Raw genomic sequence first — 141,379 nt, 5'->3', positions numbered from 1 at the left:
CATGGGCCCTGGACCAAAATGGGCCACTAAGCTGCATAGTTCACGGTGGTCAAGACAAGGAAACAACTGAAGTGTCCTTCAATCGATGATTGGATAACAAAGATGTGAGACATCCATACAATGGAATAGTACCCAGCTGGAAGAAAAGATGAAATACTGCCATTTGTGACAAGGTGGATAGATTTTGAGAATACCATGCTAAAGCAGCAAAATCAGTAGACAGGAAAAGTCAAGAACCATATGATTTCACTCACTGGTGGGCTATCAAACGTAAAGCAACAAATGCAAAAACAAGACAAACAAACAAAAACACAGACAACAGTATGGTAGTTACTGGAGGGAAAGCAGGATCAGGGAGGTAGTAAAAGGTAGAAGGGGTCCTACATGGTGAGAGAAGGAGATTTGACTTTGGGTGGTAAACACACAATGTAATATACAGATTGTGTATTATATATAATTGTACACTTGAAACCTATATAATTTTAATAACCAACATCATTCTAATAAATTTATTATTTTTTTTAAGATTAGCAATAGGTAAAAAAAAAAATGAAACTCAAGTGTCCCTTTCCTTGCGGCTGGTGGGAGCCAAGAGCCTCTGCTTGGTGTGACCTGTTCGGAGAATCAGCCCAGACCACAGTGCCAAGGTCTGAACAGGCTGCTGATCCTTTTGTACAGTTAGCGCAGCAAATGGGCCTTGCTGAGGTTGAAGGAGAATTCTGACTGATCATCCCGTCTTGTCATCCTCCATCTGCCTGCACAGGAGGCACTGGCTTCTCCCTGACACTGTTCATAGAGCCCTATCAGCTCTTCTTTCTGGGAAGCTTGAATGTCTCCTCAGACTGCGAAGAGCTCCCCAAACTGGGATTGATGCTGGACCAGTAGAAAACTGTAGGCAACACTGAGGGTGTTGGGCACTGAGTTTTATTTGCTCTGTATCTAAAATACTCATGAACTTCCCACACGTCCATAGCTCCAAATGTTTTCAGTTATCCGGCCCCTTCCTTGGTATACAGGGGCACCTCCTTCCTGGAGAACCAGACACGCCCCGGTTGGTACTTCACATTATAGCTGTTACCACGCCAGTCCCATAATAATTCAATTCAGGCTGACAGACGTGTATTGGGCATCTGCTCTGGGCCAGGCAGAATTCTAGGTGCCAGGATCACAGCAATGAATGGCATAACCCCTAACTCAGAAAGCTCAAAATCTAGAGGGGAAGTGGTGATCACCATTATTAATTATGTAAGTAATTACATCGTCATCATTGTCAATGTTGTCGTCATCATCATCATCATCATCATTGTCATGGACTGTAATAATCACTCTAATGCTACTGACAACAGGCCTTAGGGTCTATTTCACAATCTGCTCCCTTTCCAAAGCAGAAAACCCCTTACTGTACTCCTCACAGTCCTCCTGCCTGGCCTGACACCCTGAGTGATGGGGGGGGGAGGGGTGCTATGATTAACTTCCTGGCCAGGGTCTTTTCACTTGGAAGTGGTTCCCCTTTGATACTGAGCTAAAATATGCTCCTTTGCAGCTTTAATCCCTCTTCCACAGAAAGCCCTCAAAATATCCAGAAATAGCTTGGCCAGCGAGGCTCAGTGGTTGAGCATTGACCCATGAACCAGGAGGTCACGGTTCAATTCCTGGTCGGGGCACATGCCCAGGTTGCGGGCTAGATCCCCAGTGTAGGACATGCAGGAGTGAGCAGGAGGCAGCTAATCAATGATTCTCTCTCATCATTGATGTTTCAATCTCCCACTCCCTCTTCCTTCCTCTCTGAAATCAATAAAAATATATACATTTTAAAATCCAGAAACAGTGTGGCTTCAGCATGAACATAAACAAGAGTAGTCTCTATTCTTCTCTGAGGGCCTTTAAAACATCAATATATCTCTTAGAGGCACATGCACCATCCACTCTCTCTAAAAAAAAAAATAAAAAAAAATAAATCAGTGGAAAAATATCCTCAGGTGAGGATTAACAAAAAACAAACAAACTTGCGCTTACCTTTACCAGAAAAATGGTGAGTAACAATATTTGTTTCCTAAGGGCTGGAAGAGGCCACATGTCAGACATGGTGACACTGGGTCTGAAGCTCCAGGGTGAGAGTTCAGAACGTGTGGCAGGTGCAGGGTCCAGCCATTCCCTCTGCTCCGCCTGCCTTGTGTGTCCAAGGGCACATTCTCCAAAGGACTGGACAGTGCCCTTAGATGATAATTTAAATTCTAGTCTGTTCTTTGGGACCATTTTAGTCCCTAAAGTCATTTAAAGTTTGGAAAGTGAGTTGTACTCAGTTTAGAAAGTTTGTATTCTTCTGGGATAAGATCCCCAAGATCCAATTAGGATGAAGGCGCTGGGGGAGGTTTGCTGCCTGCTTCCTCTTTCCCTCCCTCCTTTTCGCCCTTTCTCCTTCCCTTCCTTCCTCTTCTCTGAACCCTGTAATCCCATCCAGAGTCCAGAAGCCCCCAGTCTTTTCTCCTGTGTTGTAGCCAAGTCTGTGCTTATAGTGGTTTTTTTTGTTTGTTTGTTTTTATTTTTTATTGATTTCAGAGAGAAAGGTGGAGGGAGAGAGAGAGAGAAACATCAATGATGAATTGTTGATCGGTTGCCTCCTGCACGCCCCCTACTGGAGATTGAGCAGGAACCTGGGCATGTGCCCTTGACAGGAATCCAATCCGGGACCCTTCAGTCTGCAGGCCAATGCTCTATCCACTGAGCCGAACCGGCCAGGGCCTTATAGTGGTTTATAGAAAGTCTGAGTGAAAGACATACTTTTCCTTTAAATTTTCAACTCATTGGATGAGGCCCGTTGAAGTAACCTGCCCTGTTCTTCCTCAGACTTCACTTGAAATCTATCTAAATCATTGTCCTTGCAGCGTCCTCTCATCCGTGCATGTGCTTTGAGAGCTCCTGGGAGTCACTGACAGAATGCGAACCAGAACAGGAATGGGTCCAGAGAACGGGTACATCCCTTTATTCAGCAAGTGACTATTGCATACAATGCAGTAAATATTCTGCCTTCCGGAGTGCACCCTCTAGTGGTCAGAGAGAGTCACATGAAAGAAAATTACCAAACAAGGTAGGAAGCGCAGGGCAGGGAGAATGCCCACACTGCTCTGAAAGCCCGGGGGAGGCTGGGGCCGGACTTCCTGCCGGCGATCTGAGGTCCGCGGTGAGCTGGCGCTGGCTCGCCAATTGTGCAATCTCCTCCCAACTTCCGTGTAGCGATGTTGCTGGGAGTTTGAAATTGGATATCGTGGGAGTGTTTACACCACAGAAATCGGCACATGATCCAGATCCGGGCTTTTTTTTTCCTCTGGAGATGCAGCTGTTAAACATTTACAGCACACCACTGGAGTGGATGAGTGGCCGTTTGCCGGAGGAAGGGGAATTGGGAAGCACCCCAGGCAGAAGGGGCTGCATAAACAAAGGCACCGAAATAAGAGCCCAGCGCTGGGGAGTGGTCAGCAGGGCAGTATTGCTAGGGCAGGAAGGGGCTGGTGCTGCTGATGGGAAGGGAGGCAGCGCTGGACCTGTGGTTGGTCTTTTTGAGCATTCTGGGGAGTTAGGACTTTCTCCTGTAGGGGAAGAGGAGCTGCTTAGGAGTTTTAAGCAAAGGTCTGACATGATCAGATTTGCATCTTAGGCTGATCCTTCTGGGCACAATGTGGAGTCCTAGAAGGAAAAGCAAGACAGGGACAGAGAGCTTATGGTAAAGAAAAAGTAACTGTAAACACCCCAAATCTGAGGACATAAAAAGACATCCAGAGTCTGTAAGCCCGTAGTATCCCAAATAGACTGAACACAAAGAAGCCAACACTAAGTCACATTATAATGAAACTATCAAAGTCAAAGATAAAAAGACAATGTTGAAAGCAGCAAGAGATAAGTGACTTGTCACATGCCAGGGAACTCCCCTAGGCTATTATGCAAGACTAGATGGGTAATGTTTGTAGAGAGATGGAAATTCTAAGAATACAAAAGAAATGCTAGAAATGAAAAACACTGCAATAGAAAGGAAAAATGCCTTTGATGGGGCTCATTAGTAGACTGGAGGACACAGCTGAGACAAGAGTCTCTGAGCTTGAGGATATGTCACCAGGTAGTTCCAAAAGAGAAAAGAAAAAAGACACCCTTCCTCCCCCCAAAAAGTAGAGCATCCAGGAACTGTGATAAAACTATGAAAAGTGTAACATAATGTGTAATGGGAATACCAGAAGCAGAAGAGAGAAAGGAACAGAAAACTACTTGGAGAATGTAAAGGGTTCCTGAGATCGAAAGTTTGAGAACTACTGCCTTAAACATTTCTTTTAATTTAAAACAAATAACTGGACGTATTTGCCAAACTTTTAGTGCAGAAAGAGAGCTTTTTCTTTGCTATGAGCCCACAATTTGGACTCTTAACTAACCACACCTATGATACATTGTCTATAATTTTCTATTTCAACTTTCTTAAAGTGGAGTAAGAACTCAAAGGCTTTCTTTTTTGCAAAAGTATCAAAGTGCAGAACCTCTCTAGAATTTTACAGTGATCTCCCTGACATCTGATATGACAATAATTTATTTTAACAACTTGCCTTTAATGAGTCGCTCCAAAGCAGCGGTTCTCAACCTGTGGGTCGCGACCCCTTTGGCGGTCGAATGACCCTTTCACCGGGGTCGCCTAAGACCATCCTGCATATCAGATATTTACATTACGATTCATAACAGTAGCAACATGACAGTTATGAAGTAGCAACGAAAATGATTTTATGGTTGGGTCACATGAGGAACTGTATTTAAAGGGCCAGAAGGTTGAGAACCACTGCTCCAAAGCATTCCACTTAGTTTTCATAGAAGCAACTCTTTTCACCCTTGTGGCTCAGTGTATTTAGTTTAAATAAAATTAATATAACTACAAGATTAACAACTGGCTTGAGTAACCAGAGGGACGTACATAACTGCCTCTTAGCGTACCTCCCAGCCAGTAGGAGCAGACCTGCCTGACAACCCACCCTCCCTGAGCCGGTGACTTGCCATGGTTGTTGGCGCGTGCATTTTGCAGAGGGAATGAGTATTGTTAGTTTATCTGGGGAAACAGTTAAAGGGAGGTTGATTAAAAGCACTCTGTTCGCAACATGTGGCAACAACTACTAAAATTAGCACCTCACTGTCAACTCAAGCCCTCCGTGTCTACTCCATTACAGGAGAGATTTTGTATTTATCTCCTTATCCTCAGTGCCTGGCTGAGAATAAGGAGATGGGCAGAGGAATTCACTGTTTTGACTGAATGTCAAGACAACCTTTTGGTCGCCAGTCTCCTGTGCGAGCTTAAACACCCTCCCTCCTGTCTCCTGTTTTGTTGTGTGTTTCTTTTCTTCTCTTAGTTTTGGACTCCTGCCCTCCTTACAGTCTTTTTCTTTACCCCTGGCCTGTCCCGACGCCTTATAATTTCTTCTCCTGACGGGTCTCTCACATGGGTGCCCTCACACTCTCCCCTCTGGCCTCCCACCTGGCTCTTCCTTGCTTCTGGGCTCCCACAGAACTTAGGGGCACTTGGCCATCATCTCACAGACTGTAGCTGTCACCCGCCCTTGTCACTTCTGCTCTCTTTCTAGTGCGTGGTGCCGGCCCTTGGTCCATGTCTCATGCTTCCTGTTTTTAGGGGCAGAGGCCAGGCCGGGGCAGCTCTGGAGGGACAGTGTTGAGGGGCTGCAGGGAGGGCCAGCTTGCTCAGGAAAAAGGCAAACCTTCCGCCTCTTGCTTTGACACTTAGCCTTGCAAAAACCAGTACAGAGCCCCGCTAACAGACGCCATTGTGATCAAAGCACACCCATGCCTTCGTTATCCCTCTACGTCCAGGAATGTCTGCAAAGACATTTCTTTGTTTTTTTAAAAAAATGTATTTCATTGATTTCAGAGAGGAAGGGCGAGGGAGAGACAGATGGAAACAGTGATGAGAGAGAATCATTAATCGGCTGCCTTCTGCACGCCCGACGGTGGGGACAGCGCCTGCCAGCCGGGCATGTGCCTTGACCGGGAATCGAACCGTGACCTCCTGGCTCATAGGTTGATGCTCAACCACTGAGCCAGCGCAGCTGGGCTAAGGAATATTTCTTTGTAGCGAGAGGCCTTACATAGAACTGTCTGAATCTTATCTAATTGGGTTTACAGGACACAAGCCCCTAAGCTCCTGTGAGGACTATCACCAAACTTTAAATTGCTTCTGGGATTAAAACTGGCCCCAAACAACCAGAGATCTAAATTGCTCCACGGCTCCGGGACAGAGCCTCTGGGGAGAGGGCGAGGGGCGAAGAGCAGGGGGTGTCTGCCCTGCGCATGCAGGCTGGGCATGGCTGCCAGGACCCCTGGGAAGCAGTTCCTCAGCCTGTCCTTCCTCTTGTTCTCTTGCTGGGCATGGAGCAGGCCACTGACAGGGAGCAGCCAGAGCCCCTTCACCTGTGGTCAACCCTAAGCCCTCTTTACCGGGCTGTGAAAGTGAAGGGACGGCTGAGCCTCAAGACAACTAAGCAGGATTTGCTTCCAGGCACAGCCCCAGCAGGGAGGGCTGTTCCAGGGACGGGCAAGCAGGGCAGCTGCAGCAAATCACCTCCCAAGCTCGGGGCCTTCCAGCATCCTCCAGCCATGAGACCGCTGTCCAGGTGGGCGCCTGTCCCCACCATGGCCCCCCCCCACACTGAGTTCTCTCTGCGGCTGAAGCTTCTCAGGTGGGTGCGTGGAAGAGAAGAGGTGGTTGTGAGGGAGGCTTGGTCACAGCTTCCATGTCTCTGAGGGTTTTTCTAGGGGAAGGGAGCAGGCATGTCCTGGGAGCCTAGGCCCGTGTGGGGGCAGACAGAGTGAGGAGTGGGGAGGACATTAGAGGAAGGAAGTTTCTCCTTAAAGTCGGGGAAACTTTCCAACAATCAAGCCTGCCTGACAAAGGAATGGGAAGCAGGCACTCACAAAACTCCAGATTTTCACAGCAGAAATGGGAAAATAGTGTTTCATAGGAGGGTGAAACAAGGGCGGTGAAAGAGGTAAGGCTAGTTATTTTACAGCATTCCTGCCAAGTCTGCGAATCTCCAGTCAATAATATTAATATCTCTAAAAACAGATTTCTTTTCCCTAAATATTTCCAACGTCCGCAGTTAATCTCTGAAAATTGTATGAGGATAGCTTCCCAATGGCTCCTCCTATTCAATCGCCCCCAACCAACAACAGTGTAATAGTCACTGATGCAATGAGGGAGGCCCAGAGACCCCCTCCCACCCCCATCCCCCAACCCCCAAGCCCTGCTCTGAGCAGATGCTTTGGAGAAAGGTGCGACCCCTGTCTCTTTCATGAGTGTCCTAGGGAGAGCGAGGAGGACCACGACTTCATCCTTGCTCCTCTGCTTCTCCGTGAACCTGCTCTGGCACACAATGGAGGAGCCAGAATACACTCAGGGTGGTGAGGGAGGAGCCCCGGGGAGAAGGTCGGGAACCAGGCTCCGGGCCTGGCCCTGTCTGTGCTGCCTGTGACCGCTCTGATCTTGTCTCCTCATTTTAACATGAGCAATCGAGGCTTGCGGTTTTCTCTAATGCAGGGGGCCGTTCTGTAGTGACTGAAGGACAGCCTATATGCAGTGCCTCCTTTGCGTGGCCTCACTTCAAGGCTGGGTAGAACTGCCTGCTTTCCTGTGGAGAAAGCATTGCTGTGGTGTTGCAGTGGCTATCACGGTCAACTCACACAGAGAAGGGTCTGAGCTTGGAGTCGTGACATAAAACAGCTCCAGAAGCATGGAGCCTGGTAACAGTGTCACCGATGCTCACAGTGGGAGGCATAGAGGACACTTGTCCTTGGATTCTTTTCCTGCTCCCCACCCCCAGGGCTGGAGTAGACTGAGGAGGCTGCAGTGCCGTGGACTGAGGCATGGGTAGAGGGGGGGGATGTGGAAGTGCTTCTGTTAGGGTCTCCTTCGTCCACCAGCCAGAAACTCCTTACTGACAGTGTCATGAAGGGAGGTCACCAAACATTAGAAATGAAGTATAAACCAGGCATCGAGTAACAAATGTAAACGCTGGGCGGACCCTGATCATCACATTCCTTTTGTACAGGACTCCAGGGGGAGCCAAATTACCATCAGAAGAATTATTGCACAAGCACAGAATTAGAGCCAGGGGAGTGAGGTAAAGTCAGCGGTCAGCATCACTGAATAGGACAACCTCCCGGGACACTGGAGGGACAACTTGGGGACAGGCAGGGCTGACCCTCCGGGTTTCTGTTTTATGGTCCTTCTGGAGGTTTATCCTTATGCAACCCTTTCTTCAAGTGCTAACACTATTGAGCCGGCTAAAACTCTTTCCTAATTCATGGTTTGATTAGATTTCCAGACTGTCCCTTTCCTGCTTTTGATGTGGGACAGCCTGAGATTTAAGGTAACTTTAGTAGACAGTGAATTTTGTCCCTTAGACACGGATATTATAAACTGGTGTGTCAAAGGGTGCATTTAATTATAATTGCTGGAAGCACCTCATTATAATCCCCAGTATTGATCCCTATAAACATGTGTCTGCTGTCCTCGGTTTCCCTGAAGGTAGAAGAGAGAATTTAAAATGGAAGAGGCCAACCAATCCAAGGTGGCAGAATTTGTCTTGCTGGGGCTTTCAGATCAGCCGAAGCTGGAGAAAACGTTCTTTGTGCTCATCCTGCTGATGTACCTGGTGATCCTGCTGGGAAATGGGGTCCTCATCCTGGTGACCATCCTTGACTCCCACCTGCACACGCCCATGTACTTCTTCCTGGGGAACCTCTCCTTCCTGGACATCTGCTACACCACCTCTTCCATCCCTCTAGTCCTGGATGGCTTCCTCACTCCCAGGAAAACCATCTCTTTCTCAGCCTGTGCTGTGCAGATGTTTCTCTCCTTTGCCATGGGAGCCACAGAGTGTGTGCTGCTGGGCATGATGGCGTTTGATCGCTACGTGGCCATCTGCAACCCCCTTAGATACCCCATGGTCATGAGCAAGGCTGCCTACGTGCCCATGGCTGCCAGCTCCTGGCTGGCGGGTGGAGTCAACTCTTTGGTGCAGATCTCTCTTGCAGTACAATTACCCTTCTGTGGGGACAATGTCATCAACCATTTTACCTGTGAGATTCTAGCTGTCTTGAAGTTGGCTTGTGCTGATATCTCCATCAATGTGATCAGTATGGGGGTGGCCAATGTGATCTTCCTGGGGGTCCCAGTTCTGTTCATTTGTGTCTCCTATATCTTTATCCTCACCACCATCCTGAGGATCCCCTCAGCTGAGGGCCAGCGAAAGGCCTTCTCTACCTGTTCTTCGCATCTTACTGTGGTGGTCATCTTCTATGGGACTATTCTTTTCATGTATGCAAAACCCAAATCAAAGGACCCACTGGGGGAGGACAAGCAGGACATTTCAGACAAGCTCATCTCTCTCTTTTATGGAGTGCTGACTCCCATGCTCAACCCCATCATCTACAGCCTGAGAAACAAGGATGTGAAGGTCGCTATGAAAAACCTAGTGAGTCAGAAATGCTTCACCCAGTGATACTAGGAAGAAGCAGAGTAGTATCTTGTGATTCTGTGCGCACAGGGGATCCCCTAAGAAATGACCACATGATAAGTACAGACTTGCTCAGTTTTATCACACAACTGTCCAAACAATGTACATCAGGACGGGACTTTCCTGAGTGATTAACAATGCAACATCAACTCTCTAGAATGAAGAGGGGGTTGTGCTAAATCATGTAGAACCAAGAATAAGTGACTTTTAACATTTATTTTTATTCTGAAAAAATAAGCAATAAAATTACAACTTTGTAAAAAAACTATACTTCTTTCTTAGTTCATGGACAGACTAGCTGAAATTTGTATGTGCCAATCATGTTGTTCTCTGCTCTGCTGTGCAATGGGGAGCATGGCATTGAGGAGCAGTTACTAGTTAATTGGTGTCCAAACTAAAATCCAATCTGCATTTTGGATAGTTACCAACACCAAGACATGCCAAATGACATTACTTAATGCCTCTTTGTAGGAGCTCAGAGTGTTTCCAGTTAATTATTTCCTGTTTAATATTCTAGAGCCAATTTTGGGGAACTCCTCTTGCTGTACATAGAGCATATCTATTCCTACTCTTCCCCATCAGTCCCCAACTAATCTAATTTCTGCAAAGAGAAAAAAAATTTTAAACCATTATAACTTTGCTCCAGAAGGTAAAGGAAAATATAACCATAATGTATGAATAGATAGAAAAATAGGGAAAGTAAAAAAGGATAACATGAAAATTCTAGAACTAAAACCTGAAATATTCAAATTAAAAATAGAAGCTGGGCTTTTATTTATTTTTTTAAATTTTTTATTGATTACGTTATTACATATGTGTCATTACCCCCCATACCCCCCACTCATGCCCTCACCCCCCTGTTGTCGGTATCCATTGGTTAGGACTATATGCTCGCATATAAGTCCTTTGGTTGATCTCTCCCCCTTACCCCCACTCTCCCCTACCTTCCCTCTGAGGTTTGACAGTCTGATTGATGCTTCTCTGTCTCTGGATCTGTTTTTGTTCATCAGTTTATGTTGTTCATTATATTCCAAAAATGAGTGAGATCATGTGATATTTATCTGAAGCTGGGCTTTTAAATTATTGGAGATTACAGAAGGAAAAGTCAACAAAATAGACCAATAAATTGTATTCAATCTGAAAAACAGAGATAAAAGATTGAAACAAATGAGTCTTTGAAAATTTTGGGACCATAAAAAATGGTCTAACATATAAATTTCAATCACAGAAGATAAAAAGAGAGAAATAATGAAGCAGAAAAATATTTCAAAAAAAATAAATAGAGAAAAATACCCAAGAAGTGGCAAAAGACATAAAAACGCAGATTCAAAAAACAGAAATTTTTATAGTAATACACAAAAATAAAAAGAATAAAATATATCATAGATACATCATAATCAAACTGTTGAAGAGGAAAAATAAAGAGAAAATCTTAAAAGCAGATTTGAATGACTGATGGCTTTTCATCAGAAAAAACAAGCTAGAATACAGTGAAAAATATTTTAAGAATATTAAAAAAAAAATAAACCATTCTATAAGCAGCAAAAAAATTTTAAGAATTAATACAAAATAGGAGAAACCAAGATGGCGGCATAGGTAAACACCTGAAATTGCTACCTTGCACAACCACTTCAAAAATACAACTAAAAGACAAAACAAACATCATCCAGAACCACTGGAAGGCTGGCTGAGTGGAAATTCTACAACTAGAAGGAAAGAGAAAAGCACACTGAGACTCAGAGGAGGTGAGGAGGTGGAGTGCAGAGGTATGGAGGCGCACAAGGAAAGGGCTGGCAACTGAGGATGCGGTTGTCTTTTTCAATCAGGAGGGAGTCATAAGCTCCGGACTGCTCTGAACTCCAGTTCCGGGCGAGTCTCTGGGGACCCAGACTCATACGGGGGGAAACTGGACTGTCTTGCATTGGGCGGAACTCAAGGGCGGCTTTCTCTCAGAGGTGCTTGCAGCGATTCCCGCCGGACACTGAGACCCGGGGCTCTTAGGGCAGGGCTGAGGATCAGCCATAGCTGTTTGCTCCGTCCTGTTGATTCCCTGAGACCCCGCCCCACCCAAGCTGTGTGCAGAGGATTTTGCATATGAATGGCCTGGCCCTCTACAATCTAAAACTACCTAACAAACTGCAGCTGGGTCAGAGAGACCCAGAACATCCAAAAGAAGGCCCAAGACCACACAGCAGCTTGCATTGCTTCACAGCTGGGCCTCATCTGGGCACCTCCAAACCCCAAACAAAGAAGAGAAATCTGCAGATCTCTTCGTAGCTCCTGTTGGGTAGCCTCAGGCAGAGGCTAAATTAGCACTTCCTTAGAGATCCAAGAGCCAGTATACCCAGTGGTCAGAGTGGGATCATTCAGATTACAACTCCTCAGATCCATAAGGGACACACTAAGGGGACAGACTCAGTGAGCACCAAAGCCCCACTGAAGCAAGTCTTGCCTCATAAGGGTGTCTTCAGCCCAGAAGTTCTCCCACTGTACACACAGCTGAATCTCACAGCAAATTGGCCTGGAGGTCAATTCCTCCCACTGATACCAACAACAATCAAGGCCTAACTACAACAAGACTATGCACAAAACCCACAAAGGGGTGCACCAAGAGTGTCCACCTCAGGTAATTGGGGAGGCTGAGCCACTGGGCCCTATAGGACACCTAGCACACAAAGCCACTCTACCAACACAGGGAAGCAGCCAAAATGTGGAGACAAAGAAACAGGACACAAATGACAGAAATGGAGGGAAGCAAACTACTGGATATAGAGTTCAAAACCACGGTTATAAGGTTTTTCAAGAATTTTTCTGGAAACTGCCAATAAATTTAGTGAGACCCTCCATAAATCTAGTGAAACCCTTGAGGATATGAAAAAGAAATTAAGAAACCAGAATTAAGCATACACTGACTGAAATAAAGAATATCATACAGAGATCCAACAGCAGATTAGAGGATCACAAGAATTAAGTCAAAGATTTGAAATACGAAGAAGCAAAAAACACCCAACCAGAAAAGCAAAAAGAAAAAAGAATCCAAAAATATGAAGATAGTGTAAGGAGCCTCTGGGACAACTTCTAGTGTACCAACATCCGAGTTATGGGGGTGCCAGAAGAAGAGAGAGAGCAAGATATTGAAAAGCTATTTGAAGAAATAATGACAGAAAACTTCCCCTACCTGGTGAAAGAAATGGACTTACAAGTCCAGGAAGCACAGAGAACCCCAAACAAAAGGAATCCAAAGAGGACCACACCAACACACATCATAATTAAAATGCCAAGGGCAAGAGACAAAAAGAGAATCTTAAAAGCAGCAAGAGAAAAACAATTAGTTACCTACAAGGAAGTACCCATATGATTGTCAGCTGATTTCTCAACAGAAACTATGCAGGCCAGAAGGGAGTGGCAAGAAATAGTCAAAGTGATGAATAGAACCTACAACCAAGATTACTTTATCCAGCAAAGCTATCATTCAGAATTGAAGGTCAGATAAAGAGCTTCACAGATAAGAAAAAGCTAAAGGAGTTCGTCACCACCAAACCAGGATTATATGAAATGCTGAAAGGTATTCTTTAAGAAGAGGAAGAAGAAGAAAAAGGTAAAGGTTCATAATTTTTTTTTGAACAACAAATACATATCTATCAACAAGTGAATCTAAAAATCAAGTGAATAAAAAAACTGATGAACAGAATAAACTGGTAAATATAATAGAATCAGGAGCATAGAAAAGGAGTGGACTGACAATTCTAGGGGGGGAAGGAGTGTGGGGGGTGCGGGAAGAGACTGGACAAAAATTGTACACCTATGGATAAGGACAATGGTGGGGGGTAAGGGCAGAGGGTGGGGTGGGAACCGGGTGGAGGGGAGCTATGGGGGGGAAAAGAGGAACATCTGTAATAATCTGAACAATAAAGATTTAATTTAAAAAAAAGAAACAAATAATAACAAATTACAAAAAAAAAGAATAATACAAAATAATGGTTCTTTTAGATAAATGAAAACTAAGAGTATTTATTTCCAGCAGATCCGTATTACAGGAAATCTAAAGGAAGTTTTTCATGTTGAAAACTTATGGTATCAAATGGAACTCAGTTTTTTAAGAAGGAAAGAAGAGCACTGGAGATTATAAATATGTGGGTACATAGAAAATTCTATTTTTCTTTTAATTTCTTCAACATTTATATGAGCACTTAAAGCTGAAATTATAACATCATATGGATTATGGTTTATGTAGATCTAATACAGATTATGTAGACCTGAGCACATATTATCTAAGTTCTCTGCTTCAGGGCCTTTCCCAGGACTATCAAAATGTTGGCTAGGTGCCGAAACCGGTTTGGCTCAGTGGATAGAGCGTCGGCCTGCGGACTGAGGGGTCCCAGGTTCGATTCCGGTCAAGGGCATGTACCTGGGTTGCTGGCACATCCCCAGTCGGGACTGTGCAGGAGGCAGCTGATCGATGTTTCTCTCTCATCGATGTTTCTAACTATCTCTCTCCCTTCCTCTCTGTAAAAAATCAATAAAATATATTTTTAAAAAAAATGTTGTCTAGGGCTGGAATCTCATCTGAAGGTGTGACGGGAAGGTTTATTTCCAGGCTTATTTACATGGATATCGGTGAAATTTGGAGCCTTGAGGGTTGTTGGTCTGAGGACCTCAGTTCTACATTGTCTGATGCCCAGAGATTTCTCTCAGTTCCTTGCCAAATGGGTCTCTCCAGTCTGGCTATTTGCTTCATCAAATCCAGAAAAAGAGTGCAGTCGTCTGGTTAAAAGCAAGTCACTAACAGGGAGGAAATTACACAAAGCCATAAATCCCAGTAGGCAAGAATCACTGGGGCCATCTTAAAAGCTGCCTCGCCCTAACTGGTTTGGCTCAGTGGATAGAGCGTCGGCCTGCGGACTCAAGGGTCCCAGGTTCGATTCCAGTCAAGGGCATGTACTGTGGTTGCGGGCACATAACCAGTAGGGAGTGTGCAGGAGGCAGCTGATCGATGTTTCTAACTCTCTATCCCTCTCCATTCCTCTCGGTAAAAAATCAATAAAATATATATATTTTTTTTTAAAAAAAGCTGCCTCCACATTTCAGATTCTACCAAAATAGAATGGCCTCCCTGGACTGTGTTCGATACCTCCTATTCTATGAAGTGTTTTTTGTTTTTTGTTTTTTTTTTTAAAAAAAACAACTTGTGAAGGCTGTGGAAGAAATACTCAAGCCCAAGGACCTGTGCTAACCTCTGTCCCCAACATGGTTTTCTGCTTCCCTCCACCCCTTGCCTATCCCTTTATTTGTAAATTATCCTCCGTGTTCAAGGCCTGGCCAGAAACTGCCTCCTCCTTGAAGTCTCCCCACAGCTATAGAGCTCCAGGTGAAAGTCTCCCCAAGTCATGACCTTGAGCACTTGGTTTAGAAGCATTGTGCTCACAGCTGCAGGTTCCATGCGTCACAAGCATAGCATGTTTATAAATAATTCTTATCTTCCCAGCTGCTCTTTTCAAGAATGATAAGCATTTTGAAGTTTGCAGAAATTCAATCAGGACATGGAAATGCTTCCCTGGATGTCCTTCAGTGACTTAAGAGTGGGAAGTTCCATCAGGAACAAAGGAAGGAGAAAAAGAAGTCTTCTTGGAGTGTTTTCAGCAATAATTGGATCTTGGGGACATTGATTCAGAAATATAAAAAGTTTTCTGACTTTCTATGATTCCATTTCCAAACTTTTAATCACTCCAGGGAACACAGTGGTTCCAATTACAGTGCTGATTTCAATTTTCCTTCTACATGTGCTAGTTGTTCCTTTGGGTATTTTGCCTAAAACACAGAACCAAGGCAGAGTGGAGGAAACCGGCTTTCATCACTTCTTCAAATAAGAGGTGGATATCTCAGCTTGGGCTTTTCAAACTGGTGTTGCTATTTCTGGCCCATGGCTGTCCCCAAAACATAGGGACCTTTTCTCAGTAGGCTCCTGATCAAGGTAAGTGAGAGTTCTTATAAGAGTAATCCTTAACCTTTTATTAACACAGTAATATTTTCAGCTTCTGGATTTTTCTTCCAAAGGGGTGAGGGCTTGAGAAGGGAAGAAGTGAAACAATTTCGGTGGTTTCACAAAGATTGAGGGCCATACAGATCTCCTTCTTCCTGGATCAGAAAAGCCGAGATGGCAAGAAACCTATGAAACTTTTCAGTCTCATTTCATGAACTCACTAACTTCAGAGACACCTTGAGAAATGAGAGGGTCACGTGGTTTCAAAGCCTCCTCTTGTCCAACTCCTGGGAGCACCATTCACATTGCGGCCATGGAAATAGCTGGAGTTGTCCTGGAGTTATGCTTCAGAGGATATCGTTTATGTTGTCTACAATATAAGTGGGGTCTCCTGGAGCTCTGTGTCACTGTGGCTTGGCATGGAAGCGGCCTCATAGCCTGAGCAGCCCATACTTTCTGAGTCTCCCTACTTAAAGAGTAGCTCTGCTTTATATTTGAGGGTTCTGAATTTAAGAAAACAAAAGTTCTCTTTCATACCATCATTGCTCTCGTCTAGTCCCAATTCAGAAGAGGGTAACTTGAGGGTCAAAGAGAGGAAACGAGTTCTGAACTCTATATAGCAGGTTAGAAGGTTAAGCAGAATATAGCCCAAATTTGTGGCTTACGGCCGGATGACTTTCCACAAAGTCAATGTGATTCTGGAAGGAAGCTAAATGAGAAAAACTTAGAAAGTTGCCTGCTTGGTTCAATATAAAGAATTTTCTAATACTCCAGAGCTCTGCAAATAATGGAGCGCACTGTTTGGTAACGGAGTGACCTCTTTGTCATGTGAAGAGATAAAGCTGAAACTAAAAAGCCATGCTCCAGTGTGGTGCAGGGGATCTAGGATGGGAGTGAGGGTTGGGCTAGATTACCTGGGGAGCGTAAATAGTGGCAGGATATTAGTCTGGGTAACAGCTATATATATATATATAAAAAGCCTAAGAGACCGTTATGATTGAACGACCAGTTGCTATGATGCGCACTGACCACCAGGGGGCAGACACTCAATGCAGGAGCTGCCCCCTGGTGGTCAGTGTGCTCCCACAACCAACATCTTGTGGCCTGCCAACCTCCCACAGTACCTCCCCACAATGGCTCTGATCACTGGCCAGGCAGAGGGGCCCCACCCGTGCACAAATTTGTGCACCAGGCCTCTAGTATCTAATAAGAAGCTGAGCCAGAAGGCTCAAGGACTGTTAATATCCACTGATTCTTGTGTGGACACTCACCAGGAGGGAAGGAGACCTAGTAGAATGATAAATAAAAAAGCACCAAAGGAGCCTTCCGTAACTCCTATTCCCACCAATACCCTGAGTGCCCTTCCAGATGCTCTGGCCTCTCCTAAACCTTGTAGCTTCCCCTCCCTGCCAGACTGTGAGCCCATTTAAGCCTGGGTCATGGGCCCCCCTTGTTGCTCATAGGAATTGTCATTCCTACATACTGGGTTATTAACAAGTGTTTTGATGGATGGCTGTTCAGACACAGACAAAAGGATGGATGGATGAATAGATGGATGGATGGAGAGCCCTGGAGATGGATGAGCAGCTCATGGTGTTGCCCATGAGAAAGGAGATCTTGGGAATGACAGGAGTATGTTTTCTGTGAGAATGATCTGGAGAAAAGAAATAAAGTGAGTATTCACAACTAATCATATCACTAGCACCTGGCACAGTGGAAAAACATGGAGCAAACCTAAAGTCATTTTTATGATCGAAGTTTAATGAGGTGAATTGGCATATAAGACATGGAATCACTAAAATAAATGTGCTGTCTCTGATTAAATGCATTAAATGATTAGAACCACCATTTGAAACATCATAAATTTGATGTCTTATTGCTTCTTTTTCTTGGGGAGAAATAGAGACTGTGAACTCTCAGAACTGTTCTCTAATCACTCAGCCTGACTGAACTCAAGACCAGATGTCCTATGGGAGGCAAAGAATGCTGAGTTTGGATTTCAGTATTTTCTTCAGTTGAAAGAGGAGACCTACCATGGAAAGTGCCAACTGGACAGCCTCTGTGACAGAGTTTATTCTCCTGGGCCTCTCTGCCCACCCAAAGCTGGAGAAGATGTTCTTTGTGCTCATCCTGTCAATGTACCTGGTGGTCCTGCTGGGCAACGGGGTCCTCATCCTGGTGACCATCTCTGACTCCCACCTGCACACGCCCATGTACTTCTTCCTGGGGAACCTCTCCTTCCTGGACATCTGCTACACTACCTCCTCAGTTCCCCTCGTTCTTGACAGCTTCCTGACCCCCAGGAAAGCCATCCCCTTCTCAGCCTGTGCTGTGCAGATGTTTCTCTCCTTTGCCATGGGAGCCACAGAGTGTGTGCTGCTGGGCATGATGGCGTTTGCTCGCTACGTGGCCATCTGCAACCCCCTTAGATACCCTGTGGTCATGAGCAAGGCTGCCTACTTGCCCATGGCTGCCAGCTCCTGGGCAGCTGGAAGTGTTGCCTCCATAGTTCAAACATCCCTTGCCATGAGGCTGCCCTTCTGTGGCGATAACATCATCAACCACTTCACCTGTGAGATCCTGGCTGTCCTGAAGTTGGCCTGTGCTGACATCTCCAATAATGTGATCAGCATGGGAGTGACAAATGTGATCTTCTTGGGGATCCCAGTTCTGTTCATATTTGTCTCCTACATCTTTATCCTCACCACTATCTTGAGGATCCCCTCAGCTGAAGGGAGGAGAAAGGCCTTCTCCACCTGCTCTGCCCACCTCACAGTCGTGGTCGTCTTCTATGGGACCATCCTCTTCATGTATGGGAAACCCAAATCCAAAGACCCTCTGGGGGCAGACAAACAGGACCTTTCAGACAAGCTCATCTCCCTCTTCTATGGGGTGGTGACCCCCATGCTCAACCCCATCATCTACAGCCTGAGGAACAAGGACGTGAAGGCTGCTCTGAGGAACCTGGTGAGTCAGAAAATCTTCACCCAGTGATGTTTGGAGAACAGATGTCCCTGTAGTTCTGTTCCCATTGGCTGCTTTCACCCACCAATCTCAAAAGAACGTGTCCCTCAAAGAAGACACATGTGAGCAGTGATGCACCTGTCTGAAGTGGCTCAGTTGGTTGAGCATCACCCTGTCCACCAATGGGTTGCCACTTTGATTTCAAGTCAGAGCACATGCCTGGGTTGTGGATTTGGTCCCAGTTGGGGCACTTGCGGAGGGCAGCTGATTGATGTTTCTTTCTCTCTCTCTCTCTCTCTCTCTCTCTCTCTCTCTCTCTCTCTCTCTCTCTCTCCTTCTTCCCGCCCTCCCTCTCTTCCACTCTATCTAAAAGCAATAGAAAAATATCCTCAGGTGATGATTAAAAAAATAAAATGACCAGAAAATCAAATGACACATAAAATGGAAAATTTTATGGGACCTATTTTTTTTAATGTAAAACCTGATGGGAGAGTGACTTGAGGGAATGGAAGTGGAATGCTGCTAAACACACACACACACACACACACACACACACACACACACACACACATAATTAGTGACTTTTCTGATTCTCTACTGGGAACATCTGAACTCACCTTTGTGAGTAGGTTGCTCCATTTTGGGGAGAAAAACAGTTTAATGTACCTTGGTGTTACATAAAGATCAAAAATCCTACTCTGGAGACAGTGTGGGCAAAACTTCATGACATCTATAATAATAAAAGCATAATATGCTAATTAGACCAGACGTCCTTCTGGAAGTCCTTCCCTCCGGACAAAGCCGCAGCGGGCAGGGGCCAAGGCAGAGGCGACCGCTGCAGTGGCAGGGGGGCCAAGGCCCTTGCACAAATTTCATGCATCGGGCCTCTAGTAACAGTATAAAAACCTGTCTTCATTGTAGGTGAAATGGCACATTTTCAAATTTTATTTTTCTTGAAGGCAGGGCTAACATTGGAGATGAGAATGAAGTTGGTCTTCTTCCTTCCCCTGAGACTCAAAGGAGTTGGAACCATGGAGATTCCATGTCAGGCATTTCCTTTGAGGGCAAGTAAGCCAGACCCTGTAACACAGGTGTGGGGGGTCTTAGCTTGGGAGCACTCATAGCTGAAATCCAGTTTTAAGGTTAATTTTCCTGCCCTCAGTAAGTCTTGTTCAAGTACATAGTCTGGCTCTGTAGCCTGGAGAGTTAAAGGATGGACCTATTGGAGGGAGCAGAGCAGGGTGCCACTGCCGTCTGAGAGAAGCCAGAATCAGAATGGTAAGGAGTGACAAGATTAAGGTGCCTGACAAGAGGTCCAGAAGTAAAATGTGTGAGGCTCTCAATCAGTAGAGGAACTAAAAAGGGCAAGCTATTGCAGGGCACAGAGCTTTGAATATCTTTTTCCTTGAAGACTTTCTAATGAAGAAAGAAAAAAAAAAAGCTCCTTGCCTGCCTTGCTTGGGTGCCCGGGATTCCTCCTGCCTAAGACATGGCCAGCAACTCTCTTTGGCCCCATGGTGCTTTCCTGCGCATACTGGGCAGAAACATGGACGCCAGTCACTGCCTGTGCGACCCCTTCCATAGTCTCAGGCTGTAAGAGTGAGCACACAGGGCATGTTCCTGTTTCACCATCTCAAAGACAGTGTTATCTGTGCCACCCTGGTGGGAACTTTTCTTTCCTTATTGAGCATGGAGTCGTTCCATGCACTTTTTAGCTCACTATAGCGAGGATGACACTAACTGGGGAATTAATTCCAACCTTTATAAGTCAAGAATTGACTTAAAGATGAAACACACCACCTGGTTGAGCATCGATCTATGAAACCAGGAGGTCACAGTTTGATTCCTGGTCAGGGCACAGGCCCGGGTTGCAGGCTCGATCCCTAGTGTGGGACATGCAGGAGGCAACCGAGCAATTATTCTCTTATCATTAATGTTTCTATCTCTCCCTCTCCCTTCCTCTCTGAAATCAATAAAAATACTTTTTTTAAAAAAAGAAACATAACTGAAGAGCAAAATTCCTTTTCAATAACTTTATTTCACTAGTTTTGACTTGGAAAACTGCCTAATTCCCACCCAGATCTTTCTACAGGACAGAAGGACGTGCTTGCTGCCAGCAGACAGCCTTCAGCTCTCAGTCATCCTCAGGAATTACTAAAGAGGGCTCTTAAGTAAAAAGAGCTGATTCGCCCAACATCATGCCCCCTTCCTCAGAGCAGCCCATATCCAAAGACCGATTAATGAGGGATATAGATGTCTTGCTCCCACTGGGACAATTCTGTAGTGCAAGCCCAGTTCTATGGGGTTGGCCAAAGCCTTTGTTGAAACTGCATCACCGCCCAACTTCTCCCTCTGCCCAATCCTGCTTCCTGATCCTCCCTCCCACCAGTGTTGATCTCAAGGGTGCTTTCTAATGAACCTCCTGCACTCCAATCTCCATCTCAGAGTTTGCTTCCCAGCAAAGTGAAACTGTGACACCACGCAAACTCCAGTGCTCAGGGAACACATGTTCTCTTTTCATAATCTGTGAACACTGGAAATACTTAGCGAAAATCATGCAGGGTAGTTGGGCGAGGCAGTCTAGTGTAGTGTTAGCATCAGAAGTTTTGGAACCAGACCTTGGTTAGATTCCAGCTCCCCTTTATCATGCTTGTAATCTTAGTTTGTTTTATATTATAGATAAATTTCTCTGGAATTTGCCCTCGCCCTGCCCACTATAGTTCAGTATTTCCCAATCTTTTTCTTGGCACGAAATGCATAGAAAATAATGGGATTTGAATGGCGCCCTGGGGGGAAGTGGGTGAGTCTATTCATGGGTGAAGGCAGTTCTCCTGGGGGCTTAGGTCGCTGCATGTCCTGCTCAGTGACCCTGGAGGGGCGGGGTGGGGGGGGCACTGAGCTTGGCACATCTGGAGCCTGTAGCACACCAGCTAGAAAGCCTACCCAAGGCAGAATGTCTTCTCCCTTCTCACCTGATGAAAGGACAGTCATGTCCCTTCTCCTGACCACAGATGGGTAGACTCTTGACCAAAATTTGGCTAACCATATTCTTCTCTCCAAGGAACTTGGGATTTGGATATAGAGCCCCTTGTTGGTTGGCATAAGGCTGGGAGTGAACACAAAACCTTGGCATATTGGGATGATGCTCTAACCAACTGAGCTACCCGGTCAGGGTGGCACAGGGTTCTTAAACTGAGAGACCACATAAACCCAGGACTGGTGTGGCCATGGGCCTTGTAAGACAGAGAAAGCTGGTCTGCAGAAAGAGATGTCAAATCAAGTGCATAAAGAGAACTAACCCACGAGAAAACAGAAATAGAAGCTGCAATGCATGAGCTAAGACTTGAAGGCATTTTTTTCTTTCATTTTATGAGAAAATTAAAACTTATAGAAAAGTGGAGAGAATAATAAAAATGAACCCGTAGGTATTAATCTCTCAAATTCAACAATGATCAGTTCATGGCCAATCCTGTTCACCCATACCTCCATGGATTACTTCTCCCTCTCCTAAATTATTTTGAAACAAATCCCAGATTATTATAGCATTTGTAGTGCAGCCTAGGTATCTGGGGTCAGGGGCCCCCTAGGTTTTAAAATCATGCTTCCCTACCATTTATACTGTATGTTTGTTCATTTACTTATAAAATGTGTAGATATTTTACTGTACCAACATGTTATGCACACTCTAAAATGTTTACAAAAAAATAGAAAGTAAAATAGACAACAAGAGCTAATATGGGGCAAAGAATAAAACAGGGGTAGGTCAAAAATTCATTTATTAACTTAGTCGCTGACTATTCATTAAGTCGCTACAAGCCAGGTCCTACTTTTATGCTTAGGATACATCTGTGGACAAAACAGGGGAAAACCCTGCCTCTGTGAAACTTACATTCTAGCAGAAGGGAAACAGACAAAAAACAATAACCAAAACAAATAAGAAAGCAAAAGAGGATGTTGGGAACTGCATGGAATCAGGACTGAGGTATAAAGGAGGGCTGAGCACATGCGTCCAGTTTTGTTCCTTTCTGAAACCCACGAAAATGACAATAAAGTGTTTTTTGTCTTATTTTTGCAATGACAAAATGTATAAAGTGAAGGAGAAGAAGGAGACATCAGAGTGATAATAGTTGGAAGGCTGGAAAAATGGCTGGATGAGTAGTCATTTCCATAGTAGATTTGTTAGAACCAAATCCTAAGCCACAAACTAGGAGGGCTGAGCAACATCCAGATTTCTAGCACAAGAGAAGCCATCATACCAGGTGCCTTTGGAACCAGGAAGAAAGGGGTACAACTAAAAGAAGAAGAATTCGATTAAAAACATATTTAAAAACACAGTCCCTACAATCCCTCCCCCATTGTATGACACTGGTCAACTGTCCCTTATCTGCCCCAACAAAAGGTTTATTCTCTGCAGAGTATAAACCAACGGCTTTCTGCACTGAGGGACAGCAAGCACAGTTGAGAGCATGGGTACTGTGTCATTCCGGGGAGGAGAAACTATCATTACAAAGGATCAAGAATTAGAATAGCTTCTGATTTTTGCACCAGTAGTAACTTCAAATTCAGGAGGAAGACGATTTCCAATAAGTTCCTAGAACTCCATACCACACAGTGATGGTTAATTTTATGTGTCAACTTGACAGGGCCACGAGGTACCCAGACCTTTGGGCAAACATTATGCTGGGTGTGCCTGTGAGGGTGATGAACACTTGAATCGACAGACTGAGTAAAGTAGATTGCCCTGCCCAACGTGGGTGGGCCTCATCCATCCGCTGAAGGCCCGAGTAGAACAAAAAGGCTAAGAGAGAACTCCTGCCTCCTGACTGCCTGTGAGCTGAGACATTGGTTTTCTCTCTGACATCCTTTCCTGCGCTTGCCTTATCTCGATCACGCACCGATAAAAGTCCCTCTTCTCTCTCCATGGCTTGCTGCTGGGGTTAGCTGAGGACACTCATTTCACCCCACATAAATATTCTACTTTGGCCTGTTCCTAAGAATAGGAAATAAGCCATAGTGAGAGCTTAGAAGCAGAAAACATAACAACCACTTCCTCTGATGTATTTCTTTTTTTTACTTTATTCTTTCCAATTCTTTTTTTTTAAATTTTTATTTTTATTTTTTATTTTTTATTGCTTAAAGTATTACAAAGGGTATTACATATGTGTCCCTCCCCCCCCCCCCCCCCCCGCCCTTGACAATCCCCTGGCCTCCCCTACCCCCCAGTGTCTTATGTCCATTGGTTATTCTTATATGCATGCATACAAGTCCTTCGGTTGATCTCTTACCCGCCTCCCTCCTGCCCCACCTCTGATGGTATTTCTGTCACCTGACAGAAATACCATCACACTACAGCCATTCCCGACTTCTCCTGAATGGGCTAATACTATAAGATAATATTCTCAGGTGAGTCTTCGCCCAGATAATGGCAAGTTTTTCCTTTACATAAAAAGCTAAGTTTTTAATTGTTGTTCAGTTTTATAAAATGGAACATGCTTTGTAGGCAGATAGATTTGTAGGTGGTAAAACTATGAAGAAAATCAAGAGTGCATATTTGCTTTTTATTGCTGTATAACAAGCCACCACAAAATTAGCGGCTTAAAACAACATTCAAATATTGCCTAATGGTTCTGTAAGTGAGATGTCTAGGTGGGCTCTGAGAAAATTCAGATTGTTGGCAGAATTCAGTTTAGAGGGCTGCTGGCCTAGGGACCTGGTTTCCTTGCTGGCTACTGGCAGAGCTCACTCTCAGCTTCTTGCTGTAGTTCTCAGGTCCTTGCCGTAGTCCCCTCCATCCTTACAGCCGGAAATGGCAGGCGCAGTACTCCCCGTACTTTGAATCTGTCTTCTACTTCTGCCATTAGCCCAAGAAAACTGTCTGCGTAAAAAGGCTACCTGATTGGGTCTGGCCCACTCGGATAATCTTCTAATCTTGAAGTCAACTGACTTGGGACTTTAATTACACTGACAAAATATCTTCACAGCAGCACCTAGGTGAGCGTTTGACTGAATCCTCAGAGTACAGGGATCCTGGGGTGAGATGGATATTGTTAAATTCTACCTAGAATAACATGATTTCCATGAAAGTCAGAAGAGTGATTACCTCTGGAAGAGAAAGAAGAAGGGAGTTTAATTGCAGTGAGAAATAAGAGGGGATTCTAAGGCACTGGAACACCCTAATTCTTAACCTGTGGTGCTACATGACGTCTATTTTATTATTTTTCCTTAATTACCACACATACACTTTTACATTCTTCTGTATATGTAATATGTTTCACAGAAAGAAAGAAAAAATCTCTGCAAGGCATAATGATCTGTGACCATGAATGTAGCATATATTTGACTCTAAGACTTTTATTTTATTTTTAAAATATATTTTATTGATGTTTTACAGAGAGGGAGAGAGATAGAGAGTTAGAAACATCAATGAGAGAGAAACATCGGTCAGCTGCCTCCTGCACATCTCCTACTAGGGATGTGCCCGCAACCCAGGTACATGCCCTTGACCAGAATCGAACCTGGGACCTTTCAGTCTGCAGGCCGACGCTCTAGCCACTGAGCCAAACCGGTTTTGGCAAGACTCTAAGACTTTTAGAAGCCAATGCACAATGGAGGTGTGTGTCATTTGTAAAAGAAGTGGGAAGAATCACTCAAGTCTCTTATTTGTTCCTGACATTGGGCAGCCTCCTCTTGGACACCAGGGACATCTGTGGAATGAGAGCTCAACACCTGTGCCACCCTTCATCCCCGGTATTGGTGTTAGATAGAAGAGGGATATTAGAATGTGGTTGAGATGTGCCAGAAAACAGTATTCCTGGTTTAAGATGCTCCTGTCTGCTGTCTGGGTGGCCACAGCTCTCAGTTGGGTTCTTGAAAGTGGAGGATACCAGGTCCCAATGGTAAACCAGCCATGCTGTCACAGAAGCTCAGGTCTGGGATACTCATGCATCCACACATGGGAAAGACTTCAAAAAACAGGATATCACTTTTGCCATCAAAGGGCCTTTTTCAAGCTCACAGCTGCTGTGAAACTCTCCTGGCAGGAGCCCAGACCTTATTCATTTATGACCCTCCCCCTGCCCTTTAAAGGCCTGGCCTATGGTAAGAGCTCAGAATCTATTTGGCAGGACACAGGTAAAAGGGCACCTTCTAGTCACTTGCTTCTTTCCAGCCCTAAGATCCTGAATTTGGAAATGGCCAAGAATACTACTGAGCTGCAAGGATTTGTCCTGTGCCATGGGTTTCACATCCTCTTACGAATATCATAGGCTCTGGGTGAGAGATCTCACTGATTGAGGGTTGATGTTAATTCTGGCGGGACCAGAATGACCCTTCTTCACTGGTGCTTTCAACAGCTCAGCAGGATGGGTACAAGGGAGGGAGGGGGGGAAGAAAGTATTTCTGGCAGGACTTCAGAATAAATTGGATCTTGGGGACATAATCCCAGATGTATAAAGTTTCTAAACTTTGTCACTTTAGTTTCTAAACTTTAAATTACTTCAGGGACTTGTATAATCCCCCTAGGAGGGTAGGATTTAAATGGCTTCATATATGCAATGGACGGTCCTTTGTGGCTTTTACCCAAAGACAAGAAAGCGTAGCTTTAACACATTTCAGGCTCCAGCTCCTCTGGCTGCTACTTCAGACCAGATTGGCAATTTCCCGACCCTGGACTATTCCCAGACCTCAGAGAAGTAATTTTCTTTATCAATTTATCTACAAACAAAGGTAAGAGAGCAATTTTTAAAGACGGTGTAAACTCTTGTGGTCCCAACCCCATTGCTGACTTCATGCCTTGAGACAAAGTGTCATGGGGGTAACTTGAAGGAAAGAGAAAAGGACATCTCATTGGTATGAGAGAAAGTCCAAGAAGGAGAAGCTCATGAGATCACCTAGGCCCTGGGATGGAATATCATTAAAATAGCCCGTTCGAAAGTGAGTGTTAGGGAAACAAGGCCCGGAGAGGAAAGGGGACTTATCGATTCCCACACGTGGAGTGATTGGTGAAGGCCCACTTCTTCTGACAAGTGCACCAGAGGAGTTTGTCAGGCAAGTGAAGGAAGGAAGGAAGGAAGGAAGGAAGGAAGGAAGGAAGGAAGGAAGGAAGGAAGGAATAGCTTAGGGTCCTTTAGACTGTCAGACAGAACTATAAATGAGGAAGAGTCCTATCCAAAAGTATGTGGAGAGGGGAACCGCCAGCAATTGAGGATGGAAGAGACCAGTTAGTGCCCCAAGATCTATGTCCCAAAGGGGGGAAAAACATACAAATGAAATATAACACTTCTCACAAAATTGATTAAAATGAATCAGCCACACATGGTATAATTTGAAGTACATGAGTGATTCCTATCTTGAATTTGATTAGAATATTAAATTCCATCAGGTGACATTTCAAGCATCTCTGTGGGGTGGCCAAATAACCTCAACTAGATTTTGATCTACTTCTCTGCATTTTACTTAGAACAACACAGAGAACCATCCACGTTGCCAGAGCAGTTCTCCAGCTGCTCAGCAAGGCATTTCCCCACTGGCTTTCTGACCAATTTAGGCATCAGAGAATCATGAAGCTGGCTTTCTGAGTTCTTGCAGGTGACAGAGTAAATGCACCATGGACAGGTCCAATCAGACCTCCCCCGTGGTGGGGTTCATTCTCCTGGGCCTCTCTGCCCACCCAAAGTTGGTGAATACATTTTTTGTGCTCATCCTGCTGATGTACCTGGTGGTCCTGCTGGGCAACGGGGTCCTCATCCTGGTGACCATCTCTGACTCCCACCTGCACACGCCCATGTACTTCTTCCTGGGGAACCTCTCCTTCCTGGACATCTGCTACATCACCTCCTCAGTTCCCCTCATTCTTGACAGCTTCCTGACCCCCAGGAAAACCATCCCCTTCTCAGCCTGTGCTGTGCAGATGTTCCTCTCCTTTGCCATGGGAGCCACAGAGTGTGTGCTGCTGGGCATGATGGCGTTTGATCGCTACGTAGCCATCTGCAGCCCCCTTAGGTACCCCGTGGTCATGAGCAAGGCTGCCTACGTGCCCATGGCTGCCAGCTCCTGGGCAGCTGGTATCATCGACTCAGTAGTTCAGACATCCCAGGCCATGAGGCTGCCCTTCTGTGGCGATAACATCATCAACCACTTCACCTGTGAGATCCTGGCTGTCCTGAAGTTGGCCTGTGCTGACATCTCCATCAATGTGATCAGCATGACAGTGTCCACTGTGATCTTCCTAGGCATCCCAGTTCTGTTCATCTCTTTCTCCTATGTGTTCATCATTGCTACCATCCTGAGGATCCCCTCAGCTGAGGGAAGGAGAAAGGCCTTCTCTACCTGCTCTGCCCACCTCACAGTTGTGGTCGTCTTCTATGGGACCATCCTCTTCATGTATGGGAAACCCAAATCCAAGGACCCATTGGGAGCAGACAAACAGGACCTTTCAGACAAGCTCATCTCCCTCTTCTATGGGGTGGTGACTCCTATGCTCAACCCGATCATCTACAGCCTGAGGAACAAGGATGTGAAAGCCGCTGTGAAGAACCTGATATTTCGCAAACATTTCGCCCAGTGATGGAGGAAAAGTTCTGATGGTTCTCTGCTCTCTAGCTTCTCTCACCTGAGAATCTCAGACTTCAAGATGAAGGGCCAACTGCATCAAAGGTTACACAGGCAGTCTAATTCCACAGAATGGCTATGTGTGAACAGAAAACGTTTTATGAGACTTTTTTCACCTCATTCTACAAGCAATTCTACAAAAGTATGTTCCTATTGGTAAAGCCGTATAGTTCTCTATCTCTGTGATGTATAGTGCACAAATTGATGTCAAGAAAAAGCAGCTCTTCAAGTTTTATTGTTTAACTTATAAAAAGCTCTAGTCTGAAGGTCTGTAACTCAATGGCTCTTTGGCTTCTTTCTTTGAATATATTTGAATGGGTCCTTATTTTATGTTACCCTTCAACTCTTCCTGTTCCATATTAAATAGAATATTTTTATCTTTATCCTCATTGTTTCCTTCTCCTTATTAATTCTTAAAACTGTTTCCTAAATTGTTCCCTCCCTATGTCTCCATAATTAACCCCTTTCCCTTCTCCTCAATCAAAGCTCCCACCAGAAAATCAGTCATACTCTTGGAGCAGAGAGTAATGAGGAAGATGTAGCAAAACAGATGCAAAAGTCAAAGGTTCAGGCTTCTTGTCTTTTCACTTTTTAAAAACATTAATCATCTCTGGGTTCTATCCCTAGATATCATTGGCCTCCTATGGGTCATCAGAGTAATGTGGGAACTGATATGTGTCAAGGAGGATCTGGTTAATTGCTTAGTCACCTGACCTTGTTTGACCAAGCATGCAGCCACGTGGCAATCATCACTCACTTTCTACCTAAGAATCCCCAAAGCCACAGACAGGTCAGAGGGAGATGGAAGTGAGCTCACCAGGAGACATCTAAGATTCACCTGCATAATTGGTGAGGAATTCCAAGCCAGCTCCCAAGAGTAATCAATCTAGAAGTCCAGAGAAAGGAGGGAGCAGAATGGAAAACCTCTGACAGTTCATAAGGACTTTTAATCCAATAAAGAAGAAACAAACTAACAACCCAAACCATCAGTCTTTGCTGATAAAGACTGATTGCAGGAAGACGGTGTAAATGTTGAAGAAAATTCTCTTTAGTATTCTCAGTGAAATTCAAGGTAAACTCTTTTGGGGGACAGGAATACTAACATATTATTACCCTTATTCAAATGTATTATTTCAACTTCACAGTTTGGGGTTAGTGATTTTTCATGCTTTTATTCTAGTGACTAAAACCCCAATGAAATCTTTAAGATGAAATTCTGAATGGAGCCAGAATGGAGGTAGAAGATGGTGGAGGGAATAGGGTTGTGCCAGCTCAGACTGCCCTTCATCTCCATCCCCCAAGGGTTCCTCAATCCAGAGTCACCACCCAACTCAAATGGAATCCATACCATTGTCGCCAAGAAAATTAGAAATTTTATAGGAATATTCTTGCTCCATACCAAAAATAAATTTGAGACTCTTAGAGGGAAAATATAATAAAAAATAAATTACCCAGTTAATCATTAAAGAGATAAACAACCTAAAAACACCAACTACCTACTAAGAAATTGAGAAATTGTCATGCCAGGCCCAGAGTTTCACAGATGAATGTTATTAAATATTCAGGACACAGAAGGTTTTAATACTGTTCAAATAATTACAGAGCATACAGCAAGATTATCTTCTAAATTCCTTTAACCAGCCAGCAAAACATGAGAAACATGTACTATACTCATGCTTCTTCTTGTGATTTTGTGAGATGATACAATGCCTATATGATGAGATGAGGTGAGGTGAATGACGTAGGCATCATGACGTCGTGTTAGGTTACTACTGACTTTCTAGTGAAAGATCGGAAGGAGGACCGATCATCTGCTTTTGTTTTTGAGAGTATATGGCTTCTTCACTCTGTACACTACCCCTGGCTTCAGCATATGCCCTGCAGCATTGCCACACAGTACCAGAGTTCATCTGTCCTTCCATGGTTTATGCCTTGGTGCCTTTGTACTTTATTTTATTTATTTTTTTAACCCTCACCCAAGGATATTTTCCCATTGATTTTAGAGAGAGTGGAAGAGAGAGGGAAAGACAGAGAGAAACATCGATGTGAGAGAAACACATCGATTGGTTGCCTCCTGCACGAGCTCCGGCCAGGGCCCAGGCTAGGGAGGAGCCTGCAAACCGGGCATGTATCCTTGCCCGGAATGGAACCCAGGACTGTTGGAAGCCGATCCACCCTGGCTGCTTGAGGCAGTCCCTGCAGGGATGTTTCAAGGAACCTTGAAATAGAGATGAGAAATGCCACTAGCCTTTGGAATGGAATGGATGGGGTTAAGATCAAATAGGATAAATGCAGATGTAAGAGGACAATAGGGGAAGGAACCTGGCTAGGAGAAGAAAGGTTGTTTCCCCAGGTGAGGACCAAATAGTATAAATATAGATGTTAGATGACAATAAAGAGGAGAACCTGGCTATGATGATCACCTGAACACTGCCTCCGTGTCATTCATTCTTCGCCGACTCCGTCCACACCTTTGGGAACCCCTGGACCCGCTGGGGCTGGACCCCAGCACAGGACCCTTTGGTGAGCAGGCCAAAACTCTATCCCAGGGGTCCTCAAACTTTTTAAACAGGGGGCCAGTTCACTGTCCCTCAGACTGTTGGAGGGCGGGACTATAGTTTAAAAACAAAAACAAACTATGAACAAATTCCTATGCACACTGCACATATCTTATTTTGAAGTAAAAAAACAAAACGGGAACAAATACAATATTTGTATTTGCATGTGGCCCGCGGGCCGTAGTTTGAGGACCCCTGCCCTATCCACTGAGCCAAGCCGGCTAGGACTGTACTTCAATGAAAGTAGGTTCCATTGGGCATCTTCTTCAGAAGGGCCTGGTTTTATCACAATTAAAGACTTGCTTTGGATGCTATCCTGTCTACTTAGTCAACTTCAACTCAGCAGCCTTTAGCAGATGCAGCCCTTCTCTCCAGTAATGGTTGTAATTTCAGTCCAAGCCTATTCCTGAGTGTGTAACCTCCCCTTACTTGCAGTAAGGCAGTGATCCTGGTGTCACTCCTGTCCGGGATCCTGGCTGCAGTCTCTGTATAGGCTCCGAGCTTTCTGGCACTGCACATGGTTGTCAGTCAAAATGCATTTTGTGTTTGTCTCTTACCCATACATTTCATGCCTTTTCTATCTTAAATAAACACGTCCTGCTCACTGTGGCCATAACTTTTGCAGTTTGAGGTTCAACAGCAAAACTAGCAATAACTTCTTTGTCCTTCTTCACAATTTCACCCATTGAAGATTTGTTCCTCGCGTAGATCTTAGCAACCTCAGCGTACTATTTATTTATTTTTTCTTTAAGCTGAAAACTTTCACCTTTTCACTTAAAGGAAGCATTTTATGGTTTCTCTTTGGCATATCCAAACTGTAGCATCACTACCTCTGCGCTTTGGGGCCATTATTAAGTGAAATAAGTTGTTGTTGGGTGCTTTTTTTAACACAAGCACTATGAACTGTGATGGCATCTGATGCCTGAGATGGCAACGGTGATTAACAGGCTGGTGTGTCGTAGATATGCTGAACTTATCGCACCACTCAGAAGGACACACAATTTAAAACTTATTAATGATTTCTGAAACTTTCCATTGAATATTTTTGGACTGTAGTTGACTACGGGTAACTGAAACGGTGGAAAGTGAAACTGTGGCTAATGAGGGAGGGACCGCTATAGGCAGCTTTATGGTGCTGGACTGGAACTCTTAACCATAGTTTCTACTTTCCCAGCTGGGTCCCTACGGGTGCTGCTCATAGTGGGCGCTAGAGGGCGAGTGAAGGCTGGGGTGGGGAGGGAAGGGACTTGCTCCTTCCCGTTGCTTCCTGTTCCTGCCCAGGTTGCCCCTGCAATGCCCTGAGTGAGGCCCAGGAGCAGGGGCAGTGCTCCCTACTCAGTTGGGTCCAATGTCCTGCATCTTTCCACGTTCTCAGAACCAGGCTCCTTGTTCCGGTCTCGGTTCCAAAAGGCCCCTCCCCAAACACCCACGTAAATTCCATAGGAATCAAACATTAAAACATAAACAGGGAAAAAAACGTTCTGGGTGAGAGGGAAGGGTAAGGAGAATTCTGGAAAGGGGCAGTTTATTCTGTAGAACCCATAATGCGTCACAACCCAACCTCCATCCCGCTACTCTATTCTCCTAAAACCAGCAGTTCAGGCTCAAAGAATGTGGGTGGTGTCCTGGCTCAGTTAGGGCCCTACACGATGGAACCGGTACAGGAATTTTAACCCTCTGTGTGAGGAGGTCCTGGAGACAAGCATCAGAGTCTTAGGACAAGAAAAAGAAGGAATGCTGTGGTACCTGGAGGGCTAGATTGGTGATTCCGGGCCATAGACGGGCGGGGCTGTGGCTTTCATGTCAGTGTCGCTGGAAGAGCTGGGCGGTGGGGGCGGGGCGTCCCTGGCCCTGTGCAGAGGGTCCTCCAAGCTTCACTAGCCTTTGCAGCTTAGGGCCCATTAAAGGACTCTCAAGTGACTGCTGCCTCACACCCCAATCCAGGCGGGCAGATTGCAGTGCCTGCCCCACTCTCAGGATGGCAGCTGCCTAAAGAGTGCCAGCTGCAGGCCACTCGGCGGCTAGACAGAAGAGCAAACAGAAGCCAGAGAAGCTAGTGTAGTGGAACCACTAGAGCAGTGGTTCTCAACCTTCCTAGTGCCGCGACCCTTTAATACAGTTCCTCATGTTGTGGTGACCCCCAACCATAAAATTATTTTCGTTGCTACTTCATAACTGTTATTTTGCTACTGTTATGCATCGGCATGTAAATATCTGATATGCAGGATGTATTTTCATTGTTACAAATTGAACATAATTAAAGCGTAGTGATTAATCACAAAAACAATATGTAATTATATATGGGTTTTCCGATGGTCTTAGGTGACCCCTGTGAAAGGGTCGTTTGACTCCCAAAGGGGTCGCGACCCACAGGTTGAGAACCGCTGCACTAGAGAAACAAAAACACGCCCAGAGCATTCCAGGAGATTCAGGTCCAGCACAAAAGTCTTCCTGATAAGAAGGCGGATTGGACACTTGTACACAGTGACGTTTGGAAGCAAAACATGATCTGATGCAACTGGAGGAGAATGCAAGGTCAGAGGAAGGTGGAGTGGGGAGTGAATAACAAAGACTTGAAAGTGTTCAGAGAAGGAAATGCCAGGATTTGAATCCAATCTGTCCAGCTCTGAAACCCACACCCTCTGGGCTCTAGCCGCACCAGACGAGGCTTCCAGTGGGAACCAGGGATGGGTAAGAACTCGAATAGACCCAGCTAGCACTCAAGAGTTTCAGAAGGAAGTGGAAAGACAAGCGAGATTCGGTCCTTTCTTCCAGAAACCCATCCACTGCCCAGCCGGACTCAATTCCTCCTTTAACGAAACACGCTATGCTGACCCCGGCAGGCAGAGGCAGGCCTCGGCCCTGTTTCTTTATAAGTCACCAGGTAAGTGCCACTTCAGAACATCCTGCCACAGCTTTGTGGCAGCACTAAGGCTTTCAGCCCACACACACCCTGGGTCCCTCAAACCCGGCTGAGGGAAAACACGGGGGGAATTTAGGCTCAGGGCCCTGGCAAAGGGCAGGGTGTGGCAGAGGCCGGCTCGAACCATGCTTCCTAAGGATTGAGCTGTGTGGACACCTGTAAAGATCTTTGGTTTGCTGCCTCTTCCTGACCCCCCACCCCCCGCCACCCCACCCCCCACCTCAGCGATGCACGTCCCCCACGTAATGACAGTTCAGTAACGACTTGCTGACCAATGGCTTTGAGAGATTCTACCACTTTTCAGACCGTGACTTTCTCTTTTCCATATGACCGTGTTTTCACCCAATGACTTATGCTACAAGAAGCAGTATTTTAACCCGATGGTTTCAGGCAAAGATACACTCACCAGCTTATTCCTCAGCACTGCGGCTTCTAGTCGGAGGATATCATATGGAACAAATAGGAATTACTTGTCACAGAGACATGAACCCAAAACATACAGCCAAGTGAGAGGGATGAAGAGGCAGGCTTCGTGGGCTGCGCGCACACACACTGTTTTTTGCAGGTTTTGAAGCATTCGTGTGTTTATTTTTATTTTGCTCGAAAAGAATTTTCTGTGATGTAACACTATTTTTAGTGCAGTTTGAATGCAAGATCACCGCGAACGTCTGAAATGTCGAGATATCGTTGAAGAAAATGGTGCAGAAAGAAGACAGAACCTTCCCAAGAGTGGCTTTTCCAGCAGTCTCGCCCACTTTGGTGAGGACGATAAACTTCACTATATTGCACCTAACATACAAACTCTGTTTTCTAACTGCGACTTGTTACATAAACTTGTTTTTATTGTTCAATTAATATTTTTGTCTCTGTGAGTACTATTAGGGTACATTGGGACAGGATGAAATGCATCACTTTTTTTTTTTTTCATTAAAATTAATAGGCCCTAGCTGGTTTGGCTTTAGTGGATAAAGTGTCAGCCCGTGAACCAAAGGGTCCCAGGTTCGATTCTGGTCAAGGACACGTACCTTGGTTGCAGGCTCCTTCCCGGCCCGGGCCCTGGTTTCTCTCACACCGATGTTTCTCTCTGTCTTTCCCTCTCTCTTCCACGCTCTCTAAAAGATAAATAGAAAAAATATCCTCGGGTGAGAATTAACAAAAAAAAAATTTTTCTTTTCTTTTAATGACCTTTTCCCCTTAGCAATAAATTTTTCAGGAAAGAATTGACATATTTAAGCAAAGGTAGGTGTATTTTTTTGGATTAGCAATGCTCTCTACACTGTAGAGTCTACAGAGTAAAGATGAAGTTACATTGCCTCGTGGAGCTCATGGCTACTACCTTGGGAACCAATGGAAGCAGCTGGAAAATTTAAGTCCTTGGGACTCATTGCACCTGCCACCCTTCCTTGCTGTAGACAGAAGACAACATTGTCAACATGTGGAGTTTGTGATCCTAAGGACCAAGATTTGGCCTCTTACCACTAAAAGGAAATGACTAGAAACCCATTGGCCAAAACCCACAAAGACTCAAATAAACATAAAGACATGGGTATGTATCCATGCAGATGAAGTTTAACTGAGTATAGCAGAGCATCGCTGTAATACGGCTGAGGGCACAGGCCAGGCTGAGGGACCCTACCGGTGCATGATCAGGGCAGGGAGGGACATGGGAGGTTGGCTAGGCAGGCAGGGACCGCAGGAGGGCTCCAGCGCGTGTCTGGCCGATCTCTCTTCGTTCTGATCAGCTGGACTCCAGCAGCAAGCTGACCCAGCGGTTAAAGTGTCTGCCCCCTGGTGGTCAGTGCACATCATAGCGACTGGTCGACCAGTTGACTGTCTGCCTCCTGGTGGTCAATGCATGTCATAGCAAGCGGTTGACTGGCTTTAACATATCATTAGCATATTACACGTTGATTAGTTGAATGGCCCGCCAGTTGACTGGACACTTAGCATATTAGGCGTTTACTGTATAGGATTGATTTCAGAGAGGAAGGGAGAGGGAGAGAGAGATAGAAACATCAATGGTGAGAGAGAATCATTGATCAGCTGCCTCCTGCACACCCCCTACTGGGGATTGAGCAACCCAAGCATGTGCCCTGACTGGGGCTTGAACCCTGTCCTTCTGGTTCATAGGTCGACTCTCAACCATGGAGCCACACTGGCCGGGCCCCAGTTCGTTGTTTTTGCTCCACTCTCCCCTAGTCCATTGTTTTCATTCACATGATCAGAGCTTGCTCACCACTTTATTTTAAACACCTCATCCCAAAGAAAGGGGCACAGAAGGAATGGACAGTTTTTATCTCAAGGACTTGGCCCAGAAGTTGAAAACATCATTTCCATTCAATTCCATTGGCCAACGTTTAGTCACGTGGTCACACCCAGAAGCAAAGGATGGTGGGAAATAACATGTTTCGCTGGGAAGCCATGAACTCAGTTAAAATTTAGGGGTTTCTATTAGTGAAAGGGAAGAATGAAAAACGGATATTGAAAGATTATTGGTCTCTGCCACAATAACATTTGTTTCATGAATGACTGCTGGATCGTGGCTGACTAGATGATTGGGAATGTTTGGAAAAGGGGTCTGATCACTCTGGAAGGTGATTAGCTTAGGGCAGTGATGGCGAACCTATGACACGCGTGTCAGAGGTGACACGCGAACTCATTTTTTTGGTTGATTCTTCCTTGTTAAATGGCATTTAAATATATAAAATAAATATCAAAAATATAAGTCTGTGTTTTACTATGATTGCAAATATCAAAAAATTTCTATATGTGACACGGCACCAGAGTTAAGTTAGGGTTTTTCAAAATGCTGACACGCCGAGCTCAAAAGGTTTGCCATCACTGGCATAGGGGATATATTGGTTGCTAGAGGATGAATAAAGTTTATAACTGATTAGGTTTGAGGAAAGGAAGGCCATGGAGTATGTTGAGATTGATTGTATTTGGTGATGTTGATTGAATTAGTTGGTAAGATAAGAACTTTGATAAGATATATAATTCCTGGTTTAATATAAAAATACAAACAAAGGGTTCAGCTATAAGTTTGGTCATTTTGAGAAAGTAGCCTTTTTGATTTGCCAAATATTAAACGTTTGGAGTAAAAATTGGTTATATTAAGTTATTTTTTTTAAGTGTTCCATTCTCTCTCCTGCCTTCCCTTGTGCATTGTATGTCAGTGTCAATATTCATTCCACTTGAGGTCTAGCTGGTCTCTTAAAAAGCTAGCCACAAATAGCTCTCAATAGCACCTCTCGGAAGACACCAAAGAAGTAAATCCGATCCTAAGTAAAATGCCAATATTTTCACCCGTTAGGAATTACAGGAATTTAGTCATAGAACTTGAAAATAAATTGAAGTCTCTTTTTAGCCATTTTTTGTTTTTAGTGGAGACCAAGATCCCATTCATTGGAAAATGTTTTCATAGGCATGAATGCTTGTGTTTGATCCAGGAATAATAAATGATTGACTTTACCCAGCACCAGGGTGGGGTGGGATTCCTGGCACTTTTTTTTTTTTAATAAGCGAAGGAAAAAACAACTGAACAGAAATTTGTTCTTTCAACAGCTTTTCTTGAAAATGTAAATGAAAGAGACTTGGGTTGTTGTTGTTTTTAATCTTCATTGCAATAATTAAAAATATGATTGCACAAAGCTAGAGGGAATGCTGTTTTAAGTCAGTGTAAGTTATCTGACCTAGATGTTGCCACCAACTAACAAGGCATCTTCAGTTTGTTAACTTTTTTATCTTAATGGGTTCTGAGTTCCAATGTTTTCTTTTCAAATGTAAATATTGGCTTTTGCTAATTTGAAATTCTTGAGCTTTGACTTGAGTATGCACAGAAAAGATCACTTTTGTTGGAAGTAGCTGGGAAAGCCAGTGCTGGAATTTAAAAACAGCTAGTGTGTTTTAAGTCATTACATTTCATTGTACAATCCTTTACCATGTGGAATAAAATCTAAAATTCTTTATAAATAAAACTGTGATGCTAAGCATCATAAAAGTAAGGTTTGTCTCATTCAAAAAGTACTCTAAACCAGCTAGTCTCAAACTTTCTGTCCTGGCGATTAGCCAAATTAAAAGCTATCATATCTGATGTTGATGCGGGAAATAAACACTCTTATATTCTGTTGGTGCTAATGTAAACCGGGTGCATTTTTTTAATATAATGCTATAATATTAGGTAGACATGCAGGATACGTGGACTAAATAAAGAAAATTCAACCATCTTCCAAGAGAGAAAACTAAGAAGCCTGAAGGTTAAAAGTCCTGTTTCACAAGCGGGGTCCCCATGCGTTTGCTGTTGGGTTGCCAGATTTGGGGGGGCCGGAGGGGGGGAGCCAATTCAATTATTCAATTTGAGTTTCAGATAAACAATGAATATTTTTTAATATAAATAGGTCTACATACTTTGGGACATACTTATACTTTTTTAAGTATTTATCGTTGCCTGGAGGGCATGGCTCAGTGGTTGAGTGTGGACCTATGAATCAGGAGGTCACGGTTCGATTCCCGGTCAGGGCACCTGCCTGGGTTTTGGGCTTGATCCCTGGGCGTGGGGGGTTGGGAGGGGGCGGGCGCATGTAGGAGGCAGCCAATCAATTATTCTCTCTCATCATTGAATTTCCTATCTCCCTCTTCCTTCCTCTCTAAAATCAATTAAAACATATTTTTGAATTTAAAAATTTTTAAAAAGAAAGAAAATTCTGGCACACTACATGGATGAAACTTGAAGACATTAGGCTAAGTGAAATAAGTCAGTCAAATAAGACAAGTACTGTAGGATTCCACTTATAAGATGTACCTAGAATATTAAAGTTCATAGCGACAGAAAGTAGAACAGTGGTGGCCAGGGGCTGGGAGTGGGGGATGGGGAGTTAGTGTTTAATGGATATGGAGTTGCAGTTCGGGAAAACGGGAGAAGTTCTGGAGCCGGAGCTGGATGGTGGCGATGGTAGTACAACACTGTGAGTGCACTTAATGCCACTGAACACTTAAGAATGTTAAGTGTTTTATATACATTATGTATATTTATATATTTTATATATATTAAATATCACAGTAAAACTACACCAATCTAATCTTATAAATAAAAAATGTTACTTTCATAATGAACAACATAAATAAAAACGTAAAATAGCAATGAAGTCTGAATATAGGGTATTAGAAATTAATTTCTATTCTTAAAGAATAAACATACATTTTTTATTTTTTTTATTATTTTTAGAATAGTATTTTTTTTAAGTTCTTTTTCTTAAAATCTTTATTGTTGAAAGTATTATATATGTCCTCCTTTTATCCCCATTGACCCTCTCCAGCCAGCCCCGCCCCTCACCACAGGCCTTCCTCACCCTATTGTCTGTGTCCATGCGTTATGCATATATGCATACAAGTTCTTTGGTTGATCACCCCCCACCCACCCACCCTCCCCTGCCTTCCCCCTAAGATTCCACACTCTGTTCCATGCTTCCATGTATCTGGATCCACTCCGTTCATCAGTTTATTTTGTTCATTAGATTCCACATATGAGTGAGATCATGTGATACTTGTCTTTCCCTGACTTGTTTCACTTAGCATACTTTCCAGGTCCCTCCATGCTGTCTCAAAGGGTAAGAGATTCTTTTTTTTTTTTTTTCCACTGCTGCATAGTTCATGGTATAAATGTACCACAGCTTTTTTATTCACTTATCTACTGATGGGCACTTGGGCTGTTTCCAGATCTTAAATTGAACACACATTTTTTAAAGATAAAAAATCTATCCTCTTAGTCTCCCCAGATAGCAAACTCAAGTTTCCTTTTACATTTATTTTATCTTTGAATTTACAAAGTTAAAGAGAAAAATAATAATAAATTAAAATAATCATTAGAAAATACAGCAAGCATTGCCATCAGACAACTTTTACCCAGCCCGTTAGGTGTGACGGTTTCTGTGAGCCCGTGAGCCCTCACAGTCCCCAGGAACAAGACCGCACAAGTCCGTTGAGAGCCACTCCACACCGCAGAAACCCTCAGCCGGGTCCCCTCTACAGCACACCCAGTTGCTCTCCCACATCTATCTTGCATCCTAGGAACATTATCTGTAATTTCAGTCCCTTCGGCCAAAAATCTCGGGAGCTTTTCCACAAAAAACAAAAGCAGCAAGGGATTTTGAGGCAAATCCCAAACACTGTCTAATCACACCAATAAAATGTGTCGTAGATACACTCATATCTAAAAGGCAACGACATAAGACTATTACCATGTATAAAAATTTTAAGTAATTTCTTAATATCACCAAATATCTAGTCATTTCCAAATCTGAAGTTTCCACCTGTCATAGAGTGTGCCTGTGAACTCTGCTCCCCCTTCAGCTACCTTCCACTCCTAGCTGCGCTCGCTCATGGGGAAATAGGACGTGGTCCCTCGAGCCTTGGAGTGGAAATGTCACGCTCCATACTTTGAATTGCTCTGAGATCAGCCCCTCTGTGGGCATAATGCTAGATCTCCTCATTATCTCACAGAGGGAGAAGGCTGGACTTCTTTCCACACTTTGCAGGTGAGAAACCTGAGACTCCGAGAAGGAACGGGGTTCCTCATGCTCAACGGGTGAGCGAGGGCTCTGGACCCAAATCCTCTTCTGATGCCCAGGCCAAGGCTAGTCTTTCCATTGTCCCTTTTGGTTGTTGTTGCTTTAACTCCAAATGATGTTTTATTTTGAAATGCCCGGTGTGGGAAGTTTGGACAAAACCAAAGCAGTATTAGAAGGAATTATATCCTCTGGGTTTAACTGCTCTAAACAGTTGGAAGTAAAGACCCTCTGTCTGGTCATTTTTTTTTTAAATATATTTTATTGATTTTTTACAGAGAGGAAAGGAGAGAGACAGAGAGTTAGAAACATCGATGAGAGAGAAACATCGATCAGCTGCCTCCTGCACATCTCCCACTGGGGATGTGCCCGCAACCCAGGTACATGCCCTTGACCGGAATCGAACCTGGGACCTTTCAGTCCGCAGGCCGACGCTCTATCCACTGAGCCAAACCGGTTTCGGCACTCTGTCTGGTCATTTTTATACACAGCTTTCTTTTATGTGACTGAGATTAGAGGTGTACAGTTATACCTATGATTCACTTAATTTTATATCATATCCACCCCTGCCGTGTTAATAAAAAACCTTTGTTGATGTCATTTTAATGTGTGAATTTTTAATTCCATGAATATGCCGTAATTACTGAGTTGCCATGAATTGGTGGGCAGTTACTTTGTTTCCACCGTTTCTCTTGTAAATAATGATGAGATGAACATTGTTGCTCAGAAAACTGTATCCACTTTGATTATTTTCTTAGGACTGACTTGCAGAAGGGGATTGCTGGTTCAACAGGTATGTGGGCCCACACGCTCTCACCAGCAGGGGCTCAAGGAAGTCTCTCGCAAGTCGATACAGCTGTCCTTCAGAAGCAAAGTACCTTCTAAATTAGTTAAATAAATTTAACAGAAAATTGTACTCTTTAACTTCTCAGAATTATGCTTTGTATGCTTTGAAACATATTGTTCGTATGTCTGACAGCTTTGGTAGGTGTAAAACTTACTACACATTCTACACATTTCAGCTGAAACACAGTGAAGGTACTAAATTTCTAGGTGCCACTGGAGTAAGTTAAATGCTCCTATTGTATCTAAGCTGCCCAGTAGCAGAGATTCACCAGAAAGGGTCTCAGAGCAACCTGGCCAGCACCTACCCATCCTCTGAAATCCAGACTTGAATAAGCACCTGTCTGTTTTTGGATGCAAAATAGAACCTTCAAACCTAACAAGTCCCAAATAGAGCTCTGTGTGTCAGTGCCCCTCTTACAACTGTCCCAGCCTCAGCTTTTACCGTGTAAGTAAATGGGGCAGGGGTCCTCAAACATTTTAAACAGGGGCCAGTTCACTGTCCCTCAGACCGTTGGAGGGCTGGACTATAGTTTAAAAAAAAAACTATGAACAAATTCCTATGCACACAGCGGCGGCAAAAACACCCGGCGGGCCGGATAAATGTTTTCGGCGGGCCGCATGTGGCCCGCGGGCCGTAGTTTGAGGACCCCTGAAATGGGGGCACCATCCCCCACCTGGTTGCCCAGGCCAAAGACCTATGCACCATCCTTGCTTACCTTCCCTCACCCTCTACATCCAGCGCCTCAGGGAGTCCTGCCTGCCCCCTTCAATGCATAGCCAGGTCGCACCCCCTCCAGTTGGTGCCCATGCTTCCTTGCGGGCCATGCTTCCCATTTCAGGGCCTGTTTCTCCCCAGCTCAAAATCCTCCGATGGCTTCCTGTCACGCTTGGGAATGAAGCCCAGCTCCCACACAGTCTGTGTCCCGTCCGACTCTCCAACCTCGTCTCCCACCACGGTCCCTCCTTGCCCCCCTCCGGCCACACTGATGTCCTTCCAAGCTCCTTCCTTGAGGTCAAACCTACACAGTCCTTTCTGCCACAAGACCGGGAACGTGCTTCATCCGGATGGCCACCCCGTGCTCCCCTGCACACCACTCGGGTCTCTGCATGAAGGGCACCTGCTCACCTGCCTCAGGTGAGACCCTCCCATTGCTTTCCAGCCCCTACTGCTTTATCCTTTTCCATAATTCTCATTGCTCCCTGACAAATCATCTCTTCACTGGTTTGCTTATTGACTACCTCCCCATTGAATGTTCACTCCATGGGAGAAGGGCCTTCATCAGCTGTGTTCATTGCTCACACACAGTACCCAGCACAGGGCACACTATACTGTAGTGCTTCGCACATGGTAGTGCTCAGTAACCATTCATTACTGAATTAAGTAGGACGCTTTCATTATAAAGAACGTGCATTAGACTTTGGCTTATTACAAAGAAGGACAGGCTTGAACTACCCTTGAGAGGGAGTAAACTACCAAGGCTTTGTAAAGTGTAAACCACTAGATAAGTGGAGGTGATTATCATTATATTAAATATGGCATTGCGCCAGATGCTGTGTGCTCTGTGAAAATGCACAGGCCATGGTCTCTGCTCACATGAATCAAGATATCAGCTCAAGAGGCTCTTGTCTGAGAGAAACAGTTTGTTGTAAGTACAGTAAGTTTCTGAGTATATTGGAGCCTATTTAAAGAGAGCATTTAGGAAAGTAATCATGCTCATTTTAAGAATAGAACTTTGAAAATTAACTTTGTTTTTCAACATTAATAAAAATAAGTGTTTATCAGAAACTATCTGTGAAAAAAGAACACTATGTCAATAAAGTTTAATTTACTGTAAAGTAAGTGGGCCCCGTTTCTGGTTTCTGTAATTTGCACCGGGAAATTACCCAGCTGCTGTAAATATGCAAGAGTGACATCTAGTGGCCATTCCCATAAACTCCAGCTCTGGGAAAGGTCGTCAGAGAGACCAGTGGATGTCATCTCATCCATCTTGCCAGTGGTTACCAGATTTTCAGATTTCAAAGATGTATAAAGGTTTTGTTTTTAATATATTTTTATTAGGAAAGGGAAAGAGAGATAGAAACATCAATGATGATAGAGACTCATTGATCGGCTGCCTCCTGCATGCTCCCCACTTGGGATCGAGCCCACAAGCCGGGCATGTGCCCTGACTGGGAATGGAGCCATGACCTCCTGGTTCATAGGTCGATGTTCAACCACTGAACAACATTGGCCGGGCTAAATGTTTCTTTTTTTTTTTTTAATTAAATCTTTATTGTTCAGATTATTACATTTGTTCCTCTTTTCCCCCCCATAACTCCCCTCCTCCCAGTTCCCACCCCACCCTCCCCCCTCACTCCCCACCCACTGTCCTCATCCATAGGTGCACGATTTTTGTCCAGTCTCTTCCCGCATCTCCCACACCCCTTTCCCCCCCAAGAATAGTCAGTCCATTCCCTTTCTATGTCCCTGATTCTATTATAATCAACAGTTCATTCTGTTCATCAGATTATTTATTCACTTGATTCTTAGATTCACTTGTTGATAGATGCATATTTGTTGTTCATAATTTGTATCTTTACCTTTTTCTTCCTCTTCCTCTTCTTAAAGGATACCTTTCAGCATTTCATATAATCCTGGTTTGGTGGCGATGAACTCCTTTAGCTTTTCCTTATCTGTGAAGCTCTTTATCTGACCTTCAATTCTGAATGATAGCTTTGCTGGATAAAGTAATCTTGGTTGTAGGTTCTTGGTATTCATCACTTTGAATATTTCTTGCCACTCCCTTCTGGCCTGCAAAGTTTCTGTTGAGAAATCAGCTGACAGTCGTATGGGTATTCCCTTGTAGGTAACTGAGTTTCTTTCTCTTGCTGCTTTTAAGATTCTCTCTTTGTCTTTTGCTCTTGGCATTTTAATTATGATGTGTCTTGGTGTGGTCCTCTTTGGATTCCTTTTGTTTGGGGTTCTCCGCGCTTCTTGGACCTGTAAGTCCATTTCTTTCACCAGGTGGGGGAAGTTTTCTGTCATTATTTCTTCAAATAGGTTTTCAATATCTTGCCCTCTCTCATCTTCTGGCACCCCTATAATTCTGATGTTGGTACGCCTGAAGCTGTCCCAGAGGCTCCTTACACTATCCTCGCATTTTTGGATTCTTTTTTCATTTTGCTTTTCCGGTTGGGTGTTTTTTGCTTCCTCGCATTTCAAATCATTGACTTGATTCTTGCGCTCCTCTGGTCTGCTGTCGGGAGTCTGTATAATATTCGTTATTTCAGTCCGTGTATGCTTAATTTCTAGGTGGTTCCCCAATATAAGATCGAGGGTCTCATTAGTTTTCTTGTAGATCTCATTAAGTTTATCGGCGGCTTCTAAACAGTTCGTGAGAGACCTTAAAAGTGTGGTTCTGAACTCTATATCTTCCATTGACAATTTTGTCCTGTTTCTTTGTCTCCGCATTTTGTTATGCTTCCTTGGTGCACCCCCTAGTGGTCTTTGTGTGCAGTCTTGTAGTTAATACCAGGGAGGGTTTGACCTCCAGGCCAAGTGGCTATGAGAACCAGCTGTGTCTGCAGTGAGAGAACTTCTGTCCTCTAGGGAGGTGCTAATCTAGCCTTTGTCTGAGGCTATCCGGCAAATGCCTCTGTGCAGGGCTTGGGCGGGGCGGGTCACACAGGATCAACAGGGTGGGCCGGAGAGAGCAGTTATGGCTGCTCTCAGTCCTGTCCCCAGGGGCTCTGCCTCTCTGAGTCCCAGCAACGGCTGCAAAGTTCGGAGAGAAAGCTGCACTCGCTCTGACCAAAGCCAGACAGTCCCGCTTCTCCCGTTTGCGTCTGGGTCCCTAAAGACTCGCCTGTATCTGGAGCTCAGAGTCTGCGACTCCCTCCCGATTGAAAACGCCAACCGTGCCCTCCGCCGCCAGCCCACTCCGCGCACTCCGCACCTCAGAATTTGACTTCAGCACTGCGCCTCCTCTGAGTGTCCGTATGCGTTTCTCTTTCCTCCTAGTTGTAGGACTTCCACTCAGCCAGCGTTCCTGTGGTTCTGGGTGATGTCTCTTCCGTTTTTTGGTTTCACTTTTGAAGTAGTTGTTCAAAGCAGCAAACTCCGGCGTTAACCTATGCCGCCATCTTGGTTCTCCTAAATGTTTCTTAAATGGAGATTTATATGGAGTTGCTAAGACTAGGTGGTCCTCATCTAGGTGCCCTCTCCTGTGGCTGGTGTCACATTATAAGCAATAGTGCGCTGGAGCTGACACACAGGCTGGAGAGAGCCCGTCATGCACATCTCTTTGCGACTCTCAGCGACATCACACAGGTAACCGGGAATTGACCGCGGAAGTATTTATACTTCCCTTCAGAAGCTGTCAAGTGTTACATATCAGGGTTTTTTTCCACTTTTTTTTTTTTTTCAGAGTCAGTTTACCAGCACCAACACTAGGTATAAGTGTGTCTGTGCTACTTCCAACAGTAAGCCATTTTTATAAAGAAAATAAATGTTAGTAAGTTTATACTTATAGGATACTTATACAAATCCTATTAGTATTGTCACACAAAAATAACACATTTTAGAAGCAAAATAAGCCTGCTATATTGGCGATTTCAGCAAATGATTCTGTGTAGTGCTATCAATATTGCTAGTAGATATGAACGTTACTGTTACTTGAAAATTTCCCAATAATGGTCACTGGCATTTCCAAGTGTTTGAGTATTTACTACAGGCTACAATTATTTGTAGGTACCTACCTGAAGGGCTGTAAAAAGATGTGATTGCTGCAGAACACTCCAATGTGAAATCAGAAACTGCTCTAACATCTGGGTCAGCAAAAGCAATACTGAACTCAGCAGCAAAATGAAGACTAGGGCAGCAGACAAAACATTTTTTCTCATTAAGAAAGGAAACGAGCCCTAGCTGGTTTGGCTCAGTGGATAGAGCGTCGGCCTGCGGACTGAAGGGTCCGGGTTCGATTCCGGTCAAGGGCATGTACCTTGGTTGTGGGCACATCCCCAGTAGGAGAGTGCAGGAGGCAGCCGAGCAATGATTCTCATCATTGATGTTTCTATCTCTCTCTCTCTCTCCCCTCTCCCTTCCTCTATGAGATCAATAAAAAGGTATTTTTAAAAAAGGAAATGAGCTTGGCCGGTGTGGCTCAGTTGCTTAGAAAATGTCCCAATGCACCACAGTCTCTGATCCCTGGTCAGTGCTCATACAGGAGTCAACCAACGAATGCATAAATAAGTGGAACAACAAATCGGCGTTTCTCTTTCTCTCTCTCTCTCCCCCTCTCCTATGTTCCTTCCTCTCTCTAAAATCAATTTTTTTTTAAAAAAGGAAATCAGCTTTTATGAAGCAACACGTGCCTTAACACTTAACTGAAAGATGTTTGAGACATTCTTAATTTAACCAGCATTAATGCAAAATAAAAGAAAGTGTTCTGTGTCTGGAATATGTCACAAAACAAGTTCAAAATTATCAGATGGAACAATTAATGCTTTGTGCTATTAAAGTTCTTTTTTAGAATAGTTTTATTGATTTCAGAGAGGAAGGAAAGGGGACAGAGAGATAGAAGCATCAATGATGAGAGAGAATCATTGATCGGCTGCCTCCTGCATGCCCTCCATCGAGGATTGAGCCCACAGCCCGGGCATGTGCCCTTGACCAGAACCAAACCCAGAGCCCCTCAGTCCGAAACTCTATCCACTGAGCAAAACTGGCTCGGGCTAAAGTTCATTATTAAGTAATAATTTTTAAATTTTAAATATTTGTGATATTCTCTTTCAATTTTTATTTGGCATTTATCTGTGTTAATGTTCTCTTCTTTCTAATGTTTTCTATAATATGTCTGTATCAGGTACAAATCATCTTTACATCCTATTGAAATAATCTTGTCACAGTGTATTGGTTCATATTAGTAAACTATAAAACATACTTTTTACTGAAAACATCTGAAATTTAGCATCACACTATCACAGAAATTCATTGTTTTTTCTTATGGTCACTCATTGTTTAAAAGTCCTATAAATAAAATGTGCTAAAAATGCAGAACAATTTCTGATCTCAGGAATTCCTGAGAGTTCCTGGATCCCAATGTACCATTACTGCATGCTAAGTACTAGTATCAGTTTGGAATTTGGACACCTTATTCTGGACCATTGACTTGCAAGCGTTTGAACGCAGCAGGCTTCTTTCTAGCAAAATCTACGCTGGGAAGAGAAGATATGAAAGAGGTCAGAGCGACGCTCTGACTGTGGAGACAAAGAAAAAGGAGGCGTGATTCTGCCCTGAACTCTGGGACCAAGCTGCTGAGTGACGTGCGGCCTGTCCCTTTGGTGTCACTGAGCCCTGGTTTCCTGGCCTGTCAGCTGCAGGCGACACAGCTCTCCTGGGGCCCAGGCTCACGTGGGAGACGCTGCCGCTGAGCAGCTTTGCAAACCTGGGGCACCTGGTAGAGTGTGAGGTACTACACCTCCACACCTGCTACAGCCTATGGCCTGAGCACCCTGGAGAGAGCAAGGGCTGGAGCCCAGACTCCGCAGCCCAGCCTGGCCGCCTTCCTGGGTCTCTCTCTCCCCCCACCCCCACCCCCTACCCTGTTCCTCTCTCTCCAGTGCCTGTCCCTTTTAAATGCTAGGCCTTCAATATCAGTAATACCTTGGGTTTACATTAGAGTCATTCAGTAACTAGTTGGGATCAAACATTCTCTCTCTCACGTGAGAGTTATGGATTATAAAAAAGGGGAGTGTGAATTATGAGGAAGTTCAAAGTTCACTGAAATGGGGGCCAGAAATTGTATTTCGGTCTAGAACTGCCGCAAAACATCGAGGCAGGTGTCAGCTGCCTCTCCAAACGTCAGACCACACAGCCGCACAGGGCCAGGAGGGCGTGCGGACGCCTCGGAGAACTCGTGCTGCCTCAGTCCCACGCTGAGCACAGGGCCTGGAGAAGGGGGGTGATTCGGTTCATCTGTGGTCTGGGGAGTTCTTGCGAAGCGGAGCTCTGGTATTGCTCAACCCAGAGAGCTCTTTTGCAAACAAAAACCATTTACTGAACAGTAACAGCAAAGTTTGCTTGTTTTAACCTTTGTACCATCTTTTAAAAAAACAACATTATCACATCTAACAAAAACCAACACAGGCTTGTGAAAATAAATCCAAATACAGAAGTAAACACAGCAGGCTTCCTCCTCCCTCCAGGCCGGTTGTCCCGGTGGCAACTATATCCTTTCAGACTTTTCTCGACACTTATACTCATACATACACACACGTGTATGGCCCAGGGGGGTGACTCGGTTGGTTGGAGTGTCACCCGGGACAACAGAAAGATTGAGGGTTCGATTCCCAGTCGGGGCACATACCTGGGCTGCAGGTTTGATCCTGGGTCCGGGCAGGTACGGGAGGCAACTGAGAGACATTTCTCTTTCCCACAAATGTTTGTCTCTCTCTCTCTTTCTCCTTCATCTCTCTTTCTAAAACCAATAAATTAAAGAAGAAAAAGGAGAAGACTGCAAGAAGGCCCTTGGACAGAGATGTGTGCACACTTGTGTGGGTGCTTGCATAGGGTACAACTGAGGTCGATGCGGGTGCCCACTGCACTGCGCCCAGCACAGCGCCTGCCCATCTCCACACTGTGACCCTCATCCTGCTGGCGCCAGCACCTGAGAAGTGCGACTTGTCACCCCACCTGTATCTGTAAGCTCGTCCAGCCCACCCAGCCCGAGCCCAACAGCCTCCTTCAGCTCCCAGACTGCAGCCGCTCTGGTGCCACCTTCCTCTGTTCTTTGGCCCCGAAGCATGGGATTGACAGGCAGAGCAAATCCAAGCCTAAATCTTGGTGAGCACTAAAGGTTAAAGATACTTCGCTGCCTTAACAAATAACTACACACTCAGAGGCTTAAAACAACACACCTATTGTAACAAATGCATTAGGTAGATAAGGGTGTTATCTTACAGTTCCGGAGGTCAGAGTCCAGGATGGGACTCCTGGGTTCGAGTCCAGGTCTCTGCAGAGCTGGCCCCTTCCATCCCCGAGTCTTTCTCACATCCCATCCCTCTCCCCTGACTGCCCTGCCTCCCTCTTCCAGGTTAAGGGCCCCTTGATTGCCTTTTGATGACATTGGGCCCACCTGGGTAAACCAGAGCAGCCCTCCTTTTAGGCCAGCTGGTTAGCAACTGGAATTCCCTGTGCCGGGTAATATGCCACAGTCACAGGTTCTGGGGATGAGGATGTGGACGCCTTTGGGAGGCCAGTATTATGCCAACCACAGATACCAAGTCTGAAGGGGAACAGAGCCCTCACAGCAGCCTTCTAAGGAGGTCAGATCTGTGCCTGACAAAGAGCCCTCTGGGGGCCAGGACACTGTCAGAGTGAACTGCAGTGGTGAGGTCTGTGCAGGGACAGGACAGTGGGGATGGGAGGGGGTGAGGGAGGGTCAGGCTGAGGGCAGCGCTGGGCCTGCATCTCAGAAGTTCCCTAGGACACAGGGCCTCTCTGTAGGATGCACCACAGCCCTAGATTCCTAAACGGGGCCTGTGTGTGGCTGGACAGGCCTGGCCTGGAAGTCACAAGTGGTGGCAAGGAAGCCCCTCCCAGCAATGGGCCCTGATGTCACCTCTACAGCTGGGGGAGGAGCTCCTTGGCCGGTTCTGCAGCCTGGCCTGGACCTCGGATCAGGATCCATGTGCTGTCTCAGGAGGCACAGGGCGGATGTGGGGCAGCCAGGCCTGACCCCAGGCTAGGGGGGGTCCCAGGACACTCCCTTTACCCTCTCCACCCCCCTAACACATCCCTCAGGCCCAGAAGTTCCTGTCACCCTCGCTCCAGATCCCAGCATTTTCTGGAAAATTAGCAGCCATTGCCCCACCCCCCTGGGTACCTCCACTGTGAGAATGAGGCAGAAGGGGTGTGTGTGTGGTATGTGTGTATGTGTGTACATGTGGTGTGTGTGTGGTATGTGTGTACATGTGGTGTGTGTGTGGTATGTGTATGTGTGTACATGTGGGGTGTGTGTGTATGTGTTTTTTACCCGTCTGTGCTCCTCTGTCCCCAGAGAGTTTATCTGTCACCATTTCTGTCTTCGTTTGACTGTGTTTTTGTATTTCTATTTGTGATTGAAGTTGGTTTATAATTTTTAAAAAATAACTTGTTTCATTTCCTTTGTTAGTTTCCTGTTTTTTTCTTATTCAAAAACAAACCATTCGTTACAGGAAATAAAATAAACAAAAAACGAAAACATTTGAAATACAAACAGTCCCACCCACCCAGAGGCAATCACTAGTTAAGACTTAGACATGCAGCTTTTTTCTATGCATCTTCCATGCATCTAAGTGCATTTTAATTAAAATGCAATTTTACTACATGGCATTTTTTGTTCTCTCATTGACTCTACTTTTACTTACTGAGATGATGAATGCCCTTTCATGTTGAGTTTAAATCTGCCCTAGCCAGTTTGGCTCAGTGGATAGAGCATTGGCCTGTGGAATGAGGGTCCCAGGTTTGATTCCCATCAAGGACCTTGGTTGCAGGCTTGATCCCCAGCCCTGGTCAGGGTGCGTGCGGGAGGAACCCAATCCATGTGTCTCTCTTCTACTGATGTTTCCCTCTCTCTGGCTCTTCCCATGCTTCCCGCTCTCTAAAAATCAACTGAAAAATATCCTTGAATGTGGATTAACAACAATAAATCCACCTCATTGTTTTAAGCCTGTGTTCAATGTTATGGCTGTGCTAGGCTTTGCTGGACCGGCCCCTGTCCCTCTTGATTGGTGTTTCGGCTGTGTCTAAGTTTTCACTGTTACAAATGCACTGGATGAGAGTGTGTGTGTGTGTGTGTGTGTGTGTGTGTGTGTGTAGCAGTGCTTGTCTTTTCAAGTGTCATGTCCTGGGGGGAGCTGGGACCTGGCAAGGCACGAGGACCCTTTTCTCCTTGGAACAAGTGGTTTCCTTTAAGGAAGGTACTTTTCCAGAAACATGTAATTTCAGGGCCTCCTGACTCCAGAGTCCACCTTGTCCCAGAGAGAAACGCCCCCCTAATTGCAGGCAGGATGTGGAGAAAGAGCAGGGTGGGGTGAGCTCCTCCCGACAGCTGGGCCTTGCAGGTCTCCCCCTCTCGACATCCTCTTGACAAGGCAGGACAGGATTCCCATCTCCCCTGTGCAGCCAGGGAAACTGAGGCCCCGCAAGTTCGTGGTGGGGTGGGGCGAGGACAGGGCTGGGGAGAGCTCAGCAGGGGCGAGGGGTGCAGCTGGGAGGGAAGCCCTAGGAGGTGAGGGGGAAGCAGGACCTGTGCGTGGAGGGCAGTGGCATCTGCCGAGAGAAGCCCTGCGAGGCCTGGCAGGCCGGCTCGGGGCTCAGGCATCCGCCTGGAAGTCCCGCCCTCACCAGGTGTTATCTGGGGGAGGCTGTGGGCTGCCCGTGCGATCTGTGTACGGCAGAGATCCCTTTCTTCCTCAAAGTCAGAGATGGAGGTGGGGGCAGGTGTGAGCAAGGCTTTTGTCCAGGGAAACCCAGAGCAAATCAAATCCCAGGTGCTCTGGCCGTTCCTCCTGAAGGCATGCAGCGAGTCTGCTGAGGGCGCCTGACGCAGGCCCCACGTGCGGAGGGGAAGGGGGGCAGCTTGGCTTCCTTAGGTCCCTGGGGCGGCACTGCCGGGGGGCACTGGCCCAAAGCACCTCAGAGTGGGCGCGTCTGGGGGGGACAGGCTGCTGTGAGCCCCGAGAGGGGAGATAGAAAGCACAGCACCTGCGCAGTGGGAGGCCGAGAAACAGGAACCAGTAATGGCAGAGCGAACAGAGAGGAGCTGGGTTTGGAACTGGGCGGCCTGGGCTCACTGGGGCTCCGATTCCAGGGTGACCCGGAGCGACCCCTTCCCTCGCTGCCACCAGATAAGCACTCTCCGGGCTTTGCTGGGTTCCGGTGCCAACCCAAGTCCCTGTCCCTGCGCTGCCACCTCCCTCTCCTGGGGATAGAGGAGCTTCTGGCTGGCCTGTCCCGGACACGGTGGGCTGCACCGGGTGGAATGGCAGGAGCATTTTGGGCCAACACACACCACAACATACACCAGTGATGGCGAACCTATGACACGTGTGTCAGAGGTGACATGCGAACTCATTTTTTTGGTTGATTTTTCTTTGTTAAATGGCATTTAAATATATAAAATAAATATCAAAAATATACATCTTTGTTTTACTATGGTTGCAAATATCAAAAAATTTCTATATGTGACACGGCACCAGAGTTAAGTTAGGGTTTTTCAAAATGCTGACACGCCGAGCTCAAAAGGTTCGCCATCACTGACATACACCACACAACACTCACGCTCACACACCAAGCACTCATATACCACACACGCATGCACACACACCATACACATCACACACCCACATCACACGCCTACTCCCCACTCACACCACACACCCAACACTCATTCTTACGCCCACACACTCACACATGTAAGGAAAGCAGGACTGTTGCAGCCGCTCACCCCCTCTCTGGGTCATCATCCCGGCCTCTCCTTACCCCAGCCCCTCCCCGTACCCACCTCTGCGCAGATGGAGAAAACAGACCATCTGGCATGACACCTTCACCTCCTTTCTCCCCCGACACGCACACAAGCGGCCTTTGCCTGGACCCCAACATCCTTCCTGCAGCATTCCCCGACCCCACGCACATCCGGGCCTGCCCCGCCCGCCCGCTCCTGCGTGCTGCTCCCTGGCCTCCCAGGGGCCTCTTCCAAGGCTCTCTTCCTTGCTGGTGCACACAGTGTCTTCCTCTCTACTCCTTCTCCCTTGGGCCTTACATGGGCTCAACCTCCCTCCCTAATTAAAAAGAATAATAAACTCCCCCTCAGAGCAGTGCCTCTCTAGCCACAATACATCATTGTCCTTCCCTTCGAATGACCCGCAACTGCGACCTTTCCTTCCTCAGCTCCCACTGGCTTCACGGCCCTCGCACCCACGTGCACACCCCCCACGTGCACACGCCCCCACGTGCACATGCCCCCCACGTGCACATGCCCCCCACGTGCACACGCCCCCCACGTGCACACGCCCCCCACGTGCACACGCCCCCCCACGTGCACATGCCCCCACGTGCACACGCCCCCCACGTGCACTCGTCCCCCACGTGCACACGCCCCCCACGTGCACACGCCCCCACGTGCACACACCCCCCACGTGCACACGCCCCCACGTGCACACGCCCCCCACGTGCACACACACCCCAAGTGCACACGCCCCCCAAGTGCACCCCCCACGTGCGCACGCCCCCCACGTGCACACGCCCCCCACGTGCACACGCCCCCCACGTGCACACACACCCCAAGTGCACCCCCATGTGCGCACACCCCCCACGTGCGCACGCCCCCCACGTGCACACGCCCCCACGTGCACACCCCCCACGTGCACACGCCCCCCACGTGCACACGCCCTATCCAAGCACACCACGGTAGGGCTGCTCCTTCACTCAGATTGTTCTCACCAAGGTCACTGTCAACTGTCGGGTTGCAAAACCCAAGGTCTCTTCTCTGTGCTCGCCTTCACTGACGCTTCCCACTAGTTGGCCCACCCTCTCTGAGAACCACTCTCTCCTTTGCAGGGTTGCCAGGTAAAATATCGGCCCCCAACATATGTTTCATATAAGTATGTCCCACATGTTACATGGGACATTACTTATACTGAGAAGTATTTGCTGCCTGAGATTAAAATTAACTGGATGTCCTGTATTTTTATTTGCTAAATCGCACAACCCTATTCCCTGCTTCTCTCCCCCCCCCCCCCCCCGCCCCAGCTCCCCACCTTCCTGTATCTCCAGTTGCTCCTCCTCTTGCCAGCTGCCCAGGTGCTGGCCCTGACTGCCCCTTCTCCGGCTCCCCGCTCTCCTGGGGCAGGGCTGGACGACTGCCCATCACCTGCAGAGTGAGGCTGTGACTCCCACCCCACCCACCCCCATGGCTTTGTTTTCAGAATGACACGTGTGATTCCAGCCTACAGGCCCCGCCCTCCACGGACCCAGGGAGGGTTGTGCGCACACAGTGTAGGGACAGAGCCCTGGGTCTGGGGTCCTAACATTGGGTCCAGCTGAAGGAGGCCTGACCTGGAGCAGAGCCGGCTCTGTCTGAGGGCAGGGAGCACCGGAGGCCGACTCTTCATCCCTTGCAGATCTTGCACCCCCGTCTCTGCCCACCTGGAGCTCTGGTTTCCAGGCATTTCTTTGTGCTGGACACGCTCACTCAACTCTGACTGGTCTGGGTGCCTCTGAGAACAGGCCCTGCCGAGTTCCTGTGGAGATGCACCCACCATGGCCCCTTCAAGGAAGGACCTCTATCCAGTTTGCTCCCTCCTTCCCCTCACAGGCACTGATCCCTGTAACATCTTGCATCCCAAACTCCATCTCGGTCACTTTCAGAGAACACGACCTACAGCGGTTCCCTTTACTCAGTCCCCAGGTCCTCCCTGCAGCCCGTTCCCTTCCACATGCACCTAGGAAGGCCCTGCTCGGGAGCTCTAGGTCCAAAGCGACCAAGACACGGTCCCCAGGAGCTCCCTCCCTGGGCTGTGCCCCTCCCCTCCCCATGCTCACCCACTCCATCCCTCTGCATCACCCTGACTCTATTGGCCCCTCACCCCTCTGAGCCTCTGCAGCCCCCGCCGCTCTCTCCAAGTCCTTCCTGTGGCAGCCACATGGCCAAGGTGGCCGGTCTGGGCACCCTCAGAGGCCAGAGCCCCCCTCAGGGCCAGTCCTGAATAGAGACTGCTAGCCAAGAGACTCAGAATTTTGTACCTTTCAAACTATCCTCTAAGTATGACACAGCATTTATTTCGTGGGTACAGAGAAAACAGATTTTCTAAGAAAAAGATCTGAGCTGTTCTTTGTGATGGAAACAAGAGCGCTGTTACATGCTCTCAATGTAACGTTTTAGCTTATCTGGCGTTGGCATTGTCGTTGAGTTCCTGATGTTCTGTCATTCCGGGCTCAAATCACTCACATTCTCTACGAATAGAAGTGACCACTAAGAAAAGAGGAATAAAGTCTCTCTCAAAACAGGTTTCCAAGTCTTCTTTCTGACTTTCCCGTTAACAAACCTCTCGTCCTTTCTGTGACTCTGGTTTTCTCTTCTGCTTCCTTTTGTGGTTTTCCAACCCCGACTCTTGGGAGACCCATAAAAGGATATACATCTTCAATTATAAAATAAATCACGCGTAGCCCTTCGGTTTCAGCATGGCAGGGCTGATTTCAGGCAACTGGCAGGGGCTGGCCTCAAGGTTGGGCTCTGTGGGATCTGCACATGCAAGTAGCAAAAAGGCTCAGCGAGGGGAGCAGGCAAGAAGTGGTTTGTACGAAGCGTCCACTTGAGGGCGCTGCTTCCTCTGGTGGCAATAGAACCAGTTTGTAGGCATCCTGGGATAAACCTGAGTTAACAGAATCTGCTTCCGATAGATTCCAGTTCCCCTGTCGATCAGAAGAGATGGCCCACCGAGCAGTCCAACACTGTTTGCTCACTCACTCTTCAGACCTCTCCTAAGCCCCATCCTGTGGGCGGGGTCCAGTGGAGCTCTTGGGGGGTCAGGGCTGACTCCACCGGGCCTCATCAGGTGGATCTCCTGGGCCACAGGGCACAGCAATCCGGGATGGGATGCAACAGGGAGATTGCTGGACACAGGCAGGGAAGGGCAGGAATGCCAGACTTGGAGGAGTGGGACAGCAGGGAAGGCTTGTTGGGGGGTGAGTCTGACCCACCAGCAGAGCAAATCCTGGGGACTGTGAGGCCTCACATGAAGGTCCAGAAGTCCCGGGCACCCGCCACTGCCTGGGCATGGCGAGCCGGCCCCGTGAAGAGAGAAGCCTCCTGGTGAAACGTAGCCACTGTGAAGCTGCGGCCAGGGCCCCCCTGAGGATCCGGGGCCTTCGAGTCACAGCTGAAGCAGCAGAGGATGCAGGTGATGGCCACGGTGACCACAAACAGCACGGCCACCATGCCAATCACCGCCGTCTCCATGGCCCCGGTGGCAGCTGGCGCACTGAGCAACCGGGGTGCAGCTGGAAGCCTTAGCTCCCCATCCGAACCGAACCGGGGCTCTTGGCGGCTCTTCCAGCCGGGCGGGTCCCTGCGGTCTTCTAAGAAGATACTGGCGTGGGGTCCTGGGTCGTGCCCCCTCGAGACCGTGGGGCGCTCTGCATGGCACTGCTCCGGCCTCTGTCACTGTTTCCTCAGCCTGTCCAGGCTCCTGAGAGCTGCGGTCAACTCCACTGGGCGTCACTGGAAGAAACGCTGACCTGAAAGATGTGCGCTCAAGTCTCCCGAACTCGGAGGAGCTGGGAGGAGGGGGCAGAAGGCTGCTCACAGGGAGCCTTGCCAACCCGGCCCTCTGGCGACGCCTGCGGATTTGAGGAGAGTTTGTACACTCAGACAAAAGACAAAAAACTCCCCGTCCTGCGGATCCGGGATGAGCTTGGGCTCCTCCCCTGAGGAACCTTGGGCCGGTCCTTGAATCTGCTGCCTCCTGAGCCCCTGGCCTGTGCTGGGGGCAGGGACACAGGGGGACAGAAGACAATGCCAACCCTGACACAGTGGGGGCGTCTGTGAGTCCACAGGGGCCTGGGGCAGGGCGGTGGGGGAGGCCTGCTTCATGCGGCCTCCTTTCCTGCTTGGGGCTGGAGCGTGTGTTTAGATAAGGCCCGGAAGTGTGGCCTTTGTCCTACACAGGGAAGCCCTCGGCTGTGCCGGCCCCCAGCCCTCTGTGCCGCCCGCTCACGCCCCTGCTCACCCTCAGATGCTATGAACACTTACCCTGGGCTTGTCTGGAACAACAGCTCTGACTGTATGTGGTTCCATGGTCTCCTGACCTGGCAGCCACCCCGGGAGCCAGGTCACGGCATGCCCAACCCTGGTGCTGCCGCCTTGGTCCAGCCTGGGCCCAGGCTCCAAGATGTCTGAGTGGCTGAGAGCACTTCCCGAACGCCTTCCTCCCGTGGTGAGTGGGGGCCCAGGGCCTGCGCAGCTGCCTGTCGCCCTTGGTGACTGCAGTCACCCCACCACCCAAGCACACCCAGGCCATTCCAGCCCTGCCCCCCCCCAGGTTCTCCACTTCCCTGGGTGGGGGCGAGCCAGGCCCAGGCCACTGAGTGGTCTGCCAGACGGGGCTCCGTCCTGACACTCACTCGGTCACAGCCCTGTCACAGCCAGGACCTCCTGAGGCCACCACCACGTCTGAAAGGAGACTGGGCTCTTGGCCCCACCTGCCCAAACTCTGAGCAGTGGAGTAGTGAGAAACAATAATTCGGGGTAGAGGACACAGCCAGGCATTCGCTCACATAATTGGTCCAGCAACTCTGTGAAGTGGTTTTGCCTCCCTTTTACAGACTCAGGTGCTGGGAAGCAGCGGCTACAGCACACCTGTGGCCTGTGGCTAATTTGTAATGACAACAAGAGCACCAAATGGCCGAAAAGGGGCTTCCTGGCCTTCCCTCCTAGTTCAATGCTTTGTTAGGGGCAGAGTAGAACGGGGGACCAGCTACAATGATAAGAAATACGAATCATGCTCTGTTTACCATAATAGTTCTGTTCCGATTAGAGAAAGCACATTCCAACCTGGCTGAGAGCTGTTTGCCCTGGGACATGGAAGCTGGCATGGGAAGGCAGGCCATCCTCCTTTCCCGAGAACTTCGATCACTATGGAAAGATTTACAGCCTCCTGGCTGAAGCAACCTAGTCCCGGAGGCACCCGCTCTTTGCAGCCCCCAGCCCTCTTGCCTGTGACCATGAGACCTTGCCTGCTTCCCCAGGCCTGTAATTCTTACTTTCCCACGTAATCTTTGCCCTTCTACCCAATATAAGCAGCTGGTTTATGGGGAAAGGTAGCAGATTTTTGTGGATGACCTGCTGCTCTCCCATACTGCAATAAACACTCATATATGATTCAACCCTGTCTCTGCTTAATTGGTTCAAGTAGTGACAGGCAGCCCAGACCCTTTGATTGTCCGGTATATTTCCACAGAGCAGTCCCCTCATTCTACAGTTTTACTGATCAGAGTATGGAGCCTCAGAGAGGGCTCAGGGCTAGCCCGCGGTCACACAGCCTGGGGTCCTTTGCGATTTCTCCAAGGCCCCGGTAAACTTTCTTTAGTAGCAGCTAAAGTACTGCCTACACATAGAATGGGAGAGTGACTACTGGGAGTGGGATACCCTGTCAAATCCCCGCTCTTCCCTTTTCTAAGATGATTGAACAAACCTGGGCTCGGGGCGCCTCCCCAGAGAGGGCAGAGGAGGCGCATGGAGCAAGCCGGGGCCATGCCTGGAGGCCGGACACCTGGAATTGCTTGTATTAACTGGGACAACCAGAGAGAAGGAAATGTGAGGAGCCAATCTGGTGCTGGTGGTTTCAGGTCGAATTACCAAGATCAACTAGTCAATTCAGGAGATAGAGGGTATCAGGCAGACCCGGTTTCAAGCTGGGTTATTTGTTCCTTTGACTTCTCATTTGCCTTTTCTTTGTGGGTGAACGGTGTTGGAGGCCAGCTGTGGTAGGTGTGCATTGTTCAGCATTTTAAAAACTAGCCCAGCTGGCGTGGATCAGTGATTGAGCATCAACATAGGAACCAGGAGGTCATGGTTCAATTCCCGTTCAGAGCACATGCCGGGGTTGCAGGCTTGATCCCCAGTAGGGGGCGTGCAGGAGGCAGCTGATCAATGATTCTCTCTCATCGTTGATGTTTCTCTCTCTCTCCCCCTCTCTTCCTCTCTGAAATTAATAAAAATTAAAATAAAGTAGAATGAAGTAGAAGGGTTCAGGCCTCTTACCTTCAGCCTTGTATTGATTTCCTTTTCTGTTTCTGAGATTGGGGACCCTCCTTGGATTCACCTGTAAAACAGGCCTTCTGGTCCATCCTCATAACAGGCACTCAGTATTTGTGGTATAATGAGAGGGAGCCCAGTTATACAGTGAGGACTGCACAGTCTGCTTCGAGGGCTCTTAGCAGTCTTCATGGACCTCACACGGACAATCTGCAACATGGAATGACCAATGTGGCATCTCGAGCCCAGGGCAAAACAACAACAACAACAAAAACCATCGACAAAAGTGGACCAAGTTCAGACACCTCCTGCAGGAGTGGGGCTTCTGCAGGTTCCGGAGTTTATCCCCCTGGAGATGGGCTGCAGGAGGTGGAGCCCAGGAGGCCAGCCAGGGCAGCCTCAACCTCCTCCCAGCTCAGTACCCTTGCCCCCAACCATCCTCAACAGTCTCTTTCCGTTTATCGGCATTATCAGGAGAGTTGAGAAGAGCAAGACAGCCATCAGCCTTTGCCCACAATTCAGAGATTTTGTCCTAAGGGTACTTTCCACCCCTTCTCTTAGAGTTGTGTCTTGTAATCAATCCTGTGATATACAGCCCCTGCCCCTGAGCCGCAGATGCCAAAAGATGTCTATCACTTAGATACGCACAAGTCCTCCAGCATCATCTTCATCAAATGACCAGAAAAAAGACCACCTTCCAAACATCCCACTTACATTAACAAGGGAAAAGGTGATGCAGGCATCCTGCCATGAAGAACTGCCGTGGGCTCTGCAGAAAGAGGAGGGGGAGATGGCCAGAGGGCTGCAGCCTCCACCTGTTAAATGTTTCCTGCCTTTCAGACCCCACCCCCACCGCCAACACTAGGAAGATGGAGCAGGAGCCCCCTGGGAGGCCCCGGGAGCCCAAAGACCTAATCCCACAGGGCCCTGTGCTCTACTTGGTGTCCCTCAGGCCCCACTCCCAATCTATTTACTTTTCCAGAGTCTCCAGGGGAGAATCCTTCCTGAGGATCTGTTGTATGGGCTGGTTCTGTGCTGGGGGGCAGGGAGCCCTCAGAGATTTCTCAGCTCTATGAGGGCAGGGCCCTTGAATCCTGCCGTAAATCTCTGGGGAGAGGGATAAAGTGTGGTCAGTACTCCAAAAGGAATAATAATAATAATAATAAAGTTGGAAACCCATGGAGGGCTTCTTCTTGGACAAAGACACAGGGAGGGTAAAGTGCAGGGTGTTTTGGGGGTTGAGGCTGAAGCAGTGTGAATGGAACAAAAGAGCATGGGATAGGCACGAACCAGACCAGGGGCCTTGAATGGCCAACCAAGAGGCAGAGACTTCATCCCAAGGGCAGTGAGGAGTTTCAGCCATTCCCTCCCATTCCCTCCAGCTGTCTCATGGAATTGCTTCAGAAAGCCGCTGGGCTGGACAGGGCCCCAGGCTGGGGGATGAGCCAGGGTGGGCACTGGGGCGGGGGAGGGGAGGCGGATTGGAAGGACACTGCAGAGATAAAATCAACAACACAGGGAACACGGGGTCCACTTTCCCATCCCAGAAGTCTAGTGTGACTGTCCGTGTGAATTTGCCTCCCTCGCCCCCGTGCCCCCAACCCAAGCACTCACAGAGAATCCACAGGGAAACAGAAAAGAAACAGGACGTTCTGCTCTGTTCTGTCCCTGTGAGTCAGCAGGCCCCTGCCTTTCTGGCCTGCTCTCAGGCCCCTCCCCAGGCCCCCAGGCCTCTCCTCCCTCCACTTCCCACTCAGCTCACAGGCCCAGGCTGCAGGCCCGGAACAGGATTTCCTCCACCCTGTGGAATTCTGCCAGCTATTCCTGGGATGTTTGGGAACTCGCCTCCCAGCCGGCCTCCGGCCTCCCGGCTTTGGCCCGGAGTCTGTTATCTGTCCCACTTTAGGGAAAAGGAAACTGAGACCCCAGGAGGCAAGCACTCTCCAAGACCACCCAGCACCACATCTCCAGTGTAAAGAGCACCCCCCACCCCCCCAACCCCATGGCCTCACACAGGCACCGGGAGGGCAGGCTGCTGGAGACTCAAGGTCTGGATAAGAAACCCTGACCCAGTTACCAAGGAAACACTGAATTCAATACGCCCGCGGAGAGGGGCTCTGCAGGCCCCAGAGCTCAGTCTGCCCTGAACATGGGCTGGAAAGAGCACAGTACGTAGAACCCTGGCCCAGCCTGGGTGGCTCAACCCTCCTCTTTCTGAGGCCCCGGACTATACCACAGAGCCCCCCTGGCACACAGAGAGCCCCCTCTGGTTGTTTTTTTGGGGGGAGGGGGGTTCTTGTCAATCCTCACCCGAGAATATTTTTCCTTGATTTTTAGAGAGAGTGGAAGGAGGGGAGAGGCAGAGAGAGAGAAACATTGATGTGAGAGAGACACATTGATTGGTTGCCTCCTGCACAATCCCTGACCAAGGCCAGGGATCAAGCTTGCGGCAACTGAGGTACGTGCCCATGACCGGAATCAAACCTCCACCCTTCAGACAGTCCGAAGCTCTACCCACTAAGCAAACCAGCAAGGGTAAAAGCCCCCTTTGGACAGGGCTGCACCCAAGCCTTAAATCCTCCCTTAGAACTTGGGCCCCATGCCTTCCTCACCTACTGTCCACCGGGCACTGCAGAGCCCACCCAGTTTCCCCCACTGCACAACCAGCCCTCAAACCCCAGCCAGAAGCCACCACCCCAGGCCCTCACTTCCCATCAGAGAGGGAGGTCCCAGGGCAATGCAGACTCAGGCCTGGCTGCTCCCTCCCCCCTCCCACCTGAGTTATAATCAAGAGCCTCTTCACAAAGCTTCTTGGTGGTTTTTATTTTTATTTTTGTATTCAGACACCCGTGAATTAACTGTGCAGCCTCATACTGCCTTGTCCAAATGAAAGGGCATTGCCAGGGCCCCTCGCAGCTACCCCCACCCGAAAGCCAGAGGGGAGAATGTCAGAGAGGAGCACTTCAGAGAGAGCACAGCACATCTTCCACGCATCAGCGTGCACCGGGGCACTGCAGGTGCCCACTGGAAGTTACAGTCGCAAGGTGGCGTCCATCCCCCACAGATCACCCCTGCTCTCACCCTCCTCGCCCTGCAGCATGAGCAGGGCCACCCCAGGTGTTCCTCCATCCTGTCCTCTGCTCCACAGCTCACTGGTGCACCGTATGCAAATGAAACCCAAGCAGGACGGCGGTGCAGTCCCGTGTTCACACAGAGAGGTGCCCTCTGCACCGGAACATGGGGTCCACTCATCCTGGAGGCAGCAGGGCAGGCAGTGGCTGCCATCCACGGGCGTCAGCGGCGGCCTCGGTGGGTGTGGAGGTGGGTCTGGTGGGGGCGGTGGTGGTGCAGATGCTGGTGGTGCAGTCCCGCATGGTGCATGTGAGGCCCATGGCCCGGATGGTGGGGATGGTGGGGATGGTGAAAGTGCCCCAGGCGGCCCCGGGCTGGGAAGAACCAAGGCCGGGTCTGCCGAACTCGGTTTCTCCTGACAGCTGGACGGTTCATCTCCACATCATGGTCCTGCTGTCCGCCGTGCAGGCAGGTGGCCAGCAGCAGCAGCAGCAGCAGAACGGCCAGAGCAGCGCCTGCGATCAAGCCCACGAGAGTCGTGCTCCCCAGGAGCCCGAGCATCTGGGAGCTGGAGAGTCCCCTCTGCTAGTGGCTCCTGCTGCTTCCTCCCCGCCGGCGGCCTCTGCTCGGCCCTCACAGTCACTGGACTTTGTTGTCTCAGCTCCTACAGGCTGGATAGCAGCCAGGGAATGTGGACACAGCCTCTTTGGGCTGGAGCTACAGGCCAAGGGCGAGGCCAGGCAACTGTTAACTCTGAAGGGAGGCTGGGTGAGGAAAGAGGCGAGGGCTGTGGAGGGAAGAGCCCTGAGCCTGCAGATAAGAAGGCTAGGCCCCCATCCCTGCTGCCTGGCCAAGTGCCCAGGCCTGCCCTTTCCCTGCCCTGGGCCTCAGCTCCTCCCTCTTTTAGAGACAATCAAGTACAGTGACTAAGAACATGGTTCTGGAACCACACAACTCACTAGCTCTGTGACTGCACAAGTCACCTCCTCTCTGTGCCTCGGTTTCTTCATCTGTAAAATGGCTAATAAGAGTATCTTTCCTCTTGGGATTTTCTGAGGATTCAGGAGTTAAGATATATAAAGCACTTAAACCAGTTCCTAACACGTGTGCCATCAATATTATTGTGAAACCAGACAACAAAGGCGTCAGGGTTTCCTGCCACTACTTGAGCCAATTAAGCAGAGACAGGGTTGAATCATACATGAGTGTTTATTCCAATAATGCCGCCAATATGGGAGGGCAGCAGGTCATCCACAAAAGTCTGCTCGAGCACCTCCGACCAGCTGGCTTAAGCAGGGACCAGGAAGAAAGGCTGCATGCAAGGGGAGCAGAGGGGTGGCTGCAGGGTCTGTGGCCCTGTGTCTCTTTCCAGGATCTTGAAGTTTCAATGGTGTTAAAACCCAGCTTGGCCAGTTCCTGGAGCCTGAGAATGGTCAGCATTCCTGCGGCAAACTCCCGGAGGGGGTCAGGGTCTAGGCACAGCAACCAAATCAAAGCGAGTCCTGTCCTCTGTCTGTTCTCAAAATGCATTTTCTTTTCTGATCAATGAACTCATCCAGGTGTCTCTTACCTTTTTACAGCTGTTTTTCTTCTAGCACAGTGGTTCTCAACCTTGGCTGCACATTAGAATCACCCAGAGGCCCAGAAATCAGGATTTTAAAAAGATTCCCAGGTGATTCTAATGTGCAGCCAAGGTTGAGAACCACTGTACATCCTCCAGTTTTCCAGGGTCTGTAAGAAAACTTATCTATAGTTAGTAAGGTCAATCATCATTAAACAACTGTGGCCCTATTCTTATTGTGTGCCCTTCCCTCTACGACTCCCCCACCCCCGCCATCAATATTATCATCTTATATCTATGAGATTAGTTTTATATGGAAAGTGTCTTGCTGCTGAATTGTATTATCCCTGGAATATTATAATTTCCCCTTATGGATTTCTGGCTCTGAACCCTTTCAGGAAAAAGGGGCGTTGGTCTCTTCTATAACTGCTTCTTGCTGATGGGGGTCAGAGTCCTGAAGTCCTCCCTGTCTGACAAAAGAAAGAGGGAGCCAAAAAGGGGAAAGTAGTTTTAACTGAAGCCAATAGTAAACGTCTATGTTTCATTGACTCAATAAGTCTAAACCATTTTGAGTCTTACTTTTAAGACACAGTGTTACAAATGGCTTCTACAGTGAGACCTATACTGTGTGAGCAAGGAATCAGGTAAATTTAGGCATACATTCTATGAAAACAGAAGCAAACAAAACACAAAGGTTAGTGCATACAGTAAATCATAAATCAGCAAGATTTTCAGATATAAGGCTTCCCCTGAAATGAAATCATACAGAGACAATCTGGTAGATTGTCTGTAGTTAGAACATTTCTGGTGATGTCATCAGGGCTGAGGCATAAACAGACACAGCCTTAAAAATAAAATTTTGAAGACAGTTAATTGTACTGGAACCTAATATCCACAATTGGACATCAGAGTTTCAAATGAAGCACATTTTTTCTCCCTAAGATTACCCTTTTTTTCAGAGATTACATCAAGTCTAGTTTTTTGTTTGGCCTGACTATTTGCATAAACACAACAATAGTAGCAACTGATCAAATTGATCACACAGGGTTTCTCGAATTTGCTTTGCTGGAATTTCATTCATTTATAAGGAATCTTAGATTGAGCTCTAGTGAGCTGTAGGCCCCTCAGGGCAGAGAAGCCAAAGCCACGGTTGCCTGGAATAACTGTAAGTTTTGGTCGTGTCCTCAAGTCCTTGAGGTCCCAAAGGTGTCTTGAGGTTCCTCCTTGGAAAGCACTTGCTTAGAAGGACTGCCATGAACCATGTGACCAAGGAACGTACCAGGCTATTTCTCCAAGGGCTTATCCCTTCAAAGTCAATCTTCATTCCTCAAAACTTTCTGGTGACATCCAGAGTCCTGGAATGTCTCTCTCATATATGACATTCCAGTCAAAGTCTTGGTTAATAAAACCACACTTGGAAACTGGCTTTATAACCTGTTATGAAGGAATTATATTCTTATTGGATTTATCTAAATAAATATGTTGCTATGAGAACAATAATACTCACTCATTAAGAGTTTCCAAATTCCAGATGGATCAGGTAGGAAGAAAAATGTAAATGCCTCAATATTGGTTATGAAAGTATAATTTACCAAATTGCTTTAAGAAACAAGTTTCCTTATGTCTGAAAAACAAAAAGATTAAAAATCAGCAATACTTTCAACAACAAAAATTATAAAAACTATAATTATTTTCAGTTCATTCAGTCCCATATTAAATTTTTGTTTGTACTGATTATTCTTGCCAGTACTTCTATAAATCCAGATACTCTATAGAGTTCTATTCATTTTCATCCAGTTAGAAGGGGATGATCTGAAAAATCTATTCTCAGAGTTATGTAATTTAAAATGTCAGAGTCCTTTCCATGGATCTCTCAAAAGATGTAACATTTTTGCAAATGCATTATAACAAAACAGTGACTGTCTCTAAATGACAAGAAGAAATGTAAAATGACACAGATTTTGTGTGTGTGTGTGTGTGTGTGTGTGTGCAGGCAGACTTGTTGTAAAGGATAAAGCTAGCCTTGTAAAAGGGGCTTAGAAACTCTTTTTACTATGCTCTGATTGTACAGCCTGAGAATAATCTGTTTGCTGAAAGCCCAGTACAATTTGCCTTACATACCATCTTAAAATAGACTTTTCTTAGGGTAGATAGATGATGGACTATTTTTTTGTACCTTCTATGGGGATCAGTCTATAAATGTCTTTTATATGTTCTTGAGTCAACTTTGTAATTATATTTTACTACAAAAATATAACATTCTTTGTTTACTTTAAAAAATAAAATAAAGTTAAATTAAATTAATAAAATAAAATGACACATTTATGGATTTTATTGTAATGTAATTGACATGGAACTCTATCCTTTCTGCAAAACACAATATTCCAGAGTAACAATTAGAGTTACAAATGAAAGTATATCAGAATTTATAGACTCCTGGAGATTTTTATGTAATCTCCAGAACATTCATTTTAACAATATGCGCTTATAAATAGAATATAGTTGTTATTTCTTTATTTGACAAAGCTTCCCATGTACCTTAGGCATAAAATTTTCCTTCATAAGGAGAGAAAACAAATCTGTGAGGCATTCCACGACCTACTGAAATGACCTAAAGCCAATTCTAGGTCAAGAAAAAGTTTTTTAAAATTCAAACCCTGGGAAGGTTGTCAAACATATTTGATCAAAAAATTATATTATTATTATTATTATTATGAAACAGTATTAAATTATTTATTCATTCAAAGTGACAACAGAAGGGTATTAAACACAAACATAGGCTAGCAAAACTTCAATTCCCACAATTAAGAAGATGACTTTTTAAAAAGTAAGCAAGTACCTGATTAATATAACATAGTATATAATCATTTCAATAATGTATAGAACTTTTGCTTTCTAAGCAAATACAGAAAAAAACTTTTTCCCTTTTAACAGACTGGAAAAGGACCAAAAGAGTTCCGTATTAGTTTACTTTAGATTCATTTATCTAATTAAATGTATTATTCAATTTACCTATATGTTTCTTTTTTCTTCTTCCCTCCATACAATTTCTTTTCAACTTGCACAGGTTCTCTGCAATTTTCCTAGTCCCTTTCAGTGTTCTTTTTCTTAGCTCATTCAGAAATAATCAACTTTAGAACCATCTAGTTTCAATTCTATATTACCAAAATCATATAATTTCTTTCCAATTTAATTAGAATTCTTAATTCTTAGAAACCTTGACCCTTTGGTGACAAGTAAGTAATTAACATTCTTCTGATTAGCAATACATCCACATTTTAAAGAGATCTCTCTCTATATATATCTCTATATCTCTATATCTCTATATCTCTATCTCTATCTATCTATCTATCTATCTATCTATCTATCTATCTATCTACATAAAAGCCTAAGCAACCATTAAGTCAGAATGACCAGAACGACAGGAACAACCAGTCGACCAGTCGCTGTGATGCGCACTGAACACCAGGGGGCAGATGCTCAACACAGGAGCTTCCCCCTGGTGGTCAATGCACTCCCACAGGGGGAGCACCGCTCAGCCAGAAGCCGGGCTCACGGCTGGCAAGAGCAGCTGTGGCAGTAAGAGCCTCTCCCAATTCGGCGGCAGCACTATTGAGTGGTGGCAGCAGGCACAGCAGGCACAGCAGGCTGGGATGAGCATGAGCAGCATGGCCCCAGTTCTGGCTCCTCCCTGGCTGCCTGCCACTTGGCACACTGCTATATCCCTTGGGGGATGTCCGACTGCAGTTTAGGCCCAATTCCCCATGGGGTTCCAGATTGAGAGAGGGCACAGGCCGGACTGAGGAACGCCCCCCTCCAGTGCACGAATTTTGTGCACCAAACCTCTAATATTTTAAATCAAATACAAGACACATTCATTAACAGATTCAAACCCATCCTCTAGAATAGATTCTCTGTAGTAAGAAGCCAAAAGTAGGCAAACTCAGATTAATTAATATTTCACTATCCTGTTATTTCAGAATACCTAGATATTTAATAATTTTTACCATTAAACCCAGCAAATTCCAAAGTTTCAAGTTACCAAGGACTTTAGAAAACTATGTTTAGGTGTGTGTGTAGATAGATAGATAGATAGATATAAAATTATTACTGAAAAGCTTTATCCAAACCCCTTCATTATAGTTATATTTATTTATTATGTCTTAACAATTTTATGAGGTTTTTAAAGCCAATTATTATTACCCAAGGCATTTTCTTGGCAGATTTTGTAGCAGGAATAACATGATCTTGACCACTTTTAGGGGGCTGGAGAAAGAACAGGGGGGAGAAGTTTTATTTCTCATATTTTTCTTTCTGAATAGAATCCTTATGATGTAACAACATGAAATCTTCCATATAAGAAGAGATCTTATCCTATTTCAAAACAGAAATAAAAACAACCCCTGAAATAAATAAATGAGTACTTTCAAAAGGGGGTACTGGGACATTAGCCTTAGAATCTTATCTCACACTAACCCAGCACAGCAAATGACCTTTGGGCTGAGTGGCAAAAAGCCCAAACAGCAGAGACAGAGGACTCCCTGTGTTCATGAAACGGTGAAGAGCAAACTAAGTCCCCAAAAGACAAGAAAGCAAGCAAAGAACATCAGCAACCATACATTACAGACAGACAGGCAACAACTCTCACTAGCTAAGTGTTCCAGGCGGCTTACGCCTTGAGAGGGAGAGAAGGCAGGGTCCCGAGATTAAGAACTCTCAGCAGCTGCTGGGAAGTTCCTGCCATCCCTGCCAGGGGTTCAGCCTGCCCCATGCAGCTGGGGCCCCAACAAATGGGACACGCCCCCATCTTCAAAACAAATTAAACCGAACAATAATCAACAGAGACCCATGGACAATGTTTACAGGCACACACAGCCCACAGACAAGAGCTGTACACCATGCTGCTTGTCTGTCCCGCCATAGAAACCGCAGAATACCTCGCATTTAAAAAACAAACAAACACGGAAACAGAGCAATGTCTCTCGTCCCAGATGGATCAGGCTAAGGCTCGGAGACTAGGCAAGGACCCCTGGAGGTCTCCTGCTACCCAGAGCAGACCAGGCTGGCCCACGTGAAAGGCGGTAAATGCCTCCCGTGCCATACACAGTAAATGCTTCCAGAGCCTTACAAAGAAGCCCAGAAGAGAAGCAGCAAATGTGTATCAGACAAAAACACTTCATCCAACTTAAGTGACAGGGCTGAGAGAGGGACTCCATAGGAAAATTCCTGGCAGTGCTGCAAATAAAAAAAGTCCAGATTTCAGCCCCGAGAATCTCCAGTCAAGGCAGCAAGAGGGATCCCCGGTACTCATCCCAGAGGAGTTCCCTGCCTGTGATCCCACCAGAGTCGCCGGAAAATAAAGCCAGACAACAAATGGGTCCAGGTTGCCTGTCACTATTTGAGCCAATAAGGCAGAGACAGGGTTGAATCATATATGAGTGTTTATTTCAATAATGCTAGCAGTACGGGACAGCAGCAGGTCATCCATGAAAAATCTGCTCTAATACCTCCTACTAGCTGATTGATTATATAGGGACTAGAGGCCTGGTACATGGATTCGTGCACCGGTGGGGTCCCTCAGCCTGGCCTGCATCCTCTCACAATCTGGGACCCCTCGGGGATGTTGGACTGCAGGTTTCAGTCCGATCCCCACAGGCCTGTGGCAGTCCAACACCGCCTGCTGCTCCTGCCTGCCCCTCCCGCTCATCCCGGCCCTGCTACGCTTGCCGTGGGCACAGTCAGTCCCAATTGGGAGAGGCTGGCGCCAATGCAGCGGGACTCACTAGCCGTTGGTCAGCTGAGCGGCGCTCACACTGTGGGAGCACACTGACCACCAGGGGGCAGCTCCTACATTGAACATCTTCCCCCTGGTGGTCAGTGCATGTCATAGTGACCGGTCGACCGGTCATTCGGTTGTTCGGTTGTTTGGATGCTTAGGCTTTTATATACTAGTATATAGACTAGAGGCCCAGTGCATGAATTCGTGCACCAGTGGGGTCCCTCAGCCTGGCTTGTGGGATCAGGCCGAAACCAGCTCTCTGACATCCCCTGAGGGGTCCCGGATTGCGAGAGGGCGCAGGCCAGGCTGAGAGACCCCACTAGTGCACAATCGAGGCCAGGGAGGGACATGGGAGGTTGGCCAGCCAGGGAGGGACTGCAGGAGGGCTCCAGGGCATGTCCAGTCCATCTTGCTCAGTCCTGATCGGCCGGAGCCCAGCAGCAAGCGAACCTACGGGTCGCAGAGTCTGTCCCCTGGTGGTCAGTGCACGTCATAGCGAGCAGTTGAGCGGCCTTAGCATATCATTAGCCTATTACGCTTTGATTGGTTGAACAGCCAACCAGGCAGCCGAACACTTGGCATGTTAGGCTTTTAATATATAGGATAAGGAAGATTACAGCTCTGTTTTCCTTCTTGCAGCACATCCTCCAGTTTTCAGGGTCTGTAAGAAAACCTCTTATCTGTAGCTAGTAAGCTGAGTAATCATTACACAGCTGTGGTCCTATTCTTATTGTGTGTCCTTTCCCGCTACCAATTGCAGTGGCGTCTGAACTAGATGAGTTGGGAGACCTTGTCATGTGAGAGTCTGTGGCCCCCTGTCCTGCAGGCCAGAGTCCTCTGGGTCAGGTGATGTCAAATGGTCCCACACTTCAGGAGCTCTGTGAGGCACAGCGGGCGGATTCTCATCTTCAGGGAGGCTAACAACTGTCTCTAAGTTGTCCGTCCTACGGGTCTGGGAGCCAAGAGGATCTGGGCGTTAGCCCTTGACTGCAGGAGGCAGGAAAGAGGCTGCTGAGCTCAGAGAGGCCAGGCCCGAGTCCCAGCTTCCTGGTTTCCAGTTCAACAGTCTCGACTTGCCTTAAACGGCAGGATGCCTGTTCCCCACCTCAGCCCCCTGCCCAGCAGCCTGGACATGCTATTCCTGCTGGTGGAGAACTGACAGAGCAGGCAGGACCTGCGCAGTGGCAGACTCCTCTCCCCTCTTTGCCCTGCATCCCCTCCATCCATCCTAGATAAGCACTTGTCTATTTGACTCTCACACCTCAGGGCTGCGTGCCCACTATCTCCCTGGGCAGCCCTATGTGCGGTGAGCTTGGCAGGATGTTCTCAAAGCTCCTCCTCACACAGGGCCTCCCCAAAACTGCAGTTCTGTGCCTGCACCCCGAGATTACTGGTCCCCAGGGCGCTCCCTGCTGCGTTTCCTGCCCTTTCCTCTCTGCTCCTTCCTGGGAGTGCGCTCATCTCCCTGCCACCTGAGGAATGTGCCAGCAGCTGGCAAGGCTGACTCCATGTGGCCTTGGGCAAGCGCTTTCCCTGACCCAGCCTGCCTCCTCCTCCGGAAAAGTGCTAAGGCAAGAGGTGACCCCGAGGGACCTTTCCTCTCTGACCTCCATGGGGGATGAGCTCTCGCAGGGAGGCCTCCAACCCTTAGTGAAAACCTCCTCTGGAAGAAAATGCCAAACATTCCTGCAACCAAATTGGACTCAGGGGACAGCAGGTCTAATGAACCCTGGGACTGTCACCTCCCCAGCGGAAGCCACTTGAACTTTTAATGATGCCGAGTGACAACTTTCTCCTGCCGTTTCTGGGGTCCTGGGAGCCCAGCTGCTTTCCCTGGGGGCCTGTTAAGGAGGCAAGTCTGCTAGAAGGAGGGGGAGGAACTTTCTCCTTCTGAGCTTTTCCAAGAAGACTCCCACGCCATCCACCGCAGCCCTGGAGGGGCAGAGCCCTGCAGCCGGCAGACTTGCAGGACTTCGGTCAGCACAAAGGGCCTCTCAGAATCACCCAGACCCGCCCGCACTGAGAGTTGGGGAAACTGAGGCCAGAGAAGGGAAGGGACGTGTCTAAGGTCCCCAGCTTTGTGGGCCACCCTCTCTAGCAGGCAATCAAGACAGCACGACTCCTGGAGGGAGAGGGTATCCAGAGAGAGAGTCTGAGATCAGCTGGGGACCTTCCCAGAGATAAGAGGGAGGAGGATGTGTGGATGTGGATGACCTGAGGGAGCAGGGATTAGGGGGAGCACCCCACCCCCTCACACACATGTACACAGGACATTTATTTTCTCAGGTGCAGGGTCACTCCCCACCTGGACAGAAGATAGGACCCCAAGGGAACGTTATTAGACGCTTTGGGCAGTCCCGGAAAGGTGTTGAGACTTCAGAAGTGACTGAGGCCTTCTTGGAGGCCTGGCTGGACACAGGGCTTGTAGGACTGATGACTTTGAAAGAACCCGTGTGCCGGGGTCCAACCCCAGCAGGTCCAGGGGTCCCCAAAGGTGTGGACGGAGTCGGCGAAGAAGGAATGACACGGAGACAGTGTCCAGTTGATCAGCAGCCTAGCCAGGATCTCCAGCCAGGATCTCCAGCCAAGTTCTGGTCTGGATCTCCAGAGACGTACTGCTTCGGATCTCCAGCCAGGTTCTGTGGCCATGTTCCCTCGCTAGGTTCTCCAGTCAGGTTCTGTCCAGGTTCTCCAGCCAGGTTCAGTCACCAGGTTCTAGTCAGGTTCTCTTGCCAATTTCTGTAGTCAGGTTCAGTCCAGGATCTTTTGCCATGTTCTCTCGCTAGGTTCTGTCTCTAGGTTCTGAGGCCAGTTTCTGTCCAGGAGCTCTTGCCATGTTCTCTCCAGCGAAGTTCTTCTGTCTCCAGAGAACGTTCTGTGTAGGTTCTGTGCCTAGGTTCTGTCTCTCTTCATTCTGTCTTCTTACATCTGTATTTATACCAGTTGATTCCAATCCTATCAATCTCTATTTCAAAGGTTAGGGCGTTTCTTATCTCCATTCCAGGGAGTAAAGATTATGTAGCTTAAGCATGATTGTTCGTAGTTAAAGGGATTAATTACCCACCTGGCACTTAGTTAAGAGGTTTTATTCCCTCCCTAACTTCAGGGGAAAATCCCTACCTGGGGAAACAACCTTTCTCAGAGACCTTGGTTAAAACACATAGTGCCAAGAAGGTGAGCAAACATATTAAGAACAGTATGCCATATATGCCAGGTCCCTTGAAACAGCAAGGATGGACTGGCTCCCGGCACCCGTGGCTGTGTCTAGGATCCCCTTCCTCAGGAAAGCTGCCCCGGGTGCTGTCGCTGTTTCTCCGTAGGATGGGGTCTCCTGCATACTCTACAAGCAACCTTCCTAGCTGTTCAGGACCAGGGTTCCAGACCACATGGCTGACGGGTCAGCCTTTTGGAGTTCACATCATTTACCTTTACACTCATAGCTTCCCAGGGTCCGCAGATTATACATGTTCTTGCGTGTGTGTGTGTGCACTTGTACACCAACATTGCTCATGGGCAAACTCATGCATCATGAAATATGTGCACACACACTCATGCACGCATCACAAGTGCATGCAAGTTCCAAACAATCTCACAAACTTGTGCTGTACTAGCTACAAGTGCCTCTGGTTGTCCAGGGCCGGCAGCCATTGTTTTCACTTAATTGGTGGCACCACCTAGTGGTCACACCATAAATAAATCAGTTTCATATTCTGACCTGTCGAAAGTATAGTACCCTGATTTTTCTTAGTAGATCATAACTTGAACCCACGCAGTTAACTTCCCTCTGTTCCCAATTCTGGTCCATAACTAGAATTTACACAATATCTAGTGCAGATCAAGGAAGGTCGGCCCTGGGAGGTGATGGAGGGCCAGCCTGCCTACGCCCTATGACAGATGGCCAGGACTAGGAATTAGAGTCAGACAGGCACAGGCAGGAAACAGGTTGAGTGGCTTGGGGACTGCACAAGTGTCTTCTCGCTGAGCAGGTGGCCAAGGCTCAGACCATCTTTTGTTTTGCACAGAAAAGCAGGGACACTGGCCAGCAGGTTCCTAATCTGGGCTTTCATGTCAGTCAGAGAAGGGAGACACTCCCCCAGCTAACCTTGGGCTGCCTCAGCAAATACTAAAAAGCAAACTGCCCAACACAGCGACAAACTTCCCTCCTCTTCTCAGGGCTCTCCGTCCCCAAGCGTGGCCAGCTGGACCTCCCGATCTAGAAAACTAAACCGAAACAACCGGGTTAGTGTGGGGTTTTGGGGTTTTTTCTTTTCCTTTCTCCATTGCCTGGTGCCAACATGCGAGGAAATTACCTATGTAACCTTTTCTAGGACCATTTCAAATTCCTATCCCAAACACACATAAATCTAGGCCCCTCTGTAAAGTCAGCAAATAGAGAAAAATTACTAGACATAGGAAAAAATATGTAAGATATTCTATCCTTATTACCAAGGTCACTAGAATCTAAAAATCCGAGAAACAGTCAATCCCCAAATTTATATTCTAAATAATATCCAATCATGAATTTTCATTCATACGTAAATTTGGGAAAAATATACAAAACAGGAAATTTACTTCAGATTAAAAACCAAATCAGGAAAGACTGCTTTGAGAACCCTCCCCAGAACTCTGAAAAAAAATAATAAAGATATTGAGAAAGGGAGAGAGAGAGGAGATGCCCAGAAAACAAACACAGTTGTATAATAGTCATTCCAGAAGTAGAGAACAGAGCCCATGGAGAAGAAATCATCAGAGAAGTTTAGAAAACTTCCTGACCAAAGAATTAAGTCTTTGGATCAAAGGTGCACTGAGTACTAGGCAAACTGTTTGAAGAGGCCAGGCCAGACCATCTGGGTATATCTAGGTCAAATTTGAACAAAAAAAAATGTTACATGAAAAGACGTTTAGAGGAAAGTGCTTTACTTTATACATTTTAATTCATAATTGCCAAAACTTGGAAGCAACTATGATGTTCTTTGGTAGGTGAGTGAATAAATCACAAAACAAGGTGCCTTCAGACAACGGAATATTATTCAGCACTGAAAAGAAATGAGCTGTCAAGCCATGAAAAGACATGGAGGAAACTTAAATGCACATTAGTAAGTGAAAGAAGCCAATCTGAGAAAGCTACAACTGTCTGAATCCAACTCTACGGTATTCTGGGAAAGGCAAAACTATGGAGAAGATAAAAGGATCAGTGGTTGCCAAGAGCTATTTGGTTTTACTTTTTTCACCCACTTCTGTAATTAACTAGTGGCCTTGAAAGGAAATTAATTAGAAGATTCGTGCAGTAATTACATTACTGCAAAAAATTACATGTCAAGCCCTGGCTGGTTTGGCTCAGTGGATAGAGCGTCGGCCTGCGGACTCAAGGGTCCCAGGTTCGGTTCCAGTCAAGGGCATGTACCTTGGTTGCGGGCACATCACCAGTGGGGAGTGTGTGGGAGGCAGCTGATCGATGTTTCTCTCTCATCGATGTTTCTGGCTCTCTATCCCTCTCCCATCTCTCTGTGGAAAATCAATAAAATATATTTTTTTAAAAAATTACATGTCAAAATCTATAATAATAAAGGGGTAAATATGCTAATTAGACCAGATGGCCTCATCTGGGCACCTCCAAACTCCAAAAAAGGAAGGGGAATCTGCAGATCTTTTCGTAGCTCCTGCTGTGTCACCTCAGGCAGAGGCTAAATTAGCACCTCCTTAGATCCAAGAGCCAGTGTACCCAGTGGTCAGAGTGAGACCATCCAGATTACAACTCCTCAGATCCATAAAGGACACACTCGGGGCAGACTCAGTGAGCACCAAAGCCCCACTGAAGCAAGTCTTGCCCCAGAAGGGTGTGTTCAGCACAGAAGTTGTCCCACTGCAGACACAGCTGATTCTCACAGCTAATTGGCCTGGAGGTCAATTCCTCCCAGTGATCCTACAACAACCAAGGCCTAACTACAACAAGACTGTGCACAAAGCCCACAAGGGGGTGCAACAAGCGTGTCCACCTCAGGTAACTGGGGAGGCTGAGACACTGGGCACTATAGGACACCTAGCACACAAAGCCACTCTATCAACACAGGGAAGCAGCCAAAATGCGGAGACAAAGAAACAGGTCACAAATGGCAGAAATGGAGGAAAGCAAACGACTGGATATAGAGTTCAAAACCACATTTATAAGGTTTTTCAAGAATTTTATGGAAACCGCCGATAAATTTAGTGAGACCCTGGAGGATATGAAAAAAGACCAACTAGAAATTAAGCATACACTGACTGAAATAAATAATAATATACAGAGATCCAACAGCAGACAAGAGGATCCCAAGAATCAAGTCAAAGATTTGAAATATGAAGAAACAAAAAATACCCAACCGAAGAAGCTAAAAGAAAAAAGAATCCAAAAATATGAAGATAGTGTAAGGAGCCTCTGGGACAACTTCAAGCGTACCAACATCAGAATTATAGGGGTGCCAGAAGATGAGAGAGGGCAAGATATTGAAAACCTATTTGAAGAAATAATGACAGAAAACTTCCCCTACCTGGTGAAAGAAATAGACTTACAAGTCCAGGAAGCGCAGAGAACCCCAAACAAAAGGAATCCAAAGAGGACCACACCAAGACACATCATAATTAAAATGCCAAGAGCAAAAGACAAAGAGAGAATCTTAAAAGCAGCAAGAGAAAAAAAGTCAGTTACCTACAAGGGAGTACCCATACAACTGTCAGCTGATTTCTCAACAGAAACCATGCAGGCCAGAGGAGAGTGGCAAGAAATATTCAAAGTGATGAATAGCAAGAACCTACAACCAAGATTACTTTATCCAGCACAGCTATCATTCAGGATTGAAGGTCAGATAAAGAGCTTCACAGATAAGAAAAAGCTAAAGGAGCTCGTCACCACCAAACCAGTATTATATGAAATGCTGAAAGGTATCCTTTAAGAAGAGGAAGAAGAAAAAGGAACTCTTACCATTTGCCACAGCATGGATGGAACTGGAGAGCATTATGCTAAGTGAAATAAGCCAGTCCGAGAAGGATAAATACCACAGGATCTCACTCATTTGTGGAATATAATGAACAACATAAACTGATGAACAAGGACTGATCCAGAGACAGAGAGGCATTGATTGGACTGTCGGGCCTTGGAGGGAAGGTAGGGGAGGGTGGAAGTAAGGGGGAAAGATCAACCAAAGGACTTATATGCAAGCATATAGGCCTAACCAATGGACACGGACAACGGGGGGTGAGGGCATGAGCGGGGGGGTGGGGGGATGGGGGTGGGGGTAGGGGGTAACGTGGGGATAAGGACACATATATAATATCTTAATCAATAAAAAATATATTTTAAAAAATTACATGTCAAAATCTATAGTAATAAAGGGGTAAATATGCTAATTGGACCAGATGTCCTTCCGGACGTCATTCCGGACATCCTTCTGGATGAAGCTGGGGCCCGGGGGAAGCCGCCTGGGTCCCGGGTGCCTGCCAGCAGCCAGAGGGAAGCCCGGGTCCCAGGTGCTGGAGGGAAGCCAGTGCCAGCAGCTGGGGGAAGGAAGGCCTATTCTTGTATGAATTTATAATAAAGTATTATAAAATTAAATTACAAAATATTTTAATATCATTATTTGCCCTTTCTCTATAATAGAAGTACGTGAGTCAACATTTATTTTTAAATTGCCAGTGCACATTATACGTACCGGCCAGTTGGTCGGATGAATGGTCAGTCACTTAGCCTCTTATATATATAGATTACAATAGATTTCTAAAACTATCAAACCACCCTCACATTTCTAGAATAACATTTACTTATTTATGGAGTACTTATCTCTCAATAGTCTACTAAGAATATAAATATTATGTATCTTTTAGAATTTTGAGATTTGTCTGCAGCGTTTTGTGCCATGGCTGCCAGGTTTGGTATCAGGGTTGTGTTAATTTTATAAAATAAACTGTACACATTTAAAATAAGGGTTTCTCTATTCTTTGAAACAGTTTAAACAGTTCCTATTAATAGTAAGGTTATTTTCTTTATCTTTTAAAAATAGACTTTACTTTTAGAGCAGTTTTAGATTCACAGAAAAATTGAATGGACGGTACAGAAATTTCCCATATACCTTCTGCCCTCCACACAAACAGGGGACGCTGTTATCAATATCTGGCACCACGGTGGCACCTTTGTTACTATCAGTGAAACCTGCATGGACACATCATAGTCACCTGAAGTCCACAGTTTACATTCGGCTTGACTCTTGGCGGTGTACATGCTAAGGGTTTGGACAAATATATAATGCCAAGTATCTGCCATTATAGTGTCCTACAGAATGGTTTCACTGCCCTAAAAATCCTCTGTGCTTTGCCTACTCATCCCTCCCTGTGTTTATTTTATTTTTAAATATATTTTTATTGATTTCATAGAGGGAGAGAGCGAGAGAAACATCATGATGAGAAAGAATCATTGACTGGCTATCTCCTGCACACCCTGACTGAGAATGGAGCTTGCAACCCAGGCATGTACCCTGACCAAGAGTTGAACTGTAACCTCCTGTTTCATAGGTTGATGCTCAACCACTGAGCCACACTGGCTGGGCCCTCCCTGTGTTTAGTGTTGAAACATGGAGGAGAAATACACAGGCATTGCCTTCCATGCACTTTTACATAGAGCTGGAAATGATCATAATGTACCAGGTAGATTCTCGTACCTAAGTGTTCACAAGGCCCCAGGAAATTGTGAAGGAAGGGGTCATTTGTAAGCAATAAGCTCCTCTCCCTTTCCTCCCCAACTTGATCTTTTAATGCTTGCTACAATACACTAGCACTTATCTTACTTAAACCTCACAACAACTCCATCATTTTTCTATTGCACATGAAGCTTAGAGAGCTAGAGCACCTGCTGTGGGTCACATAGGCAGAAGTAGCAGGGCCAGAATCAAGCCCAGGGCTGCCTGACCCCAAAGCCTACCTGTAACCCACGCAACACTGTGCGAGACTGAGAAATGGAACTGAAGAAGGCACGATGCCTCCCTTGGGAAGTTTGCCCTCCAGTGGGAGAGAGAAGCTTGTTTCTGAGAATCCACACTGAAGGGAAAGGACATGAGAGGATAATGGAAAAAAAAGGAGGAGCCTTTCAAGGACTTGGGCCCTAAAATTTTTTTAAAATTCCTGATTAGATTTTTGTAGAAGAATATTCAAAGAGTTACTAGTTTCCTGAGTGGCTTTCCAAACTATCCTTTACAAAAAAAAAAAAAAGTCAATGATACAGCGGTTCTCAACCTGTGGGTCACGACCCCTTTGGGGGTCGAACGACCCTTTCACAGGGGTCGCCTAAGACCATTGGAAAACACATATATAATTACATATTGTTTTTGTGATTAATCACTATGCTTTAATTATGTTCAATTTGTAACAATGAAGTTGGGGGTCACCACAGCATGAGGAACTGTATTAACGGGTCGCGGCATTAGGAAGGTTGAGAACCACAGCAATAATAGGTTTTTTTAAAAGATGGTTGGATAGATGAATTGATACATGATAACACAAATCCTCAACAATTGCAGAAACTAGGTTTACATATATGGCTATTCATGCTACAATTTTTTCAATCTTTCTATGTGTTTGAAAATTCTCACACACAGACACACAAAAAGTTGTGGTGTGAAAAGTAGGCAACAGTTGGGGGTGGGGAATAGGGTAATAGACTTTTCTAGTGCTGAGCCATGTGGTATTCACTAGCCACATGGCTACTGAGCACAAGGAATGTGGCTAATCTGACTTGAGAGGTTCTGTATGTGTGATACAGACTTCAGATTTCAAAATCCTTCATACACAAAAGAATGTAAAATACCTCATTAATAATTTTCATCTTATTTGTATGCTGGAAATTACAATTTTTGATATATTGGGTTAAATAAAATATGTTCTTAAGATAAATTTCACCTGTTTCTTTTAACTTTTTTAATGTGGCTACCAGAAAATTTTAAAATAGATCCTTGACTTGCCTTGTATTTCTACTGGACAGCGCCCTCTAGAGCATCCAGCAGCCACTGGTCCTGTTCCTTTGCTCCCGCACACTTCCTGTGCTGGGAGAGGCAGAGATGAATCAAACTCAGTCACAGCCTCAAGGTCCTAGGGACAAGCCAAGTCAGAGTTGAAAAGATTGGATGATTTCAGCATGAATCTCAGTGACTTCCTTGCTTGTGAGTGTTCACCTGATGCCTTTTGCATTAGATGTTTGAATTAGACCTTCCTAGATTACATTTGAACGTATATGAGGGCATTTGAGGTTGTCAGGATGACTAGGGAGGCAGGATCAGCATTGCGCAGTCAGAAACCAGGGATGATGAACACCCCGCCATGAGCAAGATGAGCCCATGAGGAAACACCCAAAACACCGGAAGTGTACCTGTTGAAAATATCAGAAGTAAAATAACAACACACCCTCTGGATAAGGACTGCGAGGCCTGTTCTCCGACCCACATAGGGGCAGCACCATTATGTCTCTGGAGGCAAAACCGAGGAGCTTCCTGGGGTGTTGAGTCACATAATCTAATTCCTCAGAAACCTTAAAGGTGGGGAAAACACCCTGGGACAGTATGGGACACCCAAGGGCTGGGCCCCCAGCAGGAACCCTGTCTCATTATGAGGACTGTTTCTGGCAGTATTCAATTAGCCCAGCCTAACGGCCTACCGGGAGCCCGTCTCTAGAGCTCAGGGTGCCAGCCTCAAACAGGAGGCCCTAAAATGCCACAGGAACAGAAAGTTTGGGGTGGTACCCAGTAAAAATGAGTCATCCGTCTGGTCTGCTCTCAGGGGCGGGAGCTATGGGAGGTAGGGAGTGTGGGTGGGTGTCCCACATAACGCTGGGTGAAGGACGTGGCGGTGCCACAGATCTCAGAAGGCCGTGGCTGGGGGACAGGTAAAGGAGTGAAGTCTAAGAGGGAGGCAAAGGACCTGAATAAACATTTCTCCAAAAAGGCACATGACTGGCCGATAAACACACGAGAATATGCTCAATGTCACTGCCCACTGGGGATTTGCATTTCATTTCAATGAGATGCCATTTCATACCCATTAGGGTGGCTACTATAAAAACAAAACAGAAAACAACAAGTGTTAACACGAATGTGGAGAAAATGGAACCTTTGTGCAGTGTTGGTAGGAATGTAAAATGGTGCAGCTGCTGTGGAAGACAGCATGGAGCTTCCTCCAAAATTAAAAATAGAATTACCATGTGATATAGCCACTCCACTCGTGGATATATATCCCCCCCAAAATTGAAGCAGAGTCTCAAAGAGGTATTTGTTTGTTCACCCATGTTCATAGCAGCATGAAATAGCTAAAACGTGGAAACAGCGCAAGTGTTCATCAGTTGATAAATAAGCAGAAGATGGCATAGACCTACAACAGAATTTTATTCAGTCTTTAAAAGGAAGGAAAATACACTGAGTGGTCAGATTATTATGACCACCCCATCAGTACTTCCTTGACACTTTCAAAAATACTGAATATTGAAAACTTCCTAAGCAAATACTCTCAAGGTTTTATTATTATTATTATTTGCATAACTAATTCACTTCATTGTACTGATGGGGTGGTCATAATAATCTGGCCACTCAGTGTATACTACAACATGGATGAAACATTATGCTCAGTGAAATAAGCTAGTCACAGGAAGACAAATACTGTATGGTTCCACCTATATGAGGTACCTAGTATAGTCAGAATCATAAAGACAGAAATTGTAATGGCTGTTGCCTAGGGCTATGGGAAACTATAGATTTTCAGTTTTACAAGATGAAAAGGGTTAAGAGGATGGATGATGGAGATGGTTGCACAATAATATGAAGGTATTTAATACTTCTGAACTACGCATAAAAATATACAATTAAGATGGTCATTTTTTTTGGTTAGGGTTAGGGTTCAAAATGGTAAATTTTGTTATGTGTAGATCACCACAATAAAATACATATTTATAGTAAAAAGAAAAGAAAGTAAATGGAGTAATATAGTACTGCATTCATAGAACTAGAAGACTTAGTATCAGTTACCCCTCACTTGATCTATAGCGCCAACACAATTCTTATGAAAATTCTTTTTTTCATAAGAATCGTGAAAGGTTTTCTTTATTTTTTAGAACTTCTCAAGCTTATTCTAAAACATATATGAAACCATCAAGGCTCTCATGAAGGAGAATAACAAGGCAGCTTATCAGACATCAACAATTATTTGAAAGCTAATGAAATATTGCTGCAATGATAAACAAATAGACCATTATTAAGAACTCAAAAAAGACTCACACATATGGGGAAAACTGACTTATGATAGAGCTGGCATTGTAAATTGTTGGGGAAGGAATGGCATTTTGAACAAATCTACTAGGGAAATTAGTTAAGCACATAGAAAAATTATATTGAGAAAGTTTTTTTTTCTGACATGGTAACTTTTGAACTGAGATCTGAACGAAGAGTCAACATGTAAATATCTGGAGTTGGAGGTGGGGGGTGAAGGAGTTTCCAAGTAGAAGGAACAAAAAGCTCAGATAGGAATGAGTGTGCTTGTTTGGGGAAGGAGAAGGACTACAGGGTTAGAGGAAGAGAGCAGAGGGAAAGGAGGGTAAGCCAGGAGAGTGGAGGGGGGTGGTCACCACCAACCAGGTGGCCTGGGATAGAAGATATTGGGTGGCACCAGCTGGTCATGGTAAAGAGGAGAAGAGCAAGCAGACTCACTTGCTAGTGAAGTCAGTAAGGCTTGTCGATGGAGTGACTAGATTGGTGATGGAAAGAAAAATAGGTATAATTACTAAGATTTTAGCTTAAAAAGTACAGAGATGTGGGAAGACTAGAGGGTTGGAGGATTACCAATAGCTTTGTTTCTGCCAAGTTACCTTTCAGTGCCTAATAGATATCCCAGTGTATATAGGATGGGAAGTCTGAAGTCGATATGGTTTTGATAAGAAATTCAGGTAGGGAAAAAAAAAAAGGACGCATATGTAATACCCTTTGTAATACTTTTAGCAATAATAAAAAAAAAGAAATTAATTTTTTCTCTCTGGAGAATTTAGGAATTTTCTTCAGTGGAGCTCTGAAATATGTTATGTTTAGGTGAGAAATTAGCATATGATAAAGACAGCATTTTCAAATTAGTGAGAAAAGAATTCCTTTACAATAAATTCTGTTGGGGCAAGTAAATTAACTTACCTACTTCATTCATTAAATAAATAAATGCAAATAAAATAAGTAAAAATTTAAAACAAAACTCTAAAAATCTTAGAAGAAAATATAGAAAGGAAAATGTATTTAAAACCTTAGAAATATGAAGGAAGAAGACATAGAAGAAAAAAATTTGACTACCCCAAATAATTCAACTTCTATGTAAGAAAAGATACCATAAGCCAACAAAAAAGATAAGTGACAAAATGTTTGCCACTATGTAGTAGACAAAGGAATACTATAAAGAATATATAAAGGATGCTTAGAAAACAATATTTTTTCAAAATTAGAAAAATGGGTACAAAATATGGAGAAACAATTTTAAAAGGAAAATTTTAAATAGCAAAAATTGACATGAAATTTTGTTTAACATTCTTAGTCATCAGAGAAATGCAAAATAAAACAAGATGATGTCTTTTTATCAATCATAATGTAAAATGTAAAAGGCTGATAACATCCAGCCCCAGTCAGGGTATGAATAAGTGGGTATTGTTGTATATTTAGTGAAGATTTTTTTTAATATATATTTTATTGATTTTTTACAGAGAGGAAGGGAGAGGGATAGAGAGTTTGAAACATCGATGAGAGAGAAAAATTGATGAGCTGCCTCCTGCACACTCCCCACTGGGGATGTGCCCACAACCAAGGTACATGCCCTTGACCAGAATCGAACCTGGGACCCTTCAGTCCCCAGGCTGAAGCTCTATCCACTGAGCCAAACTGGTTAGGGCTATTTAGTGAAGATTTTAATTGATAGCTTCCCTGAGAGCAAGTTGGTTGCATCTTCAAAATGTCAATAAACATATTTTTTATCCAGTATTTCCTTATCAAGATATATATCCTAGAGAAATATAGGGTGGGGCAAAAGTATGTTTATAGTTTGTTCATATGGAAAACAATACCATCTATATATATAATCTATATATATAAAAGGCTAATATGCTAAATGTCCAACCGTCCGACCGGTCGCTATGACGCACACTGACCATCAGGGGGCAGATGATCAATGCAGGAGCTGCCGTGACATGCACTGGCCATTTATAGAGAAATGGCACCATGGACCTGACACCCACAAAGCAACACTCAGCTTCCCCCAAGTGGGACACAGGCCCCACCACCACCCTGGAGTGACACCCCACCAAGTCACAGACGATGTTGCCAAGACCCCATGGCGCAAAATGTGGCCCACAGCCCAGCCTAGCCTGGAAACAGTGGCTGTGGGTGCCGGGTAATGATGTCATGTAGCAACACCCGGCTTCCTCTCCCTAGTGACTAGCCTCCTTGGAGTTTCTTCAGCCCAGGAACACAACTTGCTTTATAGCCAGGTGGAAACATTTTACACTTTAACCAAATGTCTGTGAAGCATTTTCCCATGCCTCATCTCATTTGATCCTCACAGAAGTCCTGGAGTAGGTAGATAGGAGACTCAGTGGAATCCTATTTTCTTCTCATTAGCTGGAAAATGGAGATTTAGAAAGCTTAGAAACTTAACCTGACTGAAAAGAAGTAAGAAATGGTGGACCTTGAAAATGACCTCAGGTTTTCTCACTGTGCAGAATACAGTCAAACACTGCTGCAGTTAAATCTTTTACCCTTTGTTCTCCCTGTGTGATCTACAATAATATTCTGCTTCGTGTTGATATTTACTGCTGTGTTGCTGACAATTACCTGAAAGAGAAGTTGGGGTGCTTCATTGGGCTGGAAAAAGTTTAGCTACATCAGAAAGCAGGTCTAATTAAGCAAGTTTATTATATATATTTATATATATATATATGGCTAAGTTGACTCATGCATGTGCAATACATATAAAGCTCTCGCTGGTGCCAATCACATGCATGTGTTTCGATCTGTCATTGTCAATCATGAATTTGGTTGACACTTCTATTATAGAGAAAGGGCGAATAGTGATATTAAAATATTTCTTCTAATTAATTTTCTTTCAATGTGCATGAATTTGTGCACCAGGCCACTAGTAATTAATATACTCATAACTGTAAACCTCCTTTTGCCCAACCCTGTATAACATTTGTGAAATGAAAATGCATGCCAATAGCCCAGAAGAAGGGAAATGGAGGTGCACTGTCAAAAGGTTTATACACTATAATATTAATTAATAATAGGAAGCAACAGCAAGACAGAAGATTTAAGCCCTACCATATCCATAATCATCTTAAATGTAAACTATCTAAACATCCTATTAAAGGCATAGATTGTCAGATTTCATTTTTAAAGACCCAACTCTATATTAATAGTATATCAAATAGATGATAGAGGAAACAATACTAACAGGGATAAAAAGGGTCATTTGAAAATGACAAAAGGGTCAATTCATCAAGAGAACTTAACAATCTTAAAAGTTTATGCATCTAATAACAGAGCATTAAAATACATGAAGCAATCTGGCTGGCGTGGCTCAGTGGTTGAGCATTGACCTATGATCCAGGAGGTAACGGTTCAACTCCCGGTCAGAGCATATGCGCCATTTGTGGGCTCGATCCCCAGTGTGGGGTGTACAGGTGGCAGCCTATCAATGATTCCCTCTCATCACTGATGTTTTTATCTCTCTCTCCTCCCTTCCCCTCTGAAATCAATTTTTTAAAAATACATGAAGCATTTGGGTGGTGGGAATATGGTGCAAATATATTTTTACTGATTTCAGAGAGGAATGTGGCCTGACCGGGAATCGAACCGTGACCTCCTGGTTCATAAGTCGACGCTCAAGCACTGAGCCATGCCAGCTGGGCATGATACACAACTTTTTCAAATGCACGGAGAATATTTATCATGCAGCAGGACAGCCCACCAGTATTTCTCAGCTCCCCTCCCCCAACTCTGACTTACAGAGGCTAAATGTATGGTCAGTATGGCTGAGAGAGTGGGGGCTCCTTTCCTCCTCCCAACCCCCTCTCGTAGAGTGAGGCTCTGCCCCAGGTGCAGCATCCAGAGAACATTTGGGTCCCGATCTCACTTACCCTGCTTGTAAAGCATTGGGAGAGGCAAGTTGAATAAACAATGAAATAAAAATCCAACAACAGTAACAAAACCCAAAATAATGACCCTATTTGATTAAAAGGCCCGTAGCTTGCAGAAGCATGGACCCTGAGAACTAGAAGGAACCTCAGGAGGAACTATATAGATGACTGTTTTGAGAGCAGGGAGGAGGGGCCAGGTGGAGGTGAGAGGCATCCAGTCATCCACTGACCTGAGCAGGCCCGCTTTGCACTGATGGAGGGATATATGATTCAAGGGTGGACAAAGCAGTGAACCCAGGACCATGCTGTCTCACTAGGTGATGCTGAGCTAACTCCTTCACCTCTCTAGGGAGGTTCTCCTGTCCGTACAACGGGGATTGGTCAAGAATCTACAGGACTTTTTTGCTCTGATCGTCTAAATGTTGTCTCTCTTCTTCCAGTTCCCTCCTCTATTACTCTTCTTCCAGATTTTGCATTTTCTTAAGACCCCTATGACAGTTGAGCCAAGACCTCTAACTCTCTTGGAAAGCAACTCTGACTATCATTTGTTCACTCACTCATTCATTCAGTTTTAAATTTACTCACTGAATTGCTTATGCATTCATTTAACCATATTCTTTTAAAAATATATATATATATATATATATATATATATATATATATATATATTATTGATTTTTACAGAGAGGAAGGAAGAGGGATAGACAGAAACATCGATGAGAGAGAAACATCGATCAGCTGCCTCCTGCACACCCCCTACTGGGGATGTGCCTGCAACCAAGGTACATGCCCTTGACCGGAATCAAACCCGGGACCCTTCACTACACAGGCTGATGCTCCATCCACTGAGCCAAACTGGTTAGGGCACTTATGCATTCATTTAATTATTCATCTATCGTTCATTTATTCATCCCATAAATGTTCCTGGGCCAGCACTGTCTAGGGACTGACCTGCGAGGGTGGATCCCTGGCCCTGAGCCACTTCCTCCAACTTTTTCACACCAATTAAGGTTTCTAAATAGACTCCACGTAATTAGGTCTTTGGGACATCATCCCTGAAGCACCCCAAAGTTTCTAAGCTGGGCACATTTCCCCTCTCCCTCTACATTGCCTTGGGGATTGTGCAGTCCCTTGGCGCACAGGGAGCTTTGAAAGGCGCCTCTTTCATTTTGCCTGCTCCCCGGGAGGCTGTCATCCAGGATGGAGCGGGTAGCTGTACAGGTCAGGGAGTCCCTGGCTGCCCACAGCAAACTATTGGGACCCCATTCAGTCTCAAGCCTAACAGAATTTCCTAATCCTACCAAACCTGACACACTTCAGAGAACCCCACTGAAGTCTACGCACTTTGTCTAATTCCACCAAATTCTAAAAGTTCCACTTAGTTTTATTAAGTTGCAAACTCTTCACTGAATTCTACGGAGGTCTAGGCACGGTTCCTCAGTTTGGAAAGCTGGGTCAGCATGAAACCCCGTGTCCCCCCACCAGGGTTTGGGCCTGTTGTTTGACCTGCATTTCCCCAGTTCCAGCCACAGAAGGTCCCTGGTCTCACACCCTCTGAAACATCGCTCAAGGAGGCCGCAATATGCATCTGGAAGAGCCTGAAGGTAAGTGAAAAAGTGGGGATGTGGGGCAGGGGCAGGGGTCTAGGCTGGGAGACAGGATCCCAGGGAGTCAGTGGAGCCTTGGCTTCCCCCTCGAACCCACTGTGTGACGTAGGGCAAGCCCCTTGCCCTCTCTGGGCCTCCGTTTCCCCACGGATAACAAGGAGCTGGCCTTGCTGGTCTGTAAGAGCCCTCCGGTTCCGAGGTGTCACCTAGGCTAGGAACAGCTCATATTTGGCAGCCCACTCGTTCCCAATTTGTCTTAGCCCCAGGAAGTCACAAGCCAGGAAGAAGTTGGCTGTGGCCAGGCTGGGAGCTTTAAGTTGGCCTTCAGAACCTGGGTGAGAAGAGGCCGGTGGCATCCCTGTGGGCTGGCAGGGACAGGCAACAGGCAGAAGTTAGGGAGAAAGGTGAGCACCATCCTAGAGGTGCAGACGCAGGGCTGTGGGCACAAAGGAGAGAGGCTCAGGGTGGCCGGGAGAGGATAAAGAAAGGCTCCGGGGGAGGTGGCATTTGAACCGATTTTTGTAGCCAGGAGAGAAGTGAAGGCAGGATGGCCACTGTGGGCTCTGCAGACAAAGCCCCCTGCCCTGCTTTGGGAACCAGAGCTCCTCAGCCACACCCTTCCGATCCTCTTCCCAAAGATCCCACCCCAGCGAGGGCAGGTAGAGAGGGAGGCGAGAGGGAGGCACGGGTCCTCAGCACGCACGGGAAGGCAGGACAAGACACTCAGCTGGTTTTCTGACTTTGTCCCTGCTCTGAGGTTCCTTTGTCCTCCGGGTTCATCCAGGCAGAGTTTGCTCCCCACCCTCAGGGCTGTTCCTTCTCTACTCACATTTCCATGGCCGAGCTGGTCTCCACAAACCCCCTCCCAGGGAGAAGCAGTCCTGCCAGGCCTCTGGCACCCTGGCCACAGGTCCAAGGGTCTGTTCTGTGTGTGTGTGTGTGTGTGTAAGAGAGAGCAAGAGTGAATGCCTCTACATATGTACATACTCTCATGGGAATGACTGTTCATGTATACACATGAGCCTATGTGTGTATGTAAACTCCTAGGCACATGTGTGTGTACCTGGGTGTCAAACAGGTGTTTGTGCACACACATGTAAGTGGGTGCACATGTAATGACCCTATGTGAGTGTTTTCCAGCAGGTAGCCAATGGCTGCCGAGGTTTGCTAGTATTTAGGGGATGAACTATAGTGCGCGGAGCCGTATAAAGAGGAGGCTGTGGCCTGACTGAGACACAGCGGCCGCAGGAAAGCACACCGCCAACGCTGTGCCTCCCCTGGCCCTGGCACTGTGCCTGCCTCTACTGACACTGCTACATGGTGCGTCTCCAGGAGCCCAGCCTCAGCGTTTCCCAGCTGAGTCTTGGAGGAAGCTCAAAGCTCATCCTCCCCTGAGCCCACAATGTCTCTACACACACTCAGGCCGAGGCCAGACCTTCTATCTGAAGTCCAGAGCTAGGTCCGAGCTCTCCTTCCTGCATAAGTGGCCCTTTATCCCCTGAAATAGGGTCCAGAGCTCTGGACCCTGCGTAAAAATATGTTTGCGAGGGTAATGGGCTTCCCGTCACTGGAAGCATGCAAACAGAAGCAGGATGAGGCGAGGCGTGGAGCTTGGAGAAGGGAATCGCTGACAGGAACTGGTGCTTACTCCAGACCCAGGCTTGGGCAGTATGTCCCGTGGGTTTACTGACAGCATGCCAAGTACCTGACACTAAGGAGAGACTGAATCATGCTCCTCAGCTAGCGAGAATATTGCAGGGGAACATCAGGGAAGGGCCTCCATCTAGTGCAACAAAAGGAACCACTACCATGTGGGGCTTGACAGAAGCAAACATGCGCCCTGAGCATGGTGTAGCTGTCACAGTGCTGCCAGGGACCCACTTTGCGACCTCAGTTTCCCCACCTGCACAACGGGAGCTTTGACCAGGCGACCTCTCAGGGTGCTTTCCATGCTGATGCCCTAGAATTCACGAGGTCAAAGCACACCTCGGGCTCAGGCCCAGAGAAAATAGGTTTGGGCTGAGCTAAAGGGTCCATCAAATTTTAGCTCAAAAGGCCATGATAAAAGCAGATTCTGAAGGTCAATTTACACACAGTAGCTGATGAAGCAGGTCCTGTGGGGGGGGGGGGGCGGGGGGGAGCAGGTGGACGAGCCCACTCAGCTCAGAGGCCAGCAGCCCCTCCAGTGCAAGGCACAACATATGCTTCACGCATGGAGACGAGAGCTGACCTAAAGAGACAAGTCAGATTTCTGCAGGCTGAGGGATAGAGGAGGACATTCCAGCAGTGGGAACAGTGCAAAGCAGCAGCTCAGAGGCTTCCTCAAATCAGGAGGCCCCTCAGAGACAAGCTAGCCGATTGGTTCTCAGAGTGTGGTACCTTGTCCAACAGCAGCAGCAGCACCCAGATCTACTGAGTCAGAAACTCTGGGGAAGGCGCCCAGCAATGTGTTTAGCAAACTTGCCGGGTGATTCTGGGGCATGTGAGGCTCCCTGGTCCAGCCCACTGAATATCTATCTATAGTAGGTTGATGGATGCTCTGTAAAAGGCAGATCCATGGTCAAATAAGTTTAGGCATTACATATTCTACACTGCTTTTGGAAAGTCACAAATCACACTGGCATAGCAAAGGCTCTGAGAAGTCCTGTAGTAGAGCTTTATTTATTTTTGGTTAATCCAATGTTGTCTCGATTTTTCAGTTTGCCTACTAACATTGCCATTCACACTCAGTGAAAGGCTGATTTAAATCATTTTTCCCATTGATAAATTGCAGCCTAGAGGTACAGGGATTGCCCCCAGTCACAGAGACAGTGTGTGTCAGAGCAATATGCCTCATCCCAAAAGAGGCTCTGTGGGCTCCCCACCCTCCTACACCCTCTTTCCCTCCACTGCAGCTGTGGAGCTGGTCAATAGGACAGAGGTCGCTGAGTTCGTTCTGAAAGGATTCTCTGGCTACCCATCCCTGGAGCGCCTGCTCTTCCCTCTGTGCTTGGCCATGTACCTGGTGACTCTGCTGGGGAACACGGCCATCGTAGCGGTGAGTGTGCTGGATGTGCACCTGCACACACCCATGTACTTTTTCCTGGGCAACCTCTCCACCCTGGACATCTGCTACACGTCCACCTTCGTGCCCCTGATGCTGGTCCACCTCCTGTCGGCCCGGAAGACCATCTCCTTTATTGGCTGCGCCATCCAGATGTGTCTGAGCCTATCCACAGGCTCCACAGAGTGTCTGCTGCTGGCCATCATGGCCTACGATCGCTACCTGGCCATTTGCCGGCCACTCAGGTACCCGGTGCTCATGAGCCAACGGCTCTGCTTGTTGCTGGCAGGAGCCGCCTGGGTCCTCTGTCTCTTCAAGTCAGTGACTGAGACCGTCATCGCCATGAGGCTGCCCTTCTGTGGCCACCGCGTGGTCAGTCACTTCACCTGTGAGATCCTGGCCGTGCTGAAGCTGGCATGTGGTGACACGTCAATCAGCGAGGCCCTCCTGCTGGTGGGCGCCATGCTGCTGCTGCCCGTGCCCCTGGCCTTTATCTGCCTGTCCTACACGCTGATCCTGGCCACCGTCCTGAGGGTGCCCTCAGCGGCCGGGCGCCGCAAAGCCTTCTCCACGTGCTCGGCGCACCTGGCCGTGGTGCTGCTTTTCTATGGCACTGTCATCTTCATGTACATGAAGCCCAAGAGCAAGGAGGCCCGCGTCTCTGATGAGGTCTTCACGGTCCTCTACGCCGTGGTCACGCCCATGCTGAACCCTGTCATCTACAGCCTGAGGAACAAGGAGGTGAAGGAGGCCGCCAGGAAGGTGTGGGGCGGGAGATGGTCCTCCAAGCGAGGGAGGGCCTGCAGGTCAGTAGGCGAGGCCTCTTGTGCCTAAAGTGAGGATGGTGTGGGGCACAGGGCTGTGTTTCTGGAATCTTCATCCCAGAAAGGCAGCACCAAGTCCCACCGATGTGCAGAGAATAGCTCACAGTCGCCCTCTCTGCTCCTTCCCCGGTATTGCCCTAGGCCAGCCCCGCATGTTTGCCAGCCTCCTGGCTGGCCTCCAGCTTCCAGTCTTTATTTTTTTAAAATATTATTTTATTGATTTCAGAGAAGGAGGAGAGATAGAAACATCAATGATGATAGAGAATCACTGATCGGCTGCCTCTTACATGTTCCACACTGGGGATCGAACCCACAACCCAGGCATGTGCCCCGACTGGGAATAGAACCATGACCTCCTAGCTCAGGGGTGGGCAAACTTTTTGACTCGAGGGCCACAATGGGTTCTTAAACTGGACCGGAGGGCCGGAACAAAAGCATGGATGGAGTGTTTGTGTGAACTAACATAAATTCAAAGTAAACATCATTACATAAAAGGGTACGGTCTTTATTTTTTTTTAGTTTTATTCATTTCAAACGGGCCGGATCTGGCCCGCGGGCCGTAGTTTGCCCACGGCTGTCCCAGCTCATAGGTCAACGCTCAACCAGTGAGCCACGCCGGCCAGGCCACATCCCAGTCTTGCTCCTCTTTCCAATCTCTCCTCCCAGGGGCAGCCAGGAGATCTTTTGAAAAAGCACATGTGATCATGTCACTCTCCCGACTGAAACCCCTAAATGGCTCCCCACTGCTCTCAGGACGAAGTGCTACATCTTCAGTGGGCATCCGAGGTCCTGACCAACCCCGCAGCCGTCGCCCACATTCTCACTCCTGACAGCCACACACACCGGCCAAGTGGGGCCTCGGTAACACCCTGCACTGCCCAGCTCGGTGCTCTTCTTGGTTCTTCCCACAAAGCAGCCCCGGCCCAGCACACAACTCCACGTGTAAAAGGAGTGCCTAACCCTCAAAGCCCAGCACAAATGCCACCTCCTCCTGGAAGCCACCCCACTTTGCTCCTCCTGCTCTATTTTCAGTATTACTGTCAGAGCAGGGAGTGTCGAATTCCACTCTTTTCCAAAGTTCAGCCCTGCCCTACCCAGGCCCCTCATAGGTTTCCTCAATAAACAAATGATAGTGTCAATGTAGGGATAATAATGGCAGAGCCTGGGGTTCTTCCTAAATCTGAGCAGAGCTAGATGGAGTGCACAGATGACAGGCAAGACCGAGAGCCCCTGGGAGATGACAGTAGAGGCAGTGATGAGGCCTCAAGTCCAAGATTTCCAGACCTGCCCAGCTGCCAGGACAACAGTCACCTGGAGCAGCCCAGGGCCTGGATTCCCCCATCTTCCCTTAGTAGCAGCCGCTGCCAGTACCTCCCTGTGCAGCATCCAGGCCTCACCTGGCTTTGGGGAGGCTTGCTCTACTGCTCTTCATCCCATCCCCCTGACATCCTGCCATAGCCGACTCTTCCCGGTGCTCAGCCTCTTCCCAGCTTTCCTTGCTGAGAGCTCAGTGAACACAGAAGTGGGCTCAGACTCTCGCAGCATCTCCATTCCCTGCCCGCTCTGGCCTCGGAGGCACCGTCTGTATGACGGGACAGCTGGTCTTGGCCTCCAAGCAGCTAAGCACAGGCCTTGCTTGAGTCCTCCTTCCCCTCCGTCCCTCTTTCTGCTTCTGTTGGTCAGAACAGAGGCACCGAGGAGAGAAGCACCCCGCTCCCTGCACCCCAACCCTCTCAACCAAGCCAGGGTGAAGGCTGCCAGTCAAGACATTCTGCTGGGCCTTCGGTGCCACTATAGGAGTTCGGACTTCGTCCTGTGGGCATTGGGGGTTTTAAATCACATTTACAGTTAGAAAGGCCACTGATTATATACAATTTTCCACCTATGAAACTGGCAAAGAATTTTTAAAATGTCTATTGTTAATTAAAGTGCACTGAAGTAGGTAATGTCATATACTGTTGGTGGGAATGGGAATAAACTGATATGAATTTCCTGCAGAGTAAGTTGGAATATGAATCAAGAGACTTAGAAACTTCCAGACCCTTTGACCAACACCTCTACTTCTAGGAATAAGTCTAAGAAGATAATTACAGGCACAAAGAATTATATACAAGAATATTAATCATGGGATTGTTTATAGTAACAAAAAATTGTAAGAATCTCAATGTCCAACCATAGAAGAATGTTTAAATAAATCCTGGCGGAGTCCAAACCTATATAATTTTATTAATCAATGTCACCCAAATAAATTCAATAAAATTTTTAAAAAATAACTTTAAAAGAAAAAAACTAAGTGGTCACAATCTTCACCTGTATTCTTGATAAAAATTCCAAAAGCCAAATCATAGTACAATGGAAAATTTTGCATCAGCTGCTGCTTTACTTAAAACTGTTTTTTAGCCCCTAAACTGTGTCAACTTATTTTTTATTGTGGGAAGGAAACAGAAAAGGAAAGAGAAGGGATTGAGAAGGGAAAGGGGAGAGAAACCCGTAGACCTCATGCTCCTGGCTAAATCCCGGACTTAATGGTCCCTCACAAGTGCTTGGGATCTCATACCCCATACAGCAATTTGCTTTTCTTACACTTCCATGAATCCAGGTCCTTACAACAATCCTGGAAGATGACAGCCATTTCACAGACCAGTATGCTCAGGTCCAGGCCAGGGGAGCCATGGTCCCCAAGCCTCAGATCCAAAAGGGCAGGACTGCAATGAGACCCAGTCTTCAAATTCTCTGTCCAGTGTCACTCTTGTGCCCGCTCCAACCCCCTCCCAGGGACAGCACACGGAGCCTGGGGTCTCTGAAGCCCCACAGCTGCCAAACCTGCAGTCTTGTGTAGTTACAGGGTTTGAACTTTAAATTGGGCAGGGACTGCGAAGTCCCTGAAGGCAGGGCGCAGGCAAGTTGTCTATGTGGCAGGTATCAGGAGGCTGGTCCTCATGGGCACGGCCCTGGCCCATCCCTGCACAAGTGTGTCTGCTGGTAATGAACTCGGCACTTCCCAGCTCTGCTCTCAGGCCAGCTCACCTGGCAGCCCACTCCAGTTAGCTGCATGCACTAATGCCACTGGGCCAACAGGGAAGAGGTAAGAAGAATCCGTAACATGCTGACTCCTCTCAGTAAATCTTTTCTAAACATGTAAAAATCAGAATATCTGCTTGGGAAAGAGGACATAATACCAAGAATATCAGCTACCACTTATTGATTCCTTACCATGCGTCACGCTCTGAGCTGAGAGCTTCGCATGCATCATCTCACTGGATCCTCACAATAACCTCACAAGGAAATACTGTTCTTATCTCTGCATTACAGGTAAGGAAGGTAGGGCTGAGGGAACTGTTAGCGAGTGGGACCTGGGATTTGGGTCCTGGTCAGTCTGACTCCAAACCCCACGCTCACCTGCTCTGCTATACAGCAAGGAGGAAGTGATGCAGGAATCTGAGATCCCGCGTGTCAGGGAAACTGAAAACCAAGCTTTCATCTTGCTGAGTCATTCACCTTTCTTATAAAATAATTTTTGAAGCTAAAGTAAGTATGAAATTTATCAGCTAATGAAATTGATATTTTTTTTTTCCCAATGCAAAAGCAAAGAGTCTTTATTCGAGCTAGCTCAGCTCCCCGACCACACTCACCGACGCAGCGGCAAGCAGCAGAGAGAGAGCTAGCCCTGTGCAAAGAGGGGTTTTATAGGGGGGTTGGAGTAAGGGGAGGAGAAAGGACTGTGGGCCCTGCCAATTGGCCAGGTGCAAGTCGGGGTCTTGTTACCAGGATGTGGTCATATCTATGGCGCGCACTTCCCTTGATTGTCATTGGTTAGTTTAAGGAAATCCTGGGTGTGGCTAGCAGAGGCTTGGGCTTCCGGGAAGAAGCTCCTTGCTGAGCACATGGCTGCCCAAAAATGGAGGCTGAAATTGATATTGACCTTGAAAAATAACCCTGGGTCTGTTAGACTTCATGATTGGGAAGTTGATGGAAGGATGTGAGGAAATGTTTGGAGGTTACAGAGTACCAGAGACTGCCTAAGTGAATGGCTCCATTTCACCAAGGGAGAAATCTGACCAAGGTCATAGAACAGAACCAGAAGAAAGGCAAGAATCAACCCAGTTCCCTCACTCCCAGTCCCAGTTCATGGCATCACCCTGTCTCTCAGGGGATGAATATGGCGAGTGGAATTAGACAACTATCTCAGAGACACTCCTATCTCTCTGTGAACCTGATTTTCCAGGGCATGACAGAGTGAGGCACTGGCTGATATATGCAGTGTTTTTCTGTGTATTATGGAAGTCATCATACCCAAACACTCAGCTATATTTCCAGTTCTCCTCTTCCTGAGCCTGTGGTAGGATTACACAGGGCCAGTGGATTGTGGGTGGATGTGAAACACACCTCTACTGGGTCAGAGCATTTAACTGCTGGTATGAGATGCTCTAGTGCAGTGGTTCTCAACCTTCCTAATGCCGCAACCCTTCAATACAGTTCCTCATGTTGTGGTGACCCCCAATCTCATTGTTACAAATTGAACATAATTAAAGCATAGTGATTAATCACAAAAACAATATGTAATTATATATGTGTTTTCCGATGGTCTTAGGCGGCCCCTGTAAAAGGGTCATTCGACCCCCAAAGGGGTCACGGCCCACAGGTTGAGAACCGCTGCTCTAGTGTTTTCTTCGCAAGCCATACCAACTGGTGATGCTTCTGATAGTGGAGCCTCCATCAGCCAGGTCTCTGAGGAGGACGACATGGAACAGAGCCCCCTGGAAACCTACAATGGGGGTATAGCATGAGAAATTCCCTTAATATCACCCTTATTCAGGATGGAGGAATAAGGAAACCAGCGCAGGCTCTGGGGAAAGAGGGGGTCATGACAGACACTGACCTAAAGGTTGAACATTTCCACTCTACAGGGTGTGTAAGCCTGATTTCTGGTCATCACTCCCAGAGGTGTCGAGCCCAACAGGTACTTATGGCTGAAGACAAATCCTTTGATCTGGAGCCTCAGTAACAACTTGCTAGTGATGGGCACTTCCTGCACCTTTACATGCATGTTTCCTCTGAGCTACACAGCATCCCCATTTCTCAAAAGGAAACGGAGTCTCAGAGAGGTCAAGTGACTTGATCACTATGACACAGCCGGTTAGTGCTGACGCTGGATGCAAAACTAAGTTTTTTGAATCCTGATGATCTGTTCAGGACTGCTCTTGGCAGTACTCGCTGTAGGAAGTGCTGAGAGGAAGGAGACAGAGTCCTGCTCACGAGTGCAGTAGAGGAGACAGTACAGAGCACACCATGAACACAGAGGGATGGCGAAGGGCTAAAAGCATCAGAAGAGAGCAGGTGACTGCAGGGAGCAGGCGGGAGAAGAAAGGAGCGATTAAGCTGGGCTCTGAGGAATGAGCGGGAATGCCCCCACTGGGGAAGGGAGGGAGGGCATGCCTACAAAAGGAAAATTCTTGGGCAAAGCACTGGGAAAAAACAAAGTCTGCTAAGTAGAGGCTGAGCCCCTTTGTGCCTACACACAGATGCAGTTAAGGAGGGAGAATGGGGGGGAAATCCATCCCTGAAGGACAGGCAGGGCTCCAATGCTGTCCCAGGACACTGGCCTTACTGTCAATCCCAGAGGGAAGGGGCTGGAGGTGATTATATCTTCTGAATGAAAGTCACACTCAGCTTCTATTTCTCCTTTAGACCAGAGGTCACCTGGGCAGCTTTGCTGTTTAACAAGACTGCCTTGGGGACATTTCCGCTTCCTCCTGTGAATACCTGACACTGGCATTTCCCAAGGAGGCGGTGAGTCCTGCCAGGACAGCAATGAAAGCGCCTGGGCGAAGACTGCAGCCTCTGCCCGCCCTCCCTGTATAAACTAGTCAGTGACTGACCATTCGGGGAGATGAGAGCCGGGTCTTCCCTCCTGTGCGGCGTCCGTGCCAGTCCCGTCTATCCTAAAAAGCAATATGGAGGTCAAGGAGGAGCTACTTGGGTTAAATCCTGCGGCCGGTGGCTCTACTGGGATGTGCTGTTCTTTCAAAAACCAGCAGAGGGTCTATGATTCCTTAAGGAGTGATGACCAGAAACCAGGCTACACACCCCGTGAGTGGAAATGTTCAACCCTTAAGGGCCAAAAGGAACACTCGGTGAGCACCATCCAGCACCCGCCTGCCTTACAGAGCTCATCTCCCCTTGTCCAGGGAAGAGGGAGCCCTCGTGACGTGTGTGGCATCTTTCTGTCCACTTATTTTCTTACTGCTATGGCCCCAGCACCTAAACAATACCTAGCACAGAGTAGCATTCAAAAATATTCACCAATGAATGAATCTGAAACGATGTGCATGACTCAGCCATACGAAGTCATGACCTAGAGCAGCGGTTCTTAACCTGTGGGTCGCCACCCCTTTGGGGGTCGAAGGACCCTTTCACAGGGGTCGCCTAAATACATCCTGCATATCAGATATTTACATTACGATTCATAACAGTAGCAACATTACAGTAATGAAGTAGCAACGAAAATAATTTTATGGTTGGGGGTCACCACAACATGAGGAACTGTATTAAAGGGTCACGGCATTAGGAAGGTTGAGAACCACTGACCTAGAGTTTCCTGTTAACAGCCAAGAACTCTAAATTCTAGCGGAGCTTGTCAAACATGAATCCTACTCCACTGTCTCCGAGCCCACCCTGGGGGGAACCACAAAAGAGCTGAAGGGACCAGCATGTATCTCATCTCCCCTGAGTTGAGTCAGAACTGCAGAGCCGAGAAGGCCAGCTTGTAGACCTTCAGCTAAGTCTCAGTATACAGATGGTGAAACTAAATTCCAGAGGTGGGGCTGACCTGCCCCAGGGCACGTACTCCGGTTGCCTGGCTCCCAGGCCAGCCAGAGCTTTTCCCAACATCTGTGTGGCCCAGATTTGAAAGGAGGGAAAATGAGATGGCTGGGGCCAACGAGACAGCCGTGACAGAATATGTCCTGCTGGGCCTACACGGCCACCATAACATAGAGATGGTCCTGTTTGTGCTCTGCCTGGGCATCTACTCTGTGAACGTGCTAGGGAATGCCCTCCTCATTGGGCTGAACATGCTGGACCCCCGCCTGCACAGCCCCATGTACTTCTTTCTCAGCAACCTCTCTCTCTTGGACATCTGTGGCACATCCTCCTTCGTGCCTTTCATGCTGGTCAACTTCCTGGAAGCCCAAAGGACCATCTCCTTCCCTGGCTGTGCCCTGCAGATGTACCTGACCCTGGCACTGGGCTCCACGGAGTGCGTGCTCTTGGCCGTGATGGCATATGACCGTTATGTGGCTATCTGCCAGCCGCTTAGGTACCCAGAACTCATGAGTGGGCAGACGTGCATGCGGATGGCAGCGCTGAGCTGGGGAACGGGCTTTGCCAACTCATTGCTGCAGTCCATTGTCACCTGGAGCCTCCCGTTCTGTGGCCACCATGTCATTAACCACTTCTTCTGTGAGATCTTGGCAGTGCTGAAACTGGCCTGTGGGGACATCTCTCTCAATGCACTGCTTTTAATGGTGGCCACAGCTGTCCTGTCACTGGCCCCGCTCCTGCTCATCTGCATGTCCTACATTTTCATCCTTAATGCCATCCTTAGGGTGCCCTCTGCTGCAGGCCGGGGCAAAGCCTTCTCCACCTGCTCTGCCCACCTCACAGTGGTAGTGGTTTTCTATGGGACTATCTCCTTCATGTACTTTAAGCCCAAGGCCAAGGACCCTGACTTGGATAAGATTATTGCATTGTTCTATGGGGTCGTGACACCCTCACTGAACCCCATCATTTACAGCCTGAGAAATGCAGAGGTAAAAGCTGCTGCCATAGCTCTGCTGGGGGGGAATCTGTTCTGCAGGAAAATGTCCCGCTTCTCCTGTTCTCAACCTCTATTCGGCAGGAGAGTCTAGGTTATAATATGGTGATAACTTCAAAATTTCAGTGGCTTAGGACCACAAAGAGTTATTTCTCGCTCATGCTACAGGCCCATTAGAGGTTGGCTGGGGAGAGGTCTGTTCTATCATCATCTTCACCCCTCTGGGACTCAGAGTAATAGAGCAACTACTGGGACATTGCTGGTCACCATGACAATAGGAAAAGAGAAAATGACAAGGTCTGCACTGACTCTTCAAGCTTCCGCTCAGAAGTAGCATGCTACTTCCACTTACATTTTAAGTGGCTTCAAGGTGTGTCTGGGTAGCCAAGGTCTGTCTTTGCCTGTGGCACAGAAGTGGTAGAGAGCCTCAGGACTACAAGGGGTTACACAGATAGGACCAGAAATCTGCTCCGGCATGACCTACCTGCTCTGCTGACTGACAGCCGGCTGGAAGGATGTAAATCTCAGGGGGTAGGTGCCTATAGACTGAAGTGACCAGAAAGAACATGCTCCCAACATCTTTGCACCACATAAACCCTTGGGACGCAGCTGTGACTCTGGAAAGAGTCAGCTGGAAAGAGAAGAAATTCCAAATTGACAAAATATGATCCTTCTGGCACTCAGGCAAAATGGGGCTCAAAACAGAAGTTACATTCTTGTGACAATTCCTTCCCATCTGAGCTTTGTACCCACTAGTCCAATTTTCTGGGACCTCGGCTTCCTCCCTTGAGTGTGGGTACCACACTCAACACACACACACACAAAGACTCACTCATTCACACACAGACTCACCCACTCACAACTCCCTTTTCCCAGCTGTGCAGCCTGACACAATAGGACTGAAGCCTCAGACAGTAGCTCCAGCAGTTCATTCAGCTGGACTCCCATCACCCATGCTGACCTCCTCAGGGTCCCTCTTTCCCTCCCCTCCCCACACATTTGGCCCCAGAAAAAAAGGCAGCACAGAACCAGCAAATACTTCATTGGAGACACACCAGACTCCACCTGCATCAACTCAAGATACCAGCCCTAGTCCCAGTCCCATCTGTCCTGCATGTCCCTGCCCAGGACAGCCCGGCACAGATGCTGCTTCTGGGAAGGAGGCCTGAGGCCAGAGCTGCTGAGCTGCTGGAAGATCTGGCGACTCCGTTCCCCCAAAATGGACTCCACTTCCTCAGGAATGATGCCATGCCCTGGGAGGGCTTTGTCCCCCCAGGAAGGAATCCATGTCCTCGGGAGGGCTCCATATCCCTGGGAGGGGCTCCACGTCCTAGGAGGGACTGCTGGTCCTTAGGGGCTCTGAGGCCCTGCACAGGCTACAGCCCTGAAAGGCTCAATGGATGCAGGACGACTCCGATCTTCAGGAAGTGTGCCCGGTCCCTGGAAGAGTCCCACGTCAAGGAAGACACCAAATCCTCAAGAAACACAACTTGTCTCTCATCCCTGGGAAGGCTCCGCACGCACTGCTGGAAAAACCCAGGAAGGGCTCTTTGTGCCCTGGGAACGGTTCATATTCCAAGGGCCAGACTCAAAGCCCCTCTCAGCTGGTACAGATACTGCTGACAGGGGCCCCTCCTGGGCCCACAAGGCCCAGCTCCTCCTGCTCATTGATGCACAGCTGGTAGCCGCAGCCCCGGGCCCGAGCTCCAGATGGAACCCGGTGGTCAGTCTTGGCACGAGGGGGCAGCAAGAAGCCCACACTGCCAGCGATGAGCATATGCCAAATGCTGTGAATGTAGAAGTAGTTGTCTCGTGTCTCCACAAAAGCATAGAGCAGGATGGCACTGCCTGCAATAAGGCTGCCAGGGCACAGGTAGAAAAGCCAGCGGCGCCATGTGGGTGGATAGCAGTGCCGACGGCGGACGCTGCGTACTGTCTGGAGGAGGCAGAGAAGTGGGGCTCAGGAATGGGAGGCCCTGGAACCCAAGCCAGAGCCGGTCACTCTCAGGCTTCCCCTGAGCCATGGTTGTGACAGGAAGGTACCTGAGACTAGGATGGGCACCATGAGCACAATAGTGACGGTGAAAGGGTCTTAGCCCACCTTCAATTGGGGACCAGGTACCCAGGGTCCTGAACCCAGTCCTGCTAGGATGCCCCACCCACAGCTCTCCCCACCCTTACCCAGGCTGTAGCCAAGATCCCCAGGGCGAAGAGACTGGGTCCAAGCAGGTTCCAGAGTCCATGCCGGTCAAGCTGCAGAGCCATGGACAGCAGCATAGCCCCCAGCAAATACAGCACCTAGAGAAACAGGACTCTAGAGGCTGGGCCAGGATGGAGAGAGGCACTTGGCAATGTCCTCAGGGAGAGGCTGGGAATGAGTTTCAAGTCGACTTTAGCTATGATTGTCCCCCAGGGCCCCTTCTGGACTGACCTGCTTGACCACAGGCTGTAAACGAGCCATGGCAATGACAGTGACCCACACGGACATTAAGGAGCCCAGGAAATCACAAAACTGTAGCACATCGTAGTCCATGATGCAGAAAACCACAATGCCTGGCTGGTCGCAGGCATGATAGAACTGGAGAGAGAAATGACAGGCGTTGAGAGAACTGGGGGAGAGGTCCAGGTCTACAAAACAGAAGAAAGAGGCCACAAGGGTGGGGATGCGCTGCTGCTGGAGAAGCAGAGGCCAGAAGCCAGATTTGGGAAATGCCCCACTCCCCACTCCTGAGAAAAATAGGGCAGTGAGGCCCGTTCTGCCTCATAAGCTGTTTGTTAACTGGCATCCCTGACCTTCAACCTCGCCTTCCTAATCTTCCCGCTTCTGGAATGTGCTGTGGAGAACATCAGGCCAGGGAGGTCCAGGTCTTTCAAGCTGAGGCCAATCCTTGCCCATTTCCTCAAGCTTGCTGTGGGTCTCATCTACAATCCTCATCCTACCCAAGCTCTGGGGCTAGCCAGGGCTGGGCAAACTTTTTGACTCGAGGGCCACAATGGGTTCTTAAACTGGACCGGAGGGCCGGAACAAAAGCATGGATGGAGTGTTTGTGTGAACTAATATAAATTCAAAGTAAACATCATTACATAAAAGGGTATGGTCTTTTTTTTTTTTTTTTTAGTTTTATTCATTTCAAACGCGGGCCGTAGTTTGCCCACGGCTGGGCTAGACTCTAGCCAACCCAGACCCCGAGCCTCCCTAGCATGTCCCAGTCTCGCCTAATAGCTCAGACTCTGAGTTTGGCTCACTAACTGGCCCTCTTCATTACCTCCTACCCAATGCCATGGTGGACGCAGTAAGAAAAAAGGCAGTCCCTACAGCCAGGGAGAAGAGCATGGTCTTCACACCATGGGAAACAATACCGGGATGAGACAGCGTCCAGCTCTCCTACACTGTGGGGAACACAGTAAAGAGTAGGGTACTGAGGAGATTCAGAGAGGGGTGCAGGGAACACGTGGTACTGTATCAAGCTATTCCGGGCACCTCAATTAAAGAGTCACGGTCTACCATCAGCCCCCTTGGTCTGTGGTCCCCATCCCTGTGCCTCTCTGGACCATGCTATCATAGCCTCTGAAATCCTATGTTCCCTTAATGTGAAAAGGTTACCCAGGAGTTACCTGAGTTCTCTTTGTCTTGGAACTTTTGCTGTCACTTTTCTCTGACCTTCTTACAAAATTTATGTGATTTGAGTATTTATTAAAGCCAAACACTAAGAACATGTATGGTTGTAAGAATATCTTTGGTACAAAGATGATGGAAACACATATCCCTCTGAGGATTTCTGTCATTTGCCTTATAAGCCCACCCAAAGAAAAGATACTGGACAGAGCTCTGAGGAAACAGCGCCAGACTGAGAACTAACACCGCAACAGCATGCTCACTCCTCCCATCTCCTGACATAACCCTTGCTCCATCAGGAAGAATGGGTTGTGATAGTGATGGAAGCAGGGTTAAGAAAACGAAGATGCTATATTTGAAGAGAAAGGTTTTGACCTATGATCAAAAGCAACCGCTGGAGCTGAGCTTAAAGCATGCCAGCAGATTTTAGGGGATCAAAAACGTTTAAGATCTCTGTGAATCAGTCCTCTGGAAGCAATGGCTTTTGAGGGCATCTCTTGAAAGGAGAAACAAGTTGGTATAGTTTCCAGGGTTGGACTGAACACCAGGATGAACTGAAGCTGGGGCGAGAAGGCTAAGTGCTATGGCATCTAAAGGTGGCTTTTGAAGTGTCTTGCTCATTGACTAAAGGGACCCTACAGGCACTACTTTCAGCCCAGGCCAGTTTCTTCATCATTCTACTAAAAGGCAATCCTAAGTCACAAGGGCTGTGAATCTCAAAGAGCAGTAAGTAGCCTTACAGACCTTGGGGAGGCAGGTCTCCAGGCCCTCCAGGGTATGGCCTTGGGCGTGGGAAGAGGGCAGGGACATCCAGTCCACAGCTGAGAAAAGAGAGAGCTGAGCAACATCACAAGTTGTTCCTTCACTGGCAGGAACAGGGTCTCTCGAACTTCTGGGAAGAATGAAAACGGGAGAGCCTATTCTCCTGTTTGAATGAGTTAGAGTTGAGAACAAGAAGGTGGGGACGAGGTCAGGAAGAATAATTTAGGAGGGGAAAGCATTATATCCCAAAGTCTTATATATTTTACATTTTAAGTATTTTACATATTTACATTTTACATTTGTAACTCCTGAAGAACAAACCTAATGTCTGTTCCTATGTTCCAGATAAGAATTTACTGCACTCCTCCCAAGTGTAGACTGTCCTGGATTTGAAGACAGAGAACACTGTCATCTGCTATCCTGGTACTTGACCTGCAACATGACCAATGGGTCCTTAAATGAAGACTGCTTAGGAACAGAATAAATCTAAACCAAGTAAAGAATGGGAGAAGAGGAGCAACAGAGAACCTACTTGGGAAAAGTGGAAGACGAGTAGCTCTACATTTTGGCCCAGGTGGAAAAGAACAGGAGTTATAGCAGGACTTTAGGTAAACCTCAGAGCCAGTATATTTTTCTTGATCTTTTCCTATTGCCTTATTTCAGAAAGTAGAAGCTCTGTATGTGATGCCAGGCGCTTTAGGCTCCCTGTGTTTGATCTGCCATTATATCCAGGAAATGAGGAGTCATCAGGAACTGAATATGCTAGAGACAATGCCCAGGATGCTTATGCAAAATGCAGAACACATACACTCTCCCCCTCATGCTCCAGGCTCCTGATATACTTAGGTACTCTTACTAATTGTGAAGCACATTAGATCAGCTTGCAGCCAAGAGTGGGCTGGTGGAACAGCTGTTGCTGGAGGATTTGGTGAGCAACAGTATAAGGGCATCTGGCAATAAAAGAAGAGAAACAGTGTCTAATATAAAAATAGAATGAGGCACTGTCAGAGCAGGTCTAAAAAGGGGGGCAGTAAAGCAAAACCGGAATGTGCTCTCCACATAGCATGGATCAGGCTGCTCTTCCTTATCTGTGGAGGAACATCCAAGGAGGGACCTATGTATGACAGGACCCTCAGTGTCAGGACTTCTCCCCCCTTTCTCCTAAGTAATAAGTAGGATTTTTTAAAATATTGTTTTATTGATTTCAGAGAGGAAGGGAGAGAGCAAAAGACATAGAAACATCAATGATGAGAGAGAATCATTGATCGGCTGCCTCCTGCAAGCCCACCACTGGGAATTGAGCCTGCAACCCAGATATATGCCCTGACCAGGAGTCAAACCGTGACCTCCTGGTTCATAAGTCAACGCTCATCCCCTGAGTCATGCTGGCCAGGCAGTATATATTATTTTTTTAAATTTGGATCTCTGTCTTATCTATAATGTTGAACAAAAGAGATGCACTTATTGGTTATTGTGATATCTTTTTTTAAAAAAATATATTTTATTGATTTTTTACAGAGAGGAAGGGAGAGAGATAGTTAGAAACATCGATGAGAGAGAAACATCAATCAGCTGCCTCCTGCACATCTCCTACTGGGGATGTGCCCGCAACCCAGGTACATGCCCTTGACCGGAATCGTACCCGGGACCCTTCAGTCCGCAGGCCGACGCTCTACCCACCGAGCCAAACCGGTTTCGGCTATTGTGATATCTTTGTTGCCAAGACATGAGGAGAGTCTGAGTCCATCTAAGAATTTTTCTGTAGCGCTCATAGGCAGGCACTGTATGCCACAAGACACCAAGAGCCCAGAGATGAGATGAAAAGGTCCCTAGATGCAGAACTTGGTGGAGGGGAGGGAGTCTACATGGAGGTTAAGTCACATTAGCAGACTCACTCCTCTACCTTCCCTTAGAATATCTGTGATGCACGCTTGTAATATGAATGTTTATGATTATGACAGAATGGGAAGGCACAGAGAAGAGACTGTGGAGATTCTATAATGGGAGGAGATGGGTTTAAAACTAAATTGTTCTTCATCAAAATATGCCCTTTTGGGCTGGAATTTTATATGACATTGCCATTTCCCATGAGGCCTCAGAACATAGTTGAATCAGTAAAGTTTCTTAGGATTCTAATAGCCAGAGGTTTCTATCAATTACCCAATTATAGATCCCCCTTCCTTCCTAAAGTTCCCATGATAATTCAAGGATGACATGGCTACTAAATGGGGAGATACCTTTTCAGAGCATAAAAAAGAATGTTCTGAGGTTGTGGAAATCCCCAGTGTGATGCAGAACACGAACACTGTGTTGCTAGCCCTCACATCATGAAAGAACGTGATGAAACAGATGACTTTCCATGTAGAAACGCAGGTGAAAGTGCAGGTCTCCTGCCCCATGCAGACCTCTCCGGGGAAGGCACAATCTCACACTGCAGAGCAGACTTACGGGGCCAGCCAGCGTATTGAGGTTAAGGTCCCAGGCCCTCAGGGTGGGCAGGCAGGGCGTGAGACAACTAGAGACCCAGAAAGTCTGCAGTGGCTGGCAGTTGGTTATTTTAAGTTGCCAACAGAATGTTCATTGACCCCAATGTGCCTTACAAAAATGACCGTATTCTATGCATGCCCTGAGATGGCACGCTGCTATAGAAGACAGTGAATTGGAGACATCCTCATATTATAAAGGTACAGACATCCCAAACCAGTGGAGAACACGGGGGGGGGGGGGGAATGCAGAACCTCACCCACCACATGGATAAGGACTCGGTGAAGACACTGACGCCATCACATACCGTGGAGAAGAACATGGTGAAGGTGTAGACAGCAGCTTCCAGAACATACCGGCTCCGAATGGCCAGGACCACGGGTGGCAAAAACATGAGGTTGCTCAGGCAGAGCAGGAGTGTGGACAGCAGCTGGAACCCGTAGGTGAGCGCATCCGCGCTGTCGGTGCAGCCCCAGCCCCGCCACCCTGCGGGCGGGCGGGAAGGCACAGGGTGGGGACAGGAGGCAGTCGTGAGGTCAGCGGACCCTTCTGCTGGGGGCCTCTAGCTAAGGCCTGTGCCACTGCCCCGGGAGGGTGGTCTCACCCCAGCACCGCCCTCCCGACACCCAGCCTCAGTGCCGGTGGCCGCCCCTCCCGTCGCAGGCTCCCGGCCGCCCCGGCGCTCACCGGCCTTGCACTCGCAGGCCGCGTACAGGTAGTTGTGCGTGCGCAGCAGCTTGCACTGGCCGTAGGGCCCGCAGTCGTCCACACACGGGGACAGGAAGGTGCGCAGCCGCACCTCAGCAGTGGCGTTCCGGCACCGCACAAACCTGTGCACACACTGGGGGTCACGGGGGCTCGGCGCCACCTCCCGCCCCGCCCCGCCCCGCCCCCCGCCGCCGGCCACTCACCGAGGCCCCGCCCCGCACAGGGAGCGGAGGGTCAGGAACCACGTCCCGGTCTGTGGGAATGGGATGCGCAGCCTGGCCACTCTGGACGTGGCGCTGACTGAGAGGAGGAAGCCAGCAAGGGACTCTGGGGGCAGAGGGGTCGGGGGCCAGGAGAGAAAGGTAGAGAATCCTCACTCACCTGCGCCGCCCGCTTCCCCGAGACCCTAGCCCATCCTTCCTCCACGCCACCCCCCACCCCATGCCCGCCCCCTGCTCGGGACTACCAGCCTTCTCTCCCTCCCGCTTCCTCATCCTCACCTTTGGAACAAGTCACTGCGGCATCCCCCAGGCTCAAAGGCACCTCGTGAGTCAGGCATCCAAACACGGTCGCATTCTCCTGGCGCAGGGAGCTCTGGGGAGGGCGGAGTGAAGACGAAGCTGTCCCACCCCCAGGTCCCACCACCACCGCCACCCCGACTCCAGACTCCTCCAGGGACCTCACATTCCTGCAGGTGCTCAACACCAAAGCCAATCCCTCCTCCCTTTTTAGAACACAGAACCTTGGCAGACACCAAATCCCCCACATCAGAGATGCCTCAAAGACTGGTGAAAAGGCAAGGCCCAATTCTGAATCCTTTGGGCAGAATTTTTAAACTGTTCAGGCTAAAGAGAAGACCCCCTTTTTTCAATCTTATCTAGCTTGTTGCGGGGAAGGGAAGAGGTGCTGTTGCTGGATATAGAAACTAGTTGTGAGCAAAGGTAACGGAAAGGTTTTCAATCATCTTCACCTCTTCACCGGAGTCTGAGGGCAGGAGGCATGTAAAGAAATGTACTCTTCCTCCGGTGAAATGATCAGGTACTCACGGTGGTAACAGAATGCCTGAGGGATTAAATGTAGCAGCCTGGCTGGGATTTAAAGAAACGGGATATCCACAGGAGTAAATGTAAAGGGTTGTCTAAAGGGATAAAGGTAGCAGGGTGCCATAAGCTCACCTCCAGAAGGATTTGAGGCAGCTTATTAAATAACATAAGATAAAATAAATGCATGAGGGAAATTGAAAACTCAGGACAGAACAATAAAATCTGCTCCTAAATGTGGGCCATATATTTGATGCTGACTTCCCAAGCAACCAAAGCAAAGAAGGAAACATGATGAGTGATCAGATTTGTAAGTCCATCAGATAAAGGTTAATCAGAGGCACAGAAGTACAGCATCCAGAAGTTCTCAGGTAAGTCCTCATCAAAGAAGCATGTGTGCTCTTATGCATCCTGTCCTCTACTGACTGAATTTCATACAACTTGCTCACAACTTTCCTCCATGCAAGCTCTGGGCAATATGCCAAAGTATTGTTCAATAAAAGTCTTTCTCAGGGGGCAGGGAGCCAAAGATATAAATGTTCTCTAAGTATACAGTTCTCTGGTCCAAATGACCAGTTCTTGATCCAAGGGGGGAAAAAGACAAAATACTTGGAAAGATCAGAGTAGATGTGCCAAGATTCCTTTCAGAATAAATACAACAGCTATCTGAGGTGTGTAGCAAGGGCCATAGCATGCAGATAGGTAGAATGTAAGCAGATAGATGCCCCTTCGAGTAAATGGACAAGAATGCAGAGAGGGACAGGGTAAGGGGCTGCCCAGGACTGGGCCTCTACTCTCATGATACTGGGAAGGACAAGTATGGGGGCGGCTGGCCTCAGATATGGGCTCTACAGCATCACGGTCAGACCAAGACTTCACTGTCACTGCCCAAAGGCACGGCAATAGCAAACACAACGTACAGTGTCTAGCCGGAACAGAGTCAAACAGAATTTGGGTATAAAAATAAGGAGCATCTTCAAGTTGAAGAATCAGCTTTGTCCTGACCAGCAGGAGCACTTGAAAGTTCTGAGCCATGTACCGTAAAAGACCGCGCATAGGAAAATGGCCCCTGCCCCAGAGCTGGGGGATAGAATTAAAAGGATCCCTGGCTGAGGGATCCTACTGGATCAATGCTAACCGAAGAGAGTTGCTAATGGCCTGACACAGGACTCTGCCCTCAGCCCAGTCTTACCCAATGCTGAAAATAATGACTAAGAGGTACAGAAGGCTGGCTTTTCAAGTATGTGAATTACCATAGTGGAGACAGCCCAAGACCCAAACCAGTGTCTTTAGGCAACGCCTCAAAGACGAACATAAATTCTTCCATTGGGGTTAAACAGTTCACTACAAAAATATGAGCTGGGAATTGGCAGCAGGTCACATGAACCAGGCACAGGGCACAAAATATGTATGCCCCTTGGTTACAACTAGGTACATAAGAAGTTAATATGGAAAGGGACTGGGAAGACGGACACCAAAGACTAAGCAGCTGTTTTATGAGGATGTCTTCCTCTATTTTCCAAAGCTTTACCTGTGATTCTGTTATTTCTATAATTTAAAAGTAAATGAATAAAATTGTTTTTGAAGAAAATAAAAAGGAAGGAAAGGAAAAAGACTCAGAGATCTTTATTCACCCCAAACTGCAGGTGATCGGTGTGATGCAGGAGCAGAAAGAGGTGATACAATCACAGGCTGCACACACACCATGGTCAGACCACTTCAGACCATTTATTACAGAGACATGCTGACCAGATGTTTGACCAAAGGAGACAGCAGAGGTTGGGGAAAGCTCTAAGATGCTGATATTTTTCAGCTTTGAGAAGGTTGAGGGGCATCTGAAGGGCTGCTAAAATAGGCCAGGGATATAACAAATGCACCACACTAATACAAGATGTGAATAATTGGGGAGACTATATGGGGTAAGAGAGGGGACATGGAAACTCTCTGTACTTTCCACTCAATTTTTCTATAACGCTGCTCTGAAAAAATCAAGTCTATTAACTTTTTTAAAAAAGGACTGGGATAGATTCACTGAAATATAGCTTCTGGGGCAAAACAAAGATCAGATCATAAAAATCCACAGAGGTAGGTTTGCATGGAATGTCAAGACTGCCATTAGCAACGGGAGCTGTCTAAACATGGCCTCTGTAGGTGAACGTCCCATCACAGGAGATAACACCTGCCATAGAGAGAGGCCCTTAGTCAGTGGGCGGTTCAGCTACAAAACTGGGGAAATCTGGACCATTCTGAATTGCCCATTCGCAGTAGAGTCAATACCCAGGGCATGTTTGTTGACCAGAATTGGGCTGACATGGTCTCTAATCTTAAAGTTGGGTGAAAGCGACCTGCATAGTCTTCCACACCTGTCACTCTCTTTTTCAAGTTCCCCCACAGGGGCAACCTCCCCCTCTCCACAAAGTACCGCATTGAGATGGAGCTCCAGGCTAAGGACACCTCCACTGTCCAGCACCGGCAGCAGCCTCAGGCCAAACACAGCAGGGCGCTCAGGGGGGAGGGCCACGCTGGGGCCAAAGAAGATGTAGAAGTGGACGGAGAAGGTGTCCAGCTCATTGCGCAGAGTCGGGCGCACTGGCCAGCAGTGCTCAGGTGGAGATGTGGCCCCAGGCCCTTCCACGGGGGCACCAAGGGATGGCGGCTCTAGGGGCAATGGTTGGTTGCCCAGTGACTGGGGCATGTTCATGGCAGCTCCAGGGGCCAGGGCCCGAGACAGGTTGGGCTTCGGGCACTCTGTGGAGTAAAGGAGATCAGAGCTGAGGCCTGCCACCCTCACAGCCCTTCAGCCCCACAAACCAGATCTGAGCCAGACAGGATTTAGCAAAGGGTGGGAGGGGTGAGAACTAGAATCAAATGTCCCTTGGGAGTATGGGGCATCCAGGGTCACAGGATAGGGCCCCGGGATTTCCTACTGGTCACAGCTAATAGAATGTCATGTTGGAGGGAATCGAGGTCATCGCTCCCTCCCAAAGGACATGTTGGAACAGATGACTGCCCTCTCACTGACTTGCATGGGCTTTTGCAAGGCCAGTGTCCCAGAGGTCCTAGCTGTCCCTGCCTACTCAGGAAACTGAAAGAGAGATTAAATTAAGGAGAGTAATCAGGTCCCTTAGTGGGCCCCAAGTGGTGGGAAAATGATCTGAACGCTTTCCGATGACTTCAGGCTCCAAGTGGAAGGGCTTCAGGGTGAAGGAGCCTGGGTGGGGTCAGGGAGATTGTAGGGACACGGCAGCGGGGCAATGGTCACGGCCACCAGGCATGCCTCTTCCCAGTCACCGATGTCAACACAAGCTGGGTGGCTGGGGCAGATGTGGGCTTCTGACCTTGCAACCGCACACACAGCTGGAAGCGGATGGTCCTGCCAGAGCCCCGGGACGGTGTCTCCACACGCACGTAGACCCAGCGCCCCCAGGGGGGCAGCGCTAGCTCCAGCTGGCATACCGAGGCACCTCCACATGCCACAGAGCTTGAGTTGTGCAGGGGTGGGGCCTTGGGACGTAGGCGAAGTGTCAGGGGGCAGGCGGATGCCCCTCGGCCCCCCACACACACCAACTGTGCTGAAACCCTGTAAGTGAAGCTGGGCACAAAGACCCTGGGCAGAGGAGAGTTTGGGGGTAAGAAAGGTGAGAGGGACACCAGAATGAGGGAAACACTAGGAAGAAGGGGGCAAGGAGCAGTTAGGGACACGAGAATGGGAGGCCTTTTCAGGGCCTCCTCTCTGTGCTGGGGGAGAGGGAGGCAGGAGTCCAACCCGCCCTGGGGGCTCTGGGTGGCCCAGCAGTCCAGGGTGGCCAGAGGGACAGCAGGAACAGGCAGATGGGCTTAGAGGCCAAGAAAACCCTGTTCCCTGTTTGAGGTCAGGGAGGGAAGAAGGAAAGGGCTAGGCTTGGGGGGTGGGGACTCAACTTACTTGTATAGGGCTGAGCGATTGTGGGGGGAGAGGGTTTGCTCTGAGGGACGGCCAGGCACCAGCACAGCAACGTCCAGTAAACGCCGGACAATCAGCTGCGGCTGAAGGAGGTACTGACACTCATCCTGGAGACCCTAAGACAAAAGCAGGGGCGGTAGGAGGGGAGAGACAGAAAGGTGCTGCTAAAGCAAGGTGAACAGAAATGGCCACTGGGAGGGAGGGGGGGAGACACCTCCTCTGGCCTCTTGCTCCCAGGGCAGTGACTGAGGCCTAAGTTCTGGGTCCTTCCTGCTGGATTAGCTCTGTCCCTCCTGGATCTGCAGGATCTGCTGTGATCCTCAGCCTTGGCTGAAGTTTGGGATTCAAAACCAGGCCCTTCTGACAATCGGGCCCAGCCTGCTCCGCCTGCAATCCAGCCCCTCCTCCTGAGCATTCCTGAACAGCCCCTCGAGGCCATTTCAAACCACCCCAACCCCTCACCAAACCCTCAGGACCTTACAACACTGGCTCTGGGGCACTGTAAAGCTGCATAACGGCCTCCGATCCAAACCTCCTCCCTCCCCCACAATGTGAGTCTAATTTCCTTCATTCCCCACCTGCCCTTCCCACCTGTCCATGCTCTGCTCTAATACCCCCAGGGAAGGGCCACTCTTTACCTCCCAGGCAGCCTCCAGACTGTACGCATCTTGAGAACAGAAACCTGGTCTTATTTTTGTTCCTCCAGACACAGAGCCTGCTATAAAGTGCACGCCTCACAGGTGAGTTTGCTGGAATCAGTGAAGGAATGAACCAACACCGCTGAGGGCAGCTCTGACGTTTATGAAGCCAGAGCCTGCCTCCTGTCTCCCCGCCCACTGCTCTGTCTCAAGGGGTCCACGGGTACATCTGCTCCTTCTGCTCAGGCTGGAGCACAGCCACATCTCCCTGCTCCTCTGGATCAGACCCCTAGCCCTTCTCAGTTGACACCACCCCTAACCCACACAGCTTCAGCGGACAGTCCCATTGACTCCAGTTCCTTCTCTGCAGCGTTTGCAGCATCTTAGCCCTGCAAGTGGTGCAGTTCAGGGGAGGAGGGGCCTCCTGATTAGGGTTCTCTGATCTTCTGAGATTAGAGGACCTTGTGCGGCCCAATAAACTAGAGGCCACTGTTCACTTATGTGTTTATTCTGACCGAGACCTAGCTCTAAACCTGTTCTGCAAAAGTTCCAGGCTCTGACATGCCACTGAGTTCCACGCCATGGGACTAGCCAGCCAAGGCACAGAGTTCCAGGAAAGCTGGAAGGCGGCCTTGAAGGATGCAAGGCCAGAAAGTCCCATCACCCTCTGCCTGGAATTTCCCTGTGATTTTTGCATCACTGCATCCCCAATGCCTAGCACACCACCTGGCAAACACTAGATGCTAAAAAGAATATCTGCTGAGTTAAAGAGTGGATATCAAAAAGATCAAAAAGAGTATACCTAAAAAAAAAAAAAAAGAAAGTGTACCTTCAGAGAACTCTTAAACCCCTCATTTCTCAGGGACCACAATCTCTGATATCATCTTTGATATCAAACCCTAAGGACCAGAACTACTAGCACAAGTCATTTCATCAACCCCATTTCCCACAACAGGAATCACCCACAGCCATCTTGTGGTGAATGATCCCCAAGGGCAGGCGCCCATGCTCGGGAGGGGGCCATTTCCTTCTTGGACAGTTTGGGGAAAGAAAAACTCCATATATTGCTTGCTAGTGGTTAACTGAAGGATCAGTGGGCATACCTCAGTGGTTAAGATGTGCTCCTTCCTGTATAAGGCGCACATCCAATAGCCCTTCTTATTGTAGAGAGGCGCACTCAGTGGAGACCAGGGAAGGTGCAGAGATTCAGCGACCTTCACCCTGTGACGGGGCTAAGGAAAGGGCACCAGAATGAAAGTCCTCAAGAACAGCCAAGGCAAAAGCCAAGTGAGAATCCAAACTGAGTCAACATCAGCGGTCATGGAAGGAACAGGGTCAAAGCCTGGAGACTTGGGAAACCAAGAGGTGCAAAGTGAGAAGTGGTGTGGGAAACAGTCTGAAAGAAGCAGGAACAGAGCACCCTAGATTGATTCTGCGACTGTCCTAGTATGGCTGGGCCGGGTTTCTTTAGAAAGGCCTGAGCAGGGTGGCCAGTCCCAGGCTCTGGATGGGGCTTGCAGGCTGAAGATGCCCCAAGACCACCTGGCCTTCTTCGTGAGAATGTCCCAGTACCCACTACATGTCAGCCCCTGACCCACCGTTGGTCAGCAGTAAGCAACATGTACATAAATGAGTGCTGGACAGACTACAGGGGACAAGAGTGGAAGCAGGGAAACCACTTCAAAGGTGGCCCAGGAGAAAGCTGAGGGCAGGTGTGCTAAGAGTGGGAATAGAAGTAGATGCATAAAGGACATGCTTTTAGAAACAGAGTCAATGAGACTTTTCTTTATGAATTGATTGTAGGAAAGTGAGGGGGGAAGAAGAATCAAGTATGGCATCTAAATCTGGAGCTTGAGCGATCAGTGAATGGCAGTGCCATTTACTGAGAAGACGAAAGAAAGAAAAGACTTGGGCTGGGAGAAGTGAAATGGGAACTGGAGAGATTTTTGCTTTGGGCTTTGTTTTAATTTGTACAGGCTAATTTGAGGCATTTCTTAGATATCTAATCGAAGATGTCAAGTAAGCAGGTGGATATAAAGTCTGAGATTCAAAGAAATTAGGACTCACTGAATACCCTCGGAAGGCATTAACTTATAGGTTATAAGTTATAACTTATAAGTGGTACTTAAAACTATTGTGCTGGAGATACCTAATAAGAGAATAGATAAATAAGAAAGGAGTTGTCCCAGGACCGAGCATTGAAGCCCCACAATATGTTTGATCAAGCAGAGAAGACACCAGGAAAGGGAGGCAGAGAAGGAGTGGGCAGTGGGCAGGAGGAAAACCAGGAGAGTTCTGTAAAGGCCAAGAGAAGGGTCCTTCAAGAAGGGAAGAGTGATATAAGGAACTTATTAACAGCTAGTTACTAGTTAACTCCGGAGAGGGGAAGTGGGAACTGTAAGGGAGGCAAGGGAAAAGGAAGACTTACTTTTCACTGCCTTTTGTACCTTTCGAATGTTGTACCAGGTGCATTTATTACCTATTCAAAACACAAACAAAATAATTGAGGAGGAGGAAGAGCATAATGAGCGCTGTTAGCAGGTTTTAACCTCTTCAGTTGAGATACTGAGCCATGTTTCATCCTAGTTGATGGATTCAACCAAATCCTTTCTTCTGTACAATCTGCTTATTTGGTTTCCTTATCGTGGTTTTCATTATTTTACCTGCTGTCAGTTACTTTCAAATCTTAGACTGGGGAGAGGAAGCATTCAAGGAGAACTGTGCCCCAGATATTTTGGAGAACTTGCCCATAATGAGCCATTTGGGTGCCAGATGTTACCCACAGTTCAAAGGCCAGCCCTTTAGGGCAGACTGGCAGCTGGACATCACAGGATGAACACATGTTCCGAGACAGGAAAGGCAAGGAGATGGAGGGCATGGGTCAAGATGGAAGACGTTGATAGAAAGAGGAGAGGAAAGGAGAAGTGAGATCAGTTTTGGACAATATGAGTTTGAGAAGATGGCAGAAGGGCAACAAAAATTTGCCACACCCCCACGATGTGCCAGGCTCTGTGCTGTGTGCTGGGAATACAGTGGTGAATAACACAGACATATTGGCTAGCAGAAGTGTGGGACCAGAGCTCAGGACAGTAGCCTGGACCAGATAAGTCACTTCCCTTTAACAACCTCCTAAGGTTTTCTATCACTCTCAGGATAAAGTTCAAACTTCTAGATCAGGGGTGGGCAAACTTTTTGACTCGAGGGCCACAATGGGTTCTTAAACTGGACCGGAGGGCCGGAACAAAAGCATGGATGGAGTGTTTGTGTGAACTAATATAAATTCAAAGTAAACATCATTACATAAAAGGGTACGGTCTTTTTTTTTTTTTTTTTAGTTTTATTCATTTCAAACTGGCCGGATCCGGCCCGCGGGCTGTAGTTTGCCCACGGCTGGTCTAGATCCTTCATGATCTGGCCTCTGCTCGCCCCTCCCACTCCCTTACCCATCCCAACAACCACCCCACACTGAACCACTACAGTTCTCAAGCTTTAGCCCATGCTACACCTACCCTGCAATGCCTTTCCTTGCCTTCTCAACTTCAGGCCTCACCTTCTAACAGTTTCCTAAGACCACCTCTACAAGCTGAGTTAGCCATCTCTCCTTTGTCCTCTCAAAACACCTCTTATATCTCACTACCATACGTCTTATTTATTTGTGTCCCTAGCACTCAACCCAAGGCCTGGGACAAAGCAGGTACTCAAGGACTAAGGTCTAAAGGAAGGTCTGAGCTTACCCCCAAAACTACGGAGGGCCCTAGAAACAGTCCTGCCTTCTTATTGCTAGGACTTTTCAGTCCCCACCCAAGGATATCCCTGAACCCACAATACTTCCTGTGTTGGCCAAGCCTCACAAGAAGTCAAGACCTGGAATAAGGAAAAAGCAATTTGAGAAGATGGAGCCCTGGAGAAATGTTCTGGATAATCCACCCACAGGCTAGAATCTAGGGAATTAACCAAAAAACTTAAAGAATCCTTAGAAGCCCATTTAAGATTCCTAAAGGTAGTCAAATTCTCAGAGGGACTACAAAGATGATCCTTTCTTCCCCATCCTCACCCCTTGAACCTCTAGAACAGGCCTAACGGAAGAGCTACATCTCTCATGGTGTCCAGGTCTGCTGACATTCATGGGCAAGGTGTAACTGTGCCCTCTTCTCTCTAGTCTCGCCACACTGCAGGGAGCTCTGCTGCTAGGGCTCCAGCTTGCAGTACCAAGTCCCCCACGCCCCTCTTGCTATCTCTAGTTGCAAATGGGTATGTCAACCAAACCTGGTTCTGACCTCTCCTAACTAGGCTTCAGCTCCCATAATATCAACCCAGGCCTAGGTCCCTATTTGCTCCTGACCACCCAGAAAAGTTTTTGGATAACCAGAGCAGAGCTTCAGAAAGATTTTCCCTGCCAGTCCTCACAAAGAGAGTCCAGGATCAGAGTTAGGATCAGGAACTGGCTCTTTGGAATTTGACCAAAGACCTAAGACAGTCCTCCAAATAGAATAACCCTTAGTTCTGATAGGAGTCAAGACCTACCTAGAACCCAGATAAGCGCCCAACATGGTTTCATCCAGAGGGCTCCCAGACTTTGACAGCAAGTTCTCTTGTGATCCCTCTCAGGAAAAACAGCCTATCACTGAGGCCTCCAGACATTCCATCAGCCCTAGTTCCCATTCTGCAAACAGCAGTACCAGTACACATGTCCCTGTGGGATTCTCAGCTCATTCAGCTACAGTAGGAGGAAGAGAGGTGAGTCTACCACAGCCACAGAGCTCCTCCTGGCAAGGAACTCAGCCTGGAGAGAGATCTCCAGGTCAAATCTTCACCTGATTGGGAATTTAGTCCCTCTCAGTTCTCAATGGCCAAGCCCTGACAGCACTCATGTCCTTTCGCACCCTGTTCTTCAAGTCCCTCTGCTCGTGCTCAGTCCTTAGCACTGGCCCACAGCACCTGGCCATCCCACTCTTGACAATGACCAGCTTATCACGCCCTTCCTTCCCGCCGCCAGGAGTAAGAAAACTAGAGATCCTATCACTACAAGGAGAAAGTCTGCCCAACACCCGGGAGTGGCAGAACACCTTTGTGGCATTTCCTTCCCCTCCAAACCGGCTGGGAAAAGCACTCTGACCTTTGAACATACACCTCAGATGTTAACCACCTCTGCTCTATGAAATCAGTACAGATATCTGGAGGAAAGGTAGGCAACAGTCTGGATGGACACCAGCCGCCCAAAGCCTCCTTTTAACAGGAAGGTCCTCCCTGCCCCAGAGTGTTCTTTCATTGTCTTCCAGAGGGTGTAGGGAGCTGAAATCATGATAGGAGAGGAATGCATTCTCCCAGATGGACTGACTGGGCTGTAGCCTACAAGAGTCGGCGGGGCTAGCTTGCGTTTGCGCAGCAGCATTTGACTTGTCCCTCGTGGCTTCTGATCACCTCGATTAACCCTTGTAGCTTCCAACAGGAAGGGACACTACTCTGCAGTGCCGGGGCCTCTGGCTGACTGCAGACTCTGAACTTGCCTTTCAGCTTACATGGACCCACCATGTCCTCCTAAGGTTCCCAAATTGCCTCATATAGGTCTTGACCCACCAAGTGACCTGCTGGCCTCTAACTAGGGTCCATCCCAGCCACCCTCATGCAGTTCCCCATCCTGGTACAAGGCTGGTGTCCCAGGTAACCATGGGGGAATTCAGCAGAGATGGAGAAGCAGCTCTGACCTCTCCTGCCCTAGACAACATCAACCCACCTTGACAGAGATGTGGCCGTGGGCCTGGGGAAGGTGGGCAGCCAAGAACCAGTCCCCAGGTAAGGGGCTGCTGACGTTAAAGATGCCTGACGTGCGGTTGGGCAGTGTCCAGCTGAGGGTCAGTGAGAAAACCCCAGGCACGGCCGTGTCCCCTGGGAAGTGTGTGTGCAGGGGATTGATGACAGGGGGTGCCCCAGACCGGAAATACCTGGGGACCAGAATGAGGAGAGGAAGAAAGCAGGCAATGAGGTGGGAGATGAGAAATGGGGAAAAGAAAGGAGAACAGTCACTCATCACCAGCAAATAAGTAGATTCCCTATACTGACACATACAACAAAGTGGATCCAGGTAGGGGTCGGCACAGAGGGGTAACAGGTCGGCTCAGGCACTCACACAGTCACACTTTGGTCTCGAAGTAATCATGAAACAGAGGCCTTGGCCCTCACTCAGTCATGCTGCAACCTCAACCAGGGTCAGGGGGTCAGGGGCCAGGGGTCAGTTTAGATACTCATAAAGTCACACTTTCGTTTGGAAAGCGGTCTGGGGTTAGAAGTGAGGGTCAGGAGGTCAACTCAGACACTCACACAGTCACACTTTGGTCTGGGCAGTGGTCCCCAAAGGATCCCCCCTGCTCCTTGAAGATGATGAGGTTCCAAACAGCCAGGAATGTGTCCTCAGGAACATGGAAGTGGAAGAGTTCGGTGCTGGCAAAGGAGCGGAAAGGACTCAGCTTGCGGGGTGAGCAGGTGGAGTAATCGGTCAGGAAGAGGCCTCCTGGGGAGCAGGCGAGAAAGAAAGGGGCAGGTAGGATAGAGGGCATTTCCGTTAAGCAGCAGGCACACCAGTCTTCCTCACCAATAGCACCAACTCAACACATGCTCTTCTCTGAGACGGGAACTGGGTCTCATGCTGCCCTGACCATCATCTGCTTTAATCCTTACAATGACCTTGAAAAAATGACCTGTTTTTATAGATAAGGGAACTGAGGCTTAAACCTAGATCTGTATAAATCCAAAACCAGGGCCCTTTATATGACCCCACAGCTCCCCTCACTTAGGAGTCATTGTTCTGCCGTTACCAAGCCTAACAAAGCAGAGGTGTGGACATGAGCATGCGCGTGTGTGTGTTGGCACGGGCTCTTCGGCCACTGAGCGGGCTAGAGCTCCACCTGTGGGGCTCGGGAGTCAGCACGAAACTGTGTAACTTCCTTGTTTATTTCCTTCCCCCTTCTGTTCCCCTGTGTCAGGGGCAGTAAAAACCCTCAGAAGCTTCACAAGAGCTGTCTGTACACTGGCTCAGGGCAGGGGGGGGAAGGGGAAAGTGCGGTGAGTCTGCAAGGGGCCTGCTTGGGTGGCAGAGGCAAGGACAGGAGCTGGCAGGCCACCACAAAGCTCCTGGGAGGGAAGGAAAGGGAGTCACCAGGCCCTCGAGGGCTCATAATGAGCAGCCAGAGGGGCTTCCCAGAGGGAGCCCCAGGGAGGCAGTCAGCTGGCGACCTTGTGGAATCTCAAACCTCTCGGGAATATTCATATACAGGGCAGGAGGAGGGGGAGGGCTGCCTCTAAATGAAATGCTAAGATACCTGATCACGGCTGCTAGGAGTGAAGCCAAGGTGAATAGGAAAGTCTGGTGTCAGCAGCTAGGACTGCTGTAACAGTGAAAATAACCCAGTAGCTCAGCTGGACAGCAGAGTCCCAAATGGCAGGCAAAGTTCTGGGGAATCTGACAGCCCCAGAGAAGGCCAGAAGATGCCTCCAATGCAGGTGAGACAGTTAGGAAATCACAGCTTCAGGGGTCAGGGCAGTTTTCAGCCAAATAGTAAATACCCACAGGGCTTACCTAGTCTGACAATCTCCCTCTCTGGAAATGGGAGATTTAACTCCAAAAATGAGGTCTTTGAAATAACAGAGAAAGAGGCATCTGGGAAAAAGGAGGAGGCTGAAGGATGCACCCCTGGTTAAGGTTGACCCCACTGAGCTGCAGCAACTTCAAGAGTTACCCTGCAGAGAAGTGGAGGCCACTGGCCCTGGATTGGCCTGTGCTCATCTTTAAAGGCCATGGATACACCCAAGGACTAGTCTGTCCAGTTCAGACCGCTTGGTTAGTCTCTACTGTCAGCAAGGAAGACGTGCCACCTTGCAAGCTGAGCACTGCCCAGGAACCAGAGGCTCACAGAGCAGCACTGAGAGAGCAGTGGCAAAGTATCTAAGAGGGATGAAGGGAAATGAACCAACTATGGGGAAGATAGGTTTCCTAGGAGTCCTGGCTATGACAACCGGAAGGCAGAAAGCCAAGAACTGATAGCCTAATCTCCTGTCACAAGAAAGCGGAGCTCTGGAGCACCCTCTGCTGGGGGCAGGGAGGCTTCTCCTCCCCAAGGCTGGTACCAGGATGGGTCGTCACATGAGCCATTTGCTATTCTTAGGAAGAAATCTTGGCCAGGCCCCAGAGCAGACCCTCAGAGAGCTGCTCATGAAAAACAGCTAATGGTCTTCGGGAAACTATGGACAAATGAGCACACGAACCAAACGAACATGGCACCGCCCCATTCACTCCAAGCTTTGGTTTGGGGTTTCTTTCACCTGGGCCTACAGAGCTGTGTGCCACAGGAAGCATGAGGAAGGCCCCAGGCAAGCTCAGACGAATCTCTCCTGGATGCCCCAGTACTTCCAAATGGAGCTCCGGTGATTCTCCTCCACCACCTGAAACACACACACACACACACACACACACACACACACACGTGCAGACACACAGAGGCTGAGGCTGGCCCTGCTAATGACAGCATTAGGTAGGGAAAAAAGGCCACTCTCTGGAATGGCAAGGCCTGTCTGGGTTATGCAAATGCAGTCAGAGCTCAAGGACCAGGAGACCCAGGTGATACCTCCCATTCCTGAAATGAGACTGAAGCCAACAATAAGCATGTATTGAGACCGATTGTGCCGCTATGGTCCTGTGACACTGGCAGCCCCTCCTCAAGCCAAGTGTATCACGCCCCTGGACCTAGGTCACAGAGCACTCCTGCAGGGCCGGCCACCGTTACCCAGGCAGGGACTACTCACAGCACGAAGGCACCCCTGCCTGCAGTCGGGCCATGCAGCACTCTTTTCCAACTTCATCACAATTCTCCCCAAACCACTTAAACCTGCTTCCGGACAATCGTGCTTTAAACCACATCTCTCCACTTTCTACTGCTCTGGGGCTGTCAGCCAGCCTCCTCCCCGAGTCAGCTCTTGCTTGCCCAGTGAGCTCATGAACAAAGAAGCCATGATGACAAAAATGGGAGCTATGAATTGGGCTCAAGACTAGGGACTCCCCCTCACCCAAACTGAAAAACTGACCTGGCTACCGCCCTCCTTCAAGGAGTCAGGCTGGGGGCAGATGGATTCCTTGTATGTGTTATGAGAGGCATCCGAACAGGGAACAATCCACTGGGAAGCTAACACTTCAGTGCTCTATCTACAGGAGCAGGCAGAGCTGAAGAGAACATGCGTGGGCCACAACACGCACCCTCCCCTTACACAATAATGTAACATACTCAGAAGACACACAGGCTCACCTGCACCCCATACAACATACATGTGCCCGCACTCACCAACACACAGTCACGTACACACACCGCATATGCCCAGCATTCCCACAGATCCCTCAGGTATACACTCAGACCTGTAAATTCCAGACACCAGTGAGCTTGGGGCAGTGGCCTTTGGAGGCATTGATCTCCTCAAGTCTGTACACTGAACCAGGTCCCCAGAACTCACTGAAACCCAGCCCCACCCCCAGCTACTTTGTTAGTTATTAGTGCCAAAGATTCCCCCAGGCACATTTCCGTCCTTTCTAGAATGCCAACCGCCAGATGTAGCTGAGGTCTGGGGCATGAAGACCATAGCCATCTCCTTAGGATGGGACCGTCGTTATGGCACAACTCCTCTGACCAGGACCCCTCTCCTCCTCCCACATTTCCCCTGTTAAGAAGTTGGACCGCTCCCTCTCTTATCCAAATCACTTTCTTGCTGGATGGTAGCCCTCGGCTGACAACTGGCAAAGGAGGAAGAGTTTGTGATGAGGCCTCCTTGTGGGAAGACAGGGGGAAGGACAGGCTGTGCTTGAGCCTTTCCCGACTTGGGTTTGTTTTCCTGTTAGGCACATATTGCAGTGAAAAAAACTAGTGTGGGGTAGTAATTAGTAAACTTTTTCCTAGCCCCAATACTGCCATTTATAAGCCGTATGACCTTGAGCAAATTGCTCCCCTGTTGAGCCTCAGTTTCCCCATCTGTAAAATGGCCTCCGAGTTTCAACCCTGCTCTAAGAGTGTCAGGAATTGCCCAACTGGTTTGGCTCGGTGGATAGAGCATCGGCCTGTGGACCAAAGGGTCCTGGGTTCAATTCCAGCCAAGGGGGCACATACCTTGGTTGCAGGCTCCTCCCCAGCCTGGGCCCTGGTCGGGGCGTGTGCAGGAGGCAACCAATTCATGTGTTTCTCTCACATTGTTGTTTCTCTCTGACTTTCCCTCTCTCTTCCACTCTCTCCGAAAGATCAATGGGAAAATATCCTCAGGTGAGGATTAATAAAACAAACAAAAAAGTATCAGGAATTATTCCTAGGCAAGTCAAGCTTATTTGAAACAAAACTCATTACAAGAAGAAAACTCGTTATAATGGCAACTAACCCATGTCCATCTGTTTGCTACATGTTATTTTCAAAACTGCTTTTTAAACCCTGCTTTCATGCCTACTATCTCAAGAGTTTAGGCTAACTGTTCCCAACAGCGGACTAGAGGCTGTCTGGTGTGGGAATATGTCTCTCCCATCAAAGTTTATGAGCAGGAGCAAGACTTCGTTGGAAAAGCAAGTGTCAAAATGGGGTGAGAACGAACACCGGGAAAGGAAACCCTGACGTGTCTGTCCTAGGACCTGCTGAGCCTCGAGTCCACAGCAGCTGCCTCTCTTCTGACCCTCCCAACTCCTCTCAGCTGGTAAGAACTCTCTCCTCCCCGATTCTCCCCACCTCCGCCCCAAGGATCTAGTCACCAAGGCCCCACCTCTCCCGAATCCCCCAGCCCACCTCCCTGCCAGAACCCGTCCCTGCCTCAGTCCTCGCTGCTTCGGCACTCACCAGCCCCTGGGCCAAGGACAGAGAACAGCAACAGCAGCAACAGGGCTGGAGGCAGCTGGAGCCCAGACCTGAGCGGCGGCTGGGGGCGGGGCAGGGTGTGAGAGAGACGGGTGGGTGGTGGGAGAGACTCCGGTAAACACCGAGAGGGCAGAGGCTGAGACCATGGGCTGGGCTGGGCTGGGCACCGGGGCTTGAACAGGGGCAGGGGTTGGGATAGAGGAACAGACTGCGATGGGGACTGCAGGGAGGGCAGCGTTTGGGCCCTGGGCTCAAGCAAACCCTGGGGATGGGACTGGGGCAGGGGTGGGGCGGGGATTTGTGACAGGAGGTGGGACCAGGGCAGAGGCGGGGATGGGGGCCCGGCCAGGGTCTGAGGCTGGAGGGGGCGCCTGGGTTGGGACCTCGATCTGGGCATTCGCTGGTGTCCAGGCCGGGACCGGGACCTATTTGGGAAGCAGGCCGAGGGCGGGGCCGGGGGCCTGGGCCTGGGCCGGGATGCTGGGACGAGGGGCCGGGGCCGGGGCTGGGCCATGGCCCGGGGCGGGGGCGGGGCCGGACGGGCCAGCGCGGGCGCTCGCAGAGCTGACCCGCGGCTCCGCTCCCCACCCCCGGGGGTGGCCTCGGTGTCCTCGCGGGCCCGGGGCCGGGGCCGGGCCGGCTGAGGCCGAGCCGGGGACTAGGGTAGGAGTTCAGGCCTGGGCGACTCCGGGATGCGCGGAACCGGCGATCACCAGGCCCCGCGGCGGCCTCGGCCTGACGTCGCTGGCGCTCCGCCCCTCGGCCAGTGCGATTGGTCCCCGCTGGGCCGGAGGACAGACTCCGCCTCGCCCTGTTTCCCACCCGCACCCAGCTGGCATCTCATAGGAGCCCTGCGGAGACCCTCGCAGACCCAGACGCGCACGATGTCCCCGCAGACACCCCAAAGCCTACCCGAGCCTCTCAAGGGGACCCGCCACCCGCTCCAGGCGCGATGCAGCCCTCGCAGGGGACCTCACCCACCCGAGGTGACCGGGCGGCCTTTGACGCTGACTATGAGGCGTTCCAGTTGCCCTGGTGACGGATCCCTTCTCCTCCGGCCTGGGTTCCGGAGGCTTCAATCAAGCCTCCCCACCCGCCCTGGTTCCCCTCGTTCCTCCCCCTCCCACCCTTCCCCAGACCGGGCTAGAGCTCCTCCGGGAATTTCTGCGGGTGTTCAAGTCTCCGGTCAGCCCACAGCGCCCTGCAGCCGGGTTTCATCCACAACCAAGAGCCTGCCCTCTCTCGGGGCTAACACTTCCCACGCCCAGCTTCAGGCAAGATCCTGACCCAAGGACTTGCAAAAGCCAAGCCAAAGCCCAAAAGTATGTAGTCTCCAGTGTCCACCTCTAAACCCTCATCCCATTTCCTTCCTAACACCTCAGTGCAACCCGCTCCCATTCTCTACTTTTCATCCCTGCCTTCCTCCCCTTCTTTTTCCCCTCTCTCTTCCCATCCCCTGGTTCTCCACCCTGCCCCCGTGCCTTTTTCTTCTTGCCCTAGTCTAGTCATCTTACTTCCCACCGTGCTATCTTTCCCCTACTTCCTGTCCCAAACTTCCCCTTCGGAAAGATTCTGATGGATTTAAGTGATATATTTAGTATCTCGGGAGCATGGGGAGGTAGGGTGGAGGGGGCAGGGTTGGGGACAAGTGCAGGAAAAGTTAAGGCTGGAATCGTTAGGCACTGTTGCAAATGACAGGCCTTGAATATCAGGGCCAAGAAATTTGGACTTAATCCTTAGACTGAGTCAATGAGTATTTTTTAAAATATATTTATTTATTGACTTTAGAGAGGAAGGTAGAGGGAGAGAGAGAGATTCTCTCTCAATGATGAGAGAGAATCATTGTTTGGCTGCCTCCTGCACGCCCTCCACTGGGGATCAAACCTGCAACCCAGGCATGTGCCCTAATCAGGAATTGAATCTTAACTTCTTGGTTCATAGGTTGATGCTCAACCACTGAGTCACGTGGGCCAGTCAATGAGTATTTTTAAGCAAGGAAATGCCATTGTTATGTTTGTATTTTAGAAAGATCACGATTGGGTCATTAAGGAGTACTCACTTCTTTTGGATATACTTCCAAGAGAAATTAGGCATACCCTGCTCTTCACAGCATCCTGAGCTTACCTCAGCACAATACCAGTTCATTTGTATTGTCATTTTGGTTCACCTGTCTTCTTCCCAGATTCTTTCAATTGAGTCCAGTGGGGAGCACAGTGTCTCAGTAAAAGTGTAAGGTTAGACCCTTTATCTATATAAACCTAAGCTACTGGCCAACCGGCTGATAGCTATGACTTGCACTGACCACGAGGGGGCAGGCGCTCAGTACAGGGGCTGCTGAGCAGCAGCAACTTTGCAGAGTTGCACTCTGGGATCCCCTGGGGAATGTCGGGCTGCCAGTTTCAGCCCGATCCCCACTGGGCAGGCCAAGGGACCCCACTGGTGCACAAATCCGTGCACCAGGCCTCTAGTCTATATATATAAAAGTCTAAGTGACCATTACGACCAAACGACTGGTTGACTAGACGCTATGATGCACACTGACCACCAGGGGGCAGACACTCAATGCAGGAGCTGCCCCCTGGTGGTCAGTGCACCACTCAGCCAGAAGCTGGGTTCACTGCTGGTAAGCACAGCTGCAGCAGCAGGTGCAGCCTGGATGAGCACAAGCGGCGCAGTGCTTGGTGCACTGCTACATCCTTTGGGGGATGTCCGACTGCCGGTTTAGGCCTGACCCCCCTGGCCTGCAGGGACCGGGCCTAACCTGGCAATTGGACATCCCTCGAGGGGTCCCGGATTGAGAGAGGGTGCAGGCCAGGATGAGGGCCCCTCCACCCCCGTGCATGACTCCATGCACCGGGCCTCTAGTAAAAGTATAAGTTACCTAAATCAATGATAGAATGGGTGAGTGGATTAGTATGTTGGGAAAGGCAACAGAGGGACAAAGTCATCGCTAAGGTCCCAGAGGAATACCTGGCATAATCCAGGTAGAAAATGATGAGAACTTGAATAAAACTGGAGGGAAAAGAGAAGAGAGAGTGGATTTGAGATATATTTAGATTTTAGAAGATAGGAAATACAGTCCCTGGTGCCTATTTGAAGATAAGGGCTGAGGAAAAGGAAAAAAGCTAAGATAATTCCCAGGTCAAGTGTTATCGTTTTTTAATCCTAACCCAAGGATATGTTTTTATTGTTATTTGTTTTTGTTTTTGAGGATATGTTTTTATTCATTTTAGAGAGAGATGAACGGAGAGAGAAACATCAATGTGAGAGAAACATCTATCAGATGCCTCCTGTATGCACCCCAAGTGGGGATCAAACTCGCAACAAAGTCCATGTTGATGCCCTATGGGACAATAATTTAGCGATGTCCATCAGGCAGTTGGGTATAAGTGTGAAATACAGAGGTTTAAAGAGGTCTGAGCTGGAATTATGGATTTAGGGATTATAAGCATACAGCTGGCAGTCCTGAAGCCTTGAACACGAATGACATCATCTAGGGAAGGTAGCCCTGCCTTCGTGACATCCTCCTGCACTCTTGGGAGCAAACCCCCCACTTTGGCTTGGTATTCCTAGTCTCTGGAATTGCACAGCCTGATCTCCATGGTGCTAAGGTATGCCGAGGACCCTGTTCTTGGACTGGCCAAGTTGCTATGTTCAGGTTCCCTCCTGAGGCATGGTCCTCTGCTACCATCTACTGATAGGATTCTGACTGCTTTACTCTTTCATTCTTTAAGTACCAGTTCCCTCCAAACCCATACATGGAGTCTAGGCACATGTGTGAACCTTCTGGTAGCATACCTTAACACAAAGCTCATCTTGCTTCTCCCTTATATCTCAAGTGCACTAAGATATATCCTAAATCCATACCTGATTTGTAGACCCTCCAATTCCAATCTAAAGCCTGTACCATATTCTACCACTAGATGGAAGCAGAAGAGCCTCATACCACCATGGATGCAGAGGAGCACCCTTCTTCAAAGGACCCCTCTGCTGAGGACTCACAGGAGCCCCCTATCCCTGACACCCCCTTGGAGCCTTCCATCTCTCATATCCCTTTAGAGCCCCCCACCTCTGAATCTCAGATGATGTCACCCACTTCCCATACTGAGTTAGAGACCTACGCCCCTGAAAACCCTTTGGAGCCTTCCGTCTCTGAGACTCCTTTAGAGCTCAACACCTCTGAATCTCAGATGATGCCACCCACTTCCCAGACCCCTTTAGAGACCTACACCTCTGAAACCCTTTTGGAGCCTTCCATCTCCAAGGCCTCTTTAGAACACTCTATCTCTAAGGTCCCAGAGGACCTTACTTTATATAACTCATCACCAGACCATGTCTCTGATGCTCTGAAGAAAGGCCTCTCCTCTGAGATCTCATGGCCAGGAAATTCCACACAAGTCCGTGAATCTGAGTTCCTTCCAGAGAATTCCCTTTTAGACCCTTCAGCCAAGGTCCACCTGGACACATTTGCAGAGGAAAGGGAAGAGGAAGGAGAGGACAAGGAGGGGGAGGATGCCACTGTCAGCACCACTCACACGGCTCAGCCTGGACGTCATCTGGGCAAGAAGAAGGAGAAGAAAGGAGTTAGCCGTAATTGCTCCCACCCTTTTCCCCATTCTCATCACTGTCTTTCACCTGCCCCAGGAGGAGATTGGGTTACTCTTTGACCTGACCCCTTCTCTTCGTTTTGGGGCCCCCTCACTTCTCCTTGATTACACACCCCTTCTCTTCCCAGGTGATACAGCCAGTCCAGTGGTCCTTGCTAAGCAGGCAGAGCTGGTGGAAGTGCCTGAGGCAATGCAAAGAGAAAAGTTTGGTGCTCATGTGAACAATCCTTACCAATGGGAGAAGAATGCAGCCCTGAAGGCCACCCAGACAGGTGAGCCCAGGCAGCCTCTCAGAGGCTTGTGACAGGATAATCCTCCAGCCCATCAGTTTCTGGGAACTTGCCCATTCAGTGGAGAGCTGCACCTTGTGGACATGGCAATGCCACCTGCCTGAAATCTGGGAGGGAAGCAGGCAGGTGGGCCACGGTGGATAGTATAGTTGCAGATGAAAAGAGTGAATACTCCTATAAAGCCCAGGTAGGGACAGGTGACTGAGCTAAAGTTGTTAAAAACAGAAGGGTCACAGGCTAGCCCCAGATCTAGGGCTCAGATGGCCTGCACCAAACAGACCCTAAGGAAGGGGACCTGGACAGTCTCCACGTGACTTGTTGCTTTTACATGGCAAAAGGCCTGGGTCCCCTTGTTGGAACTCTACTAAAAAGCAGTCACCCCTGAATATGAGACCCATGATCACTTGAGTACCCAAGAGCTGTGAGTCTCCACCAAAGAGTAGGAGTCACATCTTGTAACCCTGTTGGTTCCAAGTCTCAGCCCAGAATTAGTACTCTTGACAGTCCTGTTAGTGGCATGCTGTGCTTATCTATGTCTATATATGAAGGGTGTGCAGATGTGCTCTGTAAACGCATGCCATCCTGTGTGTGAACGTGTGTACCAGTGTTACTGAGTTTTATATCTACAGGGGTTACCTTTAGTAAGAGGGTCACCCTGACCTGCTATGAGGATTTTGGTGTTTCTAGACTGAATTCAACATGTCACTGCATTTATTTTGGTTTTTCATACTTCCTCTTTATGATGGGAGTAGAGTTATGTCAAAACTAGATGGGCCTAAGACAACTAGGTAATTCTATGTCCTATCCCTCTTCCATGTAACTTACTTTCCTCAGTCCCTATGCAGGGACCTCCCACCTCCACTTCTGGAAAAGAAAGTCATAGTGATCTCATTTGTTTCTCAGTCTTACTTCAGTCATTGAACAGCTTTGTTTGCTTATTTTAGCATGTTATGTCACTTTTATTCTTTTTGCAAATGTAAGGTCTGTTCAGTACCCTCATTCTCCTTAGAACCTCCTGTCTACTCCACACTCTTCAAGGCCACTGTACTTCTTGAGATTGGACTTCATTTTCTTGTTTAAACAGGAATCTCTATACTAAAATTTAGGTGTCATGCAATCCTGAACAAAGATATTTGGGGTTCTCTTCTAATACTGGGGATCTTCTGTCCCTCGAGAGTCAATACATGTGCTCTGTAAAGAAATATCAAGTGTAAGCTTTTCTCTTATTCATTCAACATTTATTGAGCACCAGCAATGTACGAGGCTCATTGCTAGTTGTGGAGGTGGCGGTATGGATGGGGTTTCCAAGCAAAGAACCCTCAAATAATTTATTCTTTAATGACAGACACCAATAAGTAAAAGGACAATAACAATTCATTCTAATAATTGGTATAATTTAGCTCAGCCCAGAGTGCTGCATGAACAGAGAAAAGGGGCAGGCACCCAATTGTGGGAGTTTGGGGATTAAGCCTTGGAAGGGATGACTTCTCAGCTGAAATCTGTAAGACGAGTAGCAAAAGGCAGCCAGGTAAAAAGTGAGGTATGCTGAGCCATGACAGCGCCAGGCACCAGCAGGAAACTGTAAGCAATGCCGTATGCCTGCTGCATAGTGTGTTGGGCAGAGTAGCCCCGCTCAACTCTGGAAGGGCAGAATTGTGCAGGTATTTCTGTACAAAATTCAAGAGCTAAGATTAGGAGAAACCAAGATGGTGGCATAGGTAAATACCGGAGATTGCTGCCTCGCACAACCACTTCAAAAATACAACTAAAAGATGGAACGGACATCACCCAGAACCACAGGAAGGCTGGCTGAGTGGAAATTCCACAACTAGAAGGAAAGAGAAAAGCATACTGAGACTCAGAGGAGGCGCAGTGCGGAAGTGAAATACTAAGGTGCGGAGGTGCATGCGGAGCGGGCTGACGGCTGAGGGCGCAATTGTCTGTTTCAATCGGGAGGAAGTCTCAGGCTTTGAGCTCCAGTTCCGGGCGAGTCTCTAGGGACCCAGACTCAAACGGGAGAAGCAGGACTGTCTGGCATCGGTCGGAACTCGAGGGTAGCTTTCTCTCCGAGGTTTGCAGTGGTTGCTGGGACACTGAGAGGCAGAGCCTCTGGGAACGGGACTGAGAGCAGCCATAACTGCTCGCTCCACCCACCCTGTTGATCCCCTGGGACCTGCCCCGCCCAAGCCCTGCACAGAGGCATTTGCCGGATAGCCTCAGGCAAAGGCTAGATTAGCACCTCCCTAGAGGACAGAAGTTCTCCCACTGCAGACACAGCTGATTCTCACAGCCAGTTGGCCTGGAGGTCAAATCCCTCCCAGTGTTACCTACAACAATCAAGGTTTAGCTACAACAAGACTGCGCACAAAGACCACAAGGGGGTGCATCAAGAGTGTCTACCTCAGGTAATTGGGACACTTAGCACAGAAAGCCACTCTATCGACACAGCGAGGCATAAAAAAATGCCGAGACAAAGAAATAGGACACAAATGACAGAACTGGAGGAAAGCAGGCTGCTGGATATAGAGTTCAAAACCACACTTTTGAGGTCTTTCAAGAGTCTTCTAGAGTCTGCCGATAAACTTAATGAAATGTACAAGAAATCTAATGAGACCCTCAATGTTGTGATAAAGGACCAACTAGGAATTAAGCATACACTGACTGAAATAAAAAATATTATACAGACTCCCAACAGCAGACCAGAGGAGCGCAAGAATCAAGTCAAAGGTTTGAAATACGAAGAAGCAAAAAATACCCAACCGGAAAAGCAAAATGAAAAAAGAATCCGAAAATACGAAGATAGTGTAAGGAGCCTCTGGGACAACTTCAAGCGTACCAACATCAGAATTATAGGGGTGCCAGAAGATGAGAGAGGGCAAGATATTGAAAACCTATTTGAAGAAATAATGACAGAAAACTTCCCCTACCTGGTGAAAGAAATAGACTTACAAGTCCAGGAAGCGCAGAGAACCCCAAACAAAAGGAACCCAAAGAGGACCACACCAACACACATCATAATTAAAATGCCAAGAGCAAAAGACAAAGAGAGAATCTTAAAAGCAGCAAGAGAAAGAAACTCAGTTACCTACAAGGGAGTACCCATCCGACTGTCAGCTGATTTCTCAACAGAAACTTTGCAGGCCAGAAGGGAGTGGCAAGAAATATTCAAAGTGATAAGTGATGAATACCAAGAACCTACAACCAAGATTACTTTATCCAGCAAAGCTATCATTCAGAATTGAAGGTCAGATAAAGAGCTTCACAGATAAGGAAAAGCTAAAGGAGTTCATCACCACCAAACCAGTATTATATGAAATGCTGAAAGGTATCCTTTAAGAAGAGGAAGAAGAAGAAAAAGGTAAAGATACAAATTATGAACAACAAATATGCATCTATCAACAAGTGAATCTAAGAATCAAGTGAATAAATAATCTGATGAACAGAATGAACTGGTGATTATAATAGAATCAGGGACATAGAAAGGGAATGGACTGATTATTCTTTTTTTAAAATACATTTTATTGATTTTTTACAGAGAGGAAGGGAGAGAGATAAAGAGTCAGAAACATCGATGAGAGAGAAACATCGATCAGCCGCCTCCTGCACATCCCCTACTGGGGATGTGCCCGCAACCCAGGTACATGCCCTTGACCGGAATCAAACCCGGGACCTTCCAGTCCGCAGGCCGACGCTCTATCCACTGAGCCAAACCGGTTTTGGCTGGACTGATTATTCTTGGCGGGGGAAAGGGGTGTGGGAGATGCGGGAAGAGACTGGACAAAAATCGTGCACCTATGGATGAGGACAGTGGGTGGGGAGTGAGGGCGGAGGGTGGGGTGGGAACTGGGAGGAGGGGAGTTATGGGGGGGGGGGAAAGAGGAACAAATGTAATAATCTGAACAATAAAGATTTAATAATAAAAAAAAGAGCTGGGATTACATCCTGAGGGCAACCTAAAGTCACCAAAAGACTTTAAATGGAACAATAACGAACAGATTTGTGTTTTTGTAAGATCACTCTGGCAGTAGGATAGACTAGAGAAAGGTTAGAGCTGGAGACAGGAAGACTGCATTGTGGGGCATTGCTAATAATCCAAATAAGAAATGAATGGGTAGAAGTAAAAAGTAGACAAACTCAAGAAATGCTAAGAAGGTAAAACTAACCTTTGGATCATTGGATGTGTAGGATAAGAGAAAGGAACATGCCTGGAATAACATCTAGGTAATTAGCTTAAATAACTGATTGGATAATGGCATCATTAACTGAATGCCTAAGACAAGAGTAGATGCTTGCTAAGTATGTGTTGGATGAACAGAAGACAAAGGGCGAGGGCCAGGTTTGGAAGGAATAATTAGAACACATTTAAAGTGCTTGTGGAACACGCTGGTGAAAGAGTCTAGTAGCTAGCTGGCTCTATGGATCTGAAGCTCAGGAGAGAGAGCTGGGTTGAAGACATCTTTCATATAAAAACAGCTGTATCTTGCATGAAGACATTCTAAGCACAAAGAGATGTTATCATGCAAATGTGATTACGTGATCATGGAATTAACTGTGTTGTACAGAATCAAAATGGCATCCCAGATAATGTTTCCTCCCCCTGCCAGTCCTTGTCCACTCATAACAGAAAGAAGATTTGGAATCAGGGCAGAGAGTAGGGGGCACCATTCTGGAATACTCAGCTAGATGTCAATGGTCCCACTTAAAGGGCATTGACCACTGTAATAGAGTCTGAGGTGTGGTTTGCCAGTCTCCCTGTTCAAACTTCAATCTTCATCTGAAAGCTGGACACTGACTCCTACATCAGTGCTTGGACCTGACTCTCCCAGGCTCTCAGGCCAGGCCTTGATCTCTGGGCACTGACCCCTGTTCATTTCCACATCTCACCTGCTCATTCAGTATAGCCTGCTACTCTGGATGAAGTTCAGAATTCCTCTAGTAGAATCCTGGTCCCTACCCACCCCTATTGTGACTCTCTCTATACTCTGCCCTTTCAACCAAAACTCCCTGGTGTATTGGGGCACTGGCACTACAGGCCGGCAGCATCAAGACAGAAGCAGCAAAGCCAAAAGCCACATCTGGACAGGCTTTTGACCTTGAGAGATCATGGGTAATACAATAAAACCTAGTCTGACCATTAGGCACAGAATTGTGGATTATGGCCCTGGCCAGAGTCAAAGACCAGAGGACACTAATTCTTTCTCATCCACCTTACAGAACTTCATGATTATTCCTGGCATACTGAAGAAATTATCTCCTTCCTGAAGGAATTTGTTCATTCATTTAGTTAGTCAAACAACCTGTGTTCTCCAAGCACCTATTCTGTATCATGCCCTGTACTAGGACTAGATATAGATAAAAGATAGACCCTTCCTTGGAGGACCTCACAGTCTAACAGGAATACTAGTGATCAGTTCATTACAATGCATTGTACTGTGATAAGAGTAGCACAGGGAGCCATGGAAGGCAAGAGAGGGGGTCCTAGAAAAGGGGAAGTCAGGGACACTTTTTGGTGGAGGTGACACTTCATTGCAGCCTTTAAATCGGAATAAGAATGCTGCAGCTGAAGGTCCCACTCCATGGGGACTCATACAGGATTCTTGGCTAGAAGTTGGGGTACTCTCGGGTCTCATGGAGGACGAGTGGCAGGTGCTCTCTGGTTCTCCTCCCACATTTACACAGCACCACCAGCCTTGTGTTGCAGTGAGATTGAGACATTTTCAGATCCCACTACTAAAATCAGGCTCTAAAAGGTTGTGGCATCTTCCTGGTGCCTGAGCTCAGGGATACTTCTTAGCCTCTCTTTCCTTTCCACGCCCCCTTTATTTAGCCTCAAAAGCCTCTATTTTTTGGTCTTCACTACCCATAACTTCTGGCCTACCTCTTTCTCCTGACCTTCGGAGAGCCCTCGGAAGCCCTTCTCAAGTTCATAAAGGGCACTAGTTAATAATACCAGGAACACAGAAGGGAAGCATGAAGGTGCCAACCTGAGGGAAGCCCTCCTTTTGACTCCAGGCCTGCTCAACCTCCTCCTCCTCCTCATGTCCCTTCAACAACCATGCTCCTTAGTAGCCAATCCCTACCATCTACTCTACACCTGGCCAATCATCTTCTCTTTCCCTCACCTTAGAAACTTCAAGGAAGCCAAAGTTGGGCTCTAATATAGGGAGGGGAGGAGATGAGAATCCCAACAGTCACAGAGAACTCATTGAGATTCATATTCATCTTCAAAAAAAAACTCATTTATAATTTTCCTGCTCAGAAACTAAAGACTGAGTTCAGTCATCTCTGACAGGCTGACAGAGATGGAGTGGATCCTGGGGTGGGAAGGGAACTGAAACACTTATGGGTGATAAGAAAACCTTGAAGAGAAAAATCTAAATGAGTAGTATGAGGACTCATAGGTAGGGATAAATACACCTGGGGGGAGAGGTGAGGCATACCCCCAGGGGATAGGTGAGAACACCGGGGGGAGCTTAGGCCATTCTTCCTTCTTACTCATCCTTTTACTCAATCCCACCATTCTCAGGTCTCTACATTGGTTGGCGTTGCCCCCATTATCTATGGGACTGTTTCCGAATTGGGGATGAATCCAAGTGCTTTTGTGGACACTTGTTGAGAGAGCACCGGATCATATCAGGTAGGGAGAACTGAGTTATCCCTCCCAGCCCTTGCAGATGAAGAGGGATAGCTATACTGTCATGTGTTGGACTATATGAGAGAAAGTGTGTGTGTTGGTATGGGAGAGGGCGTTGGCATGGAAAGGCCAGGGCAATCAGGCGCTGGTCTAATGCTACCACCCATCCCCATAGACATATCCGTGCCCTGCAATGTGAATCAGTGCCGCTGCCTCATGTTCTGCTTTATACCATCAAGCCCTGAAGAGGTGGGTGAGTTCTGGCTCAAGAGGCGGGCCACCTTTGACCCCAAGGCCTGGAGAGCCCAATGTCGCTGCAAACACAGCCATGAAAACCATGCAGCTACCGGGTGCCATCCCTGCAGGGTCAAAGGTACCTTCTAAAACAAAGGGAGTGCAGAGGTGGGCATGGGTGGGGATAGGATGCATATAGTCTGGGAATAAGTATATGGGAGTTGGCAGGAGAGACAGGTTTGTGGTTGGTGAGAAAGAGATAAAAATGTAGTCAGCCCAGGGGGAAGCCCCATTTCCCTATGTTTTTCTTGGCTGTCCCTTGCCCTAGGCTGTTGCTGCTACTGCTTTGAGTCAAATTTCCTCTGTGCAGCCTGTGACCGGCGTTGGGAGGAACACGAGACTTTCTTTGAGACTGAGGAGACCCGGCGACGAGGAGGGAGGCCTCGCGGTGAGGGGGTTACCTGGAACAGGGATCCATTCCAGGGTCTGTAGTCAGAAAGCCAGGCAGAAAGGCTCTCCCATCCTCAACCATCCCAGCCAACACTACCTCACCCTATTAACCCCTGTATCCCATACCTGCATTGGTTTCCACGCCCAGGAGCAGACTATGTGCCTTTTGCAGAGATTCCTACCCTCCGAGAAACCATCATCAGCAACTCTGACTTCAAGGTCCTACAGAAGCAGGGGCCCTCTGGCCATCCCAGCTCTCACCCTAGTCCCCCTGGGCTCCCTGACTCACCCAGTCCCCGTACCTGACCCTTTCACCTCTGCTCTTCCCTCCTCCAGGGACAGACATTGTCAACAGCTGGCACAGGCCTGTGTGAGCTTGGCCAAATCAGCAATAAAGGAGAAGCCACTGGACTCTGACCTGGCTCTGTCTGGGGCAGCTATAGCCCCGCCCAGAGATAGAGATTCTAAGACCTCAGAGTCAGTACCTATTGGGGGCGAAAGAGAGAGAGGCTAGATCCAGCCATCTGCCTTCACCACACCCATATTTAACCTGCTAGTCCTGGCATCAGAAGGAGAGAGTGGCTTCAAAGAAGCCAAGGAGGGAGGGGGTTTTAAGAAGGATGGAGTAAGCCGTGATGTTAGATGCACTTTGATCTCCAGTAAGATAAAGGCTAAAAAGTGTCCAATGGCTTTTGCAATGAGAAGGTCTTTGGGGACTTCAGAGAGCAGCTGCAAACAGCCATCAGCCCCTCACCCAGGCTGGCCAGGCACCCCAGCGGGACCCCCACCCTGATCCGGGACACCCTCAGGGCAAACCAGCCGGCCCTCACCCATGCACCAGGCCTCTATACTATATAATAAAAGGGTAATATGCAAACTGACCCTAACAGCAGAACAACTGGGCATGACTGGTCACTATGCACACACTGACCACCAGGGGGAAGATGCTCAATGCAGGAGCTGCCCCCTGGTGGTAAGTGCACTCCCACAGGGGGAGCTCTGCGCAGCCACAAGCCAGGCTGATGGCTGCCAGTACAGCGGTGGTGGTGGGAGCCTCTCCCGCCTCCTCAGCAGCACTAAGGATGTCCGACTGCAGCTTAGGTCTGCTCCCTGCTGGCAAGTGGACATCCCCCGAGGGCTCCCGGGCTGCCAGAGGGATGTCTGACTGCCAGCTTGGGCCCGATCCCCGAGGGAGGGGGTCTAAGCCAGCAGGTGGACATCCTCCGAGAGGTCCCAGACTGCAAGAGGGCATAGGCTGGGCTGAGGCCCCCCCCCCCCCCCCCGCACAAATTTTTGTGCACCAGGCCTCTAGTTATACTATAAAAAGAAATTAGAGAAAACACCAAATGTTATTCATTCTACAAATTATGTGTCAGGCTATGTGCTAAAACATACATATACACAAACTAAAAATACAGTGGTGACTTTTATCTTATGTGTTAAACATCAGACTAAAACTTACCTGGTATATTTACCTTAGTATATTCGCATTTTGTGATCCCCATTGTTTCTTATGTCAATAATATATATTGCAGCAGAACGAAATATACTTCAGACCTAGCCATGACACATTTCCCTTGTCCTTCTAACTCTACTCCCTAAAAACACCAGGCACAGAGCTGACCCTATCACCCACCTTTTCTAATTAGGAAAGAACATTTGCTTATTAATCCTGTGGTCAAAATAGGACACACACACCCAGCTCCTCCCGTTAAAAAGAAAAATGCAAAAACCATCCTTAAAACTGTAGAATCTTTAATCTTGGGGTAAATGCTAACAAGAACATTAAGGAAGAATTGCCCTTAGATCAGCGATTTTCAACCGGTGTGCCACATAATTTTTTTATTTTTTATTTTTTTTGCCACAAGAATTTTTAAACCATGCAATAGCTGCCCATTTAGTCAGGGGCACTGACCTCTTTTTATTGCCAAATTAAAAAAGGACAACTGCCAGCCTAACAACAGCTGTGCCGTGGGAATGGATCAAAATTATACCTCCTCTTTTGGGTCAGGTCGCTAAAAAATGTATTCTCGGTGTGCCGCAGGATTTTAGTGTAGTGTGTGCGCCGGGAGGCGGAAAGGGTTGAAATCGCTGGTACACAACCTTCCGGCTGGGTGGGCAGTGCCAGGCGCAGCCCTCTCCTCCCAGCGCAGCCGCGGAGCCCAACCCGGAGGCGAGGCCCCACCCCCGGAGCGCGCCACCCGCCGGCGGCCACAGTGCGGCGGGGAAGCCCCACCTCTCGGTCTCTTTTTCCTTCCAATGGAGGGAGAAACCCGTTAGGAGATCCAATGGGAAAGGGACGGTCCCGCTGAGAGAAGACGAAGCCAATGGAGTGAGTTGCACAGGCGCCCAGGGGAGGAAGATCCCGCCACTCCTCTGAGCTGCGGGGCGACGTGCTCGGAGCCGGCGGGACCAATCGCCGCCGCCGCTCGCTCCCAGGCGCCCCGCCCCGGCGGCCGGTCGGCCCGGGGACTGACCTGAGTGACGGGGTCCCGAGGGCGAGAGGAAGATGGCGCCGGCCGTGCTCCTGGCCGCCGGGCTGCGCGTGGCGCGCAGGGCTGTGGCGGTCGCGGGGCCGCGGGGGCCGCAGGTGAGAAGCGGCTGTGGGGGCCAGGAGGGGGCTCTGCGCGCCTGACGGCCACCAGGGCCGGGGCCCGCGTTCCTCCCCGGCTCCCCAGACGCGCACAGCCCAGCGGCCTCGCGGGGACGGAGCGCAGCGTGCAAGTTCCATGGCTGTGCGGTGAGATCGGCCCGGTAGTCGCGGCATCGTCCTCCCCGAAACCTCTCCGCGGGAGAAGCGAGCTGGCGATGACCTGCACCCTGCACAGCCCCCGGGGCCGGGCCGGGCCGCGCCGGGCCGGGGCCGTGCAGTGGCTGCTGCCTCCTAAACCCGCCTGAAGCCCAGCTACCCCACGCCTGCTCCGGGCAGCCCCCTCGTGCCCCCTGCGGGAAGGAAGCTTCCGGGCTCCCTGCAGCCTGTCTGCTGCCCTGCAGGCTCCTGGCCTTCTGCTGAGTCCCAGTGTTAGGCTCTCTCTTCCCCACTTGGCCAGAGCGCCTGGAGGGGTCAGATGCATCCAGTCCTCCCCCCGCAGTGTGACAGCACCGACTTGAGAGGCCTTTCTGAGTTGGTGGGAAACTGGGACTTGCCTTCCCTCAGTCCCCGGGGGCCGAGTTCACGGAACTGAACTCTTCCACTGATTCAGGACCTGGAGTTAAAATTCACTGTCAAAGGGCACATGTGACACCTAGACGCCCTTGTGTCAAAAGGCAAATGTATTAAAATCTGAATAAAACAGGTCACATGGCTTAAAGATCAGAAAGTAAGTAATGGAAATAAGTGGCAACGTTAACAAGGTGAGAGTATATGGAAAGAACTACAAGGAGTGTTAAAAGATGATGTAAACCGCTCCCTGTTATTTTACATTTGAAGCCAAGAGAAGGGATTTTTCTAAGGCAAATCACTAGTAAATAGGAACTAAGTCTCCAGGTTCTCATTCTGGATCTTTCCCTGAACAGTGCTAAATTTCCTAGACATTTTAGAAGCAGAAATCACTGGGACTGCTGCTGAGTCCCATGGCAGTACTGCCTGGTATCTAACTCTGGCCCTACTCTGCTGCTGATGGTCTGCAGCTGAAGAACTGTTCCTTGGTGTGGGAACCACTAATAGGTTCTTAGAAGGGTGACGTTCGTGACCAGCTTCTGTCAGCCCCAACTCTCTCCCTCGGTTTTGACCCACCTTCAGGTCCGAGGAGCTGCAGGTGTGAATGATGGAAACGAAGTGACCAAGGCCCAGCAGGCAGCTCCTAAGGGAACAGCCCCAACCATCTTCTCTAAGATCCTGGATCGAAGCCTTCCAGCTGACATTCTGTATGAGGACCAGCAGGTGGGGTGCCCTTAGGACCCATCCCATAGGGATTTCATAGATACCATCCAGCCTGTGGAAGTAACACGGTGCCCTCTGGCCCCTCACTGCTCCCAGTGTCTCGTGTTCCGTGATGTGGCTCCTCAGGCTCCAGTGCACTTCCTGGTCATTCCCAAGAAGCCCATTCCTCGGATTAGCCAGGCTGAAGAAGACGACCAGCAGGTGGGAAGAATAGGACAAGGGTTTGGCTGGGGGAAGCCCTGGATTCAGCTAGAGGTTTTGCTCCTTGTAAATAAAGCCACCTGTCTCCCTCCCCTTTCCCTGTAGCTTCTAGGACACCTTCTCCTTGTGGCCAAGAAGACAGCAAAGACTGAGGGGCTGGGAGATGGATACCGACTTGGTGAGTGGCTTAGCCATGGAGCCCCTTCACCGATGAATTCTCATACCTACTTCTCAATATGATCTTCATTCTTTGACCTTTCCCATGGTCCTGACTCACTAACCCCAAGCTCCCTTTCAGTGATCAATGATGGGAAGCTGGGAGCACAATCTGTATATCACCTGCACATTCACGTACTTGGGGGCCGACAGCTCCAGTGGCCTCCAGGTTGAACCTACCAACTGACCAAGGACCCTGTGCCTGGATGATTGGATGGGGGAGAAGGAAAGGGACCCTGTGATCTAATAAACTTGCTCTCCCTCAATTTTGCATCTCTGTCTTAAATATATAAATTTTGCCACAAAGAGGAAGGAAAAGGTTATGATCCTCTTTGACTGTGGTCTGAGTAAGAGACATGAAGGAGGCCCTTCCTGTATTTAAAGAAGCATTTGTCTTATAGATCTGTGAGTCATGACTAGTGGCCCACCTGAGTCAGGCTTCCAGACAAGTAGCAGTAGGAATAAGCCTGAATGAATAAGGAGAGACTAAGCCCCGCTGGCGTGACTCCGTGGTTGAGCGTCAGTCTATGAACCAGGAGGTCCCGGTTCACTTCCTGGTCAGGGCATATGTCCGGGTTGCAGGCACAATCCCAGTGTTAGGTCGGAGAGAGCCCAGGATCGGATACATGCAGACATGACAAGATAATGGACTTCCCCTGGAATTTCTCACAGATCAAGGTGCCAGACACAGATACCGGCTTCTCCCTGAATTCACATACCCCCACACAGATAAGATAAGAACTTCGTCCTGAATATTCCGCCCATTCCCTGCAGCAGAGAATTCCTCAGCTCATGTCCCCGCCCCTCACCCAACCACAGTATAAAAAAAGCGCCCCCCTCCCTGTTGGCGTGAATCCACGTGCCCTGTCCTTGGGGTACGTGGGTCTCCCGGGGACGCAGAATAAACCTTTTACTTTCCTTTCTTTTCTGATTCACTGGACTCTATTTCTTGCGCCGCCTCCTGAGCCACCTAACCTAACATTTGGTGCCTCGAAACCCGGGTGGCGCCAGCACTCCCTTTGGCCGTCCCTCCACGGCTCTGGGTGCCCGCCTCTCCCTCCTTGTGGCTCTGGACCCATCAGGACCTCATCTCTTCAGCTCAGCAACTTTAACCAGTTTGGCAGCATCAGCGGTGAGTCCCACCCCACCCCCGTGCTGGTCCCAGGTGGCCGCGCCCTCCGGCATCTCTGTCCGTAAAACGTGGCCACGTCAGAGATTGCCTCTCCGGACCCTTCCAGGAAGGCTCCTCTGGACCTGGGGGGGTAGCAGGGACGCCTCTACCCCGCCCACAGTCCCTCCGTCCCTCCGTAGCGTGGGTTAAACCGCTGGGACGCCAGCCTTTAGCCCCGCTACAGGCCACGGGGATCAAGCACAGGGGGAATCCAAATTCCAAACCTGACCTGAGCACACTTCTAGGGTGCCGGCTCACCGATCTGGCTAAACACGGGGCCTGTCCCGGCATGGCCCCAGTATGAAAACGGGACCCTGACTTTAAGGTCACACCGATCTCAGTAATTTCTGCCAGCGAACTGGGAAATTTGCCCAAGTCTCTCTCTCTCAGTCTAACAGTCTCTCTCTCTCCATCTCTCTGCGTTCCCCGTCCCTCCCCCCACAGTTCCTTCTGCCTTCTCTCCTCCTCCTGTCCTTCCTCCTCCCTCCGGCTGTCCCTGCGCCGCGCCATCTCTCCTCGCTCCGCCCTTCCTCCTCCCTTCTGGCTGTCCCTGCACCGCGCCGAGCCCCAGATGTGTGCGGTGTATGTGGGGGTGAGTTCATGTGCTGTGTGTGGGACGCGGCGACGGCACCGCCATCGTCTCCGTGTCCCCTCACCCCCTCCACCGGAGAACTCCCCCGAATTCCCCCGGCGTAAGCCGCCGCTCTCCCACCGGCCTCGTGCCCCTGTCCGTCCACACTCTCCCCTCCTCCCTCCCTGCTGGACTCTCCTCCAGCCACGCCTTCCGTCGACCCACTGGCCCCGCCTCCCCTCTTCCCCCTGCCCCACAGCGGCCGAAAACTCAAACCGCCTTTCACAAACCCACGTCCCTGCACACCTCCGCCGCTGCGCAGTCGGTTGCAGTCACGCAGTCGGTAGCCGTCCGTCCGTCCGCTGCGGGACCGGGACACTCAAGTCCCCTGCCGCCCCTGCCTGCTTTCCCAGTCGGTACAC

The 141,379-nt window shown here is 48.1% G+C and overlaps 10 protein-coding genes across 12 annotated transcripts; 7 read left to right on the top strand and 3 right to left on the bottom strand.

Moving 5' to 3' along the window:
- Positions 1 to 8,582: 8,582 nt before the first annotated feature.
- Positions 8,583 to 9,539, top strand: LOC308528140 (olfactory receptor 13C7-like; the record flags this gene model as incomplete). Its single annotated transcript, XM_081103675.1, has 1 exon — positions 8,583 to 9,539. One exon carries the CDS (start codon positions 8,583 to 8,585, stop codon positions 9,537 to 9,539), a length of 957 nt encoding a protein of 318 aa, XP_080959801.1.
- An 8,029-nt stretch (positions 9,540 to 17,568) lies between these two features.
- LOC308528139 (olfactory receptor 13C7) lies at positions 17,569 to 18,528 on the top strand (the record flags this gene model as incomplete). Its single annotated transcript, XM_081103674.1, has 1 exon — positions 17,569 to 18,528. One exon carries the CDS (start codon positions 17,569 to 17,571, stop codon positions 18,526 to 18,528), a length of 960 nt encoding a protein of 319 aa, XP_080959800.1.
- Positions 18,529 to 27,103: 8,575 nt separating this feature from the next.
- Positions 27,104 to 28,063, top strand: LOC308528138 (olfactory receptor 13C7-like; the record flags this gene model as incomplete). Its single annotated transcript, XM_081103673.1, has 1 exon — positions 27,104 to 28,063. One exon carries the CDS (start codon positions 27,104 to 27,106, stop codon positions 28,061 to 28,063), a length of 960 nt encoding a protein of 319 aa, XP_080959799.1.
- Positions 28,064 to 54,766: 26,703 nt separating this feature from the next.
- SPAAR (small regulatory polypeptide of amino acid response) lies at positions 54,767 to 56,175 on the bottom strand. The gene has a single exon (XM_081103693.1). It carries the CDS (start codon positions 55,976 to 55,978, stop codon positions 55,751 to 55,753), a length of 228 nt encoding a protein of 75 aa, XP_080959819.1. The 5' UTR covers positions 55,979 to 56,175; the 3' UTR covers positions 54,767 to 55,750.
- On the bottom strand, positions 54,773 to 62,470 carry LOC308528148 (uncharacterized protein). The gene is made up of 5 exons (XM_081103691.1): positions 61,856 to 62,470; positions 59,749 to 59,881; positions 59,489 to 59,543; positions 58,781 to 58,984; positions 54,773 to 56,358 (listed from the first exon to the last, which is right to left on the bottom strand). Exons 1-4 carry the CDS (start codon positions 61,872 to 61,874, stop codon positions 58,838 to 58,840), a joined length of 354 nt encoding a protein of 117 aa, XP_080959817.1. The 5' UTR covers positions 61,875 to 62,470; the 3' UTR covers positions 54,773 to 56,358; positions 58,781 to 58,837.
- A 27,249-nt stretch (positions 62,471 to 89,719) lies between these two features.
- Positions 89,720 to 91,083, top strand: LOC308528135 (olfactory receptor 13J1-like). Its single transcript, XM_081103670.1, has one exon. The coding sequence runs from the start codon at positions 89,786 to 89,788 to the stop codon at positions 90,833 to 90,835; it is 1,050 nt and encodes a 349-aa protein (XP_080959796.1). The 5' UTR covers positions 89,720 to 89,785; the 3' UTR covers positions 90,836 to 91,083.
- Positions 91,084 to 97,751: 6,668 nt separating this feature from the next.
- Positions 97,752 to 98,735, top strand: LOC308528136 (olfactory receptor 13C7-like; the record flags this gene model as incomplete). The annotated part of the gene is made up of 1 exon (XM_081103671.1): positions 97,752 to 98,735. One exon carries the CDS (start codon positions 97,752 to 97,754, stop codon positions 98,733 to 98,735), a length of 984 nt encoding a protein of 327 aa, XP_080959797.1.
- Positions 98,736 to 99,666: 931 nt separating this feature from the next.
- TMEM8B (transmembrane protein 8B) lies at positions 99,667 to 123,214 on the bottom strand (the record flags this gene model as incomplete). Its single annotated transcript, XM_081103694.1, has 13 exons — positions 99,667 to 100,577; positions 100,823 to 100,939; positions 101,073 to 101,219; positions 105,811 to 105,989; positions 106,191 to 106,333; positions 106,415 to 106,538; positions 106,712 to 106,805; positions 109,674 to 109,999; positions 110,590 to 110,858; positions 111,177 to 111,310; positions 117,567 to 117,774; positions 118,151 to 118,340; positions 122,683 to 123,214. The coding sequence occupies 13 exons, from the start codon at positions 123,212 to 123,214 to the stop codon at positions 100,242 to 100,244; spliced, it is 2,799 nt and encodes a 932-aa protein (XP_080959820.1). The 3' UTR covers positions 99,667 to 100,241.
- A 2,581-nt stretch (positions 123,215 to 125,795) lies between these two features.
- Positions 125,796 to 136,682, top strand: FAM221B (family with sequence similarity 221 member B). Of its 3 annotated transcripts, XM_081103567.1 has the most exons (6): positions 125,796 to 127,290; positions 127,436 to 127,579; positions 134,124 to 134,234; positions 134,407 to 134,604; positions 134,794 to 134,913; positions 135,252 to 136,682. In XM_081103567.1, the coding sequence occupies exons 1-6, from the start codon at positions 126,624 to 126,626 to the stop codon at positions 135,287 to 135,289; spliced, it is 1,278 nt and encodes a 425-aa protein (XP_080959693.1). In that variant the 5' UTR covers positions 125,796 to 126,623; the 3' UTR covers positions 135,290 to 136,682. The 3 variants fall into 3 exon arrangements, with proteins under 3 accessions (XP_080959693.1, XP_080959692.1, XP_080959694.1); XM_081103566.1 differs by lacking the exon at positions 135,252 to 136,682 and having other exon boundaries at positions 134,794 to 135,059; XM_081103568.1 differs by lacking the exons at positions 134,407 to 134,604; positions 135,252 to 136,682 and having other exon boundaries at positions 134,794 to 135,059.
- A 425-nt stretch (positions 136,683 to 137,107) lies between these two features.
- On the top strand, positions 137,108 to 140,138 carry HINT2 (histidine triad nucleotide binding protein 2). Its single transcript, XM_081103565.1, has 5 exons — positions 137,108 to 137,505; positions 138,658 to 138,798; positions 138,895 to 138,999; positions 139,105 to 139,177; positions 139,298 to 140,138. The coding sequence occupies exons 1-5, from the start codon at positions 137,425 to 137,427 to the stop codon at positions 139,387 to 139,389; spliced, it is 492 nt and encodes a 163-aa protein (XP_080959691.1). The 5' UTR covers positions 137,108 to 137,424; the 3' UTR covers positions 139,390 to 140,138.
- Positions 140,139 to 141,379: the final 1,241 nt, after the last annotated feature.

The sequence above is a fragment of the Myotis nattereri genome (assembly GCF_964212035.1).
Source record: "Myotis nattereri genome assembly, chromosome: 12".
Taxonomy (NCBI): domain Eukaryota; kingdom Metazoa; phylum Chordata; class Mammalia; order Chiroptera; family Vespertilionidae; genus Myotis; species Myotis nattereri.
Note: the sequence above shows the minus strand (reverse complement) of the source record. Positions and strands in the feature narration are given on the sequence as shown.

Bases quoted from the DNA above. Each gene is read 5' to 3' on its own strand.
- HINT2 (XM_081103565.1), top strand. From the start codon at position 137,425: ATGGCGCCGGCCGTGCTCCTGGCCGCCGGGCTGCGCGTGGCGCGCAGG. The intron at 137,506-138,657 runs GTGAGAAGCGGC...ACCCACCTTCAG, and splicing joins CGGGGCCGCGGGGGCCGCAG to GTCCGAGGAGCTGCAGGTGT. The intron at 139,000-139,104 runs GTGGGAAGAATA...CTTTCCCTGTAG, and splicing joins CTGAAGAAGACGACCAGCAG to CTTCTAGGACACCTTCTCCT.
- FAM221B (XM_081103566.1), top strand. From the start codon at position 126,624: ATGGAAGCAGAAGAGCCTCATACCACCATGGATGCAGAGGAGCACCCT. The intron at 134,235-134,406 runs GTAGGGAGAACT...CCATCCCCATAG, and splicing joins AGAGCACCGGATCATATCAG to ACATATCCGTGCCCTGCAAT. The intron at 134,605-134,793 runs GTACCTTCTAAA...CCCTTGCCCTAG, and splicing joins CCATCCCTGCAGGGTCAAAG to GCTGTTGCTGCTACTGCTTT.
- LOC308528135 (XM_081103670.1), top strand. From the start codon at position 89,786: ATGCCTCATCCCAAAAGAGGCTCTGTGGGCTCCCCACCCTCCTACACC.
- SPAAR (XM_081103693.1), bottom strand. From the start codon at position 55,978: ATGGAGACGGCGGTGATTGGCATGGTGGCCGTGCTGTTTGTGGTCACC.
- LOC308528148 (XM_081103691.1), bottom strand. The intron at 59,544-59,748 runs GTAAATAGATTG...CTCTTTCTGCAG, and splicing joins CCCCTGGAGACTCTGGAAAA to AGCCCACGGCAGTTCTTCAT. The intron at 58,985-59,488 runs GTAAGTGGGATG...TCCATGTTGCAG, and splicing joins TCACCTTTTCCCTTGTTAAT to ATTGTCCGTGTGAGGTCCAT.